Genomic DNA, 143,711 nt, shown 5'->3' with positions numbered 1-143,711 from the left:
TTCTCAATTAGAATAACTAGTTAATAATAATAATAACATATCAATAACTACTGTGTTGCTTGATACATGCTCATAAAGAACTCTGAACATTTTGTGCTTTTATCTGACAGAAGACACTCCTGCTGGTTTATATTGTTAAATTCCAGGTGCATGGATATAGATCCTTTCTCCTGCTTGCAGGGGCACTGATTCTTCCTATGAAGCTAGGTAAGTCCAGCCCTACAATCCCTGCTTTTTTGTTGTTGATTAGACCGAGGTTAGGGAAGCCAAGGGCAGGTATTTTGTTGTAGAATACATGCATCTTAACTTCATTCTGTTCCCCAACTCAGGCAGTGCCTATTTTGAGAGCAAGGGCTGTTGTTTAGAAATATTTCCTCTGTATTCAGTACCTCTTGCTTAAGAGGTATGTAATACATATTTTAATCGCATTAAATTAAATTAGATTGCCTATTTTTCAAATGTGCCCAGGAAAATAATCAATATAAATACCACTGCTGTGAGACTAAGATTTATCCATCTCTCGTTAGAAAAAATAAAACCTTGTAAGTGGACATTGCACTGTAGTAAGTGAAGCAGACTAATAAGATAGGGAATTAATAGATGGATCTGGAACCTGACAAAGAGTCTGCGTGGACATCAGAAACCCCCAAGATGGCTGCTGGAGGAACCCCACCCCCGGGATTCTGCTACCAGAACAAAGACTTCTTCCTGGGAGCAAGGAAAAGCCCAGATGTTCTCTAGGCACTTTTTGGGTCCTCACTAAGGGATTGATGGGTGGGGTAATCAATCCAAACAGCAGACAGGTCATTAGCAAAGGGGTGGAATAACTAGCAATTTAAAAGCAAACCATGAGGCTTGAGCTCTCTCTCACCTTACTCTTCCCTGCAGAACTGTCCTGCCCTGTGTACAGCGCTGCCGCCATTTTTCCTCCACCATGTGGCCACTCAAGTAACCCTGGGGACTTATAATCTATAATGGGGAATTGTAGCTTGGAAATCAGCCCTCTTCATCCCTTTTCATCCCCTTCCTCACTACCTGGGACCCCTGCTCTGTTATATTCTGTTATTTTCTCCCATTTCTCTTCCCTCCCTACCTGAATAAATTACTGGCCTAACTCAACCAGCATGCTTTTGAAATTCATTTCTGCAGCATAGTGAGAACCTAGATAGGATCCGGTAACAGTAAGTACTCTAAGAATCTGCTTTACCGTAATCAATATGGCTAGCCAACAAAGAAGTGGGAGATTTTATTTTAGAACATAGAGGTGGCAACTACTTTGTCTCAAACTCGCACCCAGTTGAAGTCAAGTGATCTTTAGAAGCTCAGTATGTGAAACTCCTTTTTATTTCTACTCTTTCATTCCACAAACCTACAAAATTACAATTAGAGGCATTCTCCAAGGATGCCTACACTCACATCTCACAAACATTAAGGTGCAATGTGAAGATGCCCAATGGAACAGATTATTAACACAGCGTTTCTTCCCCCAGGGTCCTGACATTCATTATTATAAGTCACAGGAATCAGAGACTTCTTGGGGCATAGGAAACTCAAGCTCAGAGGGAGATATTAAAGATGCCAATTCACAGCATGTGTGCAGTGGGACTGAGCCAGTGAAGAATCTTTTTCCTGTGGCAATGGTCCTCTGAGATCTCTGGTTGACAACATAGTTCTTAGAAAGAACACGAATGAAAAGATCCTCAGTAGGAAAAGATTTAGAAATGACTATGAAATCCCCATGCATCTCCTCAGAATGCCAAATCACCATTATTACTTTGAACCTCAATTTAACAAGAGCCTTGTTTGTTAAGCAAAGCAACCAAATAATTAAATCAAGTAGCGTTTGTCTTTTGCTTTCCCCAAAACACTAAGGTCCTCTGACTGAGTTTTTTGGCATTTAAAACGTATAGTTTTAAAAAAGTGAAGTTTAGATTTCTATAGATATAGTGAGTGTCATGTTCAAATACTAAACTCTGGATTTCAACAGAGTTGACAGGCAACCATATCATGCATCTCTATCTAGGTAAAATTTAATTCCTCAAATATCTGGGCATTATTGATTGTGTATTGATTATCTAAGCAAGAGACATAGGACTTGTTAAACCGAAATGAAGTGAGTCATTCTTTTATGAAACATTGTCCCATGGTTATGGGCTTTCAAAACTTAAAAGTCACAGTTTCCATAACAGCATAAAAGAAAAAGCTTTATTTCTGTGATAAGAATTGGAAAGAAACAGAAGTTGTCCCCCGAGCACAAAATTTATACTGTGATTTTCCTAATGGTGACTGGGCGACTCCTCTGCATGGAAAATAATTCCAGGCTGCAGACAGCAGAACAGGCCAGCAAGCTCTTTTATTTCTGCCAGCTCCAGTACATACTCCCAACTGGTAAGGGAGAATGTCTCTTTCCGAAGATTACCTGAGGGCAAATTTTATTCTTAAATTCATTACTTATGATACATGGTTTTCAGTGTAATTTCCTATTTTTAACAAATCAATTTTATGGATACATATTAATAAAGCATAAATCCATCCAAAGTGTACAATAAATAATATTCACTATAATCAAATAATTGTGCATTTATCACTTCAATCGTTTTAGAGCATTTTCATTATTTCAGTAATAAGTTTAAAAAAGCAAAGATCAAATAAACAAACAAAAAAAGAACATATCATCTCTTAATCTCTCTTTGTTTCCCCTGCTGTACATAGCTGCGATACTGTTTCTGTCTCTCTGGTTTACTTGTATTTATATTTTATAAAAACTGTTATATATGCAATATTAGTATTTCACATGAGGTTGCTCTATGTTATACAGTTCTATGTTACATTTTTTAGCTTTCCTTCTAGTAATATACATGACCTTAGAATTTCTCTTTCAACCACCCTTATACCCATATAATAGCTCTGCTAGTCAAAAACACTATAATGTGCTTTCACAATTTCTATTCATTTCCAAAGATTTACAAACAACCTTCTTCCCAATTCTGCACAAATTAAACTTCTGCTTTCCATTCTCGACCCTCCTATTTTCTGGTGACCTATATTCTAATTATTAACTCCATGAGTCTACACAATATATTTAGTTCATAATAGCACAATCAAACAGTATTTGTCCTTTTGTGTCTGGCTTCACTCAACATAATGCTCTCTAGTTTCATCCATGTTGTCATATGCTTCATTACTTCATTTATACTTACTGCTGCATTATATTCCATCATATGTATACATCACAATCTGTTTATCCATTCATCAGTGGATGGACCTCTGGATTGTTTCCAGTGATTGTTTCCAATCATGAATAACACTGCTATGAATGTCGGTGTATGGATGTCTACTCTTGTTAACTGCTCTCAGTTCTTCTGGGTATGTACCTAGTAATGGTATTGCTGGGTCCCATGATAAGGCTATATTCATCTTCCTTAGGAACTGCCAAACAGTCCTCCACAGTGACTACCATTCTACATTCACACCAGCAGTGAATAAACGTTCCTTTCTCTCCACATCTTCTCCAACACTCACAGTTTTCCTACTTTTTAATAGTGGCCAGTCTAATAAGTGTGAAATGATGTCTCATTGTAGTTTTGATTTTTATTTCCCTAATCACTAGTGATGCTGAACAGTACCTTATCTGGTTTTTCTCCATTTATATTTCTTCTTTGGACAGTTGTCTTTTCAAGTCTTTTGTCCATTTTTTAACTGGGTAGTTTGTCCTTTTATTGTTGAGTTGTATGATCTCTTTATATATCATGGATATTAAATCCTTATTGAATACATGATTGCCAAATATTTTTTCAAATATTGACTGTCTTTTTACCCTTTTGACAAAGTCTTCTGAGGTGCAGAGTTGTTTAATTTTGAGGAGATCTGATTTATCTATTTTTTCTTTTGTTGCCCATGCTTTGGGTGTAAGGTTTAAGAAACTATTACCTACCCCAAGATCTTGAAGATGTTTTCCAACATTTTCTTCTAGGAATTTAAAATTTGTCAGTTTTATATTTAGGTCCTTGATCCATGTTGAGTTAATTTTTGCAAAAGGTGTGATATAGAGGCCCTCTTTCTTTTAGATATGGCTATCCCTATCCAGTTCCTCCAGCACTATTTGTTGAATAGATTGTTCTGCTCTACCTCAGTAAGGCTAAGGGGCCATGAATAGACAAAAATGTCTTTGAAAAGAAGAACAAATTTAGAAGACTCTCACTTCCTGACTTCAAAGCATATCACTTAGGTGCAGAGGTAAAAACAGCACGGTACTAACATAAAGACAGACAGACTGACCAATGGAACCAAATCAAGAACTCAGAAATAGACTCTCACATCTATAGTCAAGTAATTTCCTTTTGATCTTATAAGAGTATTTTGATAATTTTAAGCCAAGTTGCCAGAAGATTTTTTTGGTTTTGCTTTGTTTTTTGTCATCCCAGTGTCATTTTTATTCAAAGGAAGGCTATATACAAGCATGACCAGAGACTCCAATAAAAATCTGTGTCAGATGTTAATTTAAATTTGGGTAGTTTAGAAATGGTATTAGAGAGGTAATGAATGTGGAGGGGTTTAGCTGGGATAGGGTTTTGTCGACTATTATAAGAATATTTGATATTTTTTCAGGGTGAATAGAATGAATGGTTTTCACTGAAGATGGATATGATTTGACTTACATTTTAATATAATTTTTCTGGCAGAGACAGGAATATTAGTTAGCTGTAGATATGATTGTTATCTTGCTATTTTAAAAGGTAGAGTTCATAGGATTTCCTAGTTGATTATATGTAGAAGGTAGAAAAGAAAGAGAAGTCAAAGTTGACTCCTTGGTTTCTGGCCTTGGCACTGGAAGAATAGACTTACCATCAACTGAGATATAGGGAGACTGTAGCTGGAGCTTGTTCTAGAGTGTTAAGTTCAGGATCTGCATCTAAATGAAGATGCAACATAGGTAGCTGCATATATGCATTTGAAAATTGCAGTATTCTATATCTAACCTTTAAACTCATCACTATATTCCATTTTACTGTTAATGGAACCTGGCAATATATTGGGCTTCATTTTTGAAAAAGTCTTGGATCACAGAGAGATTCAGCAATGGCAAGGGAGGAATACTGGTGTGGGATGTTATTGACAGGGGACACATGGTTGGCAGGGAGTTCTACAGAGCATGTATCCAGGGTACATAAAAATGTTTGGATATTTTCATAGTGGTTACAGTTAAAAACAACAACTGAGGGAGTGCTGAGTTCCTTGCCAGGGGCGCTCTATCACAGTCCCTAAAGGAACAGCAACAATCCCCCAAGTGCGACGGCAAAGACCCAAAAAGAAGGAAGGTCCAACAATGAGCCCTTGATACTAATGACTATGCTTGTGAGCCTGTGCACCTGAAATAAGAACAAGGCCTAGAGCTGCAGGGTGCCTAAAAGTTACCTCCTGAGAGCCTCCGTGTTGCTCAAATGTGGCCAGTCTCAAAGCCAAACTCAGTATGTAAATGTGTTGCCGTCCCCCCAGCATGGGGCGTGACTTCTGGGGATGAGCCTCCCTGGTGCCGAGGGATTACTACCAAGTACCAGCTGATGATATAACTAGAAAATGACCTTGAATAAAAGGGTCAACTCAGACCAGCAGAATATCTCAATCTACATATAATACCAGGAGTTAAAAAAACTTTTTGACCTGAATAAAAGGGGGAAATGGAAAAGACAAATGAGTTTATATGGCTATGAGTCTACAAAAAGAGCCAGGAGGATATCAGAGGGGTTGCCCTTATGCACACCTCAGCACAGTCCCAGAGACAGATAAAGTAGATACAACCCCAGGTATTGGTTCTTTGGAGGGCTACAGATTCTATAGTCATGACAGATGGAGTTCAGTGTCATGTCAGTTGGCCCTACTTTGGAGTTTGTGTTTCTGTACAATGGAACTGGACTCAGATGTGATCTCTGTCCACAAGTCTCTCTTGTTACTTTTACTGGAACTGTAGTTGTTGCTGGGGTTTAATGTATACCCAGGGGACCTGAATCTCTGGACTGACAATGTGATAGCCAGGCGCTGAGCCTCAACAGACTTGCAAGTCCTACACTCTGGTTCATGGGACTTACACCACTCAGCTAACATGGAGATGAAGAAGGTCAGCCACCACACCAGGGAGCCAAGAGTGCCTACAACTGAAAGCAGGAGAATTGCATCCAGCATCCATGTGGAATCTAAGCCCTCTCTTCATATAGATATGGAGTGGACACAACGTTCTTAGGTCCACAGGATGGAGGAATAGAGTATGGATCAGAGTGGACTTACTGATATTCTATTCATGAACTATTGTGATTAGTAATCAAAGAAAATGTGGCATTGGTATGGAGAAAGTGGCCATGGTGGCTACTGAGAGTAGGGAGTGGGAGGAAGAGATGTGAGGTGGGGGCATTTTCAGGGGTTGGAGTTGTCCTGGGTAGTGCTGCTGGGACAGTTACTGGACCTTTTATGTCCTCCCATGGCCCACTGGGTGGACTGTGGGAGAGTGTGGACTATGATGTGGACCATTGACCATGAGGTGCAGCGGTGCTCAGAGATGTATTCACCAAATGCAATGAATGTCTCATGATGATGGGGGAGAGTGTTGTTATTGGGGAAGAAGTGGGGTGAGGGTGGTGGGGGGTATATGGGGGCCTCATATTTTTTTAATGTAACATTAAAAAAATAAAGACAAAAAAAATTGCATAGAGGCACAGGCCAGGGGTATAAATTGGAGAGTCATCAGTATATAGTTAGTATATGAAACCATTAGACTAGATGAGGTCAAGAAGGGAGTGAGAGTAGGTAGGAAAGAAATATTATGTAGAAGTACAAACCTATATGCAGTCCTTGCTCTACCACTTAACGACCATATGTACTTGAATAAGTTATCACCCACTTTGAGCCTCAGGGGTCTCATGTGTAAGGTAAGGTTCATAATAGTTCCTTTCAGAGTTAATTTAGGAGTGAGTTGGATAATTCAGGAAAGGTTCAGAAAGCAAATATAATTCCATTGGTGCAAAATGACTCATATTGGGATGTAGGCAGTAGATTGTGTCAATCACATATTTTAATGTCTATTTTCCTTGGTAATATGGAAAAAGTACACACTTTGATTAACAGTATAAAAGCAAAATAATTCATTCATTCATTCATCCATCAGTAACACTTGTTGGGTGCCATCAACATGCCAAGTATCAAAGCATATATTGGTGCAATGGGGAATACAGAAGTGACTAAGACAGACACAGACTTTCTTACACAGAGCTTAAGAATTAGAATCATGTTTTTTACATCCTTTATTATAGAGTTTAAAAAAACTGAAAGCAAGTAATCTTAAGAGTCTTGATCAAGAGTCAGAACTAGTTAGTGGCAGTGTAATGTGCAAATCCAGGTCTGATTTATTCACAAGGCTGAAATTTTAGCTATTATGATAACCTAAAGCCCTTTTTACTACACAAATCTAAGAGTAAATTTATCATTGGTCAATTAGGACCACCACTCAGAAGAATAAAAAAACATTGCCCACTGAAGCAAAAGTTACTCCATTACACACTATACTTAAAGGTGTATGGCAGTCAAAGACATGAAATAAAAGAATGTCGTCAGCAAAATACTAGCAAACCAAATCCAGTGTCAAGTTAAAAAGATTATACTTCATGGCCAAGCAGGATTTATCCCAGGAGTGCAGGTTCAACATAAAATCAATCAACATAATACACACCTTAATAGAACTCAGGGAAAAAGGCATGACTATTTTAGTTGATGTAGAAAAAGTATTTCACAAAATCCAACACCTTTTCATGATGCCATGGCCCACTGGGTGGACTTGGGGAGAGTGTAAACTACAATGTAAACCATTAATCATGAGGTGCAGCAGTGCTCCAAAATGTATTCAACAAATGCAATGAATCTGCCATGATGATGAAAAAGGTTGTTGATGTGGGAGGAGTGGGGTGAGGGAAGTGAGGGGTATATGGGGACCTCATATTTTTTTAATGTAACATTTTAAAAAAATAGAGAAAAATTAAATAAAATATGAAAAAATAAATAAATGAACTAGGAATAGAAGAGAACTTCCTTTACATAATAAAAAACGTATACGAAAAAACCCATAGATAGCATCATACTTCATTGTGAAAGACTGAAGTCTTTCCCTATAAGATCAGGAACAATTACGCAGATGCTCACTTTCACCACTTCTATTCAGCATTGTACTGGAAGTTCTAGCCAGAGCATTTGGGCAAGTAAAATAAATAAAAGGCATCCACACTGGAACTGGAGAGATAAACTTACCTCTATCTGCAGAGACATTATCTGTTATGTGAGAAATCTTAACAAATCCATAAACTGTTAGAGCTGATAAATTCGGCAAAGTTGCAGAATATAAAGCAACACTCGAAATTCAGTTTTATGTGTACACATAAACATCAAACAATATAAAAATTATATTAAGAAAACAATTATATTTGTAATAACATTTAAAAAATAATTTATGTAACCAAGGAGGTGCAAGTCTAGTGTACTGAAAGCTATGTAATATTGTTAGAATAATTTTATAAGTCTTACCTAGTTGGTAAGACCTGCTGTGTTCATGGATTGGAAGTCTTAATACAGTTAAGATGGCAACACTCCCCAAAGAGATCTACAGATTCACTTCAATCCCTGTTAAACCTTAATGACTTTTTGTGCAGAAATGGAAAAGCCAATACTCAGTTCAAATGGAAATTGCAATGGTCTCCAAATAGTCAAAACAATCTTGGAAATGAACATGGAGGACTCACACTTCCAAATTTCAGCTCTTACTACAAAGCTAAGTAGTCAAAACAGTGTGGTGCTAACATAAGAATAGGCATAAATTAATGGAATAGATGGAGCATACAGATATGAATCCATACATCTATGGCTTGTTAATTTTTTGACAAGACTGCCAAGACCATTATATGGGTTAAAGAAAAATTTCTTCAAGAAGTGATGATAGGAAAGCTGAATATCCACATATTAAAGAATGATGTTGGAACTTTATCTCATCCCATATACAAAATTTAATGCAGAATGGATCAGAGACCTAAATTTAAGAGTTACAATTATAAAACTCTTAGAAGAAAACATAGGCACACATCTGTATGACCTTATATTTGGCAATGGGTTCTTAAATATAAGACCAAATGCACACAAAAAATTTAAAAATAAATAAATTGCACTTCATCAAAATTTAAAAAAAAACTTTTGTGCATTAAAGAACACAAACGAGAGTGGAAAGATAACCAGCATAATGGGAGAAAATATTGGCAAATCATATATCTCATATATCTGATAAAGACCTAATACTCAGAATACATAAAGAGCATTTATATCTCAACAACCAAAGGACAAACAACCCAATTAAAAAATGGGCAAAGAACTTAATTAGACATTTCCCCAAAGCAGATACACAAATGGAAAACAAACATATGAGAAGATACTCAACAGCATTATCCACTGAGGAAATGCTAATCAAACCACAAAGTGGTACCAGCTTACACCCACTACAATGAAAAAGTAAAACAAAACAAAATATAACAAGTATTGGTAAGGATATAGATAAATTGGAACCTATATTGCTGATAGGAATATAAAATGGTACAGCCACTGTGTCAGACAGTCCAGCAGGTCCTCAATAAGTTAAATCACCATATGACCCAGTGTTTCTGCTCCTAAGTATATAGTTAAAAGTATTGTAAACAAGTTTTCCAGCAAAAACTTGTACATGAATTTTCAGAGCAACTGTATCTTCTCAATAGACAAAAGGTGAAACAACCCAAATACCCATGAAGAGACAGCTGGAAAAACAAAATGCAGTATAACCACACAATAGATATTATTCAACTACAAAAGGAAGGAAGCGCTGATACATATTACAACATGCATGAACCTCAAAAACATTGTGTTAAACAAGAAAGAAACACACAAAAAGCCACATACTGTATGACTCCATTGATATAAAATATTCATAGTAGGCAAATCCATAGAAACAGAAAGCAGTTTAGTGGTTGTCAGGGGCTGCAAAGTAAGGGGAGCAGACAGAAACTGATGAATGGTCATGTGTTTCCATTTGAGGTAATAAAAAATTCTAGAACTTGTGATGGCTGCACAATATTGTGAATGTGCTTCATGCCACTGATGTGCACACTTTAAAAATGGTTACAATGGTAAATTTTATGTTACATAAATTTTAACACAACAAAAAACGAATTGTATTAATAAAAATGTTAGTTGATCACTATGGTGTATGCCGATAATAAAAGGATTTATTTTTTAAAATGTCTATAGTAGTATGGGCCAAAATTATTATCATAACCAAATATTTCACACTCTCACCTGCTAAATGAAAAATCTTGTAGAGAACTCCTATTATTATGCTCTGGAAACAGTGTTTGACAGTATAAAAGCCTAAAACAATGCTTTATTTCTTTAAAAAATACATTTACACTTTGTACAGTTTTGTGTCTACATTACAATGAAATTGTAATTATCCATAGAAGAGTGAAATTGGAGGATAAAGAAGCTTTGGGGATATTTTTCTCTATTGGGTGTTTCCCTACTGAAGGCTCCAGGGAATAAAACAAACCTCCTATGCAAAGGAAGTCCTCATGATGAAGTCCTTAAGATGAGGTCCTTATACTGCACTTGGTCCTTTGTGGGTCAGCTATACTTTCTCATTCTGGAAAAACCATAAGCCATCCTAACTAATTTTGTAGCCAGTTTTCCTAGGGAAAGATAAGTACATTTTCCCCCTAATTCAACCCATTCTGTTTGTTCTTTTAAAAGATTTATTTATTTACTTTATTTTCCTTTATTTGTCCCCCCCACCCCCCCACCAAATGTTTCTCTTATCTGTCTGCTCATTGTTTGCTTGCCTTCTCCAGGAGGCACTGGGAAGTGAACCTGGGACTTCCCATTTGAGAGGGGAATGCCAAATGACCTGAGACACATCCTGTTCTGGGACTTTAAATGTGTCCTTTAGACAGGCATTCAAACAGAATCTAGCATGTCTGCCACCACTGACTTGGAGATTTGTAATATTTTCAGGGCTTCAGGATCCCATGGCTGTTCACTTCCTTCTAAATGCTGCATGATCTGAATTCATAGTGTTATCAAAAGGCGATGATGCTACTAGCTCACCAACAGTAAGCTACATACTGGTGTTTGTTTTTCATGGTGTTGAAGATAAATTGAGGATCATAGAGTTTCTGGTAATTTCAATTAAAGTTGGTGAATTCCAACCTATTTAAATCATCTGATTTGCTCTTTTTATGGTCTTTGGTATTTTAGCAGTTTGTCTACATTCAGGCGTACAGTTTATGACTCTATAATTATGTAATATTTGGGTTCAAGGTAGTTGCATAACGTTCATTGTCATCTTTCTTTCCCAAAATGGCACAGTACTTTGGTGGATGACTTATGTTTTGAAGAGTGAATTTTACTGGGACTGTTTGATGAAACACTGTGGCTATGAGGAACCTATTCCTTTACTGGAAATGATACTTTTTATACTAAAAATATAGAGATCTTGGGTGTAGTACAGTGAGCAGCTCAAGACCTTCTGGTAAACGAGGTAACATTTCTAGAAATCCAGTCAGATCAGCTCATCAGAAAAGTTTCTTTTTCCTCAAAAATTCTATTACATCACAAGTAACCTGTGAATTCCATCTCTTGGTGACATTTATGAATTTTCCACAATAAAACTATGAGTCAACAAAGTTTCTACCCTTCACAGAAGGGACTCTTGACACAGATGGTGCTACAGTTGTTGCTTTAGCCCTCCTTTTATTCTATGCCCTCACAGTCCATCTGTGATGACTCTGCATATGCAGTAATCACTTTGGTCCTTTCATGACTCAATTGCCCACAATCACCATCACAATTCACCTTGTGAAACCACCCACTTTCTAACAGTTCTCTGTTGCCTTCCCAATTTGGAAGGGGTTGGAATGTACCTCCTGGATGCTTTCACCCAGTATATCAGTGTTACTCTGGTCTGCCACATGCAAATCAGGCATTATCTTAGCATTCTGGTGCAGTAAAGTCCACGCTGGTAAAGTAATCCCATGTGTGAATTTTGTCAAATACTTGAAGTTCCCTGAGTCCCATTTCTATGTATGCAAAAAAGAGATCTTATATGTATTTTGCAACACTGTGAATGCACATGAGTATTTAACTTTATTTTGTTTGACTGGTTTCTGGTCATAGGGATAGGTAAGTTCCACTCCCTGAGATTTTAAGAGAGATGACCATTTTTAGCTCCTCTTTGCCCCAAACCTGGATGAACTCTAATTATAATGAATGTGTTCTTCTTTTGAAAATGCAAAGAATAAAATTATGTTTTGGTTAGAAGGGCCCCAAAGGTTTACAAGTACATCTAAAGAAAACTGAGATTTTCTGTATTTCCCACAGGAGCTTCTTGCTACACACATCTGTCCCTGCTAGGTTATACTTTGCTACATTCCACTGTTCTTATTGCACTTCTTGAGAAGGAAGTTCCAATTTGTTGTCATTTTCTTCCAAATGAAGGACCATGCTTAGTTAAATAAAAGATTGATGGTATCTTTTAAATTATTTCCTATTCCCTGTATGTCTTAGTAAAATAAAACCTGTCTAATCGTTTTGAAAAAAAATGATAAAGGCTTTCCAATAAAACATCTGTTAGAGTTAATTGAATTTACGTTGTAGTTTCCTGTCATTTTTGGTCCAAATTCAAGGTACCCAACTTGGAATTTCTCTGAAAATCTCAGCTGTGTATTATCTTTGCATTGCTAAGTAAACATTTTTAAGTTTAATTTACTTAATTTTTATATTTTAATTTTTTATTAGAGCAGTTGTGAGCTTGCAAAACAATCAGGCATAATGTGCAGAATTCCCATATATCACCCCTCCACCATTAGTAAACATTATGATGAATTAGTTCAGTGACTAAAAACCCTCCGTGCATTTTTCACACTGTGAGAATTCATTGCCTATCATGTCTAGTCTATCAGTGCTCATGAGAAATGTTTTGTGAGTATAAATTTTCAAAATATATTGATTTTCAGAATCAGTGCAAAAGTTGCTGGAAACCACACATTTGGAATCTACACTGGGAATTTTGGTGTTAAGAAACTCCTGTGGCATCTAATGGGGTCATGGAGTTATAGACAAAGGGGGAGGGGGATGTTCCCACCATTTGATTACAGAAGAAGGGTGAATGTGAGCACATAGCACTGTCTGTGTGATTCGGATGCACATGCAAGCTATTGGTAAAGGAACAGATGTAGCATTTGAAACCAGTGCTTGGGAAAAATAAATAAATAAATAAATAAATAAATAAATAAATAAATAAAATAACAGCAGGAAATAGTCTGGGTCACTTCTGCTTGCCTTAGGCAGTTTTGAGAGTCCATACCTGACAACTGTAATGCAAAGTTGAGTTGGATATCTTTTAACTGGGCTTCCATTTTACTTTAGTCCTTTCTCGACCATGACCACATGCCATTTCAATGACCTGCTTCATAACGGGTTCATTCAGTGAATGTTGATAAGGGTCTGCTGTGTATTGAACACAGTGCTAAGAATGGGAATCCCGAAGAAAACAAAACAGACAGAAAGCCATGACTCCATGGAACTTACACACTAGTTGGGTGAGAAAGGTAAGAAACATGATAAATGAGAAAAGTATATTGTTAAATGGTGATAAGTCCTATAAAAAGGGCAGGAAAAGGAAAGAATGGAGCTGGAAAGTTTTTCAATATTAAATAGTACAATGAAGCAGGACCTCAAGGCAGAGATTTTGGGAAAGAAAAACAAAACAAAACAAAAAACAATCTGACAGAGGTGAGGAAGCAAGCCATGAAGATGTCTTGGAGAAAAGTACTGCAAATACAGGAAATATCACGTGCAAATCCTTGTAGGATGACAATGATGATTGGTGTTCATCAACAGTAATATAATCACATTATGCCTGGAGGTAATTCCCTTGTCACTATGTTGAGAATAATTTAAAGGGTAACAAGGGGAAGCAGGGAGACAATTAGGATACTAGACCAATAATTCAGGTGATAAATGAGAGTGGTAGCAGTATAGGTAGAGAAAAGTGGTCAGAATCTGGAGATATTTAGGGATAAAGCAAATATTTGCTGTTGATTGTTGGATGGGCAAGAAAAAGAAATGTCAAGGGAAACTCCAGATGGCCAGTAACAGGTAACAGAGAGGGCAGAACAAAATTTTTATTCCTGCTCAGTGGTTCATCACATAAAATACTGCCCTCTACCAAGCTAAATCCTCATCATTAAACATTTAGGTTTACTCCATACATTGGTACTACAAATAGTAAAGTAATATTTCAATAAAAATATCAGTGCCAAGAACTTTTTGTGAATGTCCTTTTATTCTTCTCTGGATTATTCATATTTCCAAGTCTTTCACCATGTTTTGCAAATTGACTTTGAAACACAGGAAGCACCTTCCACAGCACGTGCTGGGATGTGTGGAAATGTTCAATAGCAATGGGTATGCAATTATTTTTATGTATGCTAAGTGATGTAGTCATTTCTCCTATCCTCTGCTCTCCTCCCTCACAGGTGGTCATTTTGCCCCACTCACAGTTGTGTATTATGAAGGGAGTAGCCAACGCAAGTTCTCCAGAAGTCTTCATACTCCTGGGCTTCTCTGCACGACCATCACTAGAACCCGTCCTCTTCGTAGCTGTCTCCATATTTTATGTGGTGTCTGTTGTGGGAAATGGCATCATCATTCTGGTCTCCCACATGGACGTGCACCTCCACACTCCTATGTACTTCTTTCTTACTAACCTCTCCTTCCTGGACATTAGCTTCACCACAAGCATTGTGCCCCAACTTCTCGTCAACCTCTGGGGACCAGAGAAAACCATAAGCTATACAGGGTGTGTGGTCCAGTTCTATATCTCCCATTGGCTGGGCGCCACAGAGTGTGTCCTACTGGCCGTCATGTCCTATGACCGCTATGCCGCTATCTGCAGGCCTCTCCACTACACTGTCATCATGCGCCCACAGCTGTGCCTTAGCCTGGCCTTCACCTCCTGGCTTGGGGGTCTGGCCACCAGCATGGTGGGCTCCACGCTCACCATGCTGCTACCACTGTGTGGGAACAATCGCATCGACCACTTCTTTTGTGAGATGCCCCTCATTATGCAGCTGGCTTGTGTGGACACCAGCCTCAATGAGGTGGAGATGTACCTGGCAAGCTTTATCTTTGTTGTCTTGCCTCTGGTTCTCATCTTAGTATCATATGGCCATATTGCACGGGCTGTGTTGAAGATCAGGTCATCGGAAGGGCGGAGAAAGGCATTCAACACCTGCTCTTCTCACTTGGCAGTCGTATCCCTGTTTTATGGGAGCATCATCTTCATGTACCTCCAGCCAGCCAAGAGCAATTCTCATGAGCAGGGCAAATTTATAGCCCTCTTCTACACTGTAGTCACCCCGATGCTGAATCCATTGATTTACACTCTGAAAAACAAGGATGTGAAGAGAGCACTTAGGTACAATTTATTAAAAAACTGCTGTGCCTTTGCAAGGAAATGAGGGCGCGCTTGGACTGTTGTCTTTTATAATGAGGAAAAATAAGTTTAAAGATATCAAAACTGATTTTTGAGGGCAAGATATTTGGGATATCATGTCTGTTTTGATTATTGATTGGCCTCTAGAGAGATGGAAATCTAAAGTGGAATGTGATCACACACTATTTTAAGACCAATAATGGGAGAAATATCTTCTGTTTTTAAGTTGAGTTAAATGTTTATGATCATGTCTGTAATTTAGGGTACCTCATCTGTGTAAAGTACTTGGTTCTGTTTCCAATATAAGCCACAAATCAGTAAGGTGGTTATTTTTAACCTTACAGAGGTTATTACAGAGGTATTTGACCCGATTTCCACCTCTAGAAGAATCAAGTTGAATCTTTTAATTACCTGTTGCAAAATAAAAGTTCATTTATCTACTCTGTTTCTGTGTAGAAAAACAATGTCGAACATACCTTCGGCCGACTCACACACCAAAAAGTCCACATGAATTAGTTAGTAATCCTGTCCCTTTCATATCAAGCTACACATCAGTTTTACAATATAAATACTTTTACTCTAACAATAAGGAAGCGCTTAGTGGATTCCTTAAAGTTCCATTTGCTAGTGATTAATACTACTGCTTGCAATGGCAAGTTTTACATTCATGCAACTTGACCATTGAGCAGTCAGGCATTCATGTTAAAAACATAAAAAGAAAAAACAAATTCAAAACCTATTCGAATGGGTTCTATTCAGTCTGTTTGCATAAATTGTCACAGCTGGTTTACTGAAAACATTTTCAAAATTGGTTCACCTCAGGATGATGTGCAGGAAAATGGGTGATGTCTAAACGGATGAGATATAGTCTTCTTGTGCTTCCGTGCGCTCCCACCCATGGTGACAGCCACGCAGCCTGCGCGTGTGCCTCATGCGTGGGGTTCACGTGATCAGCGATGTGCTAGAGTGAAACGAGGTTCAGGCTGTCAGTGTTCACACATTTTTAAAAAGAAATCTTTACCAAGGGAGCATCTGTGGACTCTATTTTTCAAATCCTGAACCATAACTTGGAGCCGGCCGAGTAGGCTGTGTACTTGAGCACAACCGTCAACATTACTATTCAAGAAATTACAATATCTTCCATTCAAGTTGTAAATGCTATTCATTTTTTTCTTATTTTTTTTTTTTTGAAGCTTAGATCTGTCCATCATAGACCATAGACATGCTTGCCATCCTGCCTGCAACATCTTCAGGTGGTGAAATCTAAGTATGCAAACTTCTCAGCATTAGAACCTTGTGTTTATTTGTCGGCAAATTAATAGTTTTATCAGCCACAAGGTAAACAGATTTGTTTATAGTTACAGTACCATCGAATTTCCTATTCAAGTCTAGAGGTTTGTGTTTTCAAGAAATGTGTGGATATCTTTCATTTACTTTCGTATATTTGCTTATTTTATCTTACATTAAGCATACACTCATCCATTCTCAAAATAAGATGTATTTATTGGCGATTGTAGCAGCGAGCAAACAATACGGGTATAAGACGCATACGGTTCACAAATCTGTCACTTGCTTTTGGTTTAAAACTGAAAACAATCTTTAAAAGTTGGTAATGATGCCATTTTATAGATGAGAAAATTCAGATCAAGAGAGAAGATGCAATTTATGTTTGTCCTTGAGTGTTCCATAGCAGGGGAGATAACGAAAGTCACTTAGGGGAACCGGACTTTGGCCCAGTGGTTAGGGCGTCCGTCTACCACATGGGAGGTCCGCGGTTCAAACCCCGGGCCTCCTTGACCCGTGTGGAGCTGGCCATGCGCAGTGCTGATGCGCGCAAGGAGTGCCCTGCCACACAGGGGTGTCCCCTGCGTGGGGGAGCCCCACGCGCAAGGAGTGCACCCGTGAGGAGAGCCGCCCAGCATGAAAGAAAGTGCAGCCTGCCCAGGAATGGCGCCGCCCACACTTCCCATGCCGCTGACCACAACAGAAGCGGACAAAGAAACAAGACGCAGCAAACAGACACCAAGAACAGACAACCAGGGGAGGGGGAGAAATTAAATAAAAATAAATAAATCTTTAAAAAAAAAAAAAAAAAAGAAAGTGACTTAGAATATATTTTATGATTATTCTGTAGGTGGCTTTTTTCCCCAAACAAGTCTGCTTTCCAGAATTTTTTTCCGTGTTTATCATTTAAACACATCCCTAACTGGAACATTTAGACTCCCAGACCATGCATTCTTTACTAGCAGCATTTACTGGGCAATATGAGTCTAGGAAAATGCACAAATGTATCATTGGGCTTATAACAGCCCAACTTCTTAGAATAGATTGAGTTCTCATTTAAATTAAGAGTTTTTAGGGTTGTAACCAATAATTCACACATGTAGGTATGTATCATCAAAATAAAAAGAGAATATTATTAAAATTTTATGAATCCAAAAGTTAGCTACATTCTGACAAAATATTGATTTTTCTGTTACATGATGTCTTCCACCTAGTTGCCATATGTTTGCTCAATCATGTGATGATAAACACAGTGGATGCATAAATTTCTATTTCCTTTACTAATAAAAAAAAAACAACATCCCACATACCTTGAATGATTAGTATTGCTAGCCATATTTCTAAGCAATTTATCTGAATCAACTCATTAAATTTTCTCAACAAAGCTATTAGTTACTATTATTATCACTGTTTTATAAGGCCAGTGAGTATAATTCTTTATTTCTATCAACCGTCATTTATAGGCTATTTTTTAAAAAATGTTTACATTATATGATGTATATAGGTTTCTTTCTTCTAATGAATAATTTTCTTAAGAGAATCACAAGAATGTATATTATTGAGGCAAATATCACCTTAATTTTAATTTTTTAAATGCATTGCCCACCCATTGGCAGCTGAAGAGAGAAACATTGTGAGGAAGCTCGAATTATTTCACAGATCATGTGCTATCCTAAATTCTGCAAACCCCATCACATATATCATGTCTACCACCTGCATATTAAGTATTACATCATATCTCAATATTTATTTTTATCTTTTCTCTATTTCATGTTACATCACCCTACAGTTCTCTATAAAGCAGTCTTAGATATCAGACTCAGGAACATAATTCCATTTTCCCCTGAACAATGAGCAAAGTGATGTCTAATAATATAAGCCTCTACTGCACTCCAGACTGCCCCACCAGTTTCATCCCTCTCCTGAGTCACTGTGATTATTGTGAGGTAGGATGGAAAGGGGGTCTGGATTGAGAGCCAGAGAATTTGGGTGGATAATTAAGCCTGGCAAAATGCCAACTACATGCCAATTGTATTAAACAGAGTTTCAGCAGAAAACAGATACTCTATGCAGATCATTTGAACAGCATTTAACAAAGGACAAAAATCCTAATGTATGGGTGGGTTATAGGGAATACAAGAGATTGTGCAGTATCTTGGGCTACTATCAATGGGAATGATTACTGCTTTTGGGTATGGTGGGGAGAGGGAAAGTGGATCCTGGGGACAGAAAGGCTCTGTGGGGAAAGGTGTTAATGAGATATGCTCTTCAAGTGAGAGAAATGCCCAGATATGACATTCTCAGGAAGAAAGATGGGAGGATAAAATTACTGACCTCATATTACTCCCTCTTTAATATTTCCTGGCATGGCCTTCCATTGGCTGAACCCAATCCCAAACTAAAAGGTTAGAGAGCCCACTGACATAGCCAGGTGGGAAAAGGTGAACAGCAAATCTAGAGGGTCAGAGATAGTACCCAGCAGGGTCCATCCTCCTTGTCCATAGCTTCCTTTCTTGTCCTTCATATACATAACAGTTCACATCCCTAATTCCAGGGATTTAGATATTCCTATTGGCTACCAATGAAACTCCTATGAAACCCATGAAGACCTAAAACTATTAATCACTACCAGAGTTCTTCACATAACTTACCAGGATCAAAGGGGAGGGGAGCAATTATTTAACAAAACCTATAACCTTCCAAAGTCCTTTTTTCTTTATTTGGTATAACATCAGAATTTTTAATCATAGTTAATTTTTTTTCTGCCACTGGTTCTGTAACCCCTTAACCTCTTCCAACATCTTGACTGCAACTTGCAATGTCTTATAGATACCAATATAAACATATCTAAACTATAAAGAGACAAACAGCATAAAAGTTCAGAGGCTTAACAAGAGTAACAAAAGAAGAAAGATGCATCAAACTTTCTTTTACTTGGGGGAATCAAAAAAATAAAGCAGGGTAGGCACAAGACAAGCTAAGTTGTACTTCTTCCCTTTCTACAATAGCTACAATTTTTTTAACCTCTAAAAATCCAATGAGGACATCTGAACTGAAAATATAAGCTGCAGTTTAAAAGAAGCACTTCTGTCCAATGGTGACAAATTAATTACATCATGAAGCAGACAAGTAACAACCTGAGGAAGTAACAGTGTCATCTCCACCAAGGTTTGAAAAACTCAAAACTAAGAAGCATATGGGAAGGAAAAAGGTTCACCCCCAAATATCACCCACCCTGCACACAAATGCACGTACATACACACACTTTTTTTTCACGGTATCTCCTTCCTCTTGCGTCTGATCTAATATTGACGTTACAGCTCATTGAAATCAGAGCCACAAGTTAGCTGCAAGGAAATCATTATCTTACTGTAAAACCCCAAGGAGACAAAAGGAAGCAGCATCTCTCTTTCCAGTAGCACATGATCTGTTGTGATTAATTCTTTCACCCGGAAGGGCATCAAGGGTCTGCCTATCTGCAAACAAAGATAAAAGTTATCGAGTCTGGGATCCCTGATAGAAAGACCCCCTCCATTCACATGCCCACCATTTTATTTGCCATCATAGGTCATTGTTCCAGAAGAGAGCAAGATTCCTGGACATAGTATGCATGATGAGTAAGTCCAGGGATGAGTGCTCCCAGCCTATGTCAATGCTCTCAAGAGTCCAAACAGGCTTTGGTCTTTCCCAAGAACCTTCCACATTGGCCCTTTCACATTTTTATTTCTCAATATATAGATGAAGAGTTTCAGGGTAGGGGTCACTAAAGCAGTTGAAGAAGGTGGGAAACTCACCACATTTCCAGATGATGCTGTTGAAAAGGGACACCACCACCATGTGGGAGGAACAGGAGATGAAGGCATTCTGCCTCCCAGCTGCTGACTTAATCTGCATGACCACAGCTTTACTACAACCATAGAAGACTAGAATCATGACGAAAGGTAAAAGGATCATGGAGACAGCCATAAAAAAAGACAGTTCTACCCAACTGGTGTTGATACAAGAAATGCAGATATGGCTGGTCTCTTGCAAACAAAATAGTTGATGTGCTGGTGACCACACCACCCCCAGGGAAATCATCAGTGGGGACATCAGGATGGAACTGGCAGTCCTGCTGAGCCAGGCAAAGGCTGCCAGCTGCAGGCACAGTTGAGGATGCTCAATGGTTATGTAGTGAAGTGATTTGCACATAGCCACATAATGGTCATTAGCCATGACCAAAAGAATACACTCAATACCCCCACAGACAAGCAGGCAAAGAGCTGAATGGCACAACTCGCTAAGGTGAAGGTTTTCTGTGGAATCCAGAGTTTACCCAGCAGCTAGAGGATGTTGCTGGTTGTGTTGCAGAGATCCAGGAAGAGACAGGAAGAAGTACTTGAGTGTGGGAAGTCAATCGTCCATCACCAAGAGGAAGATGATGGCTGAGTTGCCCATCCATTACGGCCAGAAAGCACTAAGTCATACTGATAACAAACAGGGCCATCTCTTGCTTTGGATGGTCAGAGAATACTAGCAAAATGAAATCTCCTCCAGAGCTCTCATTGCTCCTTTCTATCACCCTTGGTTTGATATACCTATTTGTATGCTATTATTAATATAGAAAAATGGGCACAAGTGCACCTATACATTTTTTCCCCAACAGTGAGGATGCCTTTCATTAAGCCACCCAGAATTTTTAACTAGTTCATCTTGCCTGCTGTTTTTCTGGAATGGTAGTAAATGAAGCTAAGCAAAGATATTTGACATTAAACTCATGGAAGCTACAATTTAGCTTTCCAATCTATCTGTGTTTACTACTTAGGTGTTTAAATAATAATAGTAGTAATAATAATATAACCTTTTTATGTAATCAGAAATAAAATAAGCAACATAAAAATACACTTTTATTGGAATCCATTAACAGTGAGCCTATTTCTCAGTTGCCTTATAAAATCCCCTAAAATTTGTGGAACAATCACTTCAATTAATATGATCGGCTCTCATTTTTCCATGATTATAAATCAATTAATAAAATGTATTGGTGACTTGCTATGTGCCAGATCCAGCAGCACACGCTGCAGATACAGACAGCAATGAGACACAGTATCTATTTATAGTTTACTCACAAAAACTTCTTGGAAAGGTAACAGGCTGGTTGGCTCTTGAAGTAATAGGGCCTCTCCAATCACTTCCCTGTGAAATGTTAATGATTTGGTTCAGTTCATTAGAGGTGACATTATCCAAAAGACTGAGAGAAGTTTGTGAAAAGTCAAGTGATTTTCTTTCCTGCCAAGTTCCCTGACAAAATGAACATTATAATGAGGGATGTTATTTTGTGCATTTCAACTCAATGTATTACTATGACCAGAGACCAATAAAAGGGAATAATCAGAATCACGAGTCAGTTTATTTTTCTAGTAGGTTAGTTTTCTGACCTGAATTAGTTCAATGAGAGTAAACTAAATATTTACATTATTGAACAGACCAACCAAATATTTGGGCTGCAGACACGGAATTTCTCTAGGATTTGGAAATTAAAAGAAAACATGATTCTTTAAAAAAAAATTGTCCTCTCCATGTCTATAGTTGCTACAGTAAAGGGTTTCTGCTAATTATTTAGAGAGCCTTTCTCCAATTCCTATGTCCTTAATATTTCATTCCTTTCATCTAGCTGACTTGTCTGGTGGCTCTAAACTTCAACCTAAGTCATAGTTTACATATATTTGATCTATATTCAAATGTCAGCATGTTTTAATAGTGATGATTATGTGAAAAATGGGGTAGGAGAACCACAGGAGAATTAAATGGAGGAAAAGGTCTTTTGTTAACTCAGGCGGCACTATCTCTGCAAAGGAAATGTCTACAGATTTCCCAGATGACATCTTCTCAAATGAGCTGATTATAGAAGGCTGAGGAGCCCTAGAACTGCCAGGCATTTGTTAAAAAGAATGTAGCACTGTAAAAGCAGCTGAGAAGTCCAAGTGATTTCAGGTAAGTCACCCTATCCCAGTCATTGCATCTATTTAATAAAAGTTTCTTGAATGAATTGAATTTCTCTGTGCCTCCATTTTCTCCACCATAAACAGGGCTAATAAACTTGGACATGCTCGTATGACAGGGCTCTTTGAGTATCATGTTAATAAGCACTGCTTTTTGTTCTGAACACTTGAGCTTTGTCAGAATTTATACTAAATCAGAGTATAAATTTAGATGACTAAATATTGGTAAAAGCACGTAAAATTGAAAAAGTTTGTCATACTTTTGAAATACATTTCACCTAATCAAGGATGTCCCTGATTATCTATTGTTATAGTGAAGGGTTTATTAGCCAGATCTGTTAGACTGTGATGAGGCTCAAAGCCCTTTATTCTAGTATCTAAATTATAGATCCATACTCCCTGTGGACTTCAGTATAATTATGAGAATTGGTTTCATCAGACAAAGGAATTATTATTAACCATATTACAGGATTTTACAGAGCATTACATGAAATACTTGTATTTCAAGGCACTCAAAATTTTGATGAAAATAAAAATATGTATGAGGGAAAAAAGAACAAAACATTTAATAAAATATGACACTCATTTTATTATTCTAAATTTTCTAAAGCATCACTATGCCATTGACTGGGGAGCCCATGATCTCAAACAGTATACATCTGCCAGCACATCTTTTTAGGAAAAGTTGTCTCATTACTACAGTAATATTATCCATTCATACTAACCTGCATTAATTTCTAAGAGGAAATGATGCATAGACTAAGAGGAGAAGATATCTCTGGAATGATGTAATGCTGATGGAGATCTTCTTGCCTGAGTCATTACAGGGGCAAGTGGTAGATGGAGGAAGTCAGTATATTCCCACAGGATAGAACAAACTTATGACCACAGCCCAGCACCTCCTTTTGTCTTCACTAAGATATTGAAAAAGAGTTCCAGCTAAGTTCTTGGGCTATAAAACACCAGCACTTGATTTCCTATTCATCCTACTATATATTGTATAACAACAGCCTGTTATCTGTATCTCTTTTTTAAATTTTAACAAAGGCCGGTTCCAGTGTTGGAAGGGGAACTCAGGAGGTAAAATGAATAGAAAACTAGAGGAGAAAGAAGATAGGTGATTTTGGTCCATTGATAATAAAACAAAATGGCAAAGAGAGACATTCAAACTTATTGGCTACACTACTGTCTAAATAAATGTGACCAAAAGAAATAAAATTAAATTGTCCTGATTAAGGAAATGCTTTCATTTATGGTTCTTTTAGGAAAAACCAAACTGCAAAACCATTTTGATAGGATTTTGTAATCCTCTGTGTATTACACAAAGCACATATCTTTTAACAGTGGTTTTCTACATAAATAAATTCATGATTCAGGATCCTATTTGTTGCTAGTAGTGGAAATCCATAGACAGATCATTTCCATAGCAGCATCTTGTGTGACCTGGAAGGATGATCTGAATAGGACAATGGTTAGAGCAGATAGTGTTTAGGTTGAATCTTGAAAAAAGTAATAGAAATTGTGTAGAGAGAGTCATTAAATGGGAGAGAGAAAATGGAACTTGTGAAGAGAAAAAAGATACCTATGTTACCGTAAGCTCAGCTATTTCCAATACAAGGGACTGCCGAATGCTAACTACAAAGGAGAAACAAGTCTCTCAGTGAGAAGGTGATTTACTGTGAGTGCACAAACAAGGGACTGGGAGAATTTTCCCAGTGAGGATGTGAGTTGGGGTTTTTATATGCAAGGAAAACAAAACAAAACAAAACAAAACATGGCACAGTTTTGCCAGATCAGCAAAGATACAGGATTTCTTTAGGGGTCTTTTAATGAAGAACAGGATACATTCCTTAATTTTATTTTTCCTCAAGCATGTTAACCTTATCCTTGCTGTCCCAATTCAGTGGTTAATCAATCACAGCTTGGAGTTAGATCTCCATGTGCAGGTTCCTAAGTTCAGGGCTTCCATAACCCCTTTTTCTGCCGAACATGCAAGTGTGCCCACCCTTCAGTCCTTAAGGGGGAAATCAAACACCAGACACCATCTGGTCTTACAACAAGATGTTATCTTATTCCTGCAAGTGGAACTGAATAAGTCTGGCTGATGTCTTAAATATAAGGTGCTAACAAGCTATTGGGAGAAGATTAATGGACAGCCAACTCAGCTACTTCTAGGGAGGGATATTAGAGGTTTTATAGCTCCTTATGTGGGGAAAACTCTTAATACATAATTTTCCAACTATCACTAATTAGTAAGAAATATAAATAAATTTTAATTTCCTGCTTTTCATAGAATAGCAATGCAGTACTTGTTTTATGTATTTAACTAATAGTTATGCATCTTTTCCTATGTGCTAGGCACTATTCTAAAAAGTTTAATAAAATGAACTCATTGTATCCCCATTCCAATGGAAGAACAGAAAAGGACCAGTCATTGGCTCTTTGTAGGTTTGAATTCAATTCCAGACTTTATCACTCATAAGTTCTTCAACAATGGACACTTCGAAGAATGGAAAACCATATATCTGAAACCAGAACTCTTATTTAGTTCATGCTTGGCAAGAGTGAATTAATAAAGTTCTTGAGTCACCAAGTAAGGAACAATGCCCAAAATTCAGAAGAAATATCTTTGTGTCTGGGAATCTGAAAGATGGTAAAAATCAGCTGCAAGAACTTGTTATTCTTGTAATGGAAGACCTTGCAACATTGACATAAAGACATTGGTCACCAGAGGTTCTTAGGGGCAGAAAGGGAAGAATAGGGGCAATATGGGACATTTTTTGAACATTGGAATTGTTCTGCATGATATTACAATGAAAGATACAAGCCAATATTCATTTTGTTAGAACCTATAAAACTGTGGTGCAAAGTGTAAATGATAAGGTAAACTATAGACTATGGTTAGAGCAATGCTTCAATGTGTGTTCATCAATTATAACAAATGTACCATGCTAATGAAAGATGTTGGTAATTTTGGGAAATTGTGGGAGGGGGAAGGAGTTGGGTATATGGGAATCTCCTATGTTTCTGATGAAAAATTTGTGTACTCTAAAGCTTCTTTAAAAGTAAAGAAAAACAAAAAAAGAAGAAGAAGATGCTGAGTGAACACAAGGAAAATTTGAAAAACCTGAATAGAAAAATAACAGAGCTCATGGGGGAAAAAACACAAGAATTGTGTTAACAATAACAAAGAACACCTTGGTTGAGTCATTATATCCAAATTTGTAAAATTATGTGAATAATCCATGCTCAAAAGTCAATGGCTTTGAATTAAAAAAAAAAAAAAAACTCAGCTAGTGAAGTCCTTTTCTCTTGCAAGAGAATGAGCCATTGAGAGAGTCTGCATGTCTCAGGTAGAGGAAAGTCCACAGAAGGCCCAGACTGTCTCAATGGCAGGAATCAGATGAGCAGTTCTCTGACTCATTCCTCTGAATGCCTGACCAGAAGTGTCATGGGGCAGTGGGAAGGTTACAGTGCCTTAATTGTTGGGAAAAACAGAAATGTCAGACATCCTGAGATCTTGTTTCTACTCCTCACTGATAGTAATGAGGTAATGAACTAGGACAAATCATTTTTCCTTTCTTACCTTGACCTCATTGGAAAGTGAAGTGGGAGATTCAATGACCTCTAAAATTCTCTCAATTTCTAAAACTCTAAAGTTCTAGGTAGAATAGATACAAGTAATTCTAAGTAGAGTAGTTCTAAGATGAGTTATAAATAGTTTTAAGTTCTCGAGTTATAAAACTCTTAAGTTCTAAAGCAGTGCCACTCTAGATAATGACCTAGCTGATGATGACACAACTGTCAGGCAAATTTACAGTCATGTTAAAGGGAAATGAGTCCATCTACTGGTCCTAAAATAAACTGGAGCCTCACAGGGACATAGTCATATTGCCCTGAAGTTCATTTTCACCTTTCCACCCCAGCAACCCATTCACAACTAACTACTGGATGTGTGTAATGTCTGGTTCATTCTGTTATTTATTAAAACAAACTGATGGAGGGAGCTTAGAGTGTGTAATAAAGAATTATCCTACATGCACATCCATAAACTTTGTATGGCAAAACATGATTTTTATAAAAACCAAGGATGAAATCACATGTTCATGTTCTTTCTAGTCTGTGTCTTCCATTCCATTCAGAGAGGCTAAACTAAAACCTAACCTCAAAATCTCAAGGAAAAGTTCTAGTTCTGGGTAAGATGTTGTAAGCATATTGTACTCTGTGACTTTCACTGAATATAGCTGTAAAATCTGGACAGAAAGCAGAGTAGCTATCTGAAGACCCCAAAAGGTAAACGGTTTTAGGTAAGAGGGTGAGGACCAAAATAAAAAATGGCAACAAACAGGTGGTGAGTTACCAAAATATTCCTTAGAGTCTTCACCGATTTGGGTGCAATTACAGAAGTATGGAACAGAGTATGTTAACTTAAGTCCTATATTTCTGGTCAGAAGACCAAAAAGGACCACTCAACAAAACTGGAAAGTACAGAACAGATGAGAGAGGGAAAAGCATAGGAAAGTGACCCATAAAGTTGTTTATAACTCCTGGGCCATCCCAAGTTATGCTGCATGCTTGGGTCAATCCCAGTTAGCTTACTAAAGACTTTAAGAACTTATCTAATAGACTGACCACACTGCCCAGGTGCAAGACTGGCTCCTGAGTACAACACATGTGAGACAGATCCAAGTAGCAAAGACACAGAAAAGTGAACTGACTTTGCACGCACAGTCCATGGAAGATGAGTTGGAACTAACAACCCCAGAGTCTTATAAAATAATATTCAAAATGTCCCAGGTACATTCAGTAATTACTTGACCTTTGGAGAACCAAAGAAATGTCAACTTGCACGAAGAAAGACAGTTACAGATGTCAATGCCAAAAAGACATGATGGAATTATCTGAAACTATTTAAGGAAGCTAATAATAAAAAATGTTCTCAAAATGTATTGAAATAAATGAAAAACTAGGGATAATTAGTAAAAAATAGAGATATAAAATGGAACCAAAAAGAAATTTTAGAACTGAAAAATGTGACATTCAAAATTAAAATCAAGTTAACAGAAGAATGGATATGGCGAAGAAAAATAGATTAAATAGAAAAGATCTAATCTGAAAAATCTGAAAAACAGAGAATATGGGGAAAATATGAACAGAGTCTCAAGGACTTGTGGGACATGATGGAATTATCTGAAACTATTTAAGTATTAACGTTCATTGTCGTAAGATCCATAGAAAGACAAAAGAAAAAGTGTGGTGTTGAAAAAATATGAAGAAATAATTGCTGAAAACTTCCTAAATTTGGAAAAATGTACATACTTAAAGATTCAAGAAGCTCAATGAAACTGAAGCAAGGTAAACGCAAAGAAATTAAAATCAAAATGATGAACTCTAAACACACACACACACGAGAACTTGAAAACAGCCAAAGGAAATTCATGGATTAAGGCAATATAGCCATTCAAAGGACTGGAATGATCATTAGAAACCACAGAGGAGAGAAGAAAGTGGTACATTTTTTTAAGTTTTGAAAGCAACCAATGATCTGAACAAGCATAAACAATCTCCAGGAATCAAGATGAAATAAAATATTCTCAGATGAAGTAAACTAAAATAATTCATTGAGAGCAGACGTGCTGTATAAAAATTGTTAAAGGAAGTTCTTTAGGTGGAAGAAACTTTAGAGCAGAAGGAAGAGCAGCAGGGTAAATGTGGGTACAAATAGCATATCATCCTTCTCCAGAGGAGATTTTTGCAATATTTTACATAGTTGAAAGCAAAAATTATAAAAACATCTCTTGGGTTTATGAATGTATGTTGAGGTAATTCCTAAGACAACTCCTACATAGCAGGAGGAAGAGTAAAGGGACTTACATGGTGTTAAGCCTTCCACATTTTACTTGAAATAATAAAATATTAATCCTAGGAAGACTGTAAAATGTTCAATATGTATATTGTTACTCTCTAGAGCCACCACTCAAAAATATACGAAGAGTTATAGTCAAAAACACAACAAATAAATTATTGTTGAATTAAAAAAAAAAGAGTAAAGGAAAAAGAAGAATGGAAAACAGTGGGGAAATTTTGAAAACTAATAAAATGAAAGAGATAAATCCAAATATATTAATAATTACATTAAATTTTAATTCATTTAGACATAGTCATAAAAAGACAGAAATTGATAGAATTGACTAAAAAATAAACATGAGCCAAGTATAAGCTGTTTACAACAAGCTCACTTCTAAAATGATGTTGAAGAAGATTCAGCAAGATAGTTCTAGCGAATAAATGCAATGAGAAAATGTAGCTCAGTGGAGGAGTCCCTGCTTTGAAAATATGAAGTCCCTGGTTCAATTCCCAGCTCTCCTTAGAGTAGTGATCTATCCGGTTATCAAACACCTAGCTGATACTCTACAACAGGGAATACATAGACATTATTTTTGTATTAGCTTCTCCTGTGGGTCTTATTTTTCTTTAAAAAGATTCCTTTTTGTAAAAATTTATCTTATTTTCTTGCTAAAACCAGATTCAAAACCTGCAGAGTGCAGGCTGCAGGGCAAGTGATTGATGAACACTGGCAGCCTGAAAAGCTCCTCAGGGGCCTAAGAGGGAAGGCTGTTTTTCCTAAGTTATTGTTGAATTGCTTGCTTTAATGTCTGTTTTTTGTTCTTTTTTTTCTCTTTCTTCCTTCATCCCCCCCACCTTTATTTTTATTTTTATTTTTTTTAAAGATTTATTTTTATTTATTTAATTCCCCTCCCCTCCCCCGGTTGTCTGTTTTCTGTGTCTTTTTGCTGCGTCTTGTTTCTTTGTCCGCTTCTGTTGTCGCCAGTGGCACGGGAAGTGTGGGCGGCACCATTCCTCGCAGGCTGCTCCCTCCTTCGCGCAGGGCGGCTCTCCTTATGGGTGCACTCTTTGCGCGTGGGGCTCCCCTACGCGCGGAACACCCCTGTGTAGCACGGCACTCCTTGCGCGCATCAGCACTGCGCATGGGCCAGCTCCCCACGGGTCAAGGAGGCCCGGGGCTCCCATGTGGTAGACTGACGCCCTAACCACTGGGCCAAAGTCCGTTTCCCTTTATTTTTTTATTTAGTTGTTGCTGGCTTGTTTCTTGTTTGCTGTGTTTCCCTCTTCCTTTATTTCTCCTTTTTTTTTTTGTATACCAATTTTGTCTACCTGCACTATTTCTTTTCCTTCCTTGATCTTCCTATCTTTTGCTTTCTGTTTTAATTCTTATATTCCACCTCTGTTTAGTCTCCAATTTTTCTTGTTTCTATTTCTATCTCCTCTATTCTCTCTTTTTCTTCTGTTTTAACTTTTTTTTTCTTATTGTATTTTCTCTTTCTCTCTCCTATTATTCTGGCCTTTTAATTCATTCTATTTTTTTTAAATTAAAGTTAATAGATCATGAAGAACATTACATTAAAAAATATTTTTTAAAAAACATAGAAAATATTAGAGGTTCCCATATACCCCACTCCTAACCCTCCCACCCCATCATTTTCATAAATTGTATTTTTTAAAGATATATACATCACACAAAAAATGTTACATTAAAAAATATGAGTTTCCTGTATACCCCCGACTCCCCCACTCCACTCCTCCCACACCAACAACCTCCTCCATCACTGTGACACACTCATTGCACTCAGTGAACACATTCTGAGCACTGCTGCACCACATAGATAATAGTTTACTCTGTAGTTCACACTCTCCCAGAGTACATTCGGTGGGTTATGGCAGGATATATAAAGTCCTGCATCTGATACTGCAACATCATTTAGGACAACTCGAAGTCCCCAAAATACCCCCACATCACATCTCTTCTTCTCTCTCCCTGCCTTCAGCAACTACTGTGGCCACTTTCTCCATCTCAATGCTATAATTTCTTCTATTACTAGTTACAATAGTTTTATAGAAGAATATCAGTAAGTCCACTCTAATCCATATTTTATTCCTCCATTCTGTGGGCCCTGGGATGGTGATGTCCACTCCACCTCTAGATCAAGACAGGGCATAGGTTCCACCTGGATGATGGATGCAATTCCTCTGCTTGCAGTTGTTAGCACTCTTGATTCCCTAGTGTGGTGGTTGACTATCTTCACCTCCCTGTTAGCTGACCTGCGTAAGTCGAATGAACCAGAGAGTAGGAGTGGCAACTCTGCTGAGGTTTAGGGCCCAGCTGGCACATGGACAATCCAAAGATTCAAGCCCCCTGAGTATTCGCCATCCCTAGCGCCAACCACAGGTTCAGTAAAAGTGACAAAAGAAGCATGTGTAGGAAGGTCACATCTGAGTCCAGCTCCGTCACACTCAGGAGCACAAATTCCAAAGTAGGGTCCTCTGACATGGCACAGAACTCCAAATCCATCTGCTATGACCATATACCCCATGGATCTCTGTAGCCTTCAGGAGAACCAGCACCTAAGGGTTGTATCTACTTTGTCCCTCTCTGGGGTCCTGCTGAGGTGTATGTAAATGTGACCCTTCTGATGAACTCCTGACTTTTTTGGAAGACTTTTAGCCATATAAACTCATTTGTCTTTGCCATTTCCCCCTTTAACTCAAGGTCAAAAAGCAGTTTTTAACACTTGATCCAACATGTAGGCTGAGATATTCTGCTGGTCAGAGTTGACCCTTTTATTCAAGGTCTTTTTCTAGTTGCATCACCAGTTAGTGATTGGTAGTAATCCATTGGCACCAGGGAGGCTCATCCCCATGAGTCAAGTCTCATGCTGGGGAGAATGTAATGCATTTGCATGCTGAGTTTGGCTTAGAGAGTGGCCACATGTGAGCAACACGGAGGCTCTCAGAAGGTAACTCTCAGGCACCCTGCAGTAATAGGCCTAATTCATATTTCAGGCACACAGGCTCATAAACATAGTTATCAATATCAAGGGCTCATTATTGGACCATCTTTCCTTGTTGGTCTTTGCCATTGCACTTGGGGGATTATTGTTGTTCCATTGGGAATGTAACAGAGCTCCCCTGGGTAGGAACTCAACACTTCCACAGTTGATGTTTGTAACTGTAACTACTATAAAAATACCCAACATATATCAGAACATTTTTATGTCCCCTCTATACATGCCCTGGAGAACTCCCTCCCACTCATGTTGAAACTCTCTGTGGTCCAAAACTTCTTCAACAATTAAGCCTAATATATTGCCAAATTCAATTAATAGGAAATTGAAATATAGTGATGAGATTAAAGATTAGAAATAGAATACATATTAGTTTAGAAATACCAAAAAAAGTAAAAATAAATTGGTGTATTAATAAAATGGAAAATATTATAAAGCTTTGTTTCAAACATTTTGCCTTTCATCACTGTAATAGGTATTACCCTGTAGGCACTTTCTTTCATTTCTTCCTCAGTGTTTACACGCTTCCTTTTTTTTCCTAATTTTTAATTTTGTCTTCAAAAAAGTTTTAGATCACAGTAATTCACATACACAATACAGGGGACTCCCATATATCCAACATTAAACCCTTTACCCCTTTCCCCAGCAATGATCTTTTTACATGTTCATGTTACATTTGCTGCAGCTGATATGCAGATTTTGAAACATAGCTATCAAACATGGTTCCATCTTGGTTTACATTATGGTTTATATTTTAGGCTGTACAAATTTATAAATTTTTAGCTTCCCTGTATTTTATACTATGGTTTGCATTTGCACTTACAGACTTTTATACACTTTTGATGTAAGTTAACATATCCTATATTCATCACTGCATGATATTGTGGAGCACTTCCATTGCCCCCCAGGTACCCTGCTTCCATCTATTCTATACCTCTCTACCTCTCCCCTCAGGGCCCACAGTGACAATCAATCTTCACTACTTAAGGGATCATATTTACAGATATAGCAACAATGCTGAAGGCTTGACATACTAGACTGCCCTAACTAACTGGGAGACACCAATTCTCTCAAAAGACACAATTCCCTCTATAACATCAGGTCTCCCCAGGATGTGGGTACACCTTCACACTCATTGTATATGTCTCCACCCAATGATATAACATAGTATGACAAAATGAGCACTCACACTCTCCCTAGAACACTTCCCCTGTACCAGATGCACTCCTTTAAGCACCTTAAACATGTAATCCTTCCTTATTATATTTTCTCAAGAGTTTTCTCAACATTATAGCTTCAAATATATACCTGACACTCTCCCATATTCAGCTGTTCCCCTCAGTCCTTCCCCCAATTCCTTGGGCCATCTGACCCATCCTCCCAACCCTAGAACCCCTCAAGCCCACAAAGCCCCATCTTATCCCTTCCCTGTACAAATAATTACCTCCAGCTTATCATAGACTTCACCCATGTAGGCGACACCTCCCAACCTTCCTCTCCTCCCCAAATTCCTTTAAGTGTATCTTCAAGTATCTAGCTCTCTCAGAGAGCTCAGTTTGCTTGTTTCATATCAGAGAGGTGATGTACTATTTGTTCTTCAATGTCTTACTTGCTTCACTCAACATAAGGTTCTCAAGATTCATCCGTGTTATCACGTGTTTGTACTATATTCGTTCTTAAAGCTGAGTAGTATTCCATTGTATGTATATGCCACATTTTATTTATCCATTCATCTGTTGATTGGCATTTGGGTTGATTCCAACTTTTGGCAATAGTGAATAATGCTGCTATGAACATTGGTGTGCATATATGGGTTTGTGTCCTTATTTTCAGATCTCCTAGGTATATACCCAGCAGTGGAATTGCCAGGTCATATGGAAAACATCAGGTAACTTTTTGAGAAACCGCCAAACTGTCTTCCAGAATGGCTGGATTCTTCTGCATTCCCACCAGCAGTGGATGAGTGTTCGCATTCCTCCACTTCCTCTCCAGCAGTTGTTGTTTTATGGTTTTTTTGATAGCTGCCAGTCTTATGGAGTAAGATAGTATCTCATTGTAGTTTTGATTTGCATTTCCCTAATAGCTAGTGATTTTGAACCTTTTTTCATGTGCTTTTTAGCCACTTGTATTTCTTCTTTGGAGAAGCATCTATTCAAATCTGTTTCCCATTTTTTAGATGGGTTGTTTTTATTTTCAAGATATAGGAATTCTTTATATAGGCAGGATGTAAGTCTACTATCAGATATATGGTTACCAAATATTTTCTCCCATTGTATAGACTCTCTTTTCACTTTCTTGACAAACTCCTTTGAGGTGCAAAAGGCTTCAATTTTGAGGAAGTCCCATTAATCTATTTGTTCTTTTACTGCTAATGCTTTGGGGTCCTGTAGATGCTTCCCTACATTGTTTTCCAAGCTCTTTATGGTCTTGGCTCTTACATTTAGGCCTTTGATGCATCTTGAGTTGATTTTTGTATAAAGTGTGAGATGGTAATCCTCTTTCCTTCTTTTGAATATGGATATCCAATTCTCTAGGCACCATTTGTTGAAGAGGCCATTCTCTCCCAGTTGAGTGGCCTTGTCAAATATCAGATGAGTGTGTATATGAGGACCTATATCAGAACTCTCAATTAAGTTCCATTGGTCAATGTGTCTATCCTTGTGCCAATACCATGCCGTTTTCACTACTGTAGCTTTGTAGTATGTTCTGAAGTTCATTAGTGTGATTCCTCCAGTTTCATTTTTCTTTTTCAATATGGCTTTGACTATTCAGAGTCTCTTTCCTTTCCAAATAAATTTCATAGTTAAGTTTTCTAGTTCATTAAAAAATGCTGTGTTGATTTTTATTGGGATTGCATTGAATCTGTAGATCAATTTTGGTAGCATAGACATCTTAATAATTTTTAGTCTTCTTATCTATGGAAAGGGAATATTCTTCCATTTATTTAGGTCTTCTTTGATTTCCTTGAAATGTGTTGTGTAGTTTTCTGTGTATAAGTCTTTTACATCTTTAAATTTATTCCTAGGTATTTGATTTTTTTATTATCTATTGTAAATGGTATTTGTTTCTTGATTTCCTCCTCAGATTGCTCATCATTAGTGTACAGAAATGCTACTGAGTTTTGTGCATTGATCTTATACCCTGTGACTTTACTGAACTCTGTACATTCTATAAGCTTTGTTGTAGACCTCTCAGGGTTTTCTATGTATAGGATCATGTCATCTGCATATAGTGAAATTTTGACTTCTTCCTTTTTCTATTTGAATCACTTTTATATCTGGGTCTTGCCTCAGTGCTTGAGCAAGTATTTCTAACACAATGTTAAATAGAAGGGGTGATAGTGGGCATCCTCATCTTGTTCCTGATCTTAGAGGGAAAGATTTTAGGATTTCGCCATTGTAAATGATTTTAGCTGTGGGTGTTTCATATATACCCTTTATCATGTTCAAAAAGTTTCCTTCTATTCTGATCCTTTGCAATGTTTTTTTAAGAAAGGGCGCTGTATTTTGTAAAATGCTTTTTCTACATCTATAGAGATGATCATGTGATTTCCCCCTTCAATCTGTTTATGTGGTGTAGTACATTAATTGATTTTCTTATGTCAAACCATCCTTGCATACCAGGCATGAAATCCACTTGGTCATGGTGTATAATTTATTTAATGTGTTGTTGAATATGATTAGCAAGTCTTTTTTTGAGGATTTTTGCATCTAGATTCATTGCAGAGATTGGTCTGTGATTTTCCTTTCTTGTGGTGTCTTTGGCTTTGGTATTAGAGTAATGTTGGCATCATAAAATGACTTGGGCAATGTTCCTTCTATTTTGATTTTCTGGAAGAGTTTAAGCAAGATTGGTGTTAGTTCTTTCTGGAATGTTTGGTAGAATTCACCTGTGAAGCCATCTGGCCCAGGGCTCTTCTTATTTGGGAGGTTTTTAATGAATGATTCTATCTCTTTACTTGTGATTGGTTTGTTGAGGTCATCAATTTCCTCTTTCATCAATGTATGCTGCATATGTGTTTCTAGGAATTTGCCCATTTCCTCTAAATTGTCTGTCTTGTTGGAAAATAGTTTTTCAAAGTATCCTCTTTATATTAGCCATGTTTTCTTTGGATTTACATTTGCCATAATTTGTTTGATTTTTTTCTCTTTTTGTCATTTTTGTTGATCTTACACTCTCCTCCAATTCTGTCTCTCCTGTTTTTTTCTTTCCTCATGCAGAACTCCCTTTAGTATTTCCTGAAGGACAAGTTTCTTGTTGGTATACTTTCTTCATTTCTGTTTATCTGTGAATATTTTGAACTCTCCATCATTTTTGAATGGTAGATTTGCAGGACAGAGTATTCTTTTTTCTTTTAGTACCTTGACTATATCATACTACTGCTTTCTTGCCTCCATGGTTTCAGATTAGAAATCAGCACTTAATCTTATGGGGCCTCCTTTGTATGTGATGGTTCTCTTCTCTTGCTGCTATTGGTATTTTCTCTGTGTCTTGTGCAATGGTTAATTTGACAAGTGTATGTCTTGGGGTCAATCTGTTGCGATTTATGCTGTTTGGGGTGCATTGTACTCCCTGGACATGCACATGCATCTCCCTCAATAGGTTTGGGAAGTTTTCAACCATTATTTCCTCCAACACCCCTTCTGTCCTCTTTCCCTTCTTTTCTCCTTCTGGAATGCCTATGATGCATATGTTTGTGTATTTTGCATTGTCATTCAGATCCCTAGTCCCTGATGGATTTTTTCTAATTTTTTATTGATCAATTCTACCATCTGTTTGATTTCAGATGTACTGTATTCCACATCACTAATTCTTTCCTCTGCCTCTTCAAATCTGCTGTTATTTGCTGACAGTTTATTTTTGATTTTGTGGATTGTGCTGTTGATTGCCATCATATCCTTTATCTTTTTGTGCATGATTACAATTTCTTTTGTATGCTCTCCAAGTGTTTTCTTAATATGCTTAATCTCTTCCTTCACTTCACTGAATTGGTCCATGATACATGTTTTGAGAGCTTTAATTATTTGTTCACTGTTCCACTTTCCTGGTTTTTAGTTTGTTCACTGGATTGGACCATGTTTTCCTGATTATTGGTATGGTCTGTAGTTTTTTGTTGCTTTGGTCATCATTTTATCTTGTTGGGTTTATTCAGTTGATTAGCTTCTTCTTGGAGATTAATTATTTGTTGTTTCTGTGTGCATGTTAAATCTTTTCTTTGTCACTTTGTTTTTCTTGTTCTATTTCCTTGTTTTGGCTAAGTTCCCTTGGAGAAAATATTAGGGCCAGAGAAGGCAAAATGGGTAAAAAATAAAGTATAATAGAAGCACTGACAGTGAATGTTAGCAGAAGAACCATTGAGATCTAAGAGAAAGGATATTGAACTCACAAAAGCTGGGTATAGTTATAACTGTAAAAAAGTGGAGTACATATAATGAGATAGTAAACTGAATATGGGGAGGAATGTAATATTAATTAAAAGCCCAGTGTGGTCAGGAGAGAGGGAAAGAGAAAAGAAAGGACAGTAATATAAAGAGTGAATAAAAGATGGAAAACAGATTAGAAGTATTAGAGATAAAAAGAAATATTGGGAGCTAAATAAAGAGAGGTGGAATGTAAGAGAAACAATAAGTGATGGATGATACAATGATGTAAAAGAAAGAGGATAACATTGGTAGCTAAAATCAGTACACATAGAAAAGAGGAAGTTGAGGATGAGGAAGCACAGTAAATTAAAAATGTTGCTTGTAGCACCTAATATAAAAAAAAGGAAAAAGAAAGGAAAAAGAAAAAAAATATAAAGCAAGCAAGAAAAAGAGAATGGGAAAAAAGACAGGAAAAGGCCATGCAGGGGAGAAAGAGGAAAGGAAAACAATAAAACAAAGCAACAAAAAAGACCAGAAAAGGCCTCAGGCAATTGAATAAACTGCTTAGGAGTCTGACCGTCCCCTTTTCTCCCTTCCTCACTTCCCTCTCTCCCAGGGCAACAGGAAGGCTGTGTGAGGACTCCTGTAGGAGGTTCAAATGGGTTCCTGGTGAACCAACTCACCTCAGAAAATAATGTCTCAATTTCTTGAGAGAGAGCACCCCCTCCCTGCCAGGAACCCTAAATGTGCTGTTGGAAGTCTGCAGAGCATGTCTTACTGTCCCTCTTCCTTAGGTGTGCTACAGGGGGGCTAGTTAATTTTCTGACTCCACATTCTCCGAGACCAAGTTTCTTATCCCAGGGTGTTTAGGTAAATCTGGCTCTCTCAGCAGATTCACCTCTCCTTTCTTCCTAAACCCTTCCCAAGTCAGCTGATATGCTCCTCCAAATGCAATAAAAGGAGGGGGCCAGAAAATTGAAACTTGGGCCCTTCTTCACCTCCCACCTAAACTCTCCCACTCCCAGAGTTAGTCCAAGACTGGAGGGGTAGGGTAGTGTCAGATTTCCAGAAGTGCTGAGCTCAGGAAACAGAGGCCCAGGAGAATGTGGACTTGGAGTATGTAGGTCTGTGAAATGTGGGTTGTGGGGGTTCAGGTAACACAGGCTTGGGGTTCACTCATTTGGGGAACATGGGGTGTGGGAATGCTGCCACATGACCAGCAGCTATCCAGGTGTGTTATGCACTCAGCCCTCAGGGGAAGGGATTTACCTTCCCACACCTTCTGAGTTCCATGTTAGAAACACACAGTTCTACCTTGAGCAAGCACTAATTCTGCTGCAGTCTCTCCAGATCAACATCCAGACACCTCCTGCCCTGCAGGTCCCAAAACAGCCCACTCTGGCAAAAATCCATCACCACACAGCCAGTCCTTTGTAGGAGAGATGATGATGGTGTACTTATTCAGATACCATCTTACCCCTTTAATTCATTGTAGATATTTTTCTCTTTTTGGTTTTTCATTTCATTGTTTGTACACCACTTTTTTATTCTTATTCCTCTGCACTTCTTACATGCGTTAATTATTCATATTTCTAGGTCTTACATGGTTCCTCTTTTAACTTTTACTATTATTACTACTGTTATTCTTTTTCTCTTCTTACCTCTTTCCCCTTCTTTGGCCCTAATCTTTTTCTTTCAAGGGAACACAGACAAAAGCAAGGAAATAGAATAAGAGGAAAAAATTGTCAATGAGAAAACTTACTACACACACAAAAATAGGAACTAACTAAAACCCTAAAGAGTGAAATTAATCAACTGAATAAACACATCAAGATAAAGAGATGCCTAAACACCACCAAAAAAATTATAAACCATACTAAGAAATAGGAAGACATGACCCAGTCCAATGAACAAATTAAAAACAAGGAGATGCAGAACATATAACAACTAATCCAAGCTGCCCAAACAAATATCGTAAACCAACTTTATGAAGTCAAAGAAGAGATTAAGGATATTAAGAAGACACTGGGAGAACATACTGAAGAAATTGTAAACATACATATAACAGATGTGATGGTGATGAAAAGTACAATCCAAATCAAAAATACACTGGAAACACATAACAGAAGATTTGAACTTGCAGAGGTAAGAATTAGTGATGTGGAAGACAGTACATCTGAAATCAAACAAATAGTAGAATAGATAATAAGATAGAAAAAAAATCCAGCAGGGACTTTGTGATCTGAATGACAACACAAACTAACCCTATTGAAGGAGATGGATGTACAAACCCAAAAGTGCAGTGTACACCAAATAGTAAAAATCCCACCAGGGCTACACCAAGACATATACTTGTCAAATTTCCCAATACTCAAGACAAAGAGAGACTACTGAGAGCAGCAAGAGAAAAGAGAACCATCACATACAAAGGAGGCTTGGTAAGATTAAGTGTTGATCTCTCATTTGAAAACATGGAGGCAAGAAGGAAGTGGTCTGACATAATTAAGGTGTTAAAAGAAAGAAAAAACTTCCAGGCAAGAATTCTCTATCTAGCAAAGTGGCATTGAAAAACTATGGAGAATTCAAAATAATTGTAGATAAACAGAAATTAAGAGAGCATGCCATAGGAAACCTGCCTTCAAGAAATACCACAGGGAGTGTTGCAGTTTGAAAGGCAAAAACAAGAAAGGAAGTGTTGGAGTAAATTGAAAGGAAAAAAAGAAAGAGAAATAGAAACATCATATGATGTACATAAACCCAGGGAAAATATGATGGATGTAAGTAATTCCTTAACAATAATAGCACTGAGTATTAATGGATTAAACTCATTAGTCAAGAGACACAGATTGGCAAAATGGATAAGGAAATATGACCCATCTGTATGCTGTCTACAAGAAACCCAGCTTAGACCGAGAGGTGCAAGGAGGCTGAAAGCGAATGGCTAGAAAACAATTTTACAAGCAAACAACAACCAAAATAGGGAGGGAATAGCTACACCAATATCAGATGAAACAGACTTTAAATGAAAAACTATTTTAAGAGACAAAGGTAGGCACTATATTTTAATAAAAGGGGTGATTTCTCAAGAAGAAAGAACAATCATAAATGTTTACGCATCTAACCAGGGGCCTCAAAATACATAAGGCAAACACTGGAGAAGTTAGATTGAGAAACATATACCCCTACAATTATAGTGAGGGACTGATACACCATTGTCACCATTGGACAAAACATCTCAACGGATAATAAAGAAACAAAGACTCTGAATGATACATTGGAGTATCTGGACCTAACTGACACGTGCAGAGCACTATGTCCAAATACAGTGGTATATACTTTCTTCTTGAGTGCACATGGATCATTCTCCAGGGTGGAACACATGGTAGGCCAAAAAACAACTCTCAATGAATTCAGAAAGATGGAAATTATATAAAGTAATTTCTCAGACCACAATGGAAAGAGGCTGGAAATCAGTAAGGGCCAGAAAACCAGATTAGGCAAAAGTATATGGAAGTTAAACAACTCACTCTTAGACAAACAGTGGGTCAAGGAGGAAACTGCAAAAGAAATCAGTAACTACTTTGAAATGAAGGAAAATGACCACACAACATGTCAAAACCTATGGAATGCAGTAAGGGCTGTGCTGAGAGGGAAATTTATAGCCATAAATGCATATATCAAAAAAGAAGAAAGAGCTGGAATTGAAGAAATAACTGTACACCTAGAGGAATTAGAAGGAGAAAAACAGAATAACCCCAAAATGGAGTGGAGGAAGGGAAATAATAAAGATTAGAGCAGAACTAATCTTTGAAACAGAAAATTTAAAAATCCCTAGAAAGAATGGACAGGACCAAAACCTGGTTCTTCAAAAAAATAGAAAAATTTGACAACTCCCTCACTGGATTGACAGAGAAAAATGAGAGAAAATGCAAATACACAAAAAGGAAAATTGGGAGTGGGATATCATTACTGACACCACAGAAATGAAGAATGCCATTAAGAGGATACTTTGAAAAATTATATGCCAACAAGAAGGTTAATTTAGAGGAAATGGACAAATTCCTAAAAACAAACAAGCAACCTATATTGACAAAAGAAGTTGATGAACTCAACAAACTAATCACAAGTAATGAGAATGAATTAGTCATCAAAAACCTCCCAAATAAGAAGAGCCCAGGACCAGAGAGCTTCACAGTTGAATTCTACCAAACATTCAGGAAAGAACTAATACCAATCCTGCTTAAACTCTTCCAAAAAATTGAAGGAACAATGCCTAACTCATTCTGTGATGCCAGCATTACTCCAATAGCAAAGCCAAACAAAGGTGTCACAAGAAAATTACAGACTAATCTCTCTAATGAACCTAGATGCTAAGGTCTTCAACAAAATACTTGCTACTCATATTGAACAACACATCAAATGAATTATACCCCATGACCAAGTGGGTTTCATCCCCATTATGCATGGATGGTTCAACATAAGAAAATCAGTCAATGTAAGACACCATATAAACAGAAAGAAAGGGGGAAAAAAGCACATGATCACCTCTACAGATGCAGAAAAAGTATTCAACAAAATAAAATGCCATTTCCTGGTAAAAACAATGCAAACTATAGGAATAGAAGGAAACTTTCCCAACATGATAAAGGTTATATATGAAAAACCCACAGCTTCATTGTATACAATGGTGAAATCCTAAAATGTTCACTCTAAGATTGGTAACAAGACAAGGTTGCCTCCTATCACTGCTCCTATTTAACATTGTGTTAGAAGTACTCATTCAAGCATTTAGGCAAGAAAAAGATATAAAAGGCATCCAAATTGGGAAGGAAGAAGTCAAAAGTTCACTATTTGCAGATGACATGATCCTGTATATAGAAAGCCCTGAGAAATCTACAACAAAGCTTCTAGAGCTTATAAATGAGTTCAGAAGGGTTGCAGGTTATAAAAAAGATCAATGCACAATAATGTGTAGCATTCCTATAGGTTTATAAACTAATAATGAGCAATCTGAGGAGGAAATCAAGAAAAAAATCCCATTTACATTAGTAACTAAAAGAATCAAAAGCCTAGGAATAAATTTAACTAAAGATATAAATGACTTATACACAGAATACTACAGAACACTGTTAAAAGAAATAAAAAGACTTAAATAACTGGAAGAATACTCTCTGTTCATGGATGGGAAGACTAGACATCATTAAGATATCTATCCTTCCCAAACTGATTTATAGATTTAATGCAATCCCAATAAAAACAGACACAGTTGTTTTTTTAACCAAATTTGAAAAATTAACTATGAAATTTATCCAGAAGGGGAAGAGGCCCTGAATAGCCACAGACATATTGAAAAGAAAAATGAAATTGGAGGAATCATGCGACCTGACTTCACAAAATACCATAAAGATACAGTGGTAAAAACTGCATGGTTTGGGCACAAGGATAGATACACCAACCAATGAAACAGAATTGAGAGTTCTGATATAGATCCTGGCATACACAGCCATCTGATATTCAATAAGGCCACCAAGGCAACTCAACTGGGAGAGAATTGCCTCTTCAAAAAATGGTGCTTTGAGAACTATATATTCATATCCAAAACAATGAGAGCGGAACACCTTCTCACACCTTATACAAAAATCAACTTAGGATGGATCAAAGAACTAAATATAAGAACGAAGACCATAGAGACCTTGGAAGATAATGTAGGGAAGCATCTACAGGACTTTGTAATAGGAAATGGTGTCATGAACTTCACACTCAAAGCATGAATGGTGAAAGAAAAAATAGATAAATGGGACCTCCTCAAAATTAAAAACTTTTGCACTTCAAAGGAGTTTGTCAAGAAAGTGAAAAGGCAGCCTACCCAATGGGAGAAAATATTTGGTAGCCATATATCTGCTAGGAGTCTAATATTCAGCATATAAAAAATAAACCCTATATCTTGAAAATAAAAGACAAACAACCCATTTTAAAAATGGATGAGTGATTTGAACAAACACTTCCCCAAAGAAGAAATACAAATGGCTAAAAAGCACATGAAAAGATGCTCAACATCACTAGCTATTGGGGAAATGCCAATCTGCAACTCCTACCCTCTGGTTTATTGGACTTACCCTGGCCAGCTAACAGGGAGGTGAAGAAGGTCAGCCACCACACCAGGGACCCAAGAGTGCCTACAACTGCAAGTAGGAGAATTGCACCCATCATCCATGTGGAATCTAAGCCCCCTCTTGATATAGAGGGGAAGTGGACATAACCATCCCAGAGTCCACAGGATGGAGGAAGAGAGTATGGATTAGAGTGGACTTACTGATATTCTACTATGGAACTATTGTGATTAGTAATGGAAGAAATTGTAGCATTGATGTGGAGAAAGTGGCCATGGTAGCTGCTGAGGGTAGGGAGAGGGAAGAAGAGATATGATGTGGGGGCATTTTCAGGACTTGGAGTTGTCCTGAGTGGTACTGCAGGGACAGATGCTGGACATTGTATGTCCTGCCATGGCCCACTGTGTGGACTGGGGGAGAGTGTAAACTACAATATAAATTACTATACGTGTGGTGCAACAGTGCTCCAAAATGTATTCATCAAATGCAATGAATGTGTCACAAGGATGAAAGAGGTTGTTGATGTGGAAGGAATGGGCTGAGGGGGGTGGGGGGTATATGGGGACTTCATTTTTTTTTAATGTAACATTTTTAAAAAATAAAGAGGGAAAAAAACTACAATGAGATATCTTACAACCATTTGCCTGGTGACTATTAAAAAAATGGAGGACTAAACGTTTTGGAGAGGATGTGGAGGAAAGGGAACACTTTCCACTGTTATGGGAATTTCAAATGGTGCAGCCAGTGTGGAGGTTAGTTTGGTGACTTCTAACAAAATCAACTTTAGGTCTGCAATATGATCCTTCAATTCTACTGCCGGGTGTATTCCCAGAAGAATTGAAAGCAAGGACAAGAACAGATATGTGCACAAAAATGTTCATAGTGGCATTATTCACTATTCCTAAAAGTTGGGAGTAACCCAAGTGTCCAACAGCTGATAAACAGATAAGCAAATTGTGGTATATACATACAATGGAATATTACTCAGCTGTCAGAAGGAATGAAGTATTAACACAAGGGATAATATGGATGAATCTTGAAGACCTTACGTTGAGTGAAATAAACCAGGTAGTGAAGGACATATATTACATGACCTCACTGATATGAATTAAGAAAATTGAGCAGACTCAACAGAGCTAAAGTCTGGAAGATAGGTTTACAGGAGACAGAAAGGGACTAGATGGTGGTGATCTGATGCCCATAAGGGTAAAATCTCTGATAAGGTGTGTGTGTTTGGGCAGTAAATGAGCATGATACCACTCTGTGAGTGAGTAGTTTGGTGGGTGGGTTTGGTTGGATTATCCATGGGACTGGGGAGAGGGTTAGGGGAAGGAGCAGATGAACTCTGGGGAATTACAGGCCTCTGGTTAAACCTATAATGTTGGAAATGTTCTTTTGGCAAATATGGCAGGGGAAGTTACTGGTGTAGGGTGTTAGGTGTTGGGGGATATATGAGATAGGGCATACCTGGGGCAGACTTCTATAGAATATCTAATCTTTTCATGATGTGATATATCAGTGGGTGGAGACCCACACAATAAAAAGAAAATATTAAACTCCCATCCTGGGGAGTCCTACTATGTTCTCAATTAGAGGAACAAGAATCCCTTGAGAACATAACCAGTTCCTAATGAAAGAAAACAGACCAATATGTCAAATCCTCAATATAATTGCAAGCAACTATGAATCTTCTTCAAAAACTGAAACTTAGTGATTACCTTAGTCTCTGATGGGAGGGGGAGGGAAGAATAGAATAAACGCAACTCAGGGTATTTTTAGGGCATTAGAGTTGTTCAGCATGATTTTGCAATAATGGATACAGTCCACTTCAAATTTTATCAAAACCTATAAAAGTGTATGTTCCAAAATGTAAACCATAATGTAAACCATTGGCTACAGTTAGTAGCTTCAATATTTATACATCAATTATAGCAAATGCACCATTGCATGTAAAATGCTATTAAGAAGGGAGAGGGGGAAAAGGAGGAGGGCATTGGGTATATGAGAATCACTTGCTTCTTTGAAGATAAAATGAAAAAATAAGACACTGGGGGAATATATGGAAGAAAATGTTATTGCACATACAAGACAACAGATCTTATGGTAATAAAAGACACAATGCCTAAAATTTTAAACAATTTTTATTTTTCAAATTGTTTTACTTTTTGTATTTTATTGGTTATTTTTAAAATTATTATTTCATTTCCTTATTAATTTTATTTGGCTATTTGGTTGGTTTATTTTTGTAAAAGTTATGGATCACAGATGGGTCACAGCAGTGGTAGGGGAGGATCACTGGACTGGTGTGGGTTGTCAGTGATTCAGGGACTCATGGGATTGAGTTCATGTGGTATGCCTCTAAGACATACAAATAAATTCAAGTGTTCATGGGACATTGTCTTGGTAGGTGGAGATCCACACAATAACCAAATGAATATTGAATTCCCATCCTGGGGAGTTCTACTACATTCTCTACTAGGACAGCAAGAATCCCCAGAGGGCAAGGGCAATGTCAGTGAAGGAAGACAAACCATTATGCCATGCCCTTGACATTGATTATTGTACTTATGAACCTTTCCTTGTGAAATTGAAACTTAGCCTACTATTATATACTGCCTAAGAGTTACCTCCTGAAAGCCTCTTTTTTTCTCAAATGTGCTCTCTCTCTCAGCCAAACTCAGCATAGAAGCACACTACCTTCCCCCCTGCATGGAACATGGCTCCTGGGGTGAGCCTCCCAGGTACTGAGGGATTATTACCAAGCACCAACTAGCAATGTATCTGAAAAAAGACCTTGATCGATAGTGGTAAATGGTAAATACAAGTGAGTTTTTTATGGCTAAGAGATTTCAAAGTAAGTTGGGTGGTCATTTCAGAGGTTACGCTTATGCAAGTCTCAGGAGGATTTCATTGACTGCCACAGTAAACAGTTCCTGTAGAGATATCCAGAAACTGCAAATAGGGCAGACAGCTCAGGAATTCAGCACCTGTCAGTGGGCTTTATTTTGATACTTATGCTTCCCAGTGTAACAGAGTTAGACTCATTTATAGGTTCCCTGCACATGACTCTTCTGCCCCTTTTATTTGAACCCATAATTAGCACTATACTTGATAAATATATGTCCCAGATACTTAAATCTTTGATGTGTCCATGTGCTACTTGAGCCTTGAATTTCAGCAGAGCTGCAACACCTACTTTCCAGTTCGTTAGACTCACCCAGGACAACTAACAAGGAGATGATGATGGACAATGCCCACCCCAAAGAACAGACAGTGTCTGTACCTGCAAGCAAGATAGCTCCAACCATCTGCTCCATAGAATCTAAGTCCCCTCTCAATTAGAAGCAGAGTGGGCACCACCATCCCAAAATCCTCAAGATTGGTGAATGAAAAATGGACAAAAGTATACTTATTATTAATACCATAGACTTATTATTTTAGCAATGGAAAAACTCTTATCATTGATGTAAAGACAGTGACCACCAGAGATTCTAGGATGGGAGAGGGAAGAATAGGCGTAATGTGGGGCATTTTTGGGATTTTGGGGCCATTGGATTTGTCCTGAATGATATTGCAGTGAAGAATACAGGCCATTGTATATTTTGTCCAGTTTACAAAATTGTGTGAGACAAAGCGTAAACTATAATGTAAATTGTAGTCTATGGTTAGTAGAAATACTTCAATATGGGCTCATTAATTGTAACACATGTACCTACTAATGAAAGATGTCATTAATGTGGAAAAGTATGGAAGGGGGAGGGAGTGGGACATATGGGAATCCCTTACAATTATTATGTAACATTTATATAATCTAGAGCTTCTTTAAAAATTAAAAAAAATTCTAAAAAATAAAATAAGATATATGAGTGCATGATTAATTAAATCAAACAATCTGAGTAATAAAAAATGTCAATTTAAACTGTAGAGTTTACTGACTTAATTCACCAGCTATTGAACTTGTGATCAATTATGTGGTTGGATCCATGTACAGATTTACTGCTCTCAGACAGAATTGAGTCAGACAGATGATGCAGAACCTAAGGGATGAAATCGTTTCCCACTTTGCACAGAACAATTAAGATTTCAGACCTGATGATTTGTTAAGTAGACTTCTCACTGGAGTTGTTAACACCCACCAAGGCTTTAGAGCTCATTCTGGTAGGGGTGACAAAGAAACTCCTAACAAATTGTTACCTCAGAGGCCCAACACAGGCATAAACACACCGAACTTTTTAATGACCCGCTTCCACAGTGTTCAGTCTGTTAGCAAGAGCTTAGTGAGTTCTTATCTCCTGGGGCTTTCTGTCTCAGAGGACATCATGAATCTGAGATCAATTATTTCCTTGGAGTTTTTCCCCATAGTCTTAAAATAATGATTCTTGAGACTTGTCTTTCTAATTTGGAAAAAAACTGTTCTAAGTACCACTCAGGTTATCAAAACTGAACTCTTTAACCACTCCTTCAATGCATTCCTTCTCCATCCAGAAACACAAATCAGGCACCGGGGATTAAGCCTAGGTTATTCTCTTTCTAATGCCTAGTTATTGATCATACCAATATCCCTAATTATATTTTCAAAGCCAGAGTTTAGGACTTTAGATATATTATTAATTATAAATATTTGTAATAAAAGACAATTCAGTATTATAAATATTTTTTCAAAGGATCTGGTATTCATCCACCACTATACAAAACATTCTAGTAGAAAATCTAGTAGAAAATTTCATAGTGTCTAACCTCATGGACCTTATACTTGGTCGAACTTCTTAATTATTTTAAATGGTGTGTGAGATGATCTTTGCAGATCTACATGTGATCAAGAAACTGTCCCATATGCAAATCATACTGGATTAGATTTTTTTCTTCATCTGAAGGTGGCTTGAGGCCATATTCACTAGCACTAATCTTACTGACTGCAGCACGTATTCGGAACTCTATTTTCTAATCCTCCTCCAAAGACCAAGAGTGTAGAGGACTCTGCTTAAAGGTGAAAAAGATTCACACTTTCTTTTGAAAGGGGTCCACAGTTGCATGAAGACTGATGGGATCCATGAACAGGGTTAAGATAACACGTACTAATTAGATACCTTTGATATTAAAAGAAAGAACCAGAGTTCCAGGAGTTTTCAAATTTTTCTAAATATAGACTACAATCATCCTCTGATATAAAGTTAGTACATATTGGAACTAGATTCCCACATTTTGGATTCATGCCTGCCTTAGAAACACCAGCTAAGCTTTTGCTATTAAAAATTAAATTTTGGAGACCAATTCCCAGAGATAAGTCATGAAAGCGAGATTAATATGGGTTTACATCATCAGGGAAGGAGTTGTGAGGGCAACGAAACTCATGTCATGTTGAACCTGGTAAAACTGATGGGCAGAGGCAAAGGCAAGACACATGAAGACATCACAACTGGCCTCCTTCCCCTAATCTACAAGCCTTCTCTTCTTCAGCCTCACACACTGCACTGGGCCCTTGTGCCCTGGGAGAACCCAGTGCTTCCTCCACAAGCAGAAATTGGCTGTAGCCTCTATGCCATCATGAGGTCAGCATTTTGTTTCCCATCACCTCCTGGAAAGGGCTTTAATAGGAACTTTCTCAGTTGAATGAATGTACCACATGAATGAAAGAAATTGTTAATGTGGGGAAGGGTGGGAGTTGTGGGAAGTGAGGCAGATGAGAATCCCTTATATTTTACTGTGTAACATTTTACGTAATCTAAGTATCTTTTATTTTTCTTTAAAAGATTTATTTATTTATTTCTCTCCCCGCCCCCCACCCCAGTTGTCTGTTCTGTGTCTATTTGCTGCGTCTTCTTTGTCCGCTTCTGTTGTCGTCAGCAGCACAGCACGGGAAGTTGTGTTTCTTTTCGTTGCGTCATCTTGTTGTGTCAGCTCTCCGTGTGCGCAGCACCATTCCTGGGCAGGCTGCACTTTCTTTCACACTGGGCGGCCTCTCCTTATGGGGCGCACTCCTTGCATGAGGGGCTCCCTATGTGGGGGACACCCCTGCATAGCAGGACACTCCTTGCACGCATCAGCACTGCGCATGGGCCAGCTGCACACGGGTCAAGGAGGCCCGGGCTTTGAACCGCGGACCTCCCATGTGGTAGACGGACACCCTAACCACTGGGCCAAGTCCGCTGCCCCCCTAAGTATCTTTTAAAACAATAAAAAATATATTCAAAAATTAAATTAAATAAAAATAAATATAAAATGAGTGAATATATAAAGCTATTTGAATGTTTGTGTCTGGGAAGTTAAAAAGTGGAGAATTGCATCAATGGACAAACTTCTGCTTCACTAATCTATTTCGATCCTCTTCCACATCCTTCTCTCGGATTTCGTCTCTGGGATCCAAAGCAAAATACTTTGACAATATTAATACCAATCAAACAATAGGAAATTCAGCCTCTATAATAGATCTTCTTAGACTCAAAGATTGTCATGATTACTTCTCAGAGTTATCATAAAGAGTAATGAAGATAAGATATGTAAGGGTTTAGTAAGGTGTCATAGTAAATGTTCATGGTATCATAGTAAATTCTACCTGTTATTGTTATGATACTATTAGCTGAAATTTTATTAAACATTCAGAAATGTGGGTAGCATATGATCATTAGCATAAATATCCCAGTAACATCAATCACCTATTAAAAAAGCACACTTTCATTTGTGGAAATGGTCTGTCACGGAGCTTTGGAAGAATGCCTTCTGGAGATTGATATAGATGGTGTTAATGCTAGAAACTGGAGGACAGATCACCCTTTTGGCAGAGGTCACCGCGGTTCCCATTCTCCTCTATCCTATGAGGTCCATAAGTCACTGCTCTCTGACTGAGGAAGTTGTCTTTGTTTACCAGTGTCTCCTGGACCTGTCCACATCCAGTATTTCTCTGGATGGTTCTATATTACCTAGACGATCCACCCCCAAGCCATCCCATAATACCAGTAGCAGGCACCTCTGCCTAGAGTACTTCTTCTATTCTCACTGCATTTCAGGTGAAACCTAAGCATTGTAACTTAGAACAAATGGTACCTGGGGACATTAACCTATGCCTTTCAAAAACTCAGCATATAGGTTGGAAAAACAGTCTTTTGAATTTTAAACAAAGCAAAATGGATAAAAACAGGGGGAAATTTTACCTCACAATGATAGTTCCAAGGGAAATAAAAACTTAAATTGATTGACAGGCATCATATATATAACTAAAGAAATACTCTTTCAAAAGGGCTAAAGGAGAATCATATTGGCAAATGTTGGACCTGCCCATTCAAGCTCTCTTCAAGGGAGAAAGTTGTTGAATATTTTAAAAATAAATCGGCAAAAGATAGAAGCAAACCAAGTGTCCATCAAACAATGAGTGGAAATTAAAAATGTATTATATGCATGCCATGGAAAATTATTCAGCCATAAAAAGGAATAAAGTTCTAACACATGAGACAACATAGATGAACCTCAAAGACATCATGTTGAGTGAAATAAACTAGACACCAAAGGATAAATATTGTTATGATCTCACTGATATGATATAATTAGAATAGGCAAACTCATAGAGTCAGAATCTAGAATATAGGTTACAAGGGGATGGGGTTGGGATAGGAAGTAGGTAGTTAAGACTTAAAATGTACAGAGTTTCTTTTTAGAAAGATGGAAATGTTTGGTAATGGATGGCAGTATGGCAGCAAACACTGTGAACATAACAGCACTGAAATATATATTTGAATGTTTAAAAGGGGAAAAGCTAGGTGGTATATATGGTAATAGAAAAAAAATTTTAAATCCATGGAACTGCACTATACAGTGTATCCTAAGTTAAACCATGGGCTATATAATAGTACAATCATAAAAATGTGCTTTTACCAATTTTAACAATTGAACCAATGCAAGGTCTTCATAATAGAGTGGCATATTGGGAATCTTATATTTTTTGCATGATTTTGCAAAACCACAATTTCTCTAATAAAGAATGTGTATGAGAGAGAGAGAGAGAGAGAGAGAGAGAGAGAGAGAGAGAGAGATCACAGGAATTCAAGGCAGAGGCCACAAGACAATAGACCTTTTCATGAGAAAAGAAGTTTTAAACAAGATACGATGTCTATTTCTGCAAACATGCTCTTATCCTTTCTCTTTTCCCTCCTGTCCAATTTCTTTTCCTTTTCCTTCTGCTTCCCTTACTTGTACGTACATTAAATCTAGCTAATCATATCCCATCTAGCCAACTGCATCTTGGTCCTGTGTGTCCTCTTTCTGTATGACGACTTCTCTATTTCAGGTTTTACTGATTACTCTCTTAGGTCCTCAAAGTCTCAATTCAAAATTCATAACAAAATAATCAGATTGATTCAGCTCAGTTTTTAAACCAAATCATATGTCAGAGATTGCTAGCCGGGAGGTCATCAGACTAAAGCTGGTCCATATCCACCATTTGCTTCTGTCAGCTGTGAGTGGGGCAAGGAGATGTCAGGAAATATATGAAGAGCATGGACTGTGGGTCCAGATGCACTGGGATTGCTACTGGCTCTAACAAATCTGTGCTCTAGCACCTTCTATGAGACCTTTGTTTATTAGTCACAGAGCATCTTTCTGCCTCCTCTACTCCACAGGGTAGTTATAAGGATCCAAGTGATTAATAAAATTTTTAAATTATGCAAATGCGTGGCACATAAAGAGCCCTACAGAAGTGTTAGGTATTGTTTATTAGTATAATAGGGTACCATTAAATGTTTGTTTTAAAGTTACTTGCTGTAATTTGCTTTATATCTTCACCAAGTCATTTTCTGACAATGCTGGTTCCCCATGTAGCTTCCCCAAAAGACAGATCTACTGGTGAGCAGCAAGAAAGTATGATACCATTAAAAAATATTTTTCTCTCATTGCTATGTAGTGCATTGCCAATATGGTAGAATATATTCTCTTATGAAGTTGGTTGAAGTAAATCAGCATCTCCAAGTCTGCTCAAGTCAAGAGGCCCTAGACAAGTTTGTATCTAGCAGCCCTCCCCTGCCATATTTGCCAAAAGAATGCCCCCACAGTTGTATTTTCAACCACAGATCTCCACCTCTGCAGAGTTCACGTATTCCTTCCTCCAGTCCCCTCCCAGGTCCTTAGATTGTCAAACCCACCTCTAACCATGCTTACCCTCCCATTTCAGAACCATCGACCCACTCACATCCCTGCACCCCATCAACCCCATCCACTGCCAACCCACCCCCTCCCACCTTATCATAGGTTCTGTCCAGAGTGAACATCAGTTCACCACTCTCTACTCCCTTTCTGTCTCCTAATAACCTATCTTCCAGACTCTATCTCTGAGTCTACTCAGTATGATTAGGTCATATCATTGATGTCATGCAATGTTTGTCCTTTAGTGACTGGCTTGCTTCACTTAACACAAGTTCTTAGAGATTCATCAATGTTATTGTGTGTGTCAAAACTTCATTCCCTCTTACAGCTGACCAATATTCCATTTTATGCATATACCACATTTTGCTTATCCACTTATCTGTTGATGGACACTTGGGTTGCTTCTATCTTTAGCAATAGTGAATAATGCTGCTATGAACATAGGTGTGTATATATCTGTATCCCTTCTTTCACTTCTTCTGGATATATACCTAATAGTGGGATTGCTGGATCAAATGGAAATTCTATAGTTAGCTTCTTGAGAAACTGCTATCCTCCATAATGGCTGCACCATTCTACATTCCAACCAGCAGTGGATGAGGGTTTCCATTCTTCCACATTCTCTCCAATACTAATAGTTTTCCATTTTGTTTTTTTTTAATAGCAGCCAGTCTAATAAGGGTAAGATGATTTCACATTGTAGTTTTTATTTGCATTTCTCTAATAGCTAGTGATGATGTGCTTCTACACAAATGTGTTCTTACTATTCTATCTACCCTATTTATCATGTTACTTTACATATTTTATTTATGTAACTCCAATTTTATTACATTAATTCTTTAATCCAATTCCTTTTCAACTACAAAATATTTGGGGAACACCTCTTGAGTCCGTTTCTTAAGTTCCTAAAAATAAATCAGATTAACCCAGTTCATCAAACTAAGGCACACAGCTCACTGGCCAGTTTGTGGAAGCATTACTGATTCTCTACCTCATTCTCTGAAACTCCCACTCACTATTTTCTATATTCAAAGGCAAAATTTTTGTTGGAGCAAAATCTGTCCATTGCTGTATATCAGGGGATATGAGTAGGCAGGCAAATTCTTTGCTTTCCTTGTGTTCCTAAGATGTGTTTTGTGTTTAATAAATAATACTTCATTTAACCTATTGAGATTTATCACAGAAATACTGTGGCTACAGTCTACAAGATGTTTTAGTTGAAAGAATAAAACCACTTGGAAAAAGAGGTCCACAGTTGTGCCAGACCCTATTCCAGGTCAGCTGGAAATACACTCACTTTACATGTGAGTATGCTTTGCCAGCGCTTTTTAAGCCTCAGAGAGTCCACAAGGGTAGTGGGAGCAGAGAAAAGGAATAGCATTTATAGTAATACAATATTTCTTCAGTCTTTTATTTCTAGAAGTATGCTCTGTGGTTGATTTCTTGGGGTCAAGAGGAAAACTTAAACTGCCTTTTCTATCAAATAGCAAGTGATCATTTGGCAACTAAATAATCAAAATTTTAAGTGCACAGGGCCTAAATTCAGAATAGGCAGTTAACAAAATGAAAAACTCAATGGGAAATGGAAAATTTTTGATGGCTACAGAGTGCCATCTTGGGTACTTACTTGCTGTGTAACTGAGTAATTTCCTAAACATCTCTGGATCTTCATCACATCATTTGCAAATGGGGTAAAGCTATCTGGTTTCCATATATTCTATGCTCATCTTTTTAATACAAGTAGGTAATTGACACAAAAAGATTTTTAAAAACTCTACTACTATTATCTCCAAAACATCTGGCTGAATAACTTTTAAATAAATTTTTATTGTTCATCTGGATATTTTATTATCTCATAGATTTAGTCTACATATAGTTTGTAGACTCAACTTATTCTTTCCCATAATCCCCAAATCTTGAAGATATATTCTTTACAACAATGTGGAATCAGAATGCATATCCTGGTTTTCCACCCCCACACATTTATACCATAGCACTAAACTATGTGGTAAAGTCCTCTGAAAGTTTTTGAGGCATTTTATTTACCTAAAACAAAAGAAAGCAAGTGAAGGGTATTCCCTAATGCTGGAAAATAGTATTTTTCATCTTGCTCATATTAAATGGGAAAATACTTAAGCATATTTTACTAAAAACAAGATCTAAAGAATAATCATATAAGGCCTCAAAAGGAATAGATCCACAGAAAGAAAGATTACAATGATTAAGAGGCAATTTGCTGTGTACTTGATTTACCTTACCCTATTTATTATCCACCACAACCTGATGGGTAAAAGTTATCCTCATTATAAAGATGAAAAGTGATTGGCTCTGAGAGCTAACTAGTAAGAATAGAAATAAATTCCAAATTCAAATATGGAGAATATCATCTCTCATTCCTGGTCCTCAGTATCACTCAAATCCAGTGAAGGTGGTCATACATTCTTAGGAGGATTCATGGACGATGTGAGAGGTAGGATCTTTAAAATGGTTATTCCCAAATTTCCTGTCATCAGTAAACAGACATGCTTGAACCCCACACCTGCACATTCTGATTTGAGAGGTCTAAGGAGTCCTTGGAAATCTATATCTTAAGAGATTCTGATGTACAACCACATTTTGTGACTTCCAATTCCAAGATGCATTGATTTCATAAGATTGGCTTCCAAAGTTTTTTGGGGGGTGAGATGTGATTAATCTGAACCTTGGACCTGAACCTCTTTAAAAGGAATATTTACAGATTATGAAATGTGCTAAGGAGACGAAAGGCATTAATTTCACTGTGATGTGTGTCATTTGTTGCATTCTTTCCAAAGATTGCACACCTAAATCTAGCAAGCTTGTAAACACTTTGGCTATGAGAAATGGATAAGTGGAGTGTGCAAATGCTTCTGAACAAACTCCTCCTTCCTTTTTAAAAAGTAACTCAAAGAACACTCTCCACTCAAAGAAAACCACCTTACATCTGGGACAGAGTACAGTGAAATTGAAATGATAAAAGATTTTACTAACCATCTTGAATTGCTTGAGCTTCTATTTTATCTAGGGGATTACAAAGAAGAACCAGAGATTAACTGAAGCAGACTGACATAGCAGTGATCTATTATTGTCCTGATGAAGACACCTGCCCCTGCCTGGGAGGAAGAATTAATAAAGAGATCAAGCTGACACCAGCAAAGACTGTTGATCTTCACCAGGTGGCCACAATCTTACACCAACAACCTAGTTGCTATAATAATTAATGGACTGGGCCTCAGGGACAACCTGCCCAGAAAATCCACAGCCCCTACGGTCCACGTAGGTTACATTGTCCTCATAGCACAGAGCTTACATACTAATCATAATTCATGTCCGTTTCATCTTCCCCATTCCCGCATATCTTCCCTTAGTGTCAAGCAGCCATTTCAGCTACTCCCCCAGCTCACCACTATGAACAAAAACCTCGTTTGATGCTGCTTCTGCATTAATGCAACTTTAGTTCAATAAACATGCTCTGCACCCCATTTTTAAGACTGTTTACTTTATTTTCAGCACAACAGTACTATGATTTTACTGATATTAATTCACCCCTCTCTGAAAAACAATGATAGTCATAAATAATTAGCTTTGAGAAAAGGCCACTGATGTTGTCACACTTATTATTTGGCATTCCATGACATTGTCTTCAAATTTCCCAGTGCCTTTGCATGCTTCAATCTGTTTCAACAGCTCCTCTGTGGTTTTTGAAAAATCCCAAACATGGGTAAAATGCATGAAACCCTAAAGGAGATTGCTTCAAACATAAAGAAGTCAATTCCCATCCAGATGGCAAAGGATGGGTCAAACTCAAAAACATTGTGCTGGTCTAGGTTCACCCTTTCCACCTAGTTATAGAAAGTAATTTCAGCAAATCATCTATAGTACCCCAGAGTCCCCTTTCTTTTAGGTTTCCCCCACCCCTTTCTCCCATCCCAGCAGCTTTTTCATAGCTCCCTTCACATCCTTGTTCCTCAGTGTATAGATAAGTGGATTGACACTGGGAGTGACAATGGTGTAGAAGAGAGTAAGAAACTTGCCTTGATCTTGTGAGTAGCTGTTGGCCGGCTGCAAGTACATGTAAATGATGGTTCCATAGAAGAGGGAGACCACCATTAGGTGAGAAGAACAGGTGTTGAATGCCTTCTTGCGTCCCACTGCTGACCTAATCTTCAGCACAGCAGCAGCAATCATGCCATAGGAGATAAGGATGAGGGAGAGGGGCACCAGGAGAAGGGCAACCCCCAGAGCAAAGGCAAAAGCTTCCACTAACATGGTGTCTTCACAGGACATGGCAATGAGAGCAGGCATCTCACACAGAAAGTGATCTACCCTCTGACGCCCACACCGGGAGAGTTGCATCGTCTGTGGACACATGACAAAGGAGTTTAGAAAACCACAGCACCAGGACACAGTCACCAACTGGAGGCAAAGACGTGGGTGCATGACCACTGTGTAGTGCAAGGGCCGACAGACAGCTGCATAGCGGTCATAGGACATGACAGCCAGGAGAACACATTCAGTTGAACCCAACACCATGTAGATGTAGAGTTGGGCCACACAGCCATAATAAGTGATAGTCTTCTCTGGACCCCAAAGGTTCCACAGCAGCTGTGGGACAATGGTGGTTGTAAAGCAGAGGTCCAAGAAAGAGAGGTTTCCAAGAAAGAAGTACATGGGTGTGTGGAGCCTGGCATCTATGATTGACAAGAGGATGATGGCTGTGTTGCCCACCAGAGTCATGATATAGAAGACCAAGACGAAAGCAAAGAGAATCATCTCCAGGTGGGGCCGATCAGAAAAACCCACCAGGATGAATGCCTGTAGGTGGCTGTCATTGTCCCTTCCCATAATCTTCAGCAGCTCTTATAAAGAAACAAAAAAGACATTAGATAGGCAGGCAAATGAACATTGTGTCCAGTGCTCTCCATTTCCATTTACAGTTCTGTGCAGTTAGGAGAATCATTTAGCCTTTCATTACTTTCTTTAACAAACAATTATTGATACCTATCATATGCAAAGCAGTGTGCCTGTCGCCTCTGGAAGATAAAAGATGAAATATGGTGCAGACTCTATGGTGAAAAATGTATGTAAACAATGACAAAGAAGAGAGAACAAAAAAAAGTTCAAAGATTTGTTAAAAGGCTGATAATTTTATTAATTATTTCCAATTGATCAGGGAAACCCCCGTAGAAAAATTTGACCTTAGCATATGGGTGTGAGAGTTGTTTTTTGGTGTGTTCCAAACAAGACATACAAATTTGGTATGTGGAAGACTGAGCAAAATAGGTTGTGAGAAGAAGTGGCATAGCAAAGGCACAGATGACCAAATAAATCAGTGATGCTCAGGGAATCCTGAAATTCAATAACTTTGACTTTAGAAGAAGGATAAACTGGATCCTACCTCTATAATAGATAGGTCTGCAATTGAAAGTCTGTGTGGCTTGCAATCCAGTTGATCCCCTACATCCTGATTTTTCCTTGTGACAAATGGAAAGCACAACTTTTTCCAATAGAAGGGCCCACCCAATTCAGCATCACAAAGAAGAAACACGTTTCACAATGAGAAGGTGATTTATTGCAAATGCATAAGCAAGAAACTGGGGGAATCTTCCCAAAACTAGCTCCCAGTGAGGATATCAGCTGGGGATTTTATATGCAGGGAAAGAGAAAGGAAACAAAGACTGAAAGAAAGGAAGGAATAAAGAAAGAGAGGGAGGGAGGAAAGATGGAGTGAAGGAAGGAAGGAAAGGAAAGTCTACATGGCACAGTTTAGCCAGATCAGCAAAAATGCAGGATTTCTTCAACGGTCTTGTAATGAGGAACAGGATACACTCCTTAATTTTGTTTTTCCTCAAGCACTTCAGACTTATTTTTGCTATCCTGGTTTCAGTGGCTAATCAATCACAGTTCAGAGTTAGATTTTGATGTTCTAGCTCCTACATGTAGAGTTTCCATGATGCCCTTTCCCACTGACCACTGAGGGATGTCCGGCTTTCAGTTTTCAAGGAGGAAGTCACAGATTTACTGAGTCACAGTGTGCCCCAGATGTCATCTTGTCTGCTCTTGCAATGGGATGTTTTCTTATTCCTGTAAGCAGAATCTGAAAAAGTCTGGTTAATGTCCAGGAACAAACAAGCTTCTGAGATTCAATTAAGAGCAAGCGCAGCTAATTCTGGAAAGGGTATTAGAAATTTCATAGTTGCTGAGATGTGGAAATTTAATAAATTTAATAATTTCCAACTATTGAAAGGAGGCTGGATTCCTTCTAAGTTCCCATACAGCCCCTACATGTCTATGTGACAGATGACATTGGATATATCCCCTGAGCCCTTTCAGCTCTACACATTTTCCACACCAGGAGTCTAAGCCAAAGGTTTTGATGGTGATTCTCTTTTATAATAAGAATGACCACCAGGTTTGTATCAGCTGTAGTAATAGAAAATAACATCTGGGCAACTCACAAGAAGTAAGCAATGGGAACGAGAGTACAGACAATTTTTAGAGGATGTGTGTCTCCATGTGGCTACTTTTGCAATCTGCCATGCCTGACAGTGGAGAAGTTAGGAATTTTATCCACTTGAAGTTGCAGGTGGGACTCCGCATGAAGATTCATCATCAAAGCCACAAAAGGGTAGAGTACTTGCAAGAGACACTTCACCATGCACAGTTTGCTGGTGGCGATTATGTGGAATTATTTATATTTCTATACCCATGGACTCATCACATGCTTTCACCAATGTTTAAGGATCTATACATAGACTCCAACAAATGACAATGATGAGCTACAAAAATTCTTCAACAAAATATCTAACCTAGAACCTGATTCCTTTGCTAAAATTGCAAATATATCATGTAGTCATCTATTCAAAGTAGATCATTTACTAACACATTACTCATTTATTCCAAAATGTCCCAAATGTTCTGCCTTCTCTCCATTATACAAAAACTCAAATCCATTTTACTTAACAGGCATTTCAAGTGTAATTTATTGCACCCTGTTTTCTCATGTCTTTTGCTCATATATTTAGCTTAGAACCATGAAATTACAAGGGATAGAATGGTTGAAAATGTTTGAGCATGTGGTGTAGTTTAACTAGCATATAACACTATAAATGCACACTAATTTTGAAAACTTTGGCCTAAAGAAATTAAATTAGATTAATGTATTCACCTGATAATTTAATGCATTCATCAAAGTATATTCCCAAACCTGCATGAATCCATGGAGCAGAAAACCTTTATACAAACTGAATAGGGTTTAACAATGGCAACTAAGAGAGCTATTTTGGTCCAATCCAGGTACACGGTGCACCCTAAAAAATTACCACCCTTTCCACATTTACAATATTATAAATATTTCAGAGATTTATACCTAGGTTTTAGGCCATCCTTGCAAAAGCCCTGCAAGGTGGGCAGGCCAAGCATTATGATCACCATGTTAGAGATGAGCATCCTCAATGAGAGAGGGGTCAAAAGAATAACCATTGCTTGTGTATAGCAGTTTAATATCAGGGCAAGTTCCACAAACCCAGTCATACCTGATAGCTCCAAATTCCTTTCACTCTGCTCCTATTTCCTATCCTCTTATGATCATGATCAAGACTTTAGTTGTTTAAGGTTGTCCATTTACCACTAGGCAAACACTAGCCTGCATGTAAGGGACAAACAATAGAATCCACCATCATTAACTGTTTCCAGGGAGAAGATTGTGATCCTTCTCAGCATTGCCAAGCATAGCTTGTGTTAATTGATTTGCCACTGTTTCAAAACAGAAGAGAGGTTTACCGTATAAATTAACTAATGAGCATGTAATGAGAGTGAATCTAGGGTCAGGGATGGTGACTAGAGCTGTTATTTGGATTAACAGAACTAAGAACAGGGAAGCAGGTAGAATATAATCTACTTGCCTTAGATCCACTTTGTTAGCATTTGGCGCATTGGATTGATTCTGAAAGGGATGCAGTAGTTTCATCTCAAAATGCACTTCAAACTTGGTAGTTGACGCTGGGAAATCCTTTACTCTGGTGTCCTAACAAATATAAACCTGATAGAAATGATCACAAAGATGATTATATATCCATATATATACAAGGAACTAAAGACTCATTTCCATGGCAAAGCTCATGGCAAAATCCTCACCCTTTTACTTTCCAGAAAGCGGATGATGTAAGATTCTGTCAGCCCTCCTGACTTCAATTCCAGGTATCAACCTCCTAGAAGTTTTCTTAATGACAAAGCATCTAATTCTGCCCCATTTCAGTTTCTGAATCTTCCAAAGGAAATTCCAAGGGAAATTATAATGGGGAAATGAGCACAAAAAAAATTTCTTCAGGGAGTAGATGTAGCTCAAATTGTTGAATCCCTGCTTCACGTTTATGAGGTCCTGGGTTCAATCCCCAGTACCTCCTAAAACAAACAAACTAGCAAATGAAAAGAAAACAGCTTTCATTGTGGAGTGGATGTAGCTCAGTGGCTGAGCACCTACTTCCCATGTATGAGGTCTTGGGTTCGATTCCTGGTACCTCCTAAGAAAATTAATAATAATTTCTGCCCCATAGCAGTTAAAGAAGAAATGAACCATTAGGTAGCAGAACTTGGAAGAGAAACAATTAACTGTGTCATGGTGGCATCTCCTCTGTGTTTGAGTGGGAGCAGCGGTACCACATTTCAAATCAACATATTTTATTTCACACCCATATATCCCAGTAACCTATAGTTAAGGAGATTGCAAACCACCTCCAGGGATGAAGAGAGCACAAGTAGTTCTCAGACTTGACGAATACAGATAATATTGTTTGAGTAGTGTATTCTAAAGGGACAGGAGGATAATTTAATACCATATTACACTGGGAATTTGGAAGAGTCTGGCGACCTGAGTTGCCATCAGTATGGATCCTGAGGTGAACCTCAGGGGATGGTGCTCTCATTCTCATCCCCAGGCTCCCAATATAAGTGAGGACTCATTGGGTGAGAGTAGGGGGAATTACAAAAGATGGAACTCATGTTTTTTTAAAGGGAGGATCAATTTCTGTATATTATGTAAAAATGAAGATGCCCTTGTTTTTTCGTTCTTCCTGAACACTCACACAATTAAAACCATGAAATTGTGGACAACTAAGGGACTCCCAAAGATGTATCTCTAGTGCCCCAAAGGGGTTGAGTTTTCACCCTCCAACATGAGAAAGAAAGGCAGATGGGGATGCAGGAATAGGACACGCAGGGTGTGTGGTTGTTGAGAAGCCAAGGGAAACTTCATTTTTTCCCTCTAACTTGCCCAATTCTTTGTGACCTCCCTATTCTCATGGTACTATATAAGGAGGCTTGTACTCAGTCAGTCCAGTCCAGCCCAGTTATATCTCTTTTTGTGGTCTACTCCCTCACATTAGATGTCCATGCATCTTCACAAGAGTCAAGGCTGCCTTACCTCACTTCCTGTAGGATATTTATGAGATAGAGGGACTAGAGAGGAATTTAGCCTTCCTTAAAGCCAGTAAAAATTATCTGATGACAACATTTTATTTAACTCTTTAAACAGGCACTAATATTACCACTTGTACTGTGATAAGAAAGAACTCTTTAAGTAGCAGAAAACAGATTATATTTCATTTTTTAAAATTCCAACTGTTCACAGCTTATTGATTAAAAAAATGAATTATGTACATAAAGTGGAATATTATTGTCATACTACCACATGGATAAACTACAAAAGGATTATGCTAACTGCCCATATTACATTTATATAAAATGTACAGAAAGGTAACTCAGTAAAGACAGAAAGCAGATAGGTGTTTGCCAAGTACTAGAAGAAGGGGAGAGTTGGTAGTAACTGCTTAATGGGTATGAAATTTCCCTTTGGGGTGGAAAAATGTTTTGAAACTGGACTGAGGTGTTGGTTTTACAACATCATGAATGTTCTAAATGCACTGTTTTAGTTTGCCAAAAGCTGCTGGGGGCAATATACCAGAAATGGGTTGGCTTCTATAATGGGAATTTATGAGATTAACAGCCAACAGTTCTGAGACCATGGAAGTGTCCAAATGAAGGCATAATCAAGAGATACTGGAAGTTCCAGGTGTTCGGGGTGGTGGACGCGCTGACCTGGTGCTCCAGCAGGGCTGAGGTCCCGTGTGCGGGGCTCCCTGTGTGCGGGGAGGGGCGTGTCTGGCCCACGCAGGAGCAGTGAGCGCCTGCCAGGAACCCTCAGGCGGAGCGGGCGGCCCCTCCTCAGATTCCCGCTGGCGGCCATGAACTTGCTGTGGGAATCATGGTACAGCAATTTGTCTTGGATAGATATCTCAGAGTGGAACTAGCAACAATGATGAGACCCCTAGTCAGCTGGACAATCCCAGACAATGGGACAAAATTTTGGTTTTATGTTCATGAGAAATATTGGATATGGAACAGAATGACTCTCCGGACAAAGCCAGCAAGAATGCTCTGATTTTCTTATGCAGATATTTCCTCAAGCAAATTATCTTCGGGAACAACCGTGTTTTTTTGCAAAGGCTTAAATTTTCCTCCATGATGAAATGAGATAAGAGTGAAAGACTTCATAAACTCATTTTAGTCATTACTGACAATTAATAAAGCCTCCCAATTATAATAGATTTGAAAATTATTTGTTAAAATGCATTAAAGTTATTTTGTATGCCATCTTTTTCTACTTCCTTCAATAAACAAAGCAAAGCATTTCTATTGCCTCTCTTTCCAGATAGACTGTGAGCTTCCCAATGACAGAGGCCAGATCTCCAGAACCTTGCAGGGTGTGAGATGTATACTAAGTGTTAAATAAATGTTGAACAGGTCCAATTTTGAATAATCTGTTTTAATGAGGTGGAAGCAGTTGGTGACTGACTCTTGTTTTTTTTTGGTAAACAACATTTCCAGCATAATGAGTGGTTAAAAGCAGGAGTCTTTGAAATCACAAAGCCTGGTTTTGAATCCCAGTTTCTTCGTGTAATACCTGTGCATCCTTCAGAAATCACTACATTTCTTTAAATTCCATTTTCCTTATCTATAGAATAAACTGAGATTACATATGTCTAACACATAGGGGCCATTCCATAAATGGTGGCTAATATTTTTACAAGAGACTATACCAATGTTTTGTTTGTTTTTTAATCTGTTTGGGTTTTACCTGTGAAGTTTAATGTAAATAACTATAGTGGTATACAATAATTGGTCCTTCCCACAAATACCCCAAGTCAGAAAGTAAAGAAGTTCTAACTAGTAACCTATTTATTTATTGAAAATAAACTTTATGAGTTACTACTAAAAAAAAAAAAAAAAAGATACTGTTGCACCAAGTTGTATTGTTGGTTAACAGGCACATGGTAGCTTCATCTAAAGATGCTTTCTCTTGGGCTTCAAGTGTGATTGGTGGGTGATCAGGCACATGGAATTCCAAGCATAATAACTGCTCTGGCCATCATCTCCTCCTTCTCCAGGCTCACTTCCTCTTCCTGCTCAGCTTTGGGCAATCACACACATGGTTCATTTCTCCCCTCTCCTCCAGGTTTCGTCTCTTTCAGCCTCTCCTGGGCCTCTTTCTATGCTTTTGTGTTCCACTTATTCCAGCCCCTGGCTTCCAGGATCTCTCTCTCAGCCTCTCAGGACTTCTTTGTCTCTGCAGCTTTTTTCTGTGCATCTGAGGCATTTTACTGCTCCATTTATAAAGAACTCCAGGAAGAGACCCACCCTGCAGATGCAATCTAATAAAAGGCCCTTAACTGAAGCTGTCTAATCAAAGCAATCTAATCAAAAGGTCCCATCTACAATGGGTTTACAAGCAGAGGAATGGGCTTCCTTTAAGAATAGGATTTTCTGGGGTCCACAAAAAACTCAAACCCATATAGTCACTGAATTGTTCATGTTAAAATGGTTAATTTTATTTGAATTTCACCTCAGTTTTTAAAATGAGAAAAAAATATAATCTTGCATATAGCTTTAAAAATATAATTTTAACTTCTAATTCTAAGTATGTGTATATATAAAAGCTATGTTGTTGCATACTTAAGATCAAATAACTAGTAGCTAGTGACTATCCAAACATAACTAATTCTCTCAGACTATCTTATTTCACTATCAAATATAATTCAACTGAGACTGAACGAGGTTGAAAGTAATTGATAAATAGCTTCAAACTTTTTTTTCAGTCTATAAGTTAGAATGTTTAAGTCTTTTTTTAAAGAATAAAAACATTTTTGCTGCATAAGAGCTTGTCTTTTCTTGGACTTTGAAATAGGTAGATCCACATGAAAATGGAGAAAATTTTTGTATTGGAACCTTAACTTAATACCTTTCTTCTTCTCCAGTATTGGAATTTGGAGTTTTTTCTTTGATTAGATGTTTTCATTTACTAGAGGGATTGATACTGATTAGTGTGAGGGTTCTCTGCCAGATGCACATTGAAAAGCCGATTATGTGATACCAGAGTTTCAAAGAAAGTTTATTGCTGAACACAAAGCAAGGAGCACAGATCTATTGATAATGAATCTCCCAGAACTGGAGAAATGTAGTGTTTTACATCATTCAGACAATGGCAGGCAGGCTTAGGATGATAAAGAGTTTAGAGATAGTCTAATTGCCGAACATGTGTAGACTGATTACATACTCAGATTTCTTAATTTAAAGTTTAAGCTATTGCACCAGTCAGGCACGCCAACTCTGATTAAAACAGTTTTGGTTTAGCAAGATCACTTAAGAATTTGAAGTGGTCCATCCTGGGCTGATCAATTTTAATAAACAAAGGATCACATGCAACAACATGTGAGGGTACCCCACTCCTGGGTTGCAAAATAATAAAATGACATATAAGCAGGGACAGTAACAAGTTGTCTCATTGCCATCCAGTCAGTGGGCAAGGTTATGTAGTTTCAAAACATAGCATCAGCATTAAACAAACAAGGCATACAGCTGAGTGATTTACAACAGTTTCAGATAGCTGCTTCTTGATATCCCAAGGCTGACATGAATCAAGGCTATAATTCAGCAAGCTATCACAGTTACTGGTATTTTCTTTTGGCTACATTGGAAAATAACAGGTTACCAGTTGCTTAAAATACAATTCAGTGAGTCAAACTACATCTGTTAATTTTTTGGTTACAAGGTGTAGTTTATTAGGTTCATATGATTGTCTTTGACAGAAAAGAGATGTGAATTGATGTTCAGGGAATTAAATTATCCTGTGCCTAAATTATTTTTTCTTATTTCAAGACTTATTGAAGTTTGTAGCATACAATTAAGCACACTAAGAATGGTTTAAAAAAAACTTATTCCCTCACTCAGATAAAACATAATACCAACTTCTTTATTTCTCTAAAATTTTGTTGAATTTGTGTGCATGTGCAAATACATGTGTGCAGGTATAGCTATATTTTTTCTGTAAATATCCACAATAATTCATATGTATATTTCTTTGTGCCTGTTTATAAATAGATTCACACAGAATAGCTTAAATTTAAGTGTCCAAAATTTTGATATAGTATTGATATCTTATTAGGGCTTTTTCCTAATTCCTATGACATATGCATTTTTTAAGCAGTTTTATTAAGATATATCCATATACCCTAATATCAGTATAAACCCTACATTCAGTATAATCACAGAGTTGTGCATTCATCACCACAATCATTATTATAACATGTTCATTACTCCAACAAGGAAAACCCTTCACCCCTTAACAGTCACCTCTCAAGCTCTCTCTCCTTCCCCAACCATACATAACCACTAATTTAACACAGTCTCTATAGATTTATTTATATTTTACACAATTGGATTTTTACCATATGTAGAACTTTGTTTCTGGTTTCTTTCACCTAGTGTAATATTTTTAGATTACTTTCATTTTCTTAATTTAGAGAAGTTGTAAGTTTACATAAAAGTCATCTTAAAAAATACTACTTCATAATCTATAGCAGCATCTCAGGTATCGCTCAGGAGGCTAATAGGCTTTGGCTTTGCCTATAATTTATTATAATTACAAACATATATGAATTAATAAAACATGTATCAATTAATAAAACTCAAATTAGTTTTGAAGACAAATGATAAATCATATTGCAATTGGTATATTAGCTAATCATGTTGCTACTTTCTGTTCTCAAAATATCTCTCAATTTATTTAGTTATTCTTCAAATAATTTTCTAAATTCTTTCTGATTAAAAAAAAAGTCCCATTTTTTGCCTTTCAAGATTTGCTAAAATTTGGGCAAACTATTTTTCTCCATGGTAATTTAAAAATCATCTTAAAAATCTAAATAAATAAGGTATGTGTATTGCATGCAAATTACAAATCAGAAACCTATTTGCATTTCTAATAGTTTTGGAAGTAAGCTTAAAGTCCTTTCTGAAATATGTTAAAGAGACATTAATATTTTAAGTACTTGAGGATCCTGATGCTACAAAAATAAATACTAATCATAGTGAAATCCATATTCAATAATAAGCAGGTCTGGCAGACAGAGGGAAAAAATAAATTATTCTTTTGTTAAAAAAATTCTTCATTTTCAAGATGCCATATTTCATTAAAAGCTTTCTTTTGTTATTTCCATCTCTACCAAACAACCTTTTTGCAACCCTTGCTACTTTTGTCACTTTTTTCTTTTTGACAAAACTGTGTCATAACTGATACTCTTGTCTGTGTCCAGAATCCTCATTATGTAAAAGTTAAATAATCTGGAGTCTCTACAACCAACCATGTGAACAAAATCCAGAGAGTTCCAGAAAGGAATTGTAGACCAGCAGGCGACCTGGAAGAGAATGATGGTTTTCCTTAAGTAAATCTGAGTTAGCTAAATATGGTCTTCCTAAATTTAATGCAGCATATAAATGCATTATCTTCCCCCCAGTTTGGACATGACCACTAGGGATGAGCCTCCCTGGCACCAAGGGATTACTACCAAGCACCAACAAGCAATGCAACTGGAAAAAGACTTTGATCAAAAGGGGGAAAAGGTAAAGGCAAATGAGTTTATATGACTGAGAGACTTAAAAGTGAGTTGGGAAGTCATTCCAGAGGTTATACTTATGTATGTCTCAGCAGGATCTCTTTGAATGCCAAAGTAAATACTACTGCAAATAATGGGGCTCCTGAGGATTCTAGAAACATCCAGATACTATGGTCAGGGTAGATAGCTCAGGAGTTTGATGCCTTGCCAGTGGGCCCTACTTTGGAATTTATGCTCCCCCATGTGACAGAGTTGGATTCAGTTGTGGTTTCCCCAAACACAGCTCTTCTGACCATTGTATTTGAACCTATTATTAGTACTAGTGTTGATAAGTATATGTCCAAGAGACTAAAATCTTTGGGTTGTTCATGTGCCAACTGGACCCGGAATCTCAATGGAATTGCAACACCTACTCTCTAGTTCACTGGACTCACACAGGAAAACTAGCAAGGAGATGATGATTGACAATGACTATCCTAAGGAATTGAGAGATTCTACAACTGCAAGCAAGAGAGACCCATCCATCTGCCCCATGGGATCCAAGCCCCCTCTCAAATTAGAGGTAAAGTAGGCATTACCATCCCAGAATCCCTAGAACTGAAGAATGACCCATGGACTAGAGTAGACTTACTGGTATTCTACTAAAGACTTATTGTGATTCTAGCAATGGAAGAAATTGTATTATTGATGTGGAAGTAGTGGTCACTGGTTTTTCTGAGGGCAGGGAGAGGGAAAAACAAGTGAAATATGAGGGCATTTTCAAGACTTGGCAATTGTCCTGAATGACATTAAAATGACAAATGCAGGCAATTACATATCTTGCCATAACCTACAAAATTGTGCAAGAGAGAGTATAAACTACAGTGTAAACTATAATCAATGCTTACTGGCAATGTTCCAGAATGTTTTCATCAATATTAACAAATGTACCACAATAATGAAGGATTTGTTTATGTGGGAAAATATGGGAGGTATAGGGAGCAGGGTGTATGGGAATCCCCTTTAATTTTATGTAACATTTATGCAATCTATCTTTTTTGAAAAATTAAAAATACATATTTTTTAAAATTCGGAGTTAGCATTCAATAAAATAGGATGAATAGAGAAGGACACTGGTGAAAGCAAAAGTTGCTTTTTAAACCATGAACTGAGGCTCAACTATAAAATATTTATAACATTTCTCTCTCCAAGCTGGGCTTAAATCAACTCATTATCTCATGGTATGGAAAAAGTTTTTCAGTCACCTGGGTATTTAAAAAACTAGCCAGACAGTTTTTATCTTCTCTGAAGTTTCCTTAAGGGTGGTGATGATATCTACATGCAAAGAAAATAATGATGTGATGGTTTTATAGTGTGGAAAAAAGAACATTTCAAGAAAAAAAAGTATTGTGAAATACAGTATTTCATAAAGAAGTCATAAAGTTGCCTCCACAGTAAGAAAATATAAATTTACCCATCTAAGATTTGACTCAATTTTCTGTTTTCTGTTGAAGTGGTGTATTCATGGTTAATATATATTCACAAATAATTAACCATGTATTTAACTGCAGAGCATGCCTATGGTAGACATCAGTCTGCTCCTCTGCACATTCTTTGATATGGAAACAAGTCCCAGAGCCTTAATTTCAATCCTGTTCTAGGGCAATTTTATTGTTTCATGATCTTGCCTTCAGCTCATCCTGGTGTATTCCCCAGAGCACAGATTATTCTTAAGATGATCAATTATAAGGAGCTGAAATCCCTCTACTATGCTCCTCTCTACAAACATGGCCCCTAAACTAATTGCCTACATGAAATCCTTTAGGTCTCACAGGATCCAAGAGAATAAAACCCAGAGACCCCCCATCCCACGTCAGCAAGTTGTCTCTCACTTGCTAAATTTGGATTAGTTCTGCCCCTATCAATTGAATTCTAGGCACAAAGAAGAAAATCTCCAACATTTTGACCCAGGTCTTAATGTTCCATGTCCTGTTTCCTCGCTTCTCTACACCTTTTCCTTCATACAACTTCAAGGTAAAAATGGGTGGAAAAGGCAAGGTTAGGTTCTGATACCTGTGCCATCAGCCTTCTAGTGAGCTCCACAAAGGGATCCGGAAACCTGACTCTCGCACTTACTGGATGAGAGTGAATTATTCCAGGTAATCTGAGGTAAGCACAGGACTTAAAATAAAAGCATTAAGGAGATAGTTCTCTCAAACCTATTCATGAACCCTTTCCTACCATCACCACCACCAGTAATTTTCAGGTCCAGGCACATATTAGGATTGAAATATATATGTACATAGGCATGTGTGTGTGTGTGTGTGTGTGTGTGTGTGTGTGTATTTTTTTAATAAGTCAGTAGCAAAGAATAAGACAATAACCAAAAGTCTCCCAAGAGGAGAAACAGGGAAAATAATCACCCAAGCACACATTGAGTTTCATATGGGTCAAGTATTATACTTAGTATCAGATAAAAAACTAGACTTCAGACTGTAAAATTTCTGTCACCCTCCATGTTACATGATGGTACAGACACGTAGCTTAGACAAAAGTAAAGTTTGAGCTGAGTCTAGACTCTGCAGACTTTGAGTAAAGAAATTTAAAGACTTTAGTATGACAAGTGAAAGAAACTTCATTTTTAAGTGAATTGAGGGAGAAATGACTGAGTTTTAAAGTAGATAAGCTCAACCTAACATGAGAATCTGTGAAGGAATTGTTGAAGATGGAATTAAATTGACACTTTGGAAGTAAGTTTGATATGCCATTCTGAGTAACCATAGAATCCAACTATTCATTCTACCTATTTTATTAAACAGCTAGCAGAGGTTAAAACTAAGCTAGATGAGGGGGGAGACATGGAGAACTTAATTATAGATCAAGTGCCTAAAATATCAACAGGGGAGACCAGTAAGACACTGCAATTGCAGAAGAATATGAAGCAAAATATGGACACAAATAAAGGGAAATTTCACAGAGGAACTGATGTTTGATCCATGTTTTATAAGATAAACAGAACTCCAGAACTTTAATATAAAGAGAAGAGAGAGAGGCTAGCATGTGCAAATGGATGTAAGGTTAGAGTGCATGGCTTTTACAAATATGGTTGAAATGAGTTGTTGAGATGGTAAGATTAGAGAGAGGAAGAAGAGTGGTAATGCAGAGGCCAGAGAAGAGAGGGGCCTGGGTGCTCCAAGTTGGTGTTTGGAGGGACCCTGAGAGTTTTTAAACAATGGAGTGATAAACTGAGGATTATAATTTTTGAAGATTACTCCAGCATATTAGCAAAAGGATAGATTAGGTTGGGTGACTCTGGAAATAAGATAATCTCAGTGGACGATAACATCTTATGTCATTTTATGGCAACAAGGTGATCTGGTCAACAAACTCAGTCTTGAATTTCATGAAGAAATATTCTTTTTGTGGTTTTCCCAAAAATCAGTTATCCAACTAAAATCCATTAATTTGCAATGTTGTTCTTGAAGAGAGAAAATTCCTAGAAAAATTTCCTTTTTATTTACCCAAAATTACCCTTCTGTTATTTTTCCATTTTCGATTTTGTCTTCTCACTGACAAACTCATATTCTATTTTCCTCTTTTTTTAAAAATTAGAGCCATCTAATCATTTATATATATATATTTGTAATGAATTATATTATTGCTATGTAACATTCCCCATGCCATAGATCCTTCAGGGAAATTCTTCTATAGCACTCTTCCAGATTCTAAAAAAACCTTCATCTTAAATATTTCAGTGGATCAATGACCCAATTTAAACTTGTTGCCAAAAAAAAAAAAAAAAAAACAGTGGTCAGGCAGTACAGAAAGTGCTGCACCTTTAGCTTCTCATGATATGGATTATATTTCTAGTAAGGAAGCCAAATAATTCATTAGTTGTTCCCATAATTTCTTCATTGACCTATTTGTCTTAATAGTGTGATCAAAGGAAATTCCAAGATTTTATCACATGTCAGTTTTCCACATTTCCTCATCCTATAATTATGCAATTAAATTTTTAAATAAAATCCTGGATTTATATATCCCTAGTAAATGTTACCCTTTTTATTCAGAATTGACTTCTTGCCTGTTAGGATCATATGAATTAGCTATCCCAGCCAGCTTTAAGTCATCTTAGATTTGCATTATATTTAAGGGACAATAGAGTAAAAGATTTAGGCTTCTGGGTCTCAGTTTTATCATAGAACGGCTCCACTTTCTCTTGCAGTTTTCCTAATCACTCTATGCCACAGTTTCCTCTATGTGTACCGCGTGTGTTCACCAGCTATTTAGCACCATTTTATTAAGTGCAATTAATGTGTCAATTAACTGTGATGAACCTCAATTTGGAGATGAGGAAATGAAAGCTCAGTTGGAAACTAACTTACTTTAAAGGGCTCTGTAGCTTACCGTAAAACTCTTGTTCTTTCCACGTGGACTTTTATGTGCTGCTGTGTCTCTCTTTTTTTTTTTTTTTTTTTTTGCATTTTCTAGTTGTTGCTTATTATTTAGAAAGGTAACTCTTTTTAAGAATGAAGAAACCATCAGTTACAATATGCCTTCCATATACCAGGAACTGCGGTAAGCCTTCCCCATACATGCTTTTTGTATTTTTAACTCTCTCAAAATCCTGAGAGGCATTATTTTTTTCATTTTAATGGAAAATGTCCCTTACCCAAAGTTCTCAGTATAAATGCCTGGTAGAATGTGAATGCTGTTACACTTAATCTGGATACAAAAACTGTGCTCACCACATTACACCAGAACTCCCACCATATGTACCTAACATTGCTCACCTCTGACCAGTCTATAAATCCCAGTTCCCCCATTTTCACATTTCATTAGAAATAACCTTCATTTGCTTCTATTGATCATACTTTCTCAAAGTGACTACAGACTATTTAATCACCTATCCTAGCTTTTCTGAGGTTTATCATCAAACTTAGTGTTATTTAATCCAAAGATTCTGTTTTCTCTCAGTTTGTAAACTTCCGTGATATTTTCCCTTTATATCTGGTGGGACCTCCTCTGTTGCTTAAGAGTTATCCATGATTGTAGACATTTGCAAGTTACCTCCACATATTGTGACGTAATTTCTACGAGTCTAAAGAATTAAACACATGTCAAAATACAAGGTGCTCGTTCCTAGCTGCTTAACAATGTGGCACTGACATGCCTTTCAGGAATTCTTTCTAGTTTAAAGTTGTGTTCTTTCATGAAGAGGCATGAGTGTATAAAGCAATGATTCTGTTTCTTCCTTGTCTATTTTTTATTCCAAACAAAAATTAAAATGGTATTATTTTTGCATGTTCTAAGATCTTAACTCATATGATATTTTTCAGACTTTCTGAAATTATTTTTCCAAGTTTATCATATATGTTTTAATAAATCTAGTTCACATATACCATTATATCATATATACTCTTCCCATTTGTGGGATAAAATGTTCTTCAAAATTTAGAGCATAAGAAAATATCTTGCTGCATGTGAAATTCAAAGGATTGAGATTAAAAGGACAGAATAATGATGAAAGGATAGACAATATAGAAAAATGATTAATGTGGTATTTAGGAAAATCAATCTATTGGTTTTATCCAAATTATTTTCATATGGAAATCCAGAATACCAGGGGAATAAAAAACAATTATGGTAGTAGTAGTATTGTCATGTAGTGATATTGATAATGGTTGTAAAATGTCTGACTATGTGTATGGAAATTACTTTTTGTTCAAGCCACCTTTGCTTATATTCATGAAAGTTAAAAACTTCTTATGGAGTGTTGATTCTCCATAGAGTGTGAGAAGCAAAGAAATTCTCAAAGCCTTTATTTAATCAGTTAGTTAATCAGTCAGTTTCATTTTTATGGGGTTTCTTTGGAGAAGTGGAAAAGTTTACAGAAAAATTTTGCATAAAATACAAAGTTCCCATATACCACCCTATTATTAACAGTTTACAATAGTGTGGGTACATTTGCTATAATCAATGAAAGAATATTTTATATCTATTATAACTACAGCCTATGGTTTGTATTAGGATTCACTGTTGGTGTTGTACATATATTTTAAAAAATGTTTATTCTACAAACATATCTAGACCTATAATTTCCCCCTTCAATTATGTTCAAATATATAACTCAATGGAGTTTCTTGCATTCACAATGTTGTGCTGACATCGTCACCATCTGTTACCAAAACTTTAGCATCACTCCAGACAAAAACTCTGTAACAGTTAACTCCCCAATCATTATCCATACCCCATCCTCTGGTATTCTTTCCTCTAGTTCCTGACTTTATGAATTAACTTATTCCAATTATTTCATATCAGTAAGATCATAAATTTTTTTTTCTTTTTGTGGCTGGCTTATTTTACTCAATAAAACCTCATCAAGGTTCATCCCTGTTACCCATGTATCAGAACTTCATTCCTTTTTACACGTGAATAATATTCCACTGTATATATACACCACAATTTGCCTATCCAGTCACTGGCTATTGGGCACTTGCTTCCATCTTTTGTCTATTTTGAGTAATGCCACTATGAACATGAGTATGCAAATACCTGACTGAGTCTCTGCTTTCAATTCCTTTGGGTATATACTTGGATTATTGGTACATATCGTAATTCTATATTTAACCTTCTAAGGAATGGTCAAACTGTTTTCCACAGTGGCTGCACCATTTTACATTCCCACCAACAATGAATGAATTATTTCTCCACATTGTTTCCAAAACTTGCTATTTTACTCTTTTTTTTTTAATAGTAGCCATTCTGATGGGTAGGAAATAATTTCTTCATTGTGGCTTTGATTTGCATGTCCCTAATAACGAGTAATGTTGAGATCTTTTCATGTGCTTTCTGTCAATTTGTGTATCTTTGGAGAAATGCCTACTCAAGTCTTTCCCCATTTTTAAATTGAGTTATTTGGCTTTTGGTTGAGTTGTATGATTTCTTTATATATTCTGGATAGTAAACCCTCAATGGATACATGATTTCCAAATATTTTCTCCTATTCTGTGGGTTGTCTTTTTACTTTCATGAGAAGGTTCTTTGATGCACAAAAGTTTTAAATTTTGATACATCTATTTTTATATTATGGCTCACACTGTGTGTGTAATGTACCAGCACCAACATTCAGGCACGTTGCTGTGTGCATAGGGGTTACCCTGTGCTTCTAGAACCCGCAGCTAGAGGCGGCTCCACATCACTCTGGCGAGTAGATGGGGAGGAGTCAGCAGGGTGCTACAAGAGCATCCTGCTGCTTTTTAAGGCTTCATTTTCTATTTTTCCCCTTTTTAACTTTTTTTTTAATTTTTAAAGACACTTTAGATTACATGAATATTGCATAAAAATAAAGGGGATTCCCATATTCCCCATTCCCTTCCCTGCATGACATTGCAATGACGATAAAGCCTATTATGTATTTTGTCATCACCTATAAAACTGTGTGGGGCAGAGTATAAAATATAAGGTAAACTATACTCCATGGTTAGTAGCAATGTTTCAATATGTGTTCATTAATTGAAGCAAATGTACCGCACTAATGAAAGATGTTAATGTGGGAAGGAATGGGAAGGGGCGGTTTCATTTTCTTGATTCAGCACTAACCCAGTTTATGTAACCCTTTAACTGATTTCTGGAATTTTGAGGTAGATGCCTGACAGTTTTTATGACTTCTTCAAAGATTCTGTGGGAAAATGGCACTTGGAGTATTTTTGCTGCCATCTTGGTCTTCTGGACTCTCCAGTTAATTAGTTTTTAAAAAGGATAATTAAGTATAGAACTGTAAGTGCATAATACATCTCAACTCTGACCCAACAGTTCAAAGGAGATTAGAAAAAAGAAAAAAATTAACCTTAATAAAATAAATTCTAGGGCTGGGAGAACAAAGAAACTGATAAACAAAGACATGTAATTACTTTGTTACTTTATCATCCTTCACAAAGGTTGAAGTATTAAGCTTGGGTAGAAGGTTTCCACTTTGAATACTGAATCTAAAACTCCAATTAAAAGATTAATTCAGGTTATAAGTGATGACAACTAACCTGATTTTGATTTCTTGGAAGGGATCTTCCCCTCTTAACAATCAATCTTATTTTTCCTATTTCCAAAAGTAAGCCAGTGTATCTTTCTACAAAAAAAACATTAGTCTGAGAAACATCCATAAACTGTGGCACTTTGAGTTGGTTTGAGTTATGAGACAATGATCCATCCTGGTAAAATGTGAAATATAAAATAAAAATGGTACTACCAAACAGAGTAATGATGGAAATGTATTTAAGTAATGTGGAATTTGGGACATCTACATTAGAGAATAACTACAATAGACTTTCTAATTTATTCAGGGAATACCTCCAAATTTATGGAGGGTGAAACAATGATAATTTAACTGAGCACAATATAAGAATTGGTACACGGTGCCTACATCTCCACTCAGTGGTGGTGAACTAAGTTTTAGATAGCTAAGATTGAAGTATTATTGGAATATCCAGGAAAAAATATCCTGCAAGTGATAATAAATTTGAGATGAAAAAGAAATTACACATCCTGTAAAGACTTTAGATAAAATATGACATCATTTTGGAAGGAATTGTAGACTTCTTCAGGCTTTCCCTGGACAACTAACAAAATGATGATGATGGACAAGTGTCATTCCAAAAAGCAATGAGTATCTGCAATTGCAAGCAAAACAATTCCTTCCATCTGCCCCATAATATCTTAAGTTCCCTCTCAGCCTAAAACAGAGTAGACATCATCCCAAATCCCTCAAGACTGAGGATTGAACAAACATAATCAGGGAGTGTAATCAGGGAACAAAGTAGATTTATTGCAGATATTATCTTGTGTTAATGGAAGAACTCGTAACATTGATGTAAAGATAGTGGTTGCCAGGTGTTCAGAGCGGAGGGTGAGGGATGGATAAGCAGAACACAGGACATTTTTAGGACAGGGTACTACCATGTTGCATACATGACATTATACATTTGTTAAAGCCCATGAAACTGATACAATACCAAATGTAAACCATAATGTAAACATAGACTTTGGTCTGTAGCAGTACTTCAGTGTTGGTGCACCAACTGTAACAAATTTACCAGACAAATGTGAGAAGTCAAAAATAGGGGAAATTATGTGTATGTGTATAGGGAGGCAAAGTCATATGGTAATTCCCTTTAGTTCGGTGTACTTTCTCTGTAAATCTAAAACTTATCTAAAAATAAAATTTATTATAAAAAATAACAAAAGATTGTAAAAGATTAAAAGTAACTGAGTAAAGAGAAAAGAGAGACAATGAAAACTGGGAAAATGGGAGTTAAATGAAAAAGGAAAGGAAAGAATATTACTCAAAATAAACTCTCATTTTCTACTCTTCCCTCACAGGAAGAATTCAGATTTTAGTTGCTATAATAGTACCACCACCACCCCCAACTTCTAATCTGTTCATTTGAGAATACAAGTATTATTCACCTAACCAGACTGAAAAAAAAAATTAGGTAACATTTCCTTTAAATATTTTCCTGAAAGAGGAATGCCAGATGCAAAGGACCACACGCTTGTTTCATCATGACTGAAAATAGTGTGCTGTATGCTACTTGTACAAGTAGATAGATATATATTAGACATAAACAAGAGTAACCAACACTCATACAGAATCTACCATGAAAGATGATAAGAGAGATTGATAGAAAGACAGATGATAGAGATGGAGATAGAGACATAAGTATATAAAATTTTTCAAAAAAAATAAACATTTTTATATTTAAATGAGGAGACTGTAACACAGAAAGGATAAGTGACATGGTTAAATCCATGAGTGTTGGAGACAAACTCAGCAACTACCTCCACATTCTGCATTCTTACCATGACACTACACAGCAGAGAGATTCAAGAGCCAGGTAGAGAAAAGTGTGCGAGAGGATAATAAGATATCTTCATATAAATGCACAGATGATCAGGCTCTATAAAGAGAATTCCATTATATATAACCTATCCCAGATCATTCCCTTGTTCAATGTCAAATGCTAAGACAGTGTTTATTCAGAATTAGTCCATCATTAGTTATGGAGTTTGTCACACCAACACAGTTACAGAATGTTGATACGTAGTAGTTGAAAATGTAAAGATTTACTTATCCTCTAAATCTGATCCCTTTAATTGCAGCCATAAATAAGGAGAACACCATGGAAGGTGAAAACATGAGTTTCCCAAATACGTTTGTCTTGTTGGGCTTCTCAGATCATCCGTGTCTGGAGATGCCTCTCTTTGGTGTGGTGCTGATTTCCTACATTGTAACCCTGGTGGGGAACAGCTCAATCATCCTTCTCTCCCTGGCGGAGCCCAGACTCCAGACACCCATGTACTTCTTCCTGAGCAACCTCTCTGTGCTGGACCTCTGTGTCACCACCACCATTGTGCCCCAGCTACTGGCCAACCTCTGGGGGCCAAAGAAGACCATCGCCTCCTGGGGCTGCATCACTCAGGCCTACCTCTTCCACTGGACAGGGTGCACTGAATGTGCCCTGCTGGCAGTGATGGCCTTCGATCGCTACGTGGCCATCTGCCAGCCACTTCAGTACACTCTCATTATGCGTCCCCAGGTGTGTGTGCACCTGGCATCTGCAGCCTGGTCTAGTGGTCTGGCCAATTCAGTGCTTCAAGCCACCCTTACCCTCCAACTTGACCGCTGTGGTCACCACACCCTGGACCACTTCTTCTGTGAGGTGCCTGTTCTGATCAAGCTGGCCTGTGGAGACACCACTGCTAATGACCTGTACCTGGCTGTGGGAGCCATCCCTTTTGTTCTGGTGGCTCCCCTACTTGTGTTGGTCTCTTATATCTTCATTGCAAGGACTGTGCTGAAGTTACCTTCAGCTGAAGGAAGGTCCAAGGCCCTCAGCACCTGCAGTTCCCACTTAGCAGTCATCATAATGTTCTTTGGGCCAAGCATCTACATGTATCTCCAGCCTCCTGCCAATAGCATCCAGGCCAAATTCACGTCCTTCTTCTATTGCATTATCACACCACTCCTGAATCCACTCATCTACACCTTAAGAAACAAGGATGTGAAGATAGCATTGAAGAGGATCCTACAATCCCAGGAATGGCTGAAATCCTAAAATGTGTAAAAGTCATAAGCCATATTATCTCTGCCTGTCTCCTGGAACAATTGCATACACACTAAGAACAAGTACTAGAGCCTCTAAGATTCAAAATGAGCATCCAAGAGCTCCTAAGAATGTTTTCCCATCTCTCAATATTCACCATCCTGGTATTCAGAGAGGCTTGTCCTTCTAAAAAGTACTATTTTTTGAAATATCAAATAGAGTCATTGTTCCCTTTCTTGATTCTGTCCAAATGTTTTCATCAGACAGTACAGCAGCAATGTTCATACATTTGTGGGAGGGTGAATGGTAGCATTATTTCAAATGCCCTCCTGCAAAAGCTCTACTTCAATAGATGCCCTGATGTAGATACTGGGTATTTTCATAGCAGTTACAGTTACAAACGTCAACTGAGGGAGTGCTGAGTTCCTACCCAGGGGAGCTCTGTCACATTCCCCAAAGGGACAGCAACAATCCCCCGAGTGCAAGGGGAAAGACAAGTGAAGAAGGATGCTCCAATAATGAACCCTTGATACTTGATGACTATGCTTATGAGCCTGTGTGCCTGAAATTTCAACTAGACCTCGAACTGCAGGGTGCCTCCTGAGACCCTCCACATTACTCAAATGTAACCACTCTTGAAGCCAAACTCAGCATGCAAATGCATTACCTTCCCCCTAGCATGGGACATGACACTGGGAGATGAGTCTCCCTGGCGCTGAGAGATTATTACCAATCACTAACTGGTGATGCAACTAGAAAAAGACCTTGAATGAAAGGGGGAAATGGTAAAGAGAAATGAGTTTACATGGCTAAGAGTCTTCAAAAAAGAGTTGGGAAATCATCAGAGGGGTTGCACTTACGCATCCCTCAGCAGGATCCCTGAGACAGCCAAAATAGATAAAATCCCAGTTACTGGTTCTGCTGAGGGCTGTGGAGACACACAGGTTCTATAGTCATGGCAAATGGCTCTGGAGTTCCGTGCCTTGTCAGTGGGCCCTACTTTGGAATTTGTGCTCCTGAGTATGATGGTGTTAGACTCAGATGTGACCTCTCTACACATGCCACTTCTGTCACTTATATTGAACCTGTGGTTAGTGCTGGGGTTGCTGTATACTCAGGAGACTTGAATCTCTGGACTGGCCCTGAACCTCAGCAGAGTTGCAACTCCTACCCTCTGATTCATTGGTCTTACCCAGGTCAGCTAACAGGGAGGTGAAGATGGTCAATCACCACTCCAGGGAACCGAGAGTGCCTACAACTCCGAGCAGGAGAATCACATCCATCAACCATGTGGGATCTAAGCCCCCTCTTGATATTGTAGTGGAGTGGACATCACCATCAAAGGGCACACAAGATGGAGGAATAAAATATGGATTAGAGTGGACTTACTTGTGTTCTACTATAGAAATATTGTGACTAGTAATGGAAGAAATTGTAGCATTGATGTGGAGAAAGTGGTCATGGTAGTTGCTGAGGGCAGGGAGAGGGAAGAAGAGATGTGATGTGGGGGCATTTTATGGACTTGGAGTTATCCTAAATGATATTGTAGGGATAGGTGCTGGGCATTATATATCCTGCCATAACCCACTGAATGGACTGGGGGAGAGTGTAAACTATAATGTAAACTATTATCCATGTTGTGCAGCAGTGCTCCAAAAAGTATTTGCCAAATGCAATGAATGCACTACAATTATGAAAGAGGTTGCTGATGTGGGGGGAGGGGGAGGTGTGATTTGGGGTATATGGGAGCCTGTCATATTTTTTAGTGTAACATTTTTTGTGATCTAGGTATCACTGAAAAAATACAATTTAAAAAAGTAATAAAAAACAAGATGCCCTGCAAATAAATTGGCTAAAAACTTCTTTTCAAATCTTAACAAGGTTTTAAAACAAGATTTGCCTTAGATTCATCACATTTCCTACGCAAACCTTTTTCTCACTCTCCTCTCTGTCTCACAAGCTTTCTCCTTCATCAAACACCTTGTCACCTTAAAATATATCATATTCTTACTTCATCAATGTCCTGCTCATCTCTCTTTGAACATTTATTCAAAGTAATAACTTTGTCCTTAGTATAACAAGTTCACTTCACGTCCCTTAATCAATTTATGACAAATGTAATATGATGCAATATATGTTTATATTTCTTTCATATGTATGTATGGGGCATATCTGTATTTGTTTTCTCCATTTCACTATAAACATTTAAAGTTAGGGTAATCCTTCTTCCTTTATATACGGATGTGGCAGATTGAGTTTTGTATCCCAGACAAGGCATATTCTTAAACTTTATCCCTTCCTGTCAGTGTGAATTCATTGCAAATAAGACATTGTGAAGATGATATTTTTAGTTACAGTCTGGCCCACTAAATCAGATGGGTCATTTTTTTTCTTTTTTTAAATTTAAAGAAGTTTTATATTACAGAAAATTTACAGCAAAAATATATGGAAGAAAGCAGATGTGGCTCGAGCAGTTGAGTGCTTGCCTCCCACATGGGAGGTCATGAGTTTGGTTTCCTCTGCCTCCTAAAGAAGACAAACAAACTATAAGCAGACAATGAGCAGACATTGAGCAAAAAAATACACAGACATCGAGAGAAAACAATGGGCAAACAAGTAGCAAAAACAATGAGTAAACAGACAAGGGAGCCATCTCCATGGGGGTTGGGGAATATAGGGGATTCCCACATATCTTACCCCTTCCTCCTCTCACATATTACCCTATTAATAACACCTCACATTAGTGTGGTACATTTGTTACACTTGATGAACAGATATTGAAGCATTGCTACTAACCAAGGTCTAGAAGTTACATTATGGTTTACACTTTGCACCATCCAATTTTACAGGTTTTGACAAAATGTATAATTGCCTGTATCTGTCATTGCAATATCATGCAGAACACTTTCAATGTCACCAAAATGCCCCATGTTACACCTACCCTCACCCTCCCCTCAGAATTTCTTTTAACCAATATCTTTATCAATGTTGCAAATTCTTCCATTACTACAATAATAATAAATCTACTTTGGTCTATGGTTGCATAGCCCCTTATGTTTGTTCATTCCTAAGTCTTGAGGATTTAGGGATGGTGATGCCCCCTTTGCTTCAGCATGAGAGGGAGCTTAGATCTTATGGGGCAGATGGATGGAACTGTTTTGTTTGCAGTTGTAAATATTGTTTTGGGGGATGGGCATTGTCCATCATCACCCTTTTGTTAGTTGTTCTGGGCAAGTCCAATGAATAGGAGAGGAGGTGTTATCTGCAAATCTACTGAGATTCAGGGCTTAACCAGCATGTGAACAGCTGGAAAATTTAGTTTCTGGGACATATATTCAATGCATATAATGTTAATTACAGGTTCAAATAAAAGAGGTAGAAAAATCATGCGTAGGAACTTTATAAATAAATCTAACTCAGTTGCATTGGGGAGAGAGGTTATCATTTATTCCAAGGTAAAGCCCACCAATGGGTTGCTGATTTTATGGATTTGTGTGCACTGCCTGAAGTGCAAGCAAGATATCTCATAGCCCTTAGGAGTATTTGTTTAAGTCTTTGTTTACTGTGCCAATTAGTGAGATCTGCCTGAGATGTGCATAAGTCTAACCTCCGAAATGACCTCCCAACACACTTTGAAATCTCTTATCCATAAAAATTCACTCATGTAGGAGAGTCAGTGTAGCTCAGTGGTTGAGCACCTGCTTCACATGTATGAAGTCCTGAGTGTAATCCCTGGTACCTCCTTTAAAAAAAAACTCTTTTGTATTTAATTTTTTTCCATTTGGTCAAGGCTTTTTTTCCAAATGCATTACTGATTGGCACTTGGTAACAGTCCCTCAGTACTAGGGGGGCTTATCCGTGGGAGTCAAGTCCCATGTTAGGGGGAAGGTATATGTCCCAGAGACTATATACAAGCTGTTTCAATTTTATAAGAATAAGGTTCATAAGTACAAGCATTAATATTGAGGGCTTAGAGTATTAGTCTATTTCTTTTATTAGGCACTGCCTGTTTATTCAGAGATACTTGCCACTTTATTAGAGAACATAGCAGGACTTCACAGGATGGACTCAAAGAGTTGAAGACAGAGATTGAAGTGCATTTTACTCAAAATGGAGCTACATTCCTAGCTAGTTCCTGCTATGGTCAGAGCAGCCATCTGCCTTTTCTCTTTGCTATCTCACTTTATAAGTTAATACTCACTAGTTTCAAAAATTCCTGTCTCAGAAACAAATCTCTATTTCTGTTAGTAATCTCCTTAGAATTCCCTCTGAATGACTATTGTTCAATTTACCTTTATGGATCTTGAAACCCCATATCACTTAACTTCAGTGCTTTACACCTTTCTTGGAAAGAAAGTTAAAGTTAATAAGTGGTGAGTACAGAGTAACTTCTAGCAAGATTTATCTACACTCTTGCCCCACAGAAAAATAAATTACAAATTTACAACAAATAGAATATGCATGTTTTCAGAATTGCTGAATTATTATATTAAAGAGGATAATTTGTCTTATTTTCTGGCTGCTTTCAGTATTTTCTTTTCATTTTTGGTTTCCAGGAATGGAACTATGATGTGCCTAGATGTAGTTCTATTTATATTTCTCTTGCTTGGTGTTCACAGAATTCCTTACATTAAATAGTTGTATTTTTCACCATATTGAGAGAGTTTATAACCATTTTTCCAGCCCATTGACCCTGATTCAAAGGAGCTATTAGAGTTCTGATTGGATATCATCCTGGAAACATATCCCCTAAGGCTAGGGCAGACTTTATAGTCACAACCTCTTTGAAAAAGATGTTTCATTATGAGCAAAGTATTTATCTCCATCTGTATAATATTGAGCTGGAGGGACAATTTCTTTTCAGATATATGAAAGAAGGAAGATATCTCACAAAGAAGAGAGTTGATGATCTGAATGCAATGTAATATGTGTATGAAATCGGTTTAGTTGATTTGTATAAGTTTTACATAATTACCAGCCCTATGGAAAATTATAGCCTCATACACCACTCTTTTTAAAATTTTTTATTTTTTAAATATCCTTAGATTACATAAATGTTATATTAAAAAATGTAAGAGATTCTTATAACTGCAACCCCTAGTTCTCTTCCACTTTTCCACATGAACAAACACCATACACTTTTGCTCCCTAGATATCCCCATACTAAAACTGGAAGTCGGAGTTTCCACACCAAATCCTACAGTTTGACTTTTTTCATTTCTATCACCTCTGATCTCATTCCACAGTCTTGAAAAGTTACCCATAAAGGCAAAGGTTTTCCAGAGGTACTGCTGAAAGGGCACCTGAAACAATTACTGTAGAAAGTCCTATTCCAGATCTTGGGGACCCTGAAACCAATTTTGTGCAAAAGACACTAGGACTTGAACAGAGCCTTTGGGAGTGAAGATAGAACTCCTCACCAAGAAAGAGTGGTTTGTGGTAAAAAAAATTCAGTGAGCTGTTAGCTCTTTCAAGAACCTAAAATCTAATGGAGCCAAGGTTGGTATAGACAGAAAGGTGATCTATAAGGCAGATGCTTGTACCACTCACACTCAGATCCTTTTAAGTAATGTGAAGAGATAAAGGGTACTGGGGCTGTTTGGCTGTAGTGGTTTTCTGAATGAGGAAGGAAGTTGGGAGAGTATTCCAAGAGAATAAAGAGCATGTCAAACACATAGAATTTAAAGGAAAAAATCAAAACTGTTCTGTCTTAAAAGTCATGAGAGTTTTATTCCATGAAAGCATCAGGCATCTTAGAGATAACAGGAGGAGATATGACTCTCAAAGTAACTTGGGGATTGGGGACAGAGAGAAAAGGTCTTTTCTTTCAAAATAAGTAAATAGCAATACGGGTACATGTGGACTCTACAAATTTTAGTTGGCTGAGCTATGGGAGGTGCAGAGGTGATACAGGAAATGAAAGCCTAGCTATTTTCTTTCCAAGACATTATGATTTTATGGGAGTAAATGATAAGAGGCAAGTACAATAAGACAGTGATCTTCAAATAATTTTGTTCATACATTCACTAAATGAATTTGGAAAGCTAGGTACTTGCTTGCACATTTATTAATTGGCTTCAGCCAATTTCTTTGTAAGTTTAAACAGTCGCAAAGAGGAATGTCATGGTGTGTTTGATTTAAATATATTTTATTAAACTTTAAAGCTGTGGATTAAGTTCATTCAATTTCTTGAAAATTCCCATCTAACTCCATGAGCAAATACAGTCTTCATTTTCAAATCACCAGGCTGATAAGATTTACTTTTCATTTGAAAAATTATATTTTATTTATTTTTGATTTTAAAAAGTATGCATCTCTGTGGTGCGACAGCTTGCTCGGTCGGTAGAGGTGGGGTCTGGCTGCGGACGAGGGGTCGGTCCAGCTTTGGACGAGGGGTCGGTCCCGCTTGGGACGAGGGGTCGGTCCCGCTTGGGACGAGGGGTCGGTCCCGCTTGGGACGAGGGGTCGGTCCGGCAGCAGACGAGGGGTCGGTCTCACAGGGGTTGCGTGGTTCGGCTGACGGGGTCGCCCGGCGAAGCCGGCGACGAGGGAGTCACCCGGAGAAGCAGGCGACGAACTGGGGACAAGGGAGGCCAGGCCCTTGTCGGGGGCTCTCAGGACTGGAGAGCGCACGGCAGAAGAACTACCGCGGAGACAAGGTAAACACGCAAGTCCACTTTATTGAGGGAGAGGCAACAGTTTTATAGGGGCTGGGGAAGGCTGATTGGTCGAAGCCACACCCTGTTCTGATTGGTTGCCGGAGAAAGGTCAGTGGGCGGTACTGGAAGGAGGAGGGGTGGTGGTTAGGGATTGGCTGTTGCTGTTGCTGGGGGAAGTGGCAGGGTTTAGGGATTGGTGGCTGCTGTTGCTGGGGTGGAGGGCAGACTTGAGTTTCCCGCCCATGCCTGGCTGTTGCTGCTGTCGGGGGGAGGGAAAAGGGCAGACTGGGATTTTCCGCCCTGCGCCTGCGCAGGGAGAAAGAAGGCATCGTGCGGCGCCATCCGGGAGGAGGGGCGGCCGCGGAAGCATGGCTGCCGAGAAGGGGAGACCCGAGGGCACTCTGCGCCCATGCCGAGCTTCCTTCAGGGGTGGCGGTGGGCCCGACCAACCACCCTATTATGGGGGCAGCGGTTTGGAATAGGCCTACCGCGGCCGCCCCCCCCCCCCCCAGCCAGGTCAGCAAACCACACTTCAGCCCGAGGGGCGACCACACTGTGGCATCCTTCTCTAGTTTGGGTTCGAATCCTAAAATAGAAATTAATAGGCAGATGAGAAATAAAGAAAAGGTAAACTTATGTAGATTGATAGACATAGATGGATGACAGAGAAGGTGTTCTAGTTTGCTAAGTCGCTGAAGCAGATACCATAAAATGTTTGGCTTTTAACAGTGGGAATTTATTCATTTACAAGCTTACAGTGTCGAAGCTGAGATAAATGTTCAAATCAAGGCATCACCAGGGGATGCTTCTCCCAAAAGATCGGCTGTCAGCAATCCTACACTCCTCTGGCCGAGGCACATGGTGGCCTCCTTCTCTTCGAGGTTTTTTTGCTCTCCATTTCTTGCTGTCATGGTTTTCTCCCTCTCTCACTGAATTTCATTCTCCTATAAAGGACTCCAGTAAAATGAGGTAAGTCACATCTTAAGATCTTACTCACCAAAAGATGCACATGCACAAGAACGGATTAATTTTCAGAACATATTTTCTGGGGTCCATACAGCTTCAGACCATCACAGAAGGCGTCGACCACTGGCACGAGGTGCTCACTTTGGTGAAATCAAGTGATGCTGTCTTCAGTATTTCTTACCCAAGTTCTCTAGGCTCTTTCAGAGTTGTCCACCATAGTCAATAATTTTTTAAAATTATCCCTTTGCTTGGTGTGGATTTTGCCCATAGAGCAACACTTCTTAGTAATCACTAAATTCTGTGAAAAGAATTTCCTGTGGAAGAAGGGTGACTGTAGAAACGGAGATGGCAATGAGAGCCGGCCGTCTGCTTCTGGATTCTCCGGCAGATCTATCTGAGCAAAGGCAGCTTAGAAAAGTTCAAACATATCATCCATAGAATCTCTCAAAAATAGTTTTTAATGTAATACCTTTCATGCAGACTTCAGGAATTTTAGGAATTATTTCACTTTAGAATGAAAGATGAGATAAAGAACATAAGCTACCAGAGTCCTGCTCCCAGAAATTGTGTAATCAACATTATCTGGAAGAAAACCTGGTCCTTGGTGGACAAGTCTTCCCTGTGCTGTACTCTGAAAATGTTCCCCAGAGCAGGACAAGGGAGAACAAGAGGCTGCTGAGTTCCCATTAAGAGACCTCAATGAACAGACTCAGAGAATCGAAAGCATAGTCTAACCAGAGAGCACTTATGCAAAACCAGCATGCAAGAAAGAACATCATAAATGTTTACTGGTTGCGCATTTCAGTTTAGAATCTCTGCTCTTTTAAAGAAATACAGTAGGATTTTATTACTGATTAAAGTTTGGGTAGAAACAAGGGGAGTCTAGCACTATAAAGGAGGAGTGAGATCTCGACCAGGCCATGTGAAGGATTTTCCATGTGTTTGGTGATTTAAGAAAAGGTCCATAGAAGTCTATATAACATTATCCACTTCTTGACAAACTGACAAAATTATGCATCTATAAATATTATATTTTACTTATATATAATATCTTTTATACCACTTATATTTCTATAATGTACCATGTAATTTATATATTTTATGGTATACTTTTTAAAAAGATGATATATAAATATAATAGTTATATAAATTATGTAATTATATAATATAATAATTATTTGTGATAAAAATGGATAAATTAATGTAAATATATTCCATTATTTCTGAATATGTATATTTATGTACATGTATATGAGTGTGGAGATTTGTACTGAAGAACACACGAGCTCACCAAATTCTGGGGCAGGGATGTCAGCACGTTCAGGAAAGACAGGAGGTGAGCCATGCAGGAGGAAGAGGAATCCGGAAATCTGGAGAGACCCTAATTTTGCTGCAAGTTTTTCCTGCTCCCCATTTAGTACCTGGACAGTTCTACCAGGTGCTAATATCTAGATATTGGTTTGCTGCCTCTCCTATCTCCTCAAGGCCCCAGTTTATAAACATCCTAGAACAAAGAATGAAGAATAATGAAGCTCTTATTTAAAGGCCTTCTCTCCCCTCTGTTGGACTAGGAATTTTTATTTTAATTCAAAGCCCCATTTAATTTGACTCTAAGCAGGAAAATCGACAAACAGCAACGGTCTGGTGTTAAGTCGTCCCAAAGCTGCTAAGATAAATATTATCTGTATTTTCCATCTCCTGGACTCCTATAAAGCATTTGACAGTCTGTATACAGTTTGTTAAATCTGGACTGTTAGATTTATCAAATAATTATAGAAACTCTCTGGAAGTACATGTAAATTAATTAGTCTAGAACTATCTCTAAAACTTACAAACTATCAGCAAACATAAAGGCTATATCAATAATTATAATTCAGAGACATACTCTTGATGATCTGAAAACACTTTTAAAATACAATGCTTCATAAACACAAATTTAAAATCTGTCGTGATTAGTTATCTGTCACATTATGTCTCTTTAGAGGGCTATTTAATCATTCCAAGTCCTTCTTTTAGCAATTCTCCTATTCTTATTTTTTCCCCTTTTTAAAATCTTCAGTCTTTAACAGTTTTATTTTTAAATTTATATTTATCCATTACCAAATCTTCTATTATAAGTCTGTTTCTCCCATTTGATTTCTGCTGCTCGATTAATCTGAAAATATAGGCCTTATTAATCAATTATGTTTTTAAACATTTTAAAAACTTCAAAACATTTTCCACCTGAAGCCACTGTTTGTTTATATTAGTAGATAGCAATGTGGGTGTCTGGAGGGAGATGGTGCTGTGTGCAGTTTCTAACAGAGTTTTTAAATTTTTGCCTGCCCATCAGAGGTACCCTGAAACTACTCAGTGATCCACAGATAATACCTGGTGGCTTTATTGCTAATGTGGTTTTAACCGAGATGCAAACCACATTTGCTCATCTGAGGAGAGAAAGTTGTCAAAGAGGCCAAATCATAAGTGCTGTTGAATTAGGGTCTAATTACCTCCTGTATATTCCTGACCAAAGATCTTGCCATAAATCTGGCAAAGGTCTCAGTAAATCAATCAATTCATGGTATAATATGGATCTTGCCTTGCAATAGGGCAGGTTGAGAATCCTGAAGAGCAATGAAACTATCACATTCAAGGCTTAGAACTATCATCTCAAAAAGTTTCCTTAAGGGCACAAATAACTTTATTTTTCCATTTATCAGGGGCATAGTACATAGTAAGTACTCCTTAATATTTCTCTATGAAAATGATGAAATGAAGGAAAGAATGAAGGCAGGAAAGTATGGACTTTTTAAGTTTTTGTACCAGAAACACACTAAGATATTTGCATATATTAGTTCAATTATTTTAAAAATAATCCAGTGGTCAGATATTTTTATTTCTTTTTTACAGATAAGGAGACTAAGCCTCAGAAGATTTATGTAACTTATTCAGGACCAACTTGTTAAAAAGTGAGTACTAGCATTTGAATCCAGTTTATTTGATTGCAAAGTCCATTTTTTCCAATACCATCTCCTGTTCTAATGTTAAATAAATATTGTTCTAGAGACTTTTTCTTATAATTATTCATGTAAATCTTTCTCATCTTCTCTCTAATACTAACCACAGCTGAAAGAGCATATAATTATAGAGATACAGGGAATCAACATAATCACCTTCAATAGAACTCTCCAGTTGATTCCAAGCAGAACAAAACTTCTTTCTTCTCATTCTGGAACACCTGAAAGTATGAAATATCTTTGACTCGGATGCATTCATCTCCAATTACCAAAGACTATAGTGGCATTTGGTTTTCATTATCATTCATTTGGTAATTAAATGGATCCAATTTATTCACTGCTGGTTTAGTTATTAATCTATTATGCCTGTATCAACACAGAACTGCTTCAGATTACCTTCTACCAGAGAATGGGAATTATTAACATCAACAAATTTATTAAAGTCCATAGTATAATAATAGGCAAAGAAAGAAATTTCAGAAAATCTTCTTGAAGGTCTGTTATGATTCATTTGGCCTCCTAACAGAAAATCCAAACCAGAACCACAAACAGAGGGTAACTTTTCACTCTCATGTCCAAAAATCCAGCAGTCCCCATTTTATGGCACCTTCACCATCAGCAGGTAACCTGGCTCCTTCTGAATGCGCCACCATTCTTAGTGTGTGGCTTTCATCTTCGTGGTTACCTCAAGGTCAAAAATAGCTGCCTGGGCTCCAGCCACCAAGTCCACATTCCAGGCACAAAAATGGAGAAGGAAGGAATGGCAAATATTTCTCCAAAGTCTCCCAGGAGACACAACATCTCATTGCATCGCATTAACTTTCCCTGCTTATGAAGGAGGCTGGAAAATGAAACCCATTCACAGGGCACATTGCTATCTGGAGTATGTTGATCACTCAGTTAACCTCTGTCTCTGCGTGTAATCAAACTTCTTAAATCATGAACAAAACAATGGAGAAGTTAAGGTTGTAAACAACTTTGGAACAGGAATGTAATAAAAACTTTAAACATTTTTGTCAGGAAAACAAAAAAAGCATATGCTTTTGTTTAAATAGAAGCTATCCTATTTTTGTAAGCTGAAATTCAGGGATGTATATATAATTTCTTAAATGTCACACTGCATTAAGTGAAATTAAAAAATTGTTTTTTTAAAAATGCATAATTATTTTTTGCCATGACAAATTTCTTGGTCCAAAATGAAAGCCATATTCAGAATTGAAATAATAACTAATGAAATGTCCTTACACAGTAAAGCTCATGTAGTATAAAATAATAGTAATAATAATAAGAATGGGAGAAGAGGTATTTCTCAAGGTCACTATTAGCACAAAGTGAATAGGATCCATTGTGAGTTTCATTTACAACTACATAAGCATCTTCTCAGCACAAAACTGCCTATTCCATTGGGACATTCTCTCCCTCCCGCCATTTAGAGATATCTAAGTCTCTAGGTCTCTGGAAATTACTCCATTGAATGTCCAAGACAGATAAAGCTTTCAGTGGTAGAGAGAACAGTGGAGTAACGATTGGAAGCAGGGATTTTCCCCACTTCACCACCAAAGCACTGATCCTACCTCTCTTTGGGTCAGTTCTCAGAGATTTTCATCCTCTCTTCTTCCTCTGACCTTCAGACAAAATACTTCCTAGAAAACAAGAAAACAAAAATGAAACCCCAACTCACTGTCATGATATGGCCACATGTCTTTTGCAGACAATTAGAACTAGAAGCCAAATATGATGAATTCAAAACCAAGAGAGGAAATATATCCGCCCAAAAGTGTTAGGGCTCCAGGTGATTTGAGAACTACTTTTTCTTCATGTGAAATATAGTCCATAAATTTACATTTCTACTATTTCATGCTAACTCTCTACCAAAAGTGTTTTTTGTCAATTAGCCCTTAATACTAATAACTATGCTTGTGAGCCTGTGTGCCTGAAATAAGAACTAGGCTTAGAGCTGCAACGTTCCTAAGAGTTACCTGTTGAGAGCCTCCATTTGCTCAAATGTGGCCAGTCTCAAAGCAAACTCAGCATGTAAATGCATTACCTTCCCCCCAGCGTGGGACATACTCCCAGGAATGAGTCTCCCTGGTGCCGAGGGATTACTACCAAGTACCAGCTGATGATGTAACTAGAAAATGACCTTGAATAAAAGGGTTAACTCAGACCAGCAGAAGATCTCAGCCTACATGTACCAGCAGGTGTTAAAACTACTATCGGACCTTGAATAAAAGGCAGAAATGGAAAGGACAAATGAGTTTATAAGGCTATGAGTCTCCAAAAAAAAGTTGGGAGGTCATCAGAGGGTCCTCAGCATGGTCCCAGAGACAGCCAAAGTAGATACAAGCCCAGGTATTGGTTCTTCTGAGGGCTACAGAGACCCACAGGTTCTATGGTCATGGCAGATGGAGTTCAGTGCCATGTCAGTTGGCCCTATTTTGGATTTTGTGTTCCTGAGTGTGATGGAGTTGGACTCAGATGTGATCTTTGTTCACACGCCTCTCCTGTTACTTTTACCATACCTGTGGTTAGCGCTGGGGTTTGGTATATACTCAAGGGACCTGAATCTCTGGACTGTCCATGAGACAGCCAGGCCCTGAGCCTCAACAGACTTGCAACTCCTACCCTCTGGTTTATTGGACTTACCCCAGCTAGCTAACAGGGAGGTGAAGAAGGTCAACCATCACACCAGGGACCCAAGAGTGCCTACAACTGAAAGCAGGAGAATTGCATCCATCACCCATGTGGAATCTAATCCCCCTCTCGATATAGAGGTGGAGTGGACATAACCATCCCAGGGTACACAGGATGGAGGAATAGAGTATGGATTAGAATGGACTTACTGATATTCTATTCATGAACTATTGTGATTAGTAATCAAAGAAAATGTGGCATTGGTGTAGAGAAAGTGGCCATGGTGGCTGCTGGGGGTAGGGAGTGGGAGGAAAAGATGTGATATGGGGGCATTTTTGGGGTTTGGAATTGTCCTGGGTGGTGCTGCAGGGACAGTTACCGGACATTGTATGTCCTCCCATGGCCCACTGGGTGGACTGTGGAAGAGTATGGGCTATGATGTGGACCATTGACCATGAGGTGCAGCAGTGCTCAGAGATGTATTCACCAAATGCAATGAATGTCTCATGATGATGGAGGAGGTTGTTGTTATGGGGGAGGAGTGGGGTGAGGGGTGTAGGGGGTATATATGGACCTCATATTTTTTTAATGTAGCATTAAAAAAATAAAGACAAAAAAAGTTCAGATTATGCCTCTAATCTATAGTTTTCAACTTTTTCAAACAATATAACCTTTTAATAAAATAACCTTATAAAAAAATCCTATTCTTTGGGGAGCAGATGTAGCTCAAGTGGTTGAGTGCCTGCTTCCCAAGTACAAAGTCTTGGGTTTAATCCCCAGTACTTCCTAAAATCAAACAAACAAATTAAAAAACCAACTCTCATTGGGAAGAGGATATAAATCAGCAGTTGAGCACGAGATTCCTATATACAAGGTCCCCGGTTCATTTCAGGTATTTCCTAAAAAAAAATTTCATGCTCTGGAGTCTCATTAGGTGCCATGTCCAAGGCAGGGACTAAGGAGAAGGTGACAGAGGAATTGGTCCCTTCCACTCAAGACACTCAGAGGATATGGGATTGTGCAGTTGTAATTGCCAAAGTGAGTGCCAGTGCTGCCTGTGTGAATGGTTATGAAAAGATAAGTGTAGTCCCCAGAGACAGGGAGCACCAACTCGTGGTGATAGGACCAGATACAAGCATTAAGAGTTTAGTAGAGCGTGTTTACATCCATAAAGCCCTTAGCTGTTTACAAAGTCATTACACTTGCTTTTTGTCACCTTCCACTGCCATCTCCAAAAAGACACTGAGACCTCCAAAAAGACTCACCTGAGAAAACAGTCCATGTTCTCCCAATGTATTTGTAGAGAGAAGTCAAACATTTTAATGGAAAAAGAATTATGACAGGCTTCGGCCAAATTGAAGAAGGAAAAAAAAACCCACTTATTCATATGGTATGCTTTCATATAATTGATGTTCTTTTCTCTTTCTCAAGTCTCTATAGTTACAGCAAGTATTTTCTCTCCATTTTACAGAAGCACTAATTAAAGTTCAGAAAAGATTAAATGGCATAGCCAAGGTTACAGAATCAGAAAGTAGAGCAAGGACTCCTATGCGGCTTTTCTGACTCTTGGTTCTGACACCTCTACATCCAAGTGACTCTACAAAGTTGAAGACCAGAGAGTTGCACCCTGTGTAAGAAAGCATGAATGAAGGACTAAGGGAGATGATTGATTCCTCCTCTCAGGCTTTATTCATTCTGGCTTTCTTTATTTATATTATTATTTTTCTTTATTTTTAAAGAGCTCTAGAGTACATAAATGTTACATAGAAAATATAGGGGATTCCCATGTACCCTTCCCACCCCACTTTCCCTCTCTCCCCTATTAATAACTTCGTACATGAGTGTGGTACATGTGTCACATTGATGAACAAATTTTGAAGCATTGCTACTAACCATGTTCTATAGTTCACACTGTTTTACACTTTGCACCACACAATTTTGTAGATTTTGACAAAATGTATAATGGCCTGTATCTGGCATTGAAATATCATGCAATACAACTCCAATGTCCCCAAAATGCCCCATATCACACCTATTCTTTCCTCTCCCTTCCCTCAGAACCTCTTATATACACTGCCTTTATATCACTGATACAAGTTCTTCCATTACTAGAAAAATAATAAGTCTTCTTCAGTCCATAGTTGCATTCCCCCTCATGTTTGTTGGTTCCTGAATCTTAGGGATATGGGGGTGGTGATGTCCACTCTGCTACCAATTGAGAGGAAGCTTAGATCACATGGGGCAGATGGGTGGAACATCTTGCTTGCAGTTGTAAATTCTGTTTTTTGGGATGATCCGTCATCATCCTTTTGTTAGTTGTCCTGGGCAAGTCAAATGAACTGGAGAGGAGGTGTTGGCTGTAACTCTGCTGAGATTCAGGGCTTAACTGGCATACGAACAGCCAGAAGATTTAAGTCTCTGGGACATACTTAATGGAAACAGTGCTAATTATGGGTTTATATAAAAGGGCAGAAGAACCATGTGTAGGAAAATAAAATCTCTGATACCTTGGGAAGATAGGTTATCATATATTCCAAGGTAAAGCCTGCCAATGGTGTGGTAACTTCCTGGTGCTGTCTGCCCTGCCTATAGTGTCTAGGTGTCCCTAGAACCCTCGGGAGCACCCATATTGAGGTACAGTTTACTGAAGCAGTCAATGAGATCCTCCTGAGACTTGTGTAAGAGTAACCTCTGGAATCACTTCCCCATTCACTTGGAAATCTCTTAGCCATAAAAACTCATTTGTAATTAATATTTCCCCTTTTGGATCAAGGGATTCTGACTTTCTTGATTCATCACAGGCACCAGAAAATGAATCAGCATGAGCAGTGACAACCAGAGTTTCTTGGGGAATTCACCTAAGGACTTCATCCTTCTGGGTGTCTCTGACAGGCCATGGCTGGAACTCCCTCTTTTTGTGATCCTCCTGGCATCCTACGTTCTAGCCATGTTGGGGAACATCACCATCATCTTGGTGTCCCGGATGGATCCTCAGCTCCATAGCCCCATGTACATCTTCCTCTGCCTTATGTCCTTCCTGGACCTCTGCTACACCACAACTACGTCCCACAGATACTGGTCAACATCGGTAGCTCCAAGCAGCTATGGGAGCTGCACATGCAGTATGCTATTTTCCACTGTTGGGTTGCACTGAGCGCATTGTCTTGGCCGCCATGGCCCTGGACCGCTATATGGCCATCTGTGAACCCCTCAGGTATGCTGTTATCATGCACCGCCCTCTCTGCCAGCAGCTAGTAGCCATGGCCTGAGTCAGTGGTTTTGGCAACTCCCTTGTTCAAGTAGTCTTGACAGTGCAGTTGCCTTTTAGTGGGCAGCAATTGCTAGACAACTTCTGTGAGGTGCCAGCCATGATCGAGCTGTTGTGGGCTGACACAACAGTGAATGATACCATACTGGCTGTGCTGGTGGCCTTCTTTGTGCTGGTTCCCCTAGCTTTCATCCTCCTCTCTTACTGCTTCATTGCCCATGCAGTGCTCAGGATCCAGTCCTTCAAAGGATCCCAAAACAAGGCCTTTGAGGCTTGTTCTTCCTACCTGGTGGTGGTCTCCCTCTTCTACCTACCTGCCATCTACATGTACCTGCAGCCCCCTTCTAGCTACTCCCATGAGCAGGGCAAGTTTATCTATCTCTCTATTCCATAATCACCCCCACCCTCAATCCCTTCATCTACACCCTGAGGAATAAGGATCTGAAAGGAACTCTGAGAAGACTTCTGGAAAGGATCTGGAGGTTCTCCAGAAGGTGCAGATCTGACATGTGACCATTTCCAATTTGTTAAGACTATTTCACAAGACTGTCGTATACTCAGAGCACCTTTCACTTGATGGATTAATAATGAAACTCTGTAGGTTTTCTGAGAGCTCCTAAACACCCTTATCCTAAACACTTCACCTTCTGTATTGCCTGAATGCCTAAAATCCCACCTCTAAAAGAAATTATTTGATTGTAAGAGGCCATATATTTTCAGGAATCCTCTAAAAAAAGATTGGGTATTCAATGAATATTTGTTGAATTGATTAATTTATAAGTTTCTGACACTTCCACCTTCTCATCTCCCTCTTTTCTCTTTTTCTCAGATCTCTCTCTTTACAAGCTTCTTTATTCTCATCCCTATTATTCCCAAGTATACACTATATAAAATTGAAACACATTATTAATTAATTTTTTTTCCTCTCCATAAATTTAAATCTCTATAAACTTCATATGAGTCAAAAATTCCAGGTATTAAGTGGATTGCTTTCATCTGGTTATGACTTTGGATATTTTTTTCTCTGTAGTTCATTTCATTTTATAGAAACTTTCCCACCATTGAGTGAATTCATACAAGCATATCTGTCATAGGAACAAGATGCTGTGTCAGGTTCCATATCTACAAATGAAAGTGGTATGACATTTTACCTAAAAAAAAAAAACAAGTGGATTCTATTTGAGAAAACAAAATATAAAGACAGAAAACATTAAAGAAAATAAAATTTAAGTCAAACACTGAAGGTAAATTCAATAGCTAACAATTATTGAGGTTTTCCCAGAAGAGTGGACATTGGATCAAGTGCATTATATACTTCATCTCTTTTAATCCTTAAATACTATAAACAATACTTTCATGATTCCTCCTTTTCATATAAGAATTTGATCATTAGAGAAGTTGCAGGGAATTGTCCAAGGTTATTCAGCTAGTAAATGATGAAACTGAGACTACCACAGAAGTATCTCTTCATTATTTCCCTTAGTAGAATGGAGACATGATACTAGCATCTTTTATTTCTTTCATTTCCATTTCCTAAATTCATCTACACTTAATTTGTTTTATCCACCTAACTCATGTATACCAATCTTTAACATATCAAAGGATAGAAAATTAAAGGAGAGTAATAAATGTATGAAAATTAGGATAAAATGAAGATAAAGGAACATTTTCTGACATCAGAGCAAAAAGTAAACATGAATCATTGTGTTACAGGATTTACTTTAAGAAATGTGAAAGAAGAATGACTGTTCTTTTTCCTAAGATCATGAAGGAGTTTTTCCCCTTGGCCTAAATAGAGCAGTCGTTGAATTGTTTAATGGTAAAAAAAACCCTTTAAAAGTATATTACTGAACACATGTAAAGATGTAAAAGAGATTTTTCTTATAACTTCCTTAATGTCATAGGCATGGCACAAGTCAGTAAAAGCAATGTGCCTTCAATCCAAAGAAAGTCTATCAGTATATATAGCCATGTTATGATATAACCTAATCCTAGGACTTATTTGAGAGTATTGAAGACTATATTTCTAAAAGAGATGGTACATTTAATGGTGGCCTCAAATTCTTTCCTGCTACTTGAAAAAAGAGATGGAGAACAGTTCCCTTCCCCTTACATCAGGGCTAGCTTTAGTGACTTATTTGAACATTAAAATGCAGTAAAAGTCATATTCTAGATCTTTGAAGCAAGGTCATAATAACCTAGCAGCTTCCAGGTAAGAACTCTCTTGGATCCTTGATTCATTACCCTAAAATAACAATGCTAGAGAGGCCACTTGCTATATCATCCATAGTACCACATAAGCCAGTCTTCCAGCCAGCTCTCCCACAAGAATTGGGCTATCATAGACCCTCTTGACCAACCCAATTACCTTTTTAATGCCTCCAAGTGTTCTCAGTAGACAATACATGGAAAAGAAGAATTACCCAACCTTCTTTTCCCTGCCTAAATTCCTAACTCACAAAATGGTGAGATATAATAAAATGTTTGTTATTTTAAACCACTAAGTTTTAGGGTCCTTTGTAAGGCAATTGATAGCTGGACTATTAGGATATCCCAAAAATATTCAATTTCAAAATTATATAAAGTCACAAGGTAAACATGACGAATATTTCCAGATGCATCAATATTATTTAAAGTTTTAGGGGAAATTTTTAAAATAATCTAACTGATAGGTAAATTAAGACATAAAAACTGATACATAGTAGAAAGATAAATATAGCTAAAGCTTTAAATATTTTTATGCCTTTAGTGATCTGCTCTGTATCATAGCCAGATTCCTTGTGTTCACTTTCCTCTGCATAGTTTGTGGAAAAGTGTGCGAAATAATTAATGAAGATTAAATTGATATAGTATATATGCTCATCAGGTACTCTTTCAGAAATACCTTTTTTTGCCAAGAAATCTTTTGAAAAGTATTGTTTTTCAGTGTGTTAAGGGCCAAAATCTTTATAGGGTCTTGAAGGTGGACATTACATGTTGCCAATTAAGAGCAAAAACCACTACATTTTAACAGTCAATTTATATGGAACTGAGGGATGATCTAGTCTAATTGTACTGATAGCCATCTTCTCAAGGTGAGGATCTAACCTGAGTAGACAACTACTTCAATTCAACATAAAAGAGAGTCAAAAGAGACCCAAAATCTTCCACAATAAAACTTGTTAATATATACTTTTAGAAGTTTCACTGTGACCCCTATAGAGTCTTTCTTTGGTCAATATAGTTTCCACGTGTAGTAAAATATTGCTTCCACAGAGTGAATTAGCTGGCTTGCTTTGTTACAGAGGGTCATTATCTATTGAAACATGTACAGAAAAGAGTATAACATTTACACTAAATTTCCTGTGTCCCTTCTTCCTCACATTAATTGCTTAATAGAGGTAAAGGTCTTTAGGCTATGCCTATATAATGATAACAAAATGAACAAAATCAAGTTTTTTAATAGATACATTTTTAAAAATAACTACCACAATCTTCCATATTTTCTTCATTAAAAATGTCAGGATTTCTTTTTATAAGCACACAAATTTTATCTTGTTCCCCTCATTCTTTGAATCAGTTAAGGCTTTTTAGACCATAATCTTTAAGGCAGTATCTATATTCCCAAATAAAGCATTTAGCCCTGCTTCTCCAGCCTTATCTCTTTCCACATCCTTTCAGCCATATGGTATCCATTTTCCTCTGCTCATCCTCCTCCTATGGTCCCACTGCTCAGGGAGTTTTGACCATCCAGCCTAAAAAGAGGAAGAGTGTCCTTCTGTACCTGTACTTCTTACCTGATGGTTGTCATCCTCTATTGCAGTGTCACTGCAGTCTACATCACGGTCAATTTTCTCAGAAGGGGGGAAAATCCCTGACTCTTTTCTATACTGTCATGACCCCTAATTCAATCCTAACATCTACATCTCGATGAAGAAAGATATGAAGAAAACTCTCAAGAGTCTATTCTGAAAAAATAGAAAGGCCAGAGAAAAACTTAAACTTAAGACAAGGTTTTGTCCAATTCAGTTATGTACAGCATTAAATTTTTCATAGTTTACATGTGGGTGACTTCCACAGTCAGCACTTACACAAGGGTTTAATAGTATGATTCACTTGAACAAAAGACCAACTAAAAGAAACTGCCAATTTTAAAAACTATTACTGCACTAAAGATTTAAAAAAGGTATAGCATGATTTGAAAATTTTTTATCATTCTTCAAAAATGAAAAAAAGACAAACATAAAGTATGAAGTCTAATTAAGAAGCCAAAAATAATAGGAGTATATTGTACCACTTACTTTATAACGGGTAGAATCCCTGGTCCTAGGGATCTTAATATATCTTTAAAAACCATAAAATTCTTAAGGGTTATGATTAAAGGTAATTTCTTCTTTATGTCTACAAATAAAATTTAAAAAGAAGAACAGTTATGTTCATGTAAGTGAAGAATTGATACAAAATAATATTCTAGTGCATTCTTTTCCCAGATGATGGGCAAGTCTGTTTTCCATCTGACAGGGAGTACAGACAAATTCTCCTGGATGAATATAAACACTTTATGTTTCCTCACATAAAAATACATGTTTGCTACCTTTATTCTTTGCCACAGATTCTAACTTTTTCTCCCTCTGGAAGTGGAGATGCAGTGAACTAACAATGCATAGGGTTGACTGAGGGCTTGTTTTATGACTGTGTCAGGGGCGATAGTTTATATATACAAGAATGAAGCATGGCTCATATGGGCATTTTCACATACATTTGGACATCTTGTGAACTTAGTAACAATCAATGATATTGAATGAAGTAAACAACAGACATCCCTGCTGGTGAGCCATGTAAATTCCTTCTTATGTGCCCTAGTTTCACCTCAAAATATATCTGTTCACTGCAGAAGGTGTGAAACAGCAAATAAGTAAGAATCATTCTCTTATACCTCAAACATTGAGATTTTTTTTCCTTCTTTATTTTCTTTTAAATGTTACATTAAAAAAATATGAGGTCCCCGTTTACCCCCCACCCCCTTCACCTCACTCCTCCCACACCAACAATGTCTTCCATCATAGTGGCAAATTCACTGCACCTGGTGAATACATTTTTGAGCACTGCTGCACCACATTGACAGTGGTCTATACTGTAGTCTACACTCTCCCCCAATCCACACCGTGGACCATGGCAGGACACACAATGTCCAGCATCTGTCCCTGTAGCACCACCCAGGACAACTCCAAATCCTGTAAATGCCCCCATATCATATCTCTTCTTCTCTCTCCCTACCATCAGTAGCTACCATGGCCACTTTCTCCACATTGATGCTACAATTTCTTCCATTACTAATCACAACAGTTTCCCAACAGAACACCAGTAAGTCCATTCTAATCTATACTCTATTCCTCCATCCAGTGGACCCAGGGATGGTTATGTCCAGGCCCCCTCTACATCAAGAGGGGACTTAGATCCCACATGGATGATGGATGCAATTCTCCTACTTACAGTTGTAGGCACTCTTGGGTCCCTGGTGTAGTGGTTGACCTTCTTCACCTCCCTGTTGGCTGGCCGGGGTAAGTCCAATAAACCAGAGGGTAGGAGTTGCAAGTCTGTTGAGGCTCAGGGCCTGACTGTCACATGGACAGTACAGAGATTCAGGTGTCCTGAGTACACACAAACCCCAATGTCAACCACAGGTCTGGTAAAAGTAACAAAAGAGGCATGAGTAGAAAGGTCATATCTGAGTCCAACTCCATCACACCAGGAACACAAACTCCACAGTAGGGCCAACTGACATGGCACTGAACTTCAGAGTCATCTGCCATAACCATAGAACCTGTGGGTCTCTGTAGCCTTCAGGAGAATCAGTACCTGGGTTTCTATCTACTTTGGCTGTCTCTGGGACCCTGCTGAGGCGTGCATAAGCGCTACCCCTCTGATGACCTCCCAACTCTTTTTTGGAGACTCATAGCCATATAAATTCATTTGTCCTTTCCATTTCCCTTTTCTCCAAAGTCAAAAAGCAGTTTTTAACACCTGATATTACATGAAGCCTGAGACATTCCGCTGGTCTGAGTTGACCCTTTTATTCAAGGAATTTTTCTAGTTACATCATCTAGCTGGTGCTTGGTGTAATCCCTCAGTGCCAGGGAGGCTTATCCCCAGGAGTCATGTCCCACACTGGGGGGAAGGTAATGCATTTACATGCTGTGGTTGGCTTAGAGAGTGACCACATTTGAGAGGTAACTCTTAGGCACCCTGCAGCTCTAGGCCTAGTTCATATTTGAGGCACACAGTCTCATAGTCATATCCATCAGTATCAAGGACTCATTGTTGGACCATCCATCTTTTTTGGTCTTTGCCATTGCACTTGGGGAATTTTTGCTGTTCCATTGGGGAATGTGATAGAGCTCCCCTGGCTAGGAAATCAGCATCCCTCAGGTGTCATTTGTAACTGAAACCAGTATGAAAATATCCAAACATTTCTATGTACCTTTTATGTATACATGCCCTGGAGAACTCCCTCCCAACCATATGCCCCCTATCAATAACACCCCACATCAGTGTTCCTCCCCTGCCATAGTTGAACCTCTCTGTGGTCCAAAACGTCTTTAAAAAATGAAGCCTAATATATTGCCAGGTTCCATTAATAGTAAAATGGAATATAGTGATGGGTTTCAAGGTTAAATATGGAATACATACAAATTTAGAAAAACTAAATAAAAATAAATTGTGGTATCAAAAAATGAAAAAAAATGTAAAAGCTTTGTTTTTGATGTTTTGCCTTTCATTGGTGGTATAGGTGTTGCCCTGTATGTACAGTGGCCAGGCAGTTTCTTCCATTTCTTCCTCAGTGTCTACATCCTTTCTTTTTTTCCTAATTATTAAGTTTTTGTTCACATAAGTTTTAGATCGCAGTAATTCATATATACAATAGACGGTACTTCCACATATCCAACATCAAACCCTTTGTCCCTTCCCAAGGAATGATCTTTTTACATGTTTATATTATATTTGCTGCAGCTGATGTACAGATATTGAAACAATAGCTTTCAAACATGGTTCCATTTGGGTTTCCATCATGGTTTATATTTTAGACTATACAATTTTCTAAATTTGTAGTTATCTTATGTTTTACATTATGGCTTACATTTTAGCCTATAGACTTTTATACATTTTTGGTAAATTTAACGTGTCCTTTATCCATCATTGCATGATCTTGTGGAACACTTCCATTGCCCCACAATTACACTGATTCTATTCTCTTACCCCTTGAACATTGAGATTTAATATCTTCCTTCTCATAACTTTATATCCCATCTCCTACATGGAGCCTTCCTTGACTAATTAAAGAAGTGTCAAAATTGTCTTATGTTCCCTGCATCCTCAGTTCCTAACTCCTGAAAACTCACTTAATAGCCTTTTAATATACATCACTGGATACTCATTATAATGTATTTATATCAATATTCTGCCAATTGGATGCACTAGAGTCAGTGTGCATGGCTGGCGGAGAGAGAAGGGACTTTCTCCACCAGTTTTCTCCCTTTATCTTCAGTCCTACCTATCGTGGGTTGAATTGCATCCGCCTAAAAGATATATTCAAGTCTTAACTCCCTGTTCTCATGAGTGTGACTTTATTTGGAAAGTCTTTGAATATGTGGCTAATTAAGATGAGGCCCAACTCTGATATGGCTGGTTGTCTTATGAAAAGTGGTATAGCTAAACAGAGAGAAAAAGAGAGAAGATGTTTGTGTGAGGACAGAAGCAGATGTATCTACAAGACAAAGGAATCCCTGGAGGCACCAGAATCCAGGAAACAGACATGGAACGATCCTTCCCTAGAGACTTCAGAGGGACCATGATCCTGCTAACCTCCAGCATTATGAGAAAAAAAAGTTTCATTGCTTTAAGTTATCCAGTTCATGGCCCTTTGTTACAACAGCCTTATGAAACTAAGACAGCACCTATATTAGTTAGCCAAAGGGGTGCTGATGCAAAATACCAGAAATTGGTTGGTTTTTATAAAGGGTATTTATTTGGGGTAGGAGCTTACAGATACCAGGCCGTAAAGCATAAGTTACTTCCCTCACCAAACTCTATTTTCACGTTTGGAGCAAGATGGCTGCTGCCATCTGCAAGTATTCAGCTTCCTGGGTTCCTCTGGGCCCAGGTACTTAGTTTTCTCCACAAGGTCAGCAGTAGCCTATTAGGCTCTCTAAGCTTTGTCTCTCTCCACAAGGTCAGCTGTAGACTATTAGGTGAATGGCTCTGTCTCTCTCCGTGGTGCTCCAGCTTCAGAATCAAGCTCCAATACCAAAACTCCAGAGGAGTTTGGGTGCTAGAACACAAAGAAGGAAATACACAGTCAAATATGTGAAGAAAGAGAAAAGGCTCCAATAGACATGGCAGAGAGCTGGAAAGACAGATGCACTATTTGCCTGACAGTTTACAACTGGCCTTGTGGAGAGAGCAGAGACCACAGAGCCTTAAGAGGAAGAGAGAGGCTCAACCCTTGCAAATGTTAGCAGCCATCTTGCTCCAATACTTGGCAATAGACTTTGGTAAGGGATGTAATGTATGCTTTTTGGCCTGGTGACTAAGCTTCTAGTCCAAATAATTACCCTTTATAAATCCCAACAGATATCTGGTACTTTGCATCAGCACCCCTTTGGCTAACTAATATACCATCATTGCAGGATCATACAGAAGAATCTCACCACCTCAAATATACCCTGTGTTCCACCCAAACATCCCTACCCCCCCTTCCAATCCCTTGGCAACCACTATCTTTATATCAATGTTACAAGTTCTTCCATCAAGCAAAGATAGTAACTACAATAACAATAAATCTTCTTGGTCTCTGGTTACACTCCCCCCTTATTTTGTTTTCAATGTTGAGGAATTTGTGATTGTGTCCATTCTGACTGATTTAGGCTAAGAGGGAATTTAGATATTATGGGGCAGATGGAAGGAATTATATTGCTTGCAATTATAGATCCTCCTTGTTTTTTGTGATGGGACTTGTTCGTTATCATCATTTTGTTGGTTGTCCAGGGCAAACCCAAAGAACTGGAGAGTAGGAGTTCGTTGCAATTCTGTTGGGATTCAGGGCTCAACTGGCATATAAAAAGCCAAAGATTTAAGTCTCTGAGAAATATATTTAGCAGGTACATTGAAAAGTATAGGTTCAAATAAAAAGGGTAGAAAAATCATGATTAGGGGAATTATAAATGAGTTTAACTGTGTAATATTGGGGAAACAGATTATCATATATTGCCAAATAGAGGCCTCCAAAAGGGTGTTGATTTCATGAGGCTCTCTGCCTTGCCTGTCCTGTATGGACATCTTTAGAGCCCTTGGGACCATTCTTGTTTGAGACTTTGTTTATTGTGGAAGTTGGTGAAATCTGCCTGAGAACTGCAAAAGTGAAACCTCTGGAATGACCCCCCAGTTCACTTTTCTTTTTACTTTTATTTTTTACTTAGCTGTGAAAAACCCTTTTGTATTTAATGTTTCTCCCTTTTAGTAAAGGTCTTTTTCCAAATGCTTCATGAGATGGTGCTTCACAATAATCCCTTAGTGCCAAGGAGGCTCATCCCCAGGAGTCATGTCCTACATTGTGGGGAAGGTTTACATGCAGAGCTTGGCTTTGAGAAAGAGCATATTTGAATAATAAGGATGCTTTCAGGAGGTTACTCTTGTGCATTAATTATAATAAGGCTGTTTCATTTTTACAGGAATAAGGTTCATATGTACAAGCATTAAAATAGAGAACTTGGCATGTTGGTCTGTTTTCTTTTTTTAGACATGATTTATATATTCCACAGATTTCTGCCATTTTATTTAGGAAAGTAGCTGGGCTTCCCCAGAATGGAAGTTTAATATTTTCTTAGTGACTGTGTGGGCCTCTGTCTATTAAGAAACCATACCTATGACAACACAAACACATTCATATCACATAGAAGTGTGTTTTAGGCATATTTTCCCCCATATCATCACCCCACTATCAATACCCTGCACTAGTTACATACCTTTGTTATAGATCCTGAAAAAAGTCTTATATTTAGATTCTTTTTTTGTCTTTATTTATATTTTTAATATTACATTAAAAAAATATGAGGTCCCCATATACCCCCCACCACCCTCACCCACTTCTCCCCCCTTAACAACAATCTCCTCCATCATTGTGAGACATTCATTGTATTTGGCGAATACATCTCTGAACACCACTGCACCTCATGGTCAAAGGCCCACATTATGATGTGAGCCCACACTCTCCCATGTTCCACCCAGTGGGCCATGGGAGGACATACAATGTCTGGTAACTGTTCCTGCAGCATCACCCAGGACAACTCCAAGTTCCGAAAATGCCTCCAGGGCAATGCTGGCAGCATGGAATGAGTTAGGTAATGTTCTTTCTGTTTTGATTTTTTGGAAGAGTTTCAGCAGGATTGGTTTTAGTTCTTTCCGGAATGTTTTGTAGAATTCACCTGTGAAGCCATCTGGGCTCTTCTTAGTTGGGAGGTTTTTAATGATTGATTCTATCTCTTTACTTGTGATTGGTTTGTTGAGATCATCAATTTCTTCTTTCGTCAATATAGGCTGCTTATGTGTTTCTAGGAATTTGTCCATTTCCTCTGAATTGTCATTTTTATTGGAATATAGTTTTTCAAAGTATCCTCTTGTGATAATCTTTATTTCTGTGGGGTCAGTGGTGATATCTCCTTTCTCATTTCTTATTTTGTATATTTGCATCTTCTCTCTTTTCTTCTTTGTTACTCTAGTTAAGGGTTTGTCAATTTTATTGATCTCAAAGAACCAGGTCTTGGTCTTGTTTATCTTTTCAAATGCTTTCTTATTTTCTATTTCATTTAGTTCTGCTCTTATCTTTGATTTTTCTTTTGTTCTTCTTCCTGTGGGGTTACTTTGTTGTTTTTTTACTAATTCCTCCAAATGTGCAGTTAGTTCTTCAATCTTTGCTCTTTCTTCTTTTTTGATGTATGAATTTATGGCTATAAATTTCCCTCTCAGTACTGCTTTTGCTGAATCCCATAAGTTTTGGTATGTTGTGTTATCATTGTCATTAGTTTCAAGGTAGTTATTAATTTCTTTGAGATTTCCTCTTTGACCCACTGTTTTTCTAAGAGTGCGCTGTTTAATTTCCATATCTTGGTGTGAAATCTCGGTCTCTGGCCCTTGTAGATTTCCAGTTTCACTCCACTGTGGTCAGAGATATTATTTTATATGATTTCAATCTTTCTGAATTCATTGAGCCTTTCTTTGTGGCCTAGCATATGGTCTGTCTTGGAGAATGATCCATGTGCACTTGAGAAAAATGTATATCCTACAGTATTCGGGTGTAATGACCTGTATATGTCTCTTAGATCCAGCTCCTCTAATATACTGTTCAAATATTTTGTTTCTTTATTGATTCTGTTTTGAGATGTTCTGTCCAAAGTTGATAGTGGTGTATTAAAGTCTCTCACTATAATTGTAGAGGCATCTATTCTTTCACTTAGTGTTTCCAGTGTTTGCCTCACGTATTTGGAGGCACCCTTGTTAGGAGAGTACATATTTATGATTGTTCATTCTTCTTGAAAGATTGTCCCTTTCACTAATATGTAGTATCCTTCTTTGTCTCTCACAATTGTTTTGCATTTAAAGTCTATTTTGTCTGATATTAATATAGCTACTCCTGCCTTTTTATGGCTATTCAATGCTTGTAAGATTGTTTTCCAGCCATTCACTTTCAACCTCCATGAATCCCTGGGTCTAAGATGTGTTTCTTGTAGACAGCATATAGATGGGTCATATTTCCTTATCCAATTTCCCAGTCTGAATCTTTTGACAGCTGAATTTAATCCATTGACATTCAGTGTTATTACCTTCAAGAAATTATTTGTTAGCCATATTTTGTTTGGACTTCTATTTGTCATATTTTGTTCGTTTATTTCCTTCTCTTTTTGTCTTTTTTGTTGCTCTTACACTCTCCTCCAACTCTGCCTCTCCTGTTTTTTTCTTTCTTCCTGCAGAACTCCCTTTAGTATTTCTTGAAGGGCAGGGTTCTTGTTGGCATACTCTTTCAATTTCTGTTTATCTGTGAATATTTTGAACTCTCCATTATTTTTGAATGCTAGTTTAGCTGGGTAGAGTATTCTTGGTTGGAAATTTTTTTCTTTTAGTACCTCGACTATATCATACCACTGCTTTCTTGCCTCCATGGTTTCAGATGAGAAATCAGCACTTAAGTCTTATGGAGTCTCCCTTGTATGTGATGGTTCACTTTTCTCTTGCTGCTTTTAGAATTTTCTCTTTGTCTTGAGCATTGGATAATTTTACAAGTATATGTCTTGGGGTGGGCCTGTTGGGATTTATGGTGTTTGGTGTGCATTGTGCTTCCTGGACATGTACATCCATCTCTCTCAGTAGATTCAGGAAGTTTTCAGCCATTATTTCCTCCAACACCCCTTCTCTCCCCTTTCCCTTCTCTTCTCCTTCTGGTATGCCTATAATACGTATATTTGTGCATTTTGCATTGTCATTCAGGTCCCTAAGTCCTAGCTGGATTTTTTCTATCTTTTTATCAAGTAGTTCTACTATCTGTTTGATTTCAGATGTACTGTCTTCCACATCGCTAATTCTCTCCTCTGCCTCTTCTAATCTGCTGCTATTTGCTGAGAGTGTATTTTTGATTTCTTGAACTGTGGTGTTCATCACCATCATATGTTATCTTTTTGTGTATGTCTGCAATTTCCTCTCCAAGTGTTTTCTTCATATTGTTAATCTCTTCCTTTACTTCATTTACTTGGTCTCTAATATATGTTTTGAGATCTTTATTACTTGCCCGATGTTCTGCTCCCCTTCCTGGTTTTTAGTTTGTTTATTGGATTCAGCCATGTTTTCCTGATTATTGGTTTGGTTTTTAGTTTTTTGTTGCTGTCTGGTCATCATTTTATCTTGATGGGTTTAATCAGTTCCTTAGCTTCTTTGTCTAGTCTTAGGGGTTAATTAGTTGTTGTTTGTGCATAAGTGTTATGTCTTCTCTTTGTCACTTTGTTCTTCCTACTCTATTTTCTTGTTGCTGGCTAAGTTCACTTTGAAGGAAAATATTAGGGCCAGGGAAAGCAAAATGAGTAAGAAAAGAAAATGTATGAAGTAGTATTGGTAATAAATGTTAAAAGAGCACCAATATGAGATCTAGGAGAATGGGTATTAGATTCATGTAAGTTGTGTAGAGTTATAGCAGTAAGTAGAGTATCTATAATGAGAAAGTCAACTGAATATGGGGAGGAACATAGTATGAATTTAAAAGCCAGTGTTTTCATAAGAGAGGGAAAGAGAAAAAAAAGACAATAATATGTAAGAGTGGATAAAAGACAGAAAACAGAACAAAGGTATTAGAAATAAAAAGTTAGACAATTTGGGGGCCAAAGAAAGAGAGGTGGAATGTAAGAGAAACAGCAGATGATGGATGATAACAAGATATGGGGAAAAGGAGATAGTGTAGGTGGCCAAAATCAATTCACACAGAAAAGAGGAAATAGAGGATGAGGAAACACAGCAAATGTGAAGTGCTCCCTGCGACACCTATTATATAAATAAAATAAAATAAAACAAGAAGTAAAAGAGAGAAAAGAAAAAAAGAGAAGAGAAAAAGGGGGTGGGGAAAGAAAAGGGGGGGGGAGACAAGCAAGAAAAAGAAAAGGAAAAAAAAACTAAATAAATGAAAAAGGACCTTGGGGGATAAAATGGGAGAAAAGACCAGGAGACAATGCAATATTAGCAACCAAGACAAAAAAAGAAAAAAGAAAAAGAAAAAAAACACAAACGCCAAGGGCTAGGGTAATCAAGGACCTTAGATGGACCTCAGGGCGTGGTAGATTCAGGGATGGGAAGTCTGTGACACTGCAGACTCAAGGTGTGTGAGTCTCTGGAGCATGGGCCACCAGGGTTTAGGGGACACAGGCCTGGGAACCATGCATCCAGTTAACAGGGGGCCTGGGAGCACCACAGCACAACACAGCCTTCAGGGATCCCCGCAGCTGGGTGCCAGCCCTAGGGGGAGGGATCCCACCTGCAACCTCTGACCTCCATGTCAGAAAACCAAAATTCCACCTCTCACAAGAATCTCTTCTGTCACTATCTCACCAAATCGACATCCAGACACCTCCTGCCCTGCAAGCCCCCGAAACAGCTCGCTGGGAGTGCTGCTGCACTACAAAGATTTCAGGGACCACCGTGCATGGGCCACCAGCCCTAGGGGAAGGGGCTCCACCTAGAACTTCTGACCTCCATGTCAGAAATCGAAAGTTCCACTTCTTGCAAGAATCTCTTCTGTCACTGTCTCACCAAATCGACATCCAGACACTTCTTGCCCTGCAAGCCCCCAAAACAGCCCACTCAGGGTTTGGGAACACCCCACACAACAAAGATCCCAGGGATTGCTGCAGCCCGGCCGCCAGCCCTAGGGGGAGGGGCTCCACCCAGAACCTCTGACCTTCGAGTCAGAAACCCAAAATTCCACCTCTCGCAAGAATCTCCTCTGTCACTGTCTCACCAAATTGACTTCCAGACACCTCCCACCCTGCAAGCCCCCAAAACAGCCCACTCAGGGCTTGGGAACTCCCCAGTGCAGCAAAGACTTCAGGAATTGCAGCCGCCAGGCCGCCAGGCCCAGGAGGAAGGGTCCCGCCCTCAACCCCAACCTCCGTGAAAGAGACCCAAAATTCTACCTCTTGCAAGAATTTCCTCTGTCACCGTCCCACTAAATCAACATCCAGACACCTCCTGCCCTGCAATCACCCGAAACAGCCCAGTCCGGCAGGACTCTAACCCTACTCAACCGCTTCTTTCCAGGAGAGATTATGAGGTGCACTCACTCAGACACCATCTTGCCTCGCCTCCATATTTCAATTCTTAACCACAGTCCTTGGCCACCCCAGAATTCACTAGGTTATATAGTCCCCTAGCTTCCCTTCTAGCCTCATGGATAAGCCAAAATGTCCTCTTTCAACCACATTCACTCTCATATATCAGTGCTGTTAATTACATTCATATCACCATCACATTTCCAATCCATTACAATCAATCTACTCACAAATTCTGCACAGATTAATCATCAGCTCAAAAGTCTCTACTCAATTTTTAAAATGGGCAAGAAATTTGAATAGATTGTTCTCAAACAGAAGATAAATGAATGGCCAAAAAGCACACATAAAGATGCTCAATATAATTATTAGGGAAATGCAAATCAAAACCACAAAAAGATAACATTTCATACCCTCTAGGATGGCTGCTATTAAAAATACAGACAGTAACGAGTGTTGGAGAGGATGGAGAGATAGGAACTCTCATTCATCATTGGTAGTAGTGTAAAATGGTGCAGTCACTGCAGAAAACAGTTCAGCGGTTCCTCAGAAAATTAATTCTAGAATTACCATATAACCAAGCAATCCCACTTCTAGGTATATATTAAAAAATTGCATGCAGAGACTAGAACAGATATTTGCACACGAATCTTCAAAGCACCATTATTCATATTTGCCAAGAGATGGAAGCAACCAAGTAGCCAACAACAGTTGAATGGATAAACAAAATTTGGTGGGAAGTAGATGTGGTTCAACCAGTTGGATATCCACTTACTGCATGGGAGATCCCAGGTTTGGGTCATAGTACCTCGTAAAGAAGACAAGCAGACACAGACACCACCACCACAACTAGAGCTAGATGTTGCATTCCACTGCAAGGCGAGGTAGACATCCGCACCTTGCTGTAACAAGAGTTAGATGCTCCACCCATCACAACTAGCAGACACTTAAGCAAGCAGAGGCCACAGCCCCCAGGAAGCAGGTGTGGCTCAGGCTGTTGGGCATTTGCCTCTGATGTGGGAGTCCCAGGTTCGGTTGCCCATGCATCCTGGAGAAGGTGAGCAAACAAAGAGAACCACTGGCTGGGTGGGGGGGCAGATAAATTAAAAATAAATTAAGTAAAAAACAAACAAATAAATGTTAAAAGAAATTTTTGTGTATTCCATACAATGGAATATTTTCCAGCCATGAAAAGGAATGATGTTCCAATACATGCAACATCATGGAGGAACATTAAAAACATCATGTGAAGTGAATCAAGCCAGGTACAAAAGGACAAATATTGTAGGATCACAATGATATAAAATGATTAGAATAATTAAATTAATTGAGTAAGGAAATAGAATACAGGTTATCAGGGGATAGGGAGGCAGTAGGAATGGGTAGTTAATGCTTAATTGGTAAATAATTTCCAATTGGAGTAATGGAAAAGCTTTGGAAATGGATGGTGGTTACACTATGAATGTAATTATCACCACTGAATTATCTATTTGAATGTGGTTAAAAGGAGATATTTTAGGCTAAAAATCCCATAGGACTATACAGTCCAAACAGTGAACCCTAATATAAGCCAAGTACCATAGTCAATAGCACAATTGTAATAATGTTTTTCACAATTTTAACAAAGGTACCACTAATACAAAGTGTTAATAATTGGGGAGGGAAGGGTTATATGGAAACTCAGTACTTTCTGCATGACTTTTCTATAAACCTACAGCTTCTCTCTTAGAAATTATTATTATTTTAAAAAGTAAAACTTGTCTAGTTCCTGTCATCTGACTGGGCCTTAATTGATACACCCGAATATTATTTAGATATTTATATCACATCCAAAATAACAAAGGGTATAGCTCTTTCTTGAAAGTTCATTAATTAGAATACATTTCAAATTTCAAAGCAGGAAAGATGCTTAATAAAAACTACTTAACAATAATAGAATTATTGATTTCTTACTGGAGGAATCAATGGTAAGTCCTAAGCATTCAGAATTAAATGTCTGCTAAGATAATTCTGGGTATAGCTAAACAACACATCACTTGGCTTGGAAACAAGAACATTTTGCCCTTTCATAATCACAAGAACAAACTTCTTCATCTTTCCTTGGTCAGAACTCAGTCAGCCCATTTCAGGACAATCCTCCAAAACAGTGAGTGTGCTCTCCATTAGAATAGGGCCTGAACCAATAACTTCAGACTCTTTTGTGACATTTAACCATCAGAGACATTTAGAGGGGAAAGAGGTTAAAATAGACTTTTTTTTTTTAAAGATTTATTTTATTTCTTTCTTTCCCCTCGCCCCCAAACCCCAGTTGTCTGTTCTCTGCTGTGTGTTCTTCTTTTTGCCCACACTGTTTTTGTCAGCCACACGGGAATCCAGGTTTCTTTTTGTTGCATCATCTTGCTGCGTCAAGTCTCCATGTGTGCGGCACCTTCCTGGGCAGGCTGAACCCTCCTTCATACTGGGTGGCTCTCCCCACGGGGTGCCCTCCCCGAAGTAACTCATTCAAATCTCAAAGCAATGAGGTGGGTATAATTATTATCTCTATATTTGCAACAAAGGAAAGTTGACTGAATTACTCAGGTTGTCATAGTGAGTGGAGGATTTGGACAATAACTCCAGAAGCCAGCATCTTTTCTTTTTTCCCCAACTAGTTGCCTTTATTTCCTTGAAATTGCTTTTTTAATTAGAGAAGATGTGGGTTTATAGAACAATTGTACATAAAATACAGGATTCCCATGCACTGCCTCATCATCAACACCTTGCATTGGTGTGGAATATTTGTTATAGTTGATGATAGCACTTGTGAAAAGTAATTATATTCAACCTGCAGAATTCTTTCATATTTCTTGAAGGGCAGGTTTCTTATTGGCATATTCTCTTAGTTTCTGTTTATCTGTGAATATTTTAACTCTCCATCATTTTTTAAGGCCAGTTTTGCTTGATAGAGAATTCCTTTTTGGAAGGGTTTTTCTTTTAGTACCTTGACTATGTCATACCATTGCCTTCTTGCCTCCATGATTTCAGATGAGAAATCAGCACTTAATCTTATGGAGCCTCCCTTGTACCTGATGGTTCTCTCCTCTCTTGCTGCCTTCAGTATTTTCTCTTTGTTTTGAGCATTGGATAATTAGATGACTATATGTCTTGGACTAGGCCTGTTGGGATTTATACTGTTTGGGTATGCTGCATTGCCAGAACATGTACATACATCACCCTCAATAGGGTTGGGAAGTTTTCAGCCATTATTTCCTCCAGCACACCTTCTGTCTCCATTCCCTTCTCTTCTCCTTCTGGGATGCCTATAATATATATGTTTGTGTGTTTTCTGTTGTCATTGAAATCCCTAAATTCCTGCTGGATTTTTACTATCTTTCTATCTGTCTGTTCCACTGTCAGTTTAATTTCAACTGTACTGTCTTTCACATTGCTAGTTCTTTCCTCTGCCTTTTCAAATCTGCTGTTATTTGCTGAGAGTGTATTTTTGATTTTTTGAATTATGCCATTTATCACCATTATATCCATTATCTTTTTATATATGTTTACAATTTCTTCAGTATGTTCTCCCAGTGTTTTCTTAATATCCTTAATCTCTTCCTTCACTTCATTAAGTTGGTCCATGATATTTGTTTGGACATCTTTGATTAGTCATTCAATGTTCTGATTCTCTTCCTGGCTTTCTGTTTGTTCATTGGACTAGGCCATGTCATCCTGTTTCTTGGTACGGTTTGTAATTTTTTTGTTGCTGTCTGGATATCTTTTTACCTTAGTGGGTTTATTCAGTTGATTAGCTTTTCCCTCTAGTCTTGGGTTTTGTTTTTTGTGTTTTTTTTAGTTGCTGTTTTTGTATGTGTGTTAAGTTTTCTCTTTGACACTTTGTTCCTTTTATTCTATTTCCTTGTTGTCGTCTAAGTTCCCTTGAAGGAAAAAGATTAGGGCCAGAGAAAACAAAAGAGGTAAGAAAAGAAAAAGGAAAATAATAATTATGATACTAAAGGTTAGCAGAGGATCTGCAGAAAACCTAGGAAATAGGATATTTCACACATGTAAGCCGTGTAGAGCCACAGGAATAAAAAGTGGAGGTACCTACAATGAGGTGGAGCACCAACAATGGAATGGGAAACTGAATAAGGAGACATATATAAGATGAATTAAAAGACAAGAGTGAGGAGAGAGGGAAAGAGAAAAGAAAGGACACAAAGACAAAGGGTTAATAAAAGATAGAAAACAGAATGAAAGAGTTAGAAATAAAAACCTAAAAAAATTGGGTGCTAGGGAGAAAGAGGTGCAATATAAGAGAAACAACAGAAAGTGGAAGATAGAAAGATGTAGGAAGGAAAAGAGATAGCATCGGTAGCCAAAATCAGTATACACAGAAAAGAGAAAATTGAGGAACAGGAAACACAGCAAACAAGAAACAAGCCAGCAGCACTTAACTAAAAGAAAAAAGAAAAGAAAAGAAATAGAAAAATAAAAATAAAGGGGGGGTGGGATAAAGAGGAAAGAAAGACAAGAAAACAGAAGACAAATCCACGAGCAAGCAGACTACCAAACACTAAGAAAAATGGCCTTCCCTCTTTAGCTCCAGTGGAACTTCTCAAGCTGCCAGTGTTTATCAATCAGTTACCTGCAGCCTTCCTGCAGTAGGTTTTAAAGTGGGCTTTGGTGAGTAAACTAAGTTAAATTATAAAAGAAAAGTAAAATTTTGTGGTAATATAAGAGATCGAAGAGAAGCTAAACAAGAATAAAGTCTATGTTTTCCCTGTCCTTAAGTATCAGCTAAATTTTTAATATCCTGGTGGGTCACTACTCTAACAGGAGCTGGGACTCAAACAAGGGACCTTCTATATTCAAGGAAGAAACTCCTTCACTGAGTTAAACTTTCTCTTTGGGTCAGTTAGCTTTTCAGAAAGCTATCAAATCACTTTCCCTCAGGCAATTGGATAAATTCCCCACTGATTAGGAATCTGTCCTTCCCCCTTTCTATTCTTCATACTTTATCTCCCAGGGCAGCTGGGCACAATAGCCTGTGCAAGAGTTCCCTTTTGAAAATCAAATGAGACCCTGGTGGCTTAAATCACCACAGGAAAAAAATGACTCTCAGTCCTCTTCGAGAGCATCCACTCCTCAAGGGACCCTAAATATGCTCTTGGAAACTTATTAAGTGATTCCTACTGATCCTGTCCCTTAGGAGAGTTGAAATGTTGATATTGTTCACCACCTGACTAGTTAATTGCCTGGATCTGCCTTCTCCCAGCCAATTTTCCCTATCCCAGGGTGGTTAGGAAATCAAACTACCTCAGCAAATTCACCTCCCCTCTTTTCCTGGTGTCTCCTTGAGTCAACTGGGAAACTCCTCAAAACTCAAAAAAGTGGGTCCAAGCAATCACACCTGCCCAGGCAAAACCCCTCTCCACCCTTCACCAGAATCCCCCTACTCTAGAAGTATGCCTCCTCTGGCTGAGTGACTGGAAAGAGCCAGGGCTTGCCACAGCCTCCTGCCCTGAGGGTGGGGCTCAGCCATCCTGCAGCTCCAGCCTCAAGCTCCAGAAATTCAGTTTTTTCTTGAGCAATCAATCTTTTTGTTGTGTTCCCTCCAGATTGATACCCTGAAGCCTCCTGCTTTGTGGGTTCCCAAAACAGCTCACTCAGGCAGAATTTTGCTCCCACTCAGCCATTTTTTGTGAGAGAAATGATGAGTGTGTACTTAATCTGATGCCATCTTGCCCCTACACTAGAAAAATAAACAAAACCAAAATCTGGTTCTTCAAGAAGATTAATAAAATTGATAAACCCTTAGCTAGAGAAACAAAAAATACTTACTAATCATATTCAACAACATATCAAACAAATTATAAACCATGAGCAAGTGAGTGTCATCACTGGACGGTCCATGAAACCGGGGGCAGGAATGCGGGAAGGAGCGTAGGAAATGAAGATTAGTTTTCACATAAGGGAAGAAAATATTGATTAATATAACCTGGCAGCCTACTGCTTCAGTCTCCTACTCTGGGTTAAACAGCAACAAAGGAAACCAGCTTAAGCCAGTCCTATAGGCAGTAAAAAAATGCCCAAGAAAGAGCTAAGTCAATACCAGTTCAGCACTAATTTCCATTCCTTATTTGACAAAGGGGAGCAGGTAAAAACTAAAATGGTTGGAATGTGATGGGGGAAGCGATTAATCACAAACTTTTGTGCCGGAAAGTTAGATCTTCTCAGATAGGCTGTAACTTCTGAAGTATCCAATCTATGGAGAAACAGAGGAAGGGCTTGCGTGCTAGGGTTAGGGGTATAAATTGTGCCATTTTTCTTTGTTCAGGGCACCAGCCACGTGTTCTGTTTGCGCGCCCCTTCTTGCAAGATTGAGAATAAATTCTTTTCTTCTCCACAATCGGGTGAGCCTTATTTTCTTCCAGAAGAAAATTTCTTTCTAACAGGAGCAGGTGAACACTGGAGATTGGAGGGTACATTGTTGGAACTATAAGGTTGAGAAAACTCTTTTGGCAATATGACAAGGAAGGGTTACTGATTTAAGGTGTTAGATGGGTGGGCATTTGGGGCAGGGTGCACCTGGGGCAGTCTTCTAGAGATGTGTGAGTGATTGTTTTGTCATAGTATATTGTATCAGTTGGGGGAGACCCACATAATGAGCAGGAAGGAGCTGGACTCTGATATTGGAGTGCCCCAGTATGCTCTCAAGCAGAGGGGAGGGTGTCTCTTGAGAGAATGGGTGATTCCTTATATGGGAGGACACACTTGTGTGTGAAGACCTCGGTGTTCTTGCAAGTAACTATGAATCCTGTCCTTCAAGGAGTGAAGCCTGGTCATTACTGTGAGACCCAAGGGGAAGGGGAGGGAAAGATAGAATATATGGATGAGGAGGTAGGTAGGGGACAATGGAAGTGTTCTGCATGATCTTGCAATGATGGATACAGGCTGTGTTAAATTTCATGAAAAATTTATAAAAGTGTATAGTCTAAAATGTAAACCATGATGTAAACCATTAACCATGGTTAACAGCTATGTTTCACTATTTGAACATCAGTTGTAACAAATGTACCATCTACATACAAATACATATTAATATGGGAAGGGGGATAAAGGAGAAGATGTTGAGTATCAAGTCCTCTGTATTCTGTATTTGACTTTACTGTGACCTAAAACTTCTTTGAAAACAAAATTTAAAAATGTAAGACACTGGGGAATAAATGGAAGAAAATTTTCACTGTACATACAGGACAACAGATATTACAATGATGAAAAGCAAAATGTGAAAAAAAATTTAATATTTTTCATTATTTTTTATATCCCAATTTTTAAAATTTTAGTTTTAGTTTTAAAAAAATTAGATATTTTATTTCTAAAATTTAAGTCTATCATTATTATTTCATTTTCTTTTTAATTATATTTGGCTATTTTATTGGCTTCATTTATGAAGAAGCTTTGGATTACAAAAGGGTTACAACTGAGGCAGGGAAGGATCATTGGTGTGTGGATTCAGTGATGGGGGATACATAGGAGAAAGTTCACCTGGGCATATATGTAAGGTATATAAATGTGTTCAGATGTTCATGAGGCATTGTCACAGTGGGTGGAGATACACACAATACCTGAAAGAATATTGAATTCCCATCCTGGGGAGCTCCACCACATTCTCTAATGGAAGAGCAACAATCCCCAAGTACAGGGGCAATGACTAGCAAAGGAGAGTGGTCCATTGATGGTGAATATGCTTATGAGCCTTTGCCTTTGAAGTTGAAACTTAGCCTAGTGCAATAGGATGCTTAAGAGTTACCTCTAGAGAGCCTCCTGATTACTCAAATGTGGCCTCTCTCTAACCCAAACTCAACATATAAATGCATTACCTTCTCACCAGTGTGGAACATGACTCTGGGAATAAGCCTCATTAGAAATGAGGGATTACTACCAACTAGCAGTGCAACTGGAAAAAGACCTCAAATAAAAGGGGGAAAAGATAAATACAAATGAGTTTATATGGCTAAGAGATTTCAAACTGAGTCAGGAGGTCATCACAATCCCAGATTCCTCAGGACTGGGGAATGATCTATGGGCTAAAGTAAACTTACTAGTATTCTATTATAGACTTATCGTGATTCTACCAGTGGAATAAATTATGTCATTGATGTCATTTAATGGGAAAAACAAGTGTAATACGGGACCATTTTTGGGACTTCAGAATCATCCTGAATGACACTGTAATTACAGATACAGACCATTATATATCTTGCCATAACCTACAGAATTGTCTGGGAGAGAGTGAAAACTATAATCTACGCTTAGTGGCAATGCTCTGAAAGGAGTTCATCAATTGCAATGAATGTACCACACTAATGAAGGATGTTATTAATGTGGGAAAATGTGGGAGGTTTGGGGAGTGGGACACATGGGAATCCCCTATATATATATATATATATATATATATATATTTTTTTATGTAACATTTTTATGTAATCTAAGTGTCTTTTAATACACATATATTATGCAGCCAGGTGGAAGACAGTTTGGTGATTCCTCAGAAAGTTTAGAGAATTACCATACATCCTATCTATCCCACTTCTAGGTATATACCCAAATAACTGAAAGTATTGACACAATCAGATATTTTCACACCAAATTTCAAAGCAGTATTATTCACTGTTGCCAAAAGTTGGAAGTAACCCAAGTGTCCCTCAAGCAACGAATGGATAAACAAAATGTGGTGCATACAAGAATGGAATATTATTCAGCTTTAAAAACATATGAAGCTCTAATATATGAAACAAGAAGGAAGCTCAAAGATAACATGTCAAGTAAAAGAAGCCAGGCACAAAAGGGTAAATATTGAATGCATTCACTTATCTAAAATAATTCAAGTAAGCAAATTCATGTCAGAACCTAAGACAGATTACCAAGGACTGGACTGTGGATAGTTTCAGGGAGTTCATGCTTAAATTGTACACAGTTACTATTTTGATTGGTGGGAAAGTTTTGGTAACGGACAATGGTGATGGTAGCACAACATTGTTAACATAATTAACACTGAAATATATATTGTGATTAAAAGGTGAAATTTTAGGTTGTATAAATATTACAAGAATAAAAATGTTTATAAAGTAATAAGACTTTACAATGCAATCATGAATACTTATTTAAATTATGGACTATAATTATTAGTACAATTATAACAACATCCCTTCATCAAATTGTAACAACTGTACCACACAAATTCAAGGTATTAAATGATAGGGGAATATACAAACTCTGTATGTTCCTCAAAATTTTTCTGTACAACTACAAAAAAGAATTAATGTGAAACACTAAGAAACACATGTCCAACAGACAGGTCCCTTTACAAAAATGCATGTGCAACACTGAGAAATGGAGGCATGGACACAGGAAGTCATTTTATAATATGAAGTTCTGAGATTCATGGAATACCATTATCTCTGCAAGAGGTGCAATTTAATAATATATTTTTAATCAGTAAAGCTCTAGGTATGTTTCCAGTTTCCTTTCATTTTAGCATTTGGATCCCTTGGATTTGGAATATTATGTCTTACAAGTTTTCTTAACCCTTATTAATTCTTAGCATTGAGTAGTCCCTTAAAATATGATCAGTGAATCAAATGATAAATCCTGCATTACAAACAACTGAGTTTACCTGAAATGTGGCACTCCAAAACTGCTGCTATTAACATTAACCCATGATCCCCATAGCAGTTTGATATGGTTATAAATTCCAACAATAGACATTGGATTATGTTTGTAATCTGATCTGTACCACAGCATGATTAAGTAATGACTAGGGCTTTGATTGGGCTACATCATTGGGCCACTCTTGGTGGGTGGGGACTCACAGATAAAAGAAATTTCAAGCACACAGGTTTGTTAGCAATATCAGGGGCCCATCATTGGACAATCCTTCTTCATTGGTCTTTGCTCTTGCACTTGGGGGATTGTTGCTGTTCCATTGGGGAATGTGACAGAGCTCCCCAGGATGGGAACTCAGCACTCCCTCAGTTGTCATGTGTAATTCTGCCCATTATGACGATACCCAATGAACATCTGAACATATCTAGGTACCCTATATGCATGCCCTGGAGAACTCCCTCCCACCCATGCATCCCCATCGATGGCAGCCCCCACCAAGCTCCTCCCATGCCATAGTTGAACCCCTCTGTGATTCACATATTTTCAAAAATGAAGCCTAATATATTGACAAACTCAAATAGTAGTAAAATGGAATAGTATTGACAGGTTTAAGATTAGAAATAGAATACATAATAATTTAGAAAACTTAAAATAAATTTAAAAATAAATTAGAGTATTAAAAATGAAAAATATCATAAAACTTTGCTTTTGATGTTTTGCCTCTCATCATAGTAATAGGTGTTGCCCTGCATGTACAGTGGCAAGGCAATCTCCCCAATTCCTTCCTTAGTGTCTACACTTTTTTTAAATTTTGTCTTCTAAAAAATTTTGGTTCACAGTAAAGTCATATATACAAAATAGGGTTCTATATATACTCAACATCAAACCCTTTTCCCACTTCCCCAGCAATGATTTTACATGTGGATGTTATATTTGCTACAGCTGAAGTACAGATATTGAAACATAGCTATCAACCATGGTTCCATTATGGCTTGCATTATGGTTTATATTTTATACTATTCACTTTTATAAGTTTTTGGTGAAATTTAACATGGCTTATATCCATCAATGCAAGACCTTGTGAAACACTTCCATATTCCCCCAGTTACCTCCACTTCCATCTATTCTGTTCCTCTCTCTCCCTCCCCTCAAGGCCCACAGTGACAACCAAGCTTCACTGCTTGAAACACAAGATTCATAGACACTTAGAACAATGCTGAGGGCTTGACATTCTCATCTGTCCTCCCTCATTGGGAGCCACCCATGCTTTCTAGAGACACCCTCTCCTCTGTTTGGGGGTATAACACTTTCCCACTTACTGTATGTGTCTCCTCCCACAGATATAAAACAATATGACAAGATGAGCACTCACACACTCCCTAGAAGTCTGGCCCAGGTGAAACCTGTGCAAGATGCCTACTGGCAAACAACTTCAACACGTAACCCTTCCTTATTATAGTTTCAACAGTGTTTTCTCAACACTATAGTTTAGACCACCTACCTGACAATCCCCCATGTTCACTGGCTTGATGTTAGAGTTTCATGTTGGAGTTTGATGTTGAAACCTTAAGCTGGAGCTCCAAGATGTAAGCTCACAGAGGAAAGAGAACCCTGAGCACAGGAAGAAGCAAGCCCTGGGAAGAAAGGAACGCTGAACCCAGAGAGAAGCAAGACCCTGGAAGAGAGGAACGCAGGAAGCCTGAACCCTCACAGACATTGGCTGCCATCTTGCTCCAACACGTGGAACTACTTTGGTAAAGAAGGTGACTTATGCTTAATGGCCTGGTATCTATAAGTTCCTACCTCAAATAAATACTCTTTATAATGGCCAGCAGATTTCTGGTGCATGAGCACCCCTTTGGCTGACCAATATGGAAGTTGGTATCAAGGAGTGGAGAAGTGCTTTTGCAATTACTGAAATGCTGGAATGGTTTTATAAATGGGTATGGGGTTTTTTTGGAGGAATTGTAAAATGCTTGGAAGAAAAGACTTACAATGCTTTGAAGAGACTGTTTATAGTAATATGGATGCTAAAGAGACTTTTTAGGATGCCTTAAAAGTAAATGATGAAACTATTATTGGAAATTGGAGGAAAGGTGATCCAAGTTTTAAAGTTGTAGAGAACTTAGCAAGATTAACTGCTGGTGTGAAACAATTCTTATAACTATCTCAAATATTTACAGGTATATCCTTTCAGTTGTGTTTTTTTAGAGGACGCTAATACATAGTGCTCTGCTGTTTTTTTTAAGGAGCTTTCAGAGATTGAACCCAGGTCCTCATGAAGTAGGTGCTTAACCATTGAATGAACTACACCCACTCACCCCACTTCTGCTTTTAAGCAGGTGTTCAGACACTTCATAATGGCTCTTGTACAGGTCTATTTTTTCCATTAGGTTTCATTCATTTGATATATTTTCATTTGGTTTGTATCATCTGATTTTTCATGTTTTTATACAAATGGGTTCCTTTTTAGCTCTAGGACTACATTATTCTGTAAACTCTGGTCATTCCACACAATGTTCTTGAAACTATGTTCATTATCTGTGATACATCTTTTCCATAATAGCACATCTTCAATTACATTGTGTTTATTTCTATGTGACAGATCTTTTAAGTACTGTTATTTTCACAGCTCTTGTGACCTTCTAAGCCAAATTCCAGCCACTCACATCTATCTACCCAACACTGTTTAATAAAAATCTTTGAGGGTGCAAGGATTTGTGGAGCCTTTTTGCCATCATTTATGTTTTAAACATATTCTTGTTTTTCCCAGAGTGCTTCTGGGTAAACATATATTTGTATGCTTCCCATATAGAGTTTCTTGGTAATGACAGATCTGGTGCTAAAAGTTTTCCTTCGATTGGGCAGAACAGATAGAGGGTGAGCAGTGCAACTACAGATCCTAAGAATTGCTTGCTTCTCTTTCCTCAGAGCTTACTTCCCGAGGCTCCAGCTTAAGGCTTTAGCATCGAACTCCAACATCAACACTCCAACATCAAAAATCCCTAACTCAGCCCTTTGCCATGTCTTTTATCTGTGAGTCCCCACCCACCAAGGGGTGGGAACTTAACACCCTAATGATGTGGCCCAATCAAAGCCATAATCATAACTTAATCACACCCAGGTACAGACCAGATTACAAACATAATCCAATATCTATTTTTGGAATTCATAATCAAATCAAACTGCTACACTCCACCATCAGAATTCCAAAAAGATATTACAATATTAAAAAAGACCTTAAATCTGTAGCAATCAAGTAGAAAATCATATCACAATGAATTTAAAGAAATACAGTTTGTCTTGGGCAAAGTTCTGTCTCCTATAGTCCTCTGAAATTTACAAAACAATTTATCTGGTTTCCAATACACAAATGGGTAGACAAAGGATAAATATTTGCATTACACTAAGGAGAATTTGGGAGGGAAACATGAGTCTCCGGTCCTCTACAGTTCAGTAAACCTGCAGGACATCCTTCATTTGATTTCAGTCTGAGAGTCATTCTTAAGATGATGTTTTCTTCTCCTTAGTGCCTAAGGGGAACTCACCCATTTCACATGCTTGCCCAAAGGCTATTTTCTTGGTTCCACCCTCATCTAGGATCTGGGTGGGAATGGGCAAGTACAAATTCCAAAGGTCGTCATGCACACTGGGAACTCAAATGAATTCCCCAGGAGTAGCTGGCTGACTACATAGATAGAGATGATTATTCTCTCTTCTGCATGCTCAAAATATCACTTCTACTTTCAAAACCTTCAACTGATTGGAGGAAACATCTATCATTGTTGAAGGCAATCTCCTCAGTTGATTGTAGATATAAGCAACCATAGATGCATTCAACTTATTGATGATCTAAGTCCCTGAAATGTCCTCACAGAAATATTAACATCAGCATCCTTGACTAAACAACTGGATGCCTTGGCCAAGTTGACACAAGAACTTTACCATCACAGGCTAGGACCAAATCTCATGAAACCATCCCAATATTGCCTGCTATTATCAAAATTAGAGGAAATTTATTCATATCATTGCAATTGAAAAACAAAAACATGGAACAACCATGAAACATAGATCATTTGGGTCAAGGAAAATATTACTAAGAAGTCAGGGAATATGGAAAAGGGTGGTAGAAGCTCACCGCAATTAAAATTAACCTGCTTTGCCATTTCCCTACAAGGGAATGACCCAGAGCTCCCTCTTTCTTCCCTGCTTTTACAGGATATACTGCTGAACTAATGCTTCCAAGATTGATCTTCCATCTCAAAAAATGAAACTCCTATAAGAATTACTCACAGACTGAAGGGTGGTGAGAAAATGAATAAAACATGAATCACTTCTTGAAGGATAATATTGTTACAGAAAAGCATCATGATAGACTAAGGATTTGGGAGAATAACCTGGAATCCAGCTATATCCACTGAAAATTCAAGAGGTGCTCACAAATACTGAGTGATAATCTAAATCCGTATGGGTTTTAATAGTCATTGTTACTACTGATAAGTAAGTGTACAAGTATACTACTATCATGTCTGTTTTACAGAAAGGAAATTGACATTCAGAGATGGGATGGCAATATCTTAGTAAAGTTGCAAATAACTGAATATTTAATGACTGCTCTACCTGTGCAAGTCATTTTGGGAGATGCTGAAATGAATAAAGGAATATGCTTGCCCTAAGTAACTGAAACTCTCATGTAAATGTATTGCATGCCTTTTACTCAAAGTGATGAAGACCAGCGTGTGTATTTCCACTACTCAAAGTTAGGGTTCTCGGTGTTTTTAGAAGCCTAAAAAATCAGTACATGCAGATAATGAGCACAACAAGTTTTATTGACTGAAGTTTTCAGTATGAGGATTTGCCACAGTATATCATCATATACAATAGACATTAGTAAGAGATTAACACATGGGAATGAAAATAGGATCAAGTATGTAAGTGAGTGATTAAAACACTGAAAAGATAGGGTGCTTTTATTTTTAAAATTATTTAGTATTAATAATAACATAACTATAGAAGGTATGCTTGAGTGATAGAAACAAATACACATTTTTGTCAATCCAAGTATTTAAATGTAGTTGGAGAGAAATACTTAAATATATTAAAGCATTAGGTAGCCGCCCAAGATAGCATTTTCTAAATTCCAAGTAACTGATGTAAAACTAATTTCTGTAGGAGTTCAGAAGAGGCAGACACCTTGATGACATAGTGATCACATGCAGTGCTGAAGCAACTGAAGGGATTGGAGTTGATGGGAAGAACCATCATTCCAGTGGAGCACTCACATGTGAACACGTTAGGAGTGATGTCAACAGACCATGTGGCCGGTCGATGAGCCAAAAATTGGGGAGGAACCAAGGATCACAGATTTGATTGGAAGGAAATTGGGAGTACTACAGATGATTGTTCAACTAATTATTTTAAATTTGCCTCATAGAAGAGAGCCCACAAAAGAAGGACCTGAAATGCAAGAGGAATAACAAAATGGATCTCTGTTGGAGCAGATGTATATGAAGTCCAGCATAATAATAGAAACTAAACAGGGATGCATTGTGAGTAAGTGAGCAGTGGAAAGGAAGATGTCAGGGAGCACTACCAACAGCAGAAAGGAAAATTTGGGGATGACCTTAGAGAATATGTTCATCTGGGAGTGGAGAGGAGGCTGGTCTCAGCTTCTGTACTTCCCTTATGACATGACCATATTCCATAATGTCCAAAATGTCCTAATTGTTCAATACAGACATACTTCTTGCCTGACGTAATGGGACAAGTCACACAAAGTCTATGTGAGACTTTTCCCTTATGTTATGTTTGCTTTACTCTTCTTTTTCATAAAGGTACTTTAGTTAATGATGACTGTACCCAGCTTCGTTATTTTTCTCCACCACATGTAACTGCTACTTCCTGTAGTTGGGGCCTGAACTAGTGTTTTACAAGCTCTCTCTAAACAGGACTGAGCAGAAAGATGGGGTATGAAAGAGAAGTATAGGGACCAACTTCCTGAGAAACCTACAGCCAGTACCTCATGTTAAGGTGGAGGAGAGTAAAGGTTAAGAGCTCACCCCCTTGGACAGCCAAGTGCTGTTTACAGAGGAAGAATTTCTAATACACGGAGTAGTATGCTGCAATCTGTTCTTAGGCCTAATCACACAAGCATGATCATCAGTAGTAACAGCACTCTATACCTTCAGACACTCTCACATGAAGTAAGAGTCCACCAAATGAAGTACCAAAGCTCAGAGAGATAAATGTATAGATTGAAAATATCACTGAGGTCATTTTAATCTTCACCAGCATAAAAAGTTTGAGATACATAGACATATATTACTAAGAAAACACAAACAACTCCATAGAGTGAGGACAAAATGATACAAGCATATTTAGTAAATTAATATCTTCTAGATGAGAGATCAACTAGCCTGGGCTTTTTCAGTTGTGGAAAGACAACAACTAAATGGCTGCTTCCCACTAATAATAAATAGAATACTACTAAAATGTATAGTGACTTAAAGTATGTAATCAATTCATGAAATCATGTCGGCTCAGTGGAAATTTCACTCAGTGAACCATTACATGGACAATGCTACTCATTAGGAAAGAAGTGGACATGGCTTAATTTCAGTCCAGAATATATTCTCTTTTTATGGAGATAGAAAATGGAAAGGTTAACCTAAAGTAACTTAAGCAGAAGGAAACAGATAGCCTAGATTCTAAAGGAAAAAGAAGACTCAATTAATGCCTTTGTCAAAAGAATAGCTACAGTTTAGAATATTCACCAAGCAATGTGCTAGAATATTATAGCACTCTGCTTGAATAATCCATATATAAAGAAATTAACAAGTGAAAGTGTTCAAAAAGGAATAAAGTAGAAAGAATGTCAATAAAAATTTAGAGAAAATATGATGATGGATAGGCAGTTTTACTAAAAAAAGCTCTCTTTCTACTCCCTGATTTTTTGATCTTCCTAATTCCAAAGAGGTACTGGAAGGACATGGCTAATGACACCATCCCAGAAGGCTTCATCCTTCTGGGCTTCTCTGATAACCCCAGACTGGAAATGGCCCTCTTTGTGGTGGTGTCCATCTTTTACACTGTTACTCTCATGGGCAACATCACCATCATACTCCTGTCCCTCATAGACTCCCATCTACACACCCCCATGTACCTCTTCCTCACACAACTCTCCCTCCTGGATCTCTGCTTTACCACCAGTTGCATTCCCCAGATGCTGATTAACCTTTAGGGCCCAGACAAGACAATCAACTACCTGGGGTGCACAGCTCAACTCTACATCTTTCTAGGACTGGGTGCTGCAGAGGGTGTCCTGCTGCTAGTCATGGCTTTCAACAGCTATGTGGCAGTGTGCAGACCTCTGCATTATGCAGTCATTATGCACCCACAGCTGTGTCAGAAGTTGGTGGCCCTGGACTGGATGAGTGCGGTCTTTGGCACCTTGGTGCAGTGCCCCACCACAATGAAGCTGCCCTTCTGCCAGCACCACCGGGTGGACGATTTTATCTGTGAAGTCCCTGCACTGATCCGCCTGTCCTGTGGAGACACGCTTGTCAATGAACTCCAGATCTCAGTGATTGGGTCCATTTTCCTGATGGTGCCCTTGGTGCTCATTCTTGTCTCTTATGGTCGCATTGCTAAGGCAGTGCTGGCCATCCAGTCCAAGGAGGGGAGGAGCAAGGCCTTCCGGACCTGCTCCTCTCACCTGGGGGTTGTCTTCCTCTTCTACTGCACTGTCACAGCAGTCTACATTCAGCTTCAGAGCCAATTTTCTGAGAAGGGAGGGAAATTTTTGACTCTTTTCTATACTGCTGTGACCCCCACTCTCAACCCTCTTATCTACATCTTGAGGAACAAGGACATAAAGTGTGCTCTCAAAAGACTATTTGGGAGAAACAGAAAGGCCAACGAGGAATGAAGAACTCAGACTCAAGAGTGAAAACAGATTTTGTCATGTTCAGTTATTCGCAACATTAAACTTGTGAAAATGCATATGGATGACTCTCACAATTGACACTAATACAAAAGGTCAAGGAGGCGGGGCAAGATGGCATTTGAGTGAGTGCACCTCATAATTTCTCCCGCAAAGAAGTGGCTGAGTAGGATTGGAGTCCTGCCGGACAGTGCTGTTTCATGGGCTTGCAGAGCAGGAGGTGTCTGGATGTCATTTGGTGAGACAGTGACAGAAGAGATTCTTGTGAGAGGTGGAATTTTGGGTTTCTGACATGGAGGTCAGAGGTTGTGGGCAGGACCCCTCCCCCTAGGGCTGGCAGCCCGGCCTTGTCGATCCCTGAAAACTTTGTTGTGCTGCGGTGTTTCCAAACCCCGTGTTCACTGGATGTGTGATTCCCAGGTCTGTATCCCCTAAACCCTGGTAGCTCCAGAGAATCACATTCCTTGAGTCTGCAATATCAGAGACTTCCTATTCCCAAATCCACCATGCCCTGAGGTCCATCTGAGGTCCATGATTACCCTAACCCTCTGCATTTTTTGTTTTTTGGTTGTTTTTTTTTTTCTCCTTGAACTTGGAGGAGTGTACCAGCTGACTTGGGGAGAGTCTGGGAAGAAAGGAGAGGCGAATCTGCTGAGAAAGCCCAATTTACCTAAACGTCCTGGGATAGAAAACATGGTCTGGGAGAAGGTTGAGTCAGAAAATCAATTAGACCTCCCCTAGCACACCTAAGGGGGGAGGGACTATAGGACGTGCTATCCAAGCTTCAAATAGCATATTTGGGTTTTCTGGTGAGGTGTAGGTGCTCTCATGCTGGAAATAAAGGGTCATTGTCTTCTGTGTTGAGTTGGTTCAACAAGGAACCACTTGAATCTCCTACTGGACCCCTCATGCAGCTTTCCTGCTGCCCTGGGAGAGGAGTGAGGAAGGGAGAAAGGGGGAATGTCAGATCCCTAAGTGTTTTTATGTAACTGCAAAGAGGATTCCTAGCTTGAAACTTTGGTACTTTTTTTTTTTTTTGGTCATGGTTGCTACTGTTGCATGGTCTCCTGGTCTTTTCTCCCGTTTCATCCCACAAGGTCCTTCTTCATTTATTTAGTTTTTTTCTTTTTTTCTTTTTCTTGCTTGTTCCTCCCCCCCCCCCCCTTTGCTTTGCCCCCTTTTTTCTCATTTTTCTCTCTATTTATTCTTTTTTATTTTATTTTCTTTATATAATAGATGCTGCAGGGAGTGCTTCACATTTACTGTTTTCTCATCCTCCATTTCCTCTTTTCTGTGTGTATTGATTTTGGCCACCTACACTATCCCTTTTCCTCTACATCTTTCTATCCTCCATCATCTACTGTTTCTCTTACATTCTGCTTCCCTTTCTTTGGCCCCCAAATTGTCTGACTTTTTATTTCTAATACCTTTGTTCTGTTTTCTGTCTTTTATTCAGTCTTGATATTATTGTCTTTCTTTTCTCTTTCCCTCTCTCATGAAAACACTGGCCTTTTAATTCATACTATATTCCTCCCCATATTCAGTTGACTGTCTCATTATAGGTACTCTACTTACTGCTATAACTCTACACAACTTACATGAATCTAATACCCAGTCTCCTAGATCTCACACTGTTGCTCTGTTAATATTTATTACCAATACTACTTCATACATTTTCTTTTCTTACTCATTTTGTTTTCCCTGGCCCTAATATTTTCCTTCAAAGTGTACTTAGCCAGTTACAAGAAAATAGAGTAAGAAGAACAAAGTGACAAAGAGAAGACATAACACTTACGCACAAACAACAACTAATTAATCCCCAAGACTAGACAAAGGAGCTAAGGAACTGAGTAAGCCCATCAAGATAAAATGATGACCAGACAGCAACAAAAAACTACAAACCAAACCTATAATCAATAAAACATGCCCCAATCCAATGAACAAACTAAAAATCAGGAAGAGGAGCAGAACATCAAACAAGTAATTAAAGATCTCAAAACATATATTAGGACCAATTTGATGAAGTGAAGGAAGAGATTAAGATTATGAAGAAAACACTTGGAGAGAATACAGAATAAACTGCAATCATACGATAAAAGATAATGAATATGATGGTGATGAACAGCACAATTCAAGAAATCAAAAATACACTCTCAGCAAATAACAGCCTCAGAGGTAGAGGAAAGAATTAGTGATGTGGAAGAAAGTACATCTGAAATCAGACAGTAGAAATGATTGATAAAAAGATAGAAAAAATCCAGCAGGGACTTCAGGACTTGAATCACAATGCAAAACACACAAGCATACACATTACAGGCAACCCAGAAGGCGAGGGGAGGGGAGGGGAGGGGAGGGGAGGGGAGGGGAGGGGAGGGGAGGGGAGGGAAGGGAGGGGAGGGGAGGGGAGGGGAGGGGAGGGAGGGGAGGGGAGGGGAGGGGAGGGGAGGGGAGGGGAGGGGAGGGGAGGGGAGGGCAGGGAAGGGGAGGGAAATAATGGCTGAAAACTTCCCAAACCTATTGAGGGAGATGGATGTATATTTCAAGGAAGCAGAATGCACCCCAAACAGCATAAATCCCAACAGGCCTACCCCAAGACATATACTTGTCAAATTATCTAATGCTCAAGAAAAAGAGAATATACTAAAAGCAGCAAGAGAAATGAGAACCATCACATACAAAGGAGGCTCCATAACATTAACTGCTGATTTCTCATCTGAAACCATGGAGGCAAGAAGGCAGTGGTATGACATAGTCAAGGTACTAAAAGAAAAAAGTTCCCAACCAAGAATACTCTGTCCAGCTAAGCTAGCATTCAAAAATGAGGGAGAGTTCAAAATATTCACAGATGAACAGAAACTAAGAGAGTATGCCAACAAGAATCCTATTTAGTGTTTCCCTTAAAGAAATGCTAAAGGGACTTCTGCAGGAATAAATTAAAAAAACAAGAGAGACAGAGTTGGAGGAGAGTGTAAGAGCAACTAGAAAGACAAAAACAGAAAAAAATATATATATGACAAATACAAATCCAAAGAAAATATGCTGAATACAAGTAATTCCTTGAAAGTAGTAACACTGAATGTCAATGCATTAAACTCACCTGTCAAGAGACTCAGATGGAAGACTGGAAAAGGAATTACAACCCATCTATATGCTGTCTACAAGAAATACATCTTAGATGCAGGGATACAAGGAGGTTGAAATTGAATGGCTGGAAAACAATGTTACAAGCAAACAATAACAAAAAAAGGGCAGGAGTAGCTATATTAACATCAGACAAAACAGACTTTAAATGCAAAACAATTGTGAGATGTGAAGATGGACACACATATTAGTGAAAGGGATAATGTTTCAAGAAAAAAGAATAATCATAAATATTTATGCTTCTAACAAGGGTGCCTCAAAGTATGTGAGGCAAACACTGGAAAAATTAAGTGAAGGAAGAGATGTCTCTACAATTATAATGGTGGAGTTTAATACTATCCATTTTGGACAGAACATCTCAAAAGAGAATCAACAAAGAAAGAAAGACTTTGAACAATATACTAGAGGAGATGGACCTAATGGATATATATGGAACATTACATCCAAATACAGCAGGATATACATTCTTTTCAAGTGCACACGGATCATTCTCCAAGATAGGCCACATGCTAGGCCACAGAAAAAGTCTAACTGAATTCAGAAATATTGAAATCATACAAAATAATTTCTCTGACCACAGTGGAATGAAGCTGGAAATATGCAAGGGCCAAGGACCCAGATTTGGCAACAGGATATGGAAGTTAAACAACACATTCTTAGAAAACGAGTGGGTCAAGGGAGAAATCTCAAAAGAAATCAATAACTACCTTGAAAGAAAAGAAAATGAAAACACAACATATCAAAACTTATGGGCAGAAGCAAAAGTGGTACTGAGAGGGAAATTTATAGCTATAAATTCATACATCAAAAAAGAAGAGCTAAAATTGAAGAACTAACTGTACACGTGGAAGAATTACTAAAAAAAACATAAACTAAACCCAAAGGAAGAAGAAAGAAATAACAAAGATCAGAGCAGAACTAAGTGAAATAGAAAATAAGAAAGCACTTGAAAAAATAAACAAAACCAAGAGTTGGTTGAGAAGATCAATAAAATTGACAAACGGTTAGCTAGATTACCAAAGAAAAAAAGAGAGAAGATGAAAATACTCAAAATATGAAATCAGAAAGGAGATATCACCACTGACCCTACAGAAATAAAGACTATCATAAGGGGATACTTTGAAAAACTATATTCCAACAAGTGGGACAATTTAGAGGAAATGGACAAATTCCTAGAAACACATAAGCAGCCTATATTGATGAAAGAAGAAATTGATGATCTCAACAAACCAATCACAAGTAAAGAGATAGAATCAGTCATTAAAAATCTCCCAACTAAGAAGAGCCCAGGGCCAGATGGCTTCACAGGTGAATTCTACAAACCATTCTGGAAAGAACTAACACCAATCTTGCTTAAAATTTTCCAGAAAATCAAAACAAAAAGAACAATGCCTAACTCATTCAATGATGCCAACATTACTCTAGTACCAAAGCCAAAGACTCCACAAGAAAGGAAAATTACAGACCAATCTAAGGAACCTAGATGCAAAAATCCTCAACAAAATACTTGCTAATCATATTCAACAACACATTAAATGAATTACACACCATGACCAAGTGGGATTCATTCCTGGTATGCAAGGATGGTTGAACATAAGAAAATCAATCAATGTAATAAACCACATAAACAGATTGAAGGGAAAAAAATCTCATGATCATATCTATATATGTAGAAAAGCATTTGACAAAATACAGCACCCTATCTTGAAAAAAACACTGCAAAAGATCAGAATAGAAGGAAAGTTTCTGAACATGATAAAGGGTATATATGAAAACCCCACAGCTAATATCATTTAAAAGGTGAAATCCTAAAATCTTTCCCTCTAAGATCAGGAACAAGACAAGGATGCCCACTATCGCCCCTTCTATTTAACCTTGTCTTAGAAGTACTTGCTCAAGCACTGAGGCAAGAACCAGATATAAAAGACATCCAAACTGGAAAGGAAGAAGTCAAAATTTCACTATTTTCTGATAATATGATTCTATACATTGAAAATCCTAAGAAGTCTACCACAAGCTTCAAGAACTTATGAGTTCAGTAAAGTCTCATGTTACAAGATCAATGCACAAAAATCAGTAGCATTTTTGTACACCAATAATGAGCAATCTGAGGAGGAAATCAAGAGACAAAAACCATTTACAATAGTAAATTAAAAAATCAAATACTAAGGAATAAATTTAACTAACGATGTAAAAAACTTATACACAGAAAACTACATATTGTTCAAGGAAATCAAAGGAGACCTAAATAAATGGAAGAATATTTCCTGTTCATGAATAGGAAGACTAAATATTATTAATGTCTATCCTACCAAAACTGATCTACAGATTCAATACAATCTCAATAAAAATCAACACATCATTCTTTAATGAAGTAGAGAAACTAACTATGAAATGTATTTGGAAAGGAAAGAAGCCCCAAATATCCATAGACATATTGAAAGAGAAAAATGAAATTGGAGGAATCACACTACCTGACTTCAAAACATACTACAAAGCTACAGTAGTGAAAACAGCGTGGTATTGGCACAAGGATAGACACACTAATGGAATCGAATTGAGAGTTCTGATATAGATCCTCATATATACAACCATATGGCATTTGACAAGGCCACCAAACTCTCTCAACTGAGAGAGAATGGCCTCTTCAACAAACGGTGACTGGAGAACTGGATATCCATATGCAAAAGAATGAAAGAGGATTACCAACTACATCTTACACAAAAATCAACTCAAGATGGATCAAAGACCTAAATATAAAAGCCAAAACCATAAAGAACTTGGAAAGCAATGTTGGGAAGCATCTACAGGACCTTGTAATAGGAAACAGCTTCGTGAACTTCACAATAAAAGCACAAGCAAACAAAAGAACAAATAGATAAATGGGACTTCCTCAAAATTAAAGCCATCTGCACCTCAAAGGAGTATGTCAAGAAAAGAAATGAGAGCCTACAAAATGGGAGAAAATATTTGGTAACCATGTATCTGATATGAGACTTACATCCTGCTTATATTAAAAAAAACTCCTAAATCTCAAAAATAAAAATACAAACAGTCCATTTAAAAAATGGAAAAAAGATTTGAACAGACACTTCTCCAAAGAAAATATACAAATGGCTGAAAAACACAAGAAAAATGTTCAAAATCACTAGCTATTAGGGAAATGCAAATCAAAACAACAATGAGATACCATTTTACTCCCATGAGACTGGCAGCTATCAAAAAATCAGAAGAGTACAATTGTTAGAGAGGATGTGGAGGAATGGGAACACTCATCCACTGCTGGTGGGAATGCAGAAGGATACACCATTCTGGAGGACAGTTTGGCAGTTTCTCAAAAAACTACCTGTAGATTTGTCATATGACCCAGCAATTCCACTGCTGGGTATATACCCAGGAGAACTGAAAATAAGGACACAAATGGATATATGCACACCAATGTTCATAGCAGCACTATTCACTATTGCCAAAATTTGGAATCAATGCAAATGCCAATCAACAGATTAATGGGTAAATAAAATGTGGTATATACATACAATGGAATACTACTCAGCTATAAGAACAAATACTGTACAAACACAAGTGATAACATGGATGAATCCTGAGAACCTTATGTTGAGTGAAGCAACCCAGGCATTGAAGGACAAATACTACATGACCTCTCTGATATGAAATAAGTAAACCAAGCTGTCTCAGAGATCTAGAGACTGGATGATAGGCTTAAAGGAAGTTGGGGAGCAGAGGAAGGTTGCAAACTGACACGTACATGAGTGAAATCGATGCTAAGCTGGAGGTATTTGTACAGGGAAGGGATAAAATGAGGGTACAGGGATACCTTTGGGTGGGGCTTTGTGGGCTTGAGGGGGGTTAGGGAGGAGCATGAGTCAGATGGCCCAAGAAATTGGGGGAAGGGTGGGGGGAACATTTGAACATAGTAGATTGTCAGGTATGTGGTTGAAATTATAACAGAGAAAACTCTTCAGAAAATATAACATGGTAGGCTGCCTGTTTAAGATGCTTAAGGGGGTGCATCTGCCACAGGGCAAGCTTCTAGGGAGTGGGTGCTCATTTTGTCATAGTGGGTTATATCATTGGGTGGAGACCCATACAATGAGAGTAAAGGTATACGCCCATCCTGGGGAGGACTGATGTTCTTAAACAGGGAATTGTATTTCTTGAGAGAATTGGTGGCTCCCCATGGGTTAAGGCAGTCGAGTGTGTCAAGCCCTCAACATTCTTGCAAGTGTCTCTGAATACGGTCCTTCAAGTAACGGTCCTCCAAGTAACGAAGATTGATTGTCACGGTGGGCCTGAGGGGAGGGGGAGGGGAGGTACTGAATAGAAGGAATCAATGATCAATGTAACTGTGGGGCAATGGAAGTGTTCCATAAGACCATGCAATGATGGATATAGGACATGTTAAATTACACCAAAAATGTGTAAAAACCTATAGGCTAAAATGTAAAACATAATGTAAAACGTAAGATAACTACATATTTAGAAAACTGTATAGTCTAAAATATAAACCATAATGGAAACCCAAATGGAACCATGTTTGAAAGCTGTTCTTTCAATATCTGTACATCAGCTTCATCAAATATAATATGAACATGTAAAATGATCATTGTTTGGGAAGGGACAAAGGGTTTGATGTTGGATATGTGGGAGTACCATATATTGTACATGTGAATTACTGTGATCTAAAAGTTATGTGAAGACAAACTTAATAATTAGAAAAAAGAAAGGACGTAGACACTGAGGAAGAAATGGAAGAAATAGCCTTGCTACTGTAGGTACAGGGCAACACCTTTAGCAATGATGAAAGAAAAAAACGCCAAAAACAAAGCTTTTTCATTTTTTCATTTTTGATACCCCAATTTATTTTTCCTTATTTAAAATTTCTAAATTAGTATGTATTCTATATCTGATATTTAAACCCATCACTATATTCCATTTTACTATTAATGGAACCTGGCAACATATTAGGCTTCATTTTCAAAGAAGTTTTGGACTACAGAGAGGTTAAACTATGGCAGGGGAGGAACACTGGTGTGGAGTCTTACTGATAGGGAGCACATGGTTGGGAGGGAGTTCTCCAGGGCATGTATAGAGGGTATAAAAATGTTTGGATATTTTCTTAGTGGTTTCACTTAAAAACAACAACTGAAGGAGTGCTGAGTTCCTGGCCAGGGGAGCTCTATCACATTCCCAATTGGAACAGCAAAAATCCCCCAAGTGCAATGACAAAGACCAATAAAGGCAGATGGCCCAACAATGAACACTTGATACTGATGGCTATGATTATGAGCCTGTGTGCCTCAAATATGAACTAAGCCTAGAGATGCAGGATACCTAAGTGTTACTGCCTGAGAGCCTCCATGTTGCTCAAACGTGGTCACTCCATATAAGCCAAACTCAGCATGTAAATGCATTACGTCCCCACCAGCTTGGGACACGACTCCCAGAGATGAGCCTCCCTGATGCCAAGGGATTACTACCACGTATCAGCTGATGATGTAACTAGACTATCCCAACCTACATGTAGTATCAGGTGTTAAAAACTGCTTTTTGACTTTGGATAAAAGGGGGAAATGGAAAGGACAAATGAGTTTATATGGCTATGAGTCTCCAAAAAAGAGTTGGGAGGTCATCAGAGGGGTAATGCTTACATGCTCCTCAGCAGGGTACCAGAGACAATCAAAGTAGATAGAAGCCCAGTTACTGGTTCTCCTGAGGGCTACAGAGACCCACATGTTCTCCGGTCATGGCAGATGGCTCTGGAGTTCAGTGCCATGTAAGTTGGCCCTACTTTGGAGTTTGTGTTCCTGAGTATGATAGAGATATGACCTTTCTACACATGCCTCTCCTGTTACTTTTACCAGACCTGTGTTTGGCATTGGGGTTTGTGTATACCCAGGAGACCTGAGTCTCTGGACTATCCATGTGACAGCCAGGCCCTGAGCCTCAGCAGACTTGCAGTCCCCTGGTTTACTGGAGTTACCCTGGCCAGTAATCAGGGAGGTGAAGAAGGTCAACCAACACACCAAGCAGCCAAGAGTGCTTACAACTGCAAGCAGGAGAATTGCATCCATCATCCATGTGGAATCTAAGCCCCCTTTGATGTAGAGGCAGACTGGACATAACCATCCCAGGGTCCACAGGATGAAGTAATAGAGTATGGATTAGAGTGGACTTACTGGTGTTCTGCTGAGGAACTATTGTGATTAGTAATAGAAGAAATTGTAGCATTGATGTGGAGAAAGTAGCCACAGTAGCTGCTTTTGGTCTGGAGAGGGAAGAACAGATACGGTGTGGGGGCATTTTCAGGATTTGGAGTTGTCCTGGGTGGTGCTGCAGGGACAGATGCTGAACACTGTATGTCCTGCCATGGCCCACTGGGTGGACTGGGGGAGGGTGTATTCTGCAATGTAGATGACTGTTGATGTGGTGCAGCAGTGGTCCAAAATGTATTCATCAGGTACAGCGAATATGCTACCATGATGGAAGAGGTTATTGATGTGGGAGGAGTGGGGTGAGGGGGATGGGAGGTATATGGGGACCTCATATTTTTTTAATGTAACATTTAAAAGAAAATAAAGAAGAAGAAAAGAAAAAATCCAAAGAAAAAGAAATCATTTATCCATCCAGCAATTCCCCTCTACTTTGTCAGGATAAACTGAAAGAGACAAAAGGTATAACCCATATCAAACTCTAATGGAATAAGTTGAAAGATGTCATATTTTAACCACTCACTTATCCACCCAAACCCAGTGAAAACAATGTACCAGATAAAGTTCCAGTCTCAGAACAGCTCCAGGAATTGACATTTATGATTATTTTCCATCCTCCATACACTTTTCTCACCACCTGTACCCTCTTCCCACAATAGAAGAATTCCAAACTTAAGTTGTCTTGGTAGAAGGCAGAGTCACCTTCCTTCATAAAGAGTGAAGCTCACTTTCCCAAACATTCTTGCAGCTTGGGAAGCTGGTACATAGACACATAGTTTCCCTGGACTGAGTTCTTGCTATTAAAGATGGGACCTGAAATCCAGCAGCACCTGCACCACCCTTGGAATAAAAACAGAACCTCGTGCTCTATCCAGACCTTCTGGATCCCTATGGGATGTCCAGGAGATTCCTGGGCACAGTGAAGACTGGGGCTCCCTGGTCTACATGCCTTCCAGACATGGTGCCAGAACTTTTCAGTCCCTTGAGTGTGGTCTGCTGGCCAGCTGAGTTCCAGTCCATCATTTGGACCTTGCCCCTCTCCTTTCTGTAGCTAATCACACCCTCCGTGATCTCATCTGTCCTCAAGTCTCAAAATGTCACTTACATGGCATCACAGCCCAAATCCATTTCTCCAGCCCAGACACTTCTCCTAATTTCCAGATTCATATATCCAATGGCCAAGTTGACAATCTCACTTACATTTCTGATAAACATTTCAGATTCAACTTTTCCTAAAGAGAATGCCTGACATGATCCTTCAACTCTCCTCCTTCCAGAGTCTTTCTGACCTCCACTGAAGAAAACTCCATTTCTCTATTAGCAAAAACCTCTTTCCTTTGCATAGAGGAACTTTTCCATATCCTTTTCTTAGTGCTTTTTCTCTCATAACTCTAAATTTAATCTATTAGGAAATTCTATAAACTTTCAAAATATAAACTATTTCCCACTATTTTCCCTGCTCATATCCCAGGCAGGGGAAATGACATCTCAGGTTGTAACACTGTACTAATTTCATACTCTTTTCCCTACTCCCTTGATGACCCCTCACCTCTTAATTCTATTTTCAGCACAGCAGCCAGAATAATCATTTAAGAAAAATCCTAACATGTGTCTCCTTTAAAAAATGTCTTTTAAGTCCCATCTCATGCTGAAAAAATGTCTTCCAAAAGTCACAAAGCCCCCTGGAACTGGCCAACCTCTGCCCGGTCTCTATGGCACTGCTGCAGCCACAGTGACTCCTGGCTTTTCCCGGAACCACAGGCCCAAAGCTTTCCTCAAAGGGCACCGCCTCAGTGAGGCCACACTGACCACCCAAGTTCAAAAAGCACCTTCCCTCTCACCAAGGCCAGTGATTTTAGCTGTTTTTAGTTCACAAATGCTTTCCAGAGGTTAAAAAGACATGTTTTACATAGTTTTCAACAAACACCAGGTGCACCCCTCCACCCAAAGTGATTTTACTAATGGACACACACACAACCTCCACTCACCTTGACACTGGGCCACCAGGACCTTCCTCAGAAATGCTGCTCTCCCTCCCCTCCATTCCCCCTCTGTGACTACAGCACACGATTTCAATTCCCTCGACTGAGAAGAACAGTCCAGGCTTAAGAGTCTTATTGGCCACCTGTGACTCTAAACTAGGGCCTGCTTTACAAATCTATGAGCTTGGATGGCAGCCAGCTTTGTGGTCACTAAAGCTGGCTGGGTAAGTGCAGACAGGGAGGGCAAGGGAGCAGACCAAGCCCAAACCACAGGAATTAAATCAAGCTGAAACTGTCAGATCCTCCTCTGTGCTAATCCCCAGATCCGATTCCTTAGAAAAGATGGTGGAAAGGGTGGAAAGAACCATCCAGGTAACAGCCCAGCACTAGGGCACCAGCTGGAAGAGTCTGAAAATTAGTCTCGTTATATCAGAGAAACTCATATGCAGGAGCTGCACTGGGCCTTGTGAGGACAGGGACAGTCAACATGATTTCCTCCAGCTGGAGTCAGAGATGGGGACAGCCAGAGCAGGAGACCAGAACTTGGTAGAGGAACAGAAAAGCCACATTCCTCTGCACAACCACAGAACCACAAATAAACACACAAAGGATAAAGCATGAGACCAGTCCCAAGCCTGAGACTGGGATGGCCCAGGGGCGTGAAGCCCTCACTGCCCACAGTTCTGCAGATGGGACAAGGCCCACATGATGTCTGAGACCTGCGACCACAGGTCCTGGTGGGACAAAATTCCACCGAAAGGCAAGGACACAGGAGCATGGAAGACAGCCCAGTTGAGGAGCGGCCAAGTCAAGGCCCACGATGGATGCAGCACTGAAGGGGCACAGGCCCTGTCCACTCTCAGCTCCTCACAGCAACACTAAGCACAGCAGACACACGGATTCTGGAAGCTTCTCAGGTGAATGTGTTCCTTCTTTCTCGTTTAAGAATTTTCCTCTCTCAATTGATTCCTTAATCCCTACTAATAGCAAGGTTTTATAAGAGCAAAATCATACCCAGGCTCTCATTTTCAAGGGAAGTAAGGTAGGGCTGCAGACACTCTATACCCACCTTGTCCAAATAGGATGGTCTATCAGGGCAGGGAGCACAGGTCAGTGTGGAGAGGACATGGTAGGGGCAGGGGGTCAGCTGTCTCCCCACATCCTCCCAGTACACAATGGGAATGCAGATGTACAGATGCCAGCTGCAGAAAGAAGTCTTCAAGTCCCAAAGAAAGATTTTCTGGAAGTCACAAGTGGGGTGTGAACAACTCTTGAATGACTCAGTCCCACACAAGGCAGCTTTGTCACTCTACAAGATAAAATAATCAAGAACACGTTCAGCTCCTTGGCATGGTGATGTCATGAACAGCCCTCCACACAGTCCTAATGTCCAAACCCAAGGAAACCCCAGAACCCAGGTGTGTCCTCTCAGCTCCAACCCCTCTCCCATTTCAAGCCCTCCAGGGGTTGATTTGACAGACACATCAGAGCCCTGGGCACTGTCCCTGGCTGGGGATGAACAAATCAGGATCTGGTTAGAGCCACAGGGGAGAGTGAGTCAAGGAGGAATGACAGGGCAGTTGAGCTGCCCCATGGGCTCCTGTCTACACTCTTCAGAGCTTCTGGGTTCAGGCTTGCACTCTCCACATCACCTTCCCGCTTTGTCCCACCACTTACAAGAAGCCTGAGTATAACTCCCTCCTTTGCTACCTGTTGAAGAAACAACTAGTGAGAGGCAGGTCATGAGGTCCTAAAGAAATAGTCCTGGATCCCATGGAAGTTTCCAGAACCATGACTGAAGATCCAGGGCAGGCTCAGGAAACATGAAGACAGAAGATGTGTTGGACTAGACCATCTGCCCTCCTGGAGGTCTATCCTCAGCAGGGACCAACCCCTCTGCTGGGAACAGGGGCCTCCACATCAACACTATGGGACATTATCCTACTTCTTTTATAGATTTTATAAAAGTAAGTATAGCTAACAGGACCCACACTGAATAGTTACATATGTTAGGAGGCGCTTCGCAGTACCAGGATGGGGCAAGGCAAACTGCTACCCAGGGCTGGAAACCCCTCAGTGGGACAAGAAACCTCAGACACCCACCCCTTCCCTACCTGAGCTTTTCTTTCTCCAGATCAGAACTCCTGCCACCACAAGCTCCAAGCAGAACCGGGCCAGTCACAATTCCCATGATGAGGATGGAGGACTGGGAAAGAGGCTGTGGAAGGGAGGGGGAAGGTCAGGGGTCCTGACCTCTAGGTCTCAGCCCTGACACAGCTGGAGCAGCTCAGAAGGGCTCCTGCTTTCCTGAGAAAAGGCCACACCCTCGTCCCTCTCCTTACCCTCTCAGGGTGAGGGGCTTGGACAGCCCCCCCGTGTTGCACATGGCATGTTATCTCGTTTCCTCTCCAGAAGGCAGCACCACAGCAGCCCAATTCTGGTAGGTTCCATCTCCTGCAGGTCTGTTCTCCACAAACTCTGTGTCCTGGGTCAGGTCCGCCCCGTTCCACTGCCAGGTCAGCATAATCACCTCCGGGTAGAAGCCCAGCACCCAGCACTTCCGGGTGACCTCACAGTCAGAGACAGGGTGGTGCATCACGTGTGTCTTTGGGGATCTGTGGAAGGTCAGAAAATTCAGGAACTTTCCATTTATCTTCACTCATGTGACCATCAAAAATGGATGGGACAAGCTTGGTGGGGTGGCAGTGCAAACTCCAGATACCAGCCTGGACTCGGGTTCCGGGATAATTCCTATTCTTTGGAAAGTCTCAGACCAGTGTAGGAGGCTCCAAGTGTCTGATGTGGCGATCAGGGACTTACAGCCCCAATCTGAAAAGCTGGAGGGAACAAGGCCTCAGGCCGCCCCAGGTGGTTCCCAAGACTGACCTGCCGATCAGTTTCGTCAGGGATCATCTCATCCTGGGAGAAGCTGGATCCCTTAACTGTCCGTGACAGAGGTCCGGCCCTCTGGGCGAGTCATCATCTGGTTCAGGGTCTGGAAACCTGGGCGGACTACTCCCCTTCTGGACCCAAGGGAGGAATGTGTTCCATCATTGGGACACACTGCCCGAGGCCAGTTGGGAGCGCAGCCCCAGCCGGAGGGAGATTTGGGAGGCGCCCCGCGACCCTGGTACCTGTGCCAGCCGCTGCAGTCTCCTTCCCGTTCTCCAGGTATCTTTCGAGCCCCTCCACCCACCACCCCTCTAAATGGGCTCCGGCCCTGCGCATCACCGGCCCGTCCGACTTGCGCCGGGGGATCTGAGCCGCTGCGCCCGTCCTCGCGGAGCGCGCTGTAATCGGCGCCGTCGTGGGTGAGCCGTTCCTACCCACAGAGCAGGCGCCCGGCCCGCTCCTCTTGGCAGCCGAAGTCCACTGGAGCGGGTAAAAGCCTGGCCCCGCCCCCGCGGTCAACCCCGCCCCCTCGGTCAATCCCGCCTGCGTGGCCACGCCCACGACCGCCCCGCCCCTCGGCAGCCCGGCCCACGTGGCCCCGCCTCGGCGCCCGGCCCGCTCCTCTTCGCAGCCGAAGTCCACTGGAGCGGGTGAAAGCCTGGCCCCGCCCCCGCGGTCAACCCCGCCCCCGCGGTCAACCCCGCCTGCGTGGCCACGCCCACGACCGCCCCGCCCCTCGGCAGCCCGGCCCACGTGGCCCCGCCTCGGCGCCCGGCCCGCTCCTCTTGGCAGCCGAAGTCCACTGGAGCGGGTAAAAGCCTGGCCCCGCCCCTGCGGTCAACCCCGCCCCCTCGGTCAACCCCGCCTGCGTGGCCACGCCCACGACCGCCCCGCCCCTCGGCAGCCCGGCCCACGTGGCCCCGCCTCGGCGCCCGGCCCCGCCCCTGGGTGCTGATCGGTCGGGGCCCGTTTGGGTTTAAACTGAAAACCAAAGAGTAATAATAAAATAAAGACCCCCGCGCTCTGCCCGGGTTGGGGACCCCGCGCGTCCCGCGGCCTCCAGGTGCAGTTGGGATCTGAAGACTCAGGGCGACCCCGGCCTGTCCGTGGGGGATGCGGGTTCGAGACCTGCGCGCGGCCCGCGGGGCTCACGGGCTGCCCTGGCTGTGGTCGGCGCGCGGGGTCCTCACGCGCCCTCGCAAGCCCCGCGCGGGGCGCTGCACGCGCCGCGTCGGCTCCCCGTGTCCTCCGGGCCCGGCGTCCCCACCCACGGCCCCGCCGCGGAGCCGAACCGCACGAACCGCGTGTGCACAGCCCGCGGCGACGTAGCGGGAGCCCCGCGGTCCGGCCGGGACTCCGCGGTGCAGAAATCCCTCGGAGAGGAGCCTGGGGGCCCGGACCCGGGCGGGGTCGGCGTGGGGGTCGGCGTGGGGGCGGGGACGCGGCCCCGGGTCCTGCCCCCCCCGAAGTCCCCCCTCCGGGCCCCGCACTCACCCGCCGGGGTCTGGGGCAGGGCCAGGGCCCCCGGAGCACAGGAGGAGCGTCCGCGGCCTCGGGGCCGGGTGGGCGGAAGCTGAGTCCCGCCGACTTTTCAGCGCAAGCGCGGGGGCGGCGATTGGCCTCTGCACCGCCCGCCCGCAATGGGCGGGGGCGGGGTGGGGGCAGCCTTGGGCCCCGGTGGTGTGAGTCGGGGCAGAAAGACATGACTGCTGTTGGGAGAGGGAGAAGTGAAGCTATGGGGGGATTGGGAGACCCCCGCGCTCGGGCCTCCCCGCCCCACACCGCTACCTCCGGGCCCAGATGCTGAAAGCTGAGGCTGTGCTCCTGGAAACACCCCTTCCCCTGCACTGAGCACTCTGTCAGTGAGCCCTGGTGCCTGGGACTTCTTAGAAATTAGTGAGGACCCAAAAGAGATTGTTCTGTTTTTTACATCTATTGCTACTGAGCATGCTATAAATTAAAATGGAATTCAAAATATTAATTCCTTTAGAATAATATTAATACTAAAACTTATTACACATTTGTTGGAGATTTGGACCGGAAGGGTATCGGGAATGAAAGAAAGAGAAAAGGGGGAAGGAACACGAGAGAGAGCTGGGATCAGGGGGTCTGCGAGAAATAACTCCTCAGACAGCTTTATTGTCTACAAGGGGCTCTCTATATACCCCAGTGTACGGTGCCAATAAGCAGGAACGCG

At 38.9% G+C, this 143,711-nt stretch overlaps 3 protein-coding genes, 1 long non-coding RNA gene and 2 pseudogenes across 7 annotated transcripts; 4 read left to right on the top strand and 2 right to left on the bottom strand.

Annotated features, from left to right (window-relative positions):
• Window positions 1-14,621: 14,621 nt before the first annotated feature.
• Window positions 14,622-15,572, top strand: LOC101441055 (olfactory receptor 2C3). The gene has a single exon (XM_004481067.2). It carries the CDS (start codon window positions 14,622-14,624, stop codon window positions 15,570-15,572), a length of 951 nt encoding a protein of 316 aa, XP_004481124.1.
• Window positions 15,573-56,196: 40,624 nt separating this feature from the next.
• LOC101441486 (putative olfactory receptor 2W6) lies at window positions 56,197-57,141 on the bottom strand. Its single transcript, XM_004481068.3, has one exon. It carries the CDS (start codon window positions 57,139-57,141, stop codon window positions 56,197-56,199), a length of 945 nt encoding a protein of 314 aa, XP_004481125.1.
• Window positions 57,142-64,715: 7,574 nt separating this feature from the next.
• Window positions 64,716-143,131, bottom strand: LOC101434481 (uncharacterized). 4 transcript variants are annotated; one of them, XR_009182426.2, is made up of 11 exons: window positions 143,009-143,106; window positions 140,965-141,237; window positions 140,737-140,840; window positions 139,692-139,931; window positions 102,903-103,150; window positions 100,315-100,472; window positions 99,123-99,222; window positions 90,515-90,583; window positions 89,097-89,161; window positions 82,612-82,663; window positions 64,716-67,043 (listed from the first exon to the last, which is right to left on the bottom strand). It is a non-coding gene; the product is annotated as an uncharacterized lncRNA (long non-coding RNA). The 4 variants fall into 4 exon arrangements; XR_011647281.1 differs by lacking the exon at window positions 102,903-103,150 and having other exon boundaries at window positions 143,009-143,097; XR_009182424.2 differs by lacking the exons at window positions 99,123-99,222; window positions 100,315-100,472; window positions 102,903-103,150 and having other exon boundaries at window positions 143,009-143,112.
• LOC101441933 (olfactory receptor 2G3-like) lies at window positions 77,396-78,331 on the top strand. Its single transcript, XM_012520659.2, has one exon. The coding sequence runs from the start codon at window positions 77,396-77,398 to the stop codon at window positions 78,329-78,331; it is 936 nt and encodes a 311-aa protein (XP_012376113.2).
• LOC131275434 (olfactory receptor 2B11-like) lies at window positions 94,396-95,355 on the top strand (annotated as a pseudogene).
• On the top strand, window positions 126,316-127,322 carry LOC131275027 (olfactory receptor 2H1-like; annotated as a pseudogene).
• Window positions 143,132-143,711: the final 580 nt, after the last annotated feature.

The sequence above is a fragment of the Dasypus novemcinctus genome, chromosome 2, assembly GCF_030445035.2.
Source record: "Dasypus novemcinctus isolate mDasNov1 chromosome 2, mDasNov1.1.hap2, whole genome shotgun sequence".
NCBI lineage: Eukaryota > Metazoa > Chordata > Mammalia > Cingulata > Dasypodidae > Dasypus > Dasypus novemcinctus.
This window is presented reverse-complemented; position numbering and strand designations above follow the sequence as displayed.

Excerpts from the sequence above, each read along its gene's own strand:
- LOC101441055 (XM_004481067.2), top strand. The coding sequence starts at position 14,622 with ATGAAGGGAGTAGCCAACGCAAGTTCTCCAGAAGTCTTCATACTCCTG.
- LOC101441486 (XM_004481068.3), bottom strand. The coding sequence starts at position 57,141 with ATGGGAAGGGACAATGACAGCCACCTACAGGCATTCATCCTGGTGGGT.
- LOC101441933 (XM_012520659.2), top strand. The coding sequence starts at position 77,396 with ATGGAAGGTGAAAACATGAGTTTCCCAAATACGTTTGTCTTGTTGGGC.